Source organism: Bidens hawaiensis, unplaced genomic scaffold, assembly GCF_021521415.1.
Source record: "Bidens hawaiensis isolate Kalapana, Puna unplaced genomic scaffold, B.hawaiensis_p1.1 tig00029139_1, whole genome shotgun sequence".
Classification (NCBI taxonomy): Eukaryota; Viridiplantae; Streptophyta; class Magnoliopsida; order Asterales; family Asteraceae; genus Bidens; species Bidens hawaiensis.
In genome coordinates this window covers 103071-247249 of record NW_027494807.1, presented here as the reverse complement: position 1 = coordinate 247249, position 144179 = coordinate 103071, and the positions used below count along the sequence as shown (strand labels likewise).

The window sequence follows — 144179 nt, the reverse complement described above, 5'->3', positions numbered from 1 at the left end:
CTGGGATGCTAGGTAGCATCGATTGTACGCATGTTGGATGGGCTATGTGTCCAACGGCCTGGCGAGGTCAGTTCCACCGTGGTGATCATGAAGGGCCGACCCTCATACTTGAGGCGGCGGTGTCACAGGATCTTTGGTTTTGGCATGCTTTTTTTGGTGTTGCTGGGTCAAATAACGACCTTAATGTTATCGATCAGTCACATTTGATCAACGACCTTATCGACGGGGTTGAACCACCTCAATCTTTTGTTGCAAATGAAGAACTCTTCAAGTACGGGTACTATCTGGTCGATGGTATTTACAACGAATGGGCTGTGTTAGTTCAAGCTTTTACAGAGCCAGTCGCCGACAAACGGAAGTATTTTACGAAGAAGCAAGAGTCTGCTAGAAAAGATATTGAAAGAGCTTTTGGAGCTATAAAAAAACAATATTATGTTCTGGCGAACCCGATACGTTATTGGACTCGGGAGAGGATAATGGACGTCGTCTACACGTGTCTTATCCTACACAACATGACGTTAGAAGACGAGGGCAAAGCTATATGCCAAAACTACCAAGGTGACATTCCGCCACAACCGTCCACAATCAGTGATCAACAAAAACTTCATAACATAGCAAATATCAAGAGCCGTGAGATACACGGGGATCTTCGACATAAGTTGGTTGAACATTTGTGGGCGAGACGACCAGAGGATCTTGTATTAGATTAGTTTTATTATTAAATATTATTGATTGTTTAATTTTTAGTATGTTTTTTTTATTATATGAATTTTCAAAAAAATGTGTGTTTTTTAAAATAATTTTTGCGTTTTTTTAATAATACGTTTTTTTACTACATTTAAAAAATAATAAAAAAAAAAACCGCTCGCGCCCCCTCTCGCGCCCCTCCACACCATGTCCCGGGGCGCGAACACCACTACCAACACCCATCTTATCAACTTTCTCTCTCTGCCACACGTCACAATATTATTGGCTGGCGCCCCCACTCGCGCCCCCTCTCGCGCCCCCCACACCCCTCAGCCTAATTTGTTGTTGTAGAAGTAAAGTTTGATTGGTGAAGTTTGTTTATGCAAACTTGCAACAAACAAGGGGTGGTGGGTCCATTTTTGCACCCTCTCACATGGACATATACATATATATTATATATATGGTTTTAATAAGATTTGTAAATGTTTGTTGTTATGGCAAAAAGTTAGGGTTTTTATAAAAAATTTAGAATATGATGTTTCAGTTTGTAAAGGTTTGTTGAAGTGGATGCTCTAACTTTAGCCCAATCCATATTGTCCTCTTAAGTCCAAAACAGCTGCCTAGCTAGTACACTTCTTGTAACACTGTGCCACGTACATGACACGTGGTGAAACCTATGCAACCTCACACTTTTTTATATATGACACCTTTTTGATAGTTTGTTGATCAATAATAATAATAATAATAATAATATTCATATTCTAGAGAAACATTAGAAATTTCTTGATATAGATAAGAATGGACAGCCAAGAGCCTAAGAAAGAAGATCAGAAATTAGAAGGTTTGCCGGTGAAAACCAGTCCCTATACACAATACAAAGATTTGGAGGACTACAAAGAGCAAGGATACGGCACACACGGCCACCAAAAGCCCGAGCCGGGCCGTGGAGCCGCAGCCTCAACTGACGCCCCTACTTCTACCGGTAACAAGCCTAGTGATCCCGCTACCGCAACCGCCACGGATACCGTCAACAAATACGGCGTATCTTAAAACTATTTTGGGTTATCCGATCATATTATCGTGTTGGTTTGCTAGTAGTAATTAATAAAGAGCTTTTGAGGTTTTTGTTGATGGTTTAGTTAGTACTAGTAGATATAAGTGGTTAAGGTGTGATTTTTATAATTAGATACCAAGTTATGTGAATATATATATTAATATTTTGTTGGTTTGGTTATTGTCAAGTGAGAAAGCGAGCACGGTTCATTAATGTGTGAAAACAAGGATGAGATGACTTGAATAATTTTTAGATTCATTTTGGTAATATCACAACTTATATTTTTGGCTTTTATTTAATCTTTTCAGTTGTTATAGCGTAGCATGTACCATACCGGTATCAAAACGAACCGAGTCAAAATCGTCCACGTTCCCACCACAACACGTGGGTTTCATGCCATGTTGTTATGACAATCATGAACTATGAATGATCTATTAGTCGAGATGTTACATATTAACCATTTTGCACATCTTTCAACCGTCTAACGTCCATCACCATTGGGAGCCGGTTAGCGCCACACCGCTCACACCCGTGTTTGCGGAATGCGGTTGTAGTGTTTGCGAGTTAGGTGGCAACAGGAAAGGGCTTGCACCCATGTTCACCCCCTTTATAACGTGGAGTCTTAACACTTGATTGATCATCATTAAGTCATAATTAAACAAGCAAATCACTTAATCAAGCTAGATACTAAAAATCAAAGATGAAAAAATTAACAAGTCAAAATTTATAAAGTGTTACATGAAGATTTCTACATCAATATGAAGATGAAGAAATCACAAAACTAATCATTTGAATATTGATTAACAACAAGCACACTAATAATCAACTTTATGACCCCAGAAAAGTTGACTTAACATCATGGCAAATCTGGTTAGCGTTAGGGAAGAAGCCGGCGAAGCCAACGATCGCTACCTTCCTCACGAGGAGGAATACAATAGTTTAAGCAGCCGGAAATATGTAGTAGAACGTCGTACATGAAAACATAATACACAAATTCTAGTGAAGAACTAAGCTTTGTGATTAAAGATTTAATAAACATGTTTGGGAAAAAGAGAGGGAGAGGGGTTACTTTTGTTTTATTTTTAACCCTATTAAACTTGTAAACAAAGGTAAACTAGTCACTAAAAAAATTATTTTATTTCTAACTCTTTTAAATTTGTAAACAAAGGTTAATTAATTTTGTGAATAAAACCGAAATATTTAACCCTGGTTAGTGAAAAGAAAGAAAACATGTGAAAGTATATGAACATTATGGCCGTTTTTAGTACTTAATGAAGTTCAAGGATACGATATGTAAGTAACACCAAACATATAGGGGGAAGAGTGTAATTTACCCATTTATAAATAGGTTATATCGGTTGATCATTATCTTAACTTAACATGCGAATGCAACACGTGTTTCTAACGTGATGCTTTCCTTAACTACTACTTATTATACTAGTGATCTTCGACCTCCTCTTTCTATATATTGTTCATCATCTCTCTCTCCTACATCGTAATGGTACAAAAAAACCCCTTGGTTCTAGTGCTTATCGTTGTTATTGTCACTGTTGCTGAAGGTAATCCTCAAGCTAGTTCTCCGATGAAAGCTCCATTGCCGTCTCCCACGGCTCCTGTAGCTTCACCTACGCCAAAAGCTTATGATATTGTATCTCATATAATAGTTGTGTTGATATTCTTTTCTTTAGATGCTCTGATTAAACGGTATTGAATTGTAATTATATAAATATAATCATTTTTAGTTATATACATATTTGTCGGTTGCTATGTTCATATCGTGAGTAATCTATCCATCTATATAAATGCCTACCGAAAATCATATGTGTCGGTTGCTCCCACCCCCTCTCAAGTCACCAGCTTACTTGATTTGTAATTTATTGTAAGATTTATTTATTGTAAATAAATATACAATAGGATTATAGGAAGGTAGACGTGTTAACTCTTTTAGCAATCTGGTAGTTTGGTCTTCGTGGTGATTCACTAGTGTTTAGATTCACCAAACAGCTCGATTAGTGTTACAAATTGAGCGTTTGAACTTCAAATTAACAAAAAATAATTTGTTTGAAATATCGTTTCAATCTAAGTTTACATCAATTGATTCGTATCCTCGTTTCAATTAAAAACCCCCAAAAATCAAAATTTGGAAAAAACTTAACGCCGCTAGTCTTTTTTAACGGGGATAACCGGGGGACCATTGAGAGGCAATTTTTTAAAATTTGGGATCACTAGTGAGAATAAACTAAATTGAGATTATTATCAGCCAATAATAAATAGTTGAGACTATTAAAAATCCAATTTGCCATTAATTATTATCACTACTATTGTTTCTTATAAGATTCCGACGAGATATAGGTATGCATTTTTCACGTAACCGTCCACGTAAAAAGCCATGTCATCAAAACTAACGGGTTAGTGTTTGGTTAGTTTGGGGAAAATAAGTTGAAAGTTGAGATTGACATAAATTATATTTGAAGTTGAGCCTAGCACCGGTGAAGTTGAGATTATTAAAATCTAATAAACCTTATTATTATTAGTTTGATGACAACACAATACATCACTTGGTCCCACCATTGCGTTCAAAGAGGTGCACTTTACCAGTCAACCCCCTCAGCTAATGTTAACACTGCCCACCTCCTTATACCTTTAATGATTTCTATAAACCACCCCTAATGGTCCACCATTTTTAATACAAGCATGAAACATGAATCAAGTAATCAACATTAATTTAACTTTAACTTAACTATTTGCTTCTGTAAGTGTCATCAGCTAGCAACCTTCACTCTGAGTGTTAAATGTTGGCAAGAAAACAAATTGAACGTTAAATAAAATTATATAAATATAACAATTAGCTCACTTGTTAAAGAATACAATATCAAAATCATATTTAGGGCCGTTCAACTAGATAGATGTATACAATATACCCATTTTAGTGTGTTCAGATAGATCATGTTCACAACTTTCTTGTCGAATCATATAAATTTAAAATCTTGAATTTTTAACTCGAGTTTGCTCTCTTGTATAAAATTCAGAGCCGAGGTCAGGCCAATTTGGCTTGTAGATTGATTGGTTTGAGTAAATCCATTGTTAACTATAGTATATCATAGCTTAGTTCATATTATATCTTTAGTTTACTGTTATATTATTTGAGGCTTCCTTAATCTGAATATCGTTATTAAGTTGTCACGGGAACTTACATAAAACACAATATTAAGAAAATAAGGCAACTTATTAAGTTACAAATTGAAGGTGAGCTAAATAGTAGCTCAACTTTTAGATAGATTAAACATATCAAGTCTAGTCGGCAAATCTCAAATTATTATTTTTTCTACTCGAAGCTAATTTTGTGTCAACTCAAACTCGAGTCATGAATAACACCGCTCCCATGGCTTGTGAGTTACGCTCGTGTTAGATTGATGAGAGTGGTTATAACTATAAGATTTATAAAGTTCAGGATTAGATACTCAAAAAACATAAACCTTAAGGTTTTAAAAGACACATTTCTGTCGGTTGTTTCGTCACCTTAACATGCAATAACATGCACATTAAACACTTGTTCCTTAAATGACGTTTGCCTTAACAAATAACAACCACTTTGAGTTTGACCACCTCTTTCTATATCTTCATTCTTCTTATCCTCACTCACTTTCTACAATCTAAACCATCATGGATCAGAAAAACGCCATAGTTCTACTACTTATCACCGTCATCACCGCCGCCATCGGAGCCCAATCACCTGCTAATTCTCCAATGAAACCACCAATGCCGACTACCACCGCTCCTGCTACTTCACCTACTAGTACCACCGCACCGAATATGCCAGTATCAACTCCATCTAGTCCTCCCACGGCTGCGGTTCCTGCACCTACGTTATCGGTCCCAGCTCCACCGCCTACCAAAAAGAAGACAAAACGAAAGAAGCACACTGCACATGCACGTACAAATGCACATGCACCTGTACCAGTACCTGCACCAGTGACAACGATATCAACTGCTCCTAGCAAAACTCCTTCAACGATTATTGCTTCTCCCTCTCCTGGTCCGTCAGCTGACGCCGCAGACCAGGTAATTTTGTAACAAACCCGTAACAAAATGGATGTTTATTACGGGTTTGTTACGTATTTAATATATTATTTGTAATAAATACTATTTTTGGTTCACTATTAATTGCTTTAAACCGTGAATTGTGTAGAATGGAGTTGAGAAATTGAAGAGTGTGGAGATGATGGTCGTAAGCTTGGCATTAGGATTGGGTGTCTTTTATTTGTTTCTTCCGTAATATATTGTGTAGAATTCGTTGTTTATTTTCATTTTAAATATAGGGTTATGCTTATATGGATGTATAAGATCAAATGGGATGATCTCTTATCTATGTTTTAGTATTACTTTGGTTAATAAACTAAATAAATAATGCATAATAGTTATTTGAATTGGCATTAATTTGTAGCTTTTTTATAATTAAACACCTCCTAGCTTTCAACTTTTTAAATCTTTTTTTGAAAAGTATGTTTTGATATGTTTTGTTTAATTTTCTTAACAGGATTATACTAAAAGTAAAAAAGTATTTCATCTACCTAAAATAATAGTTAAAATTCTGAAATGCTTAGTTTTTCTTTTAATTAAACAACAATAGTTATTTATGTATAGTTTTTCTTTTAAACAACAAAAATAAAACTCTGTATTCCTTTGGATTAATAAGGTAGCGAATTGTTCAATACTTCAATCCGAATAAGACCTGTATTATTACTTATGTTAGAAATATCAACCCTAAACCAGCACACGTACAGTTAAAATCGTGTAATCAAACATGATCCGTTCAATTCATTTATTTAAATGTATTAAACAGGCTGACATATATTAATTAAGTTGCAAAAACATGTTAATCGAGTTGACGGATTATTAAAAAGGGTTAAACGAGCTAACTAATCAAATCGAGAAATTCCAAGTATTTAGAAACTAAATAACCATGAAGTTACGGGACTATTTTTCCGAGTTCCTTAGAGTGAGTTGTCTCGCACTCCTAGACGCTATTTACCTACCCACTTATGTCCGTTTCGGATAAACTTTTAAAAGAAACCTCATTAAATTCCTCAAAATTCTAAATGATATAGATCTTTCTTTGCATTTAAACTTTTAAATTTAAATAAGGTAACTTTTTTCACCAAAATAGACGTAGTAATACTAGTAAATAAAGTTTTAATTGAGAGAGATTTAAATTTATGGAATTCTAGGTTGTAAAAAAAGTAAAAACTTACCTCAAAGGCTAAAACCAATCAATATCATGGGTTAACTTGTTAAGCAGTACGATTGGGCTGGATATGAAATGTTTAGGCCACTAGTTTGGGGCCTAGTGTGCGGACAGCCCAACAGTAATCAACTGGACAACAGCAACAACCCGTCCTTCTAGGCCCAAGATCGCATTAATACGACCCACCAAAAGCGTACTCACAACTCACATGTGTACTTGTGACGAGCTTAATTTTGTTCACAATGTGACTACTCTTGCGATGCTTTTGACTCACTTTCGTAAATAGATTACAATGGTCATGTTGGGAAACAAATTTTACGTGTGTCTAGATTAATCTTAGTATCTATAATACGAAAAAACATATGAAATTATGAATCGTGCTCACTTACCGATATGATTGACACCCTAGTGCAAGCCCCGTGTTGAAGCAAATATCCACCACACTAGTCTTCAAAATGGATGATTAGTATATGTTTGGCTACATGGCCTTTGTTGTGCTAACCTGGACCCGTGTACGGCAATTTAAATAGCTTGTTGCTTAAACTACTCAAAATAGGCTTAGTTTGTTAGCGAGCCGAGCCATGCTGGGACATTGATTAATCTGTCGGTGAATGTAGGCAAAAGGAAAGGGACTTTGAAGAGTCTTAAACCTAAAACTTGTGTAATATAAAATGTACTTCAAACTCAAATAATCATACGTGTTTGGTTAGAATAAAGGGGATCCTGTCATATAAACCGAAACCCAAGTTCAAATTGAATCTCATGCCTTCTTTCTCTAAGATTAGTTAAAGATTTCTTTCTCCAAATGTATATTACTAAAAAGGGGTTTGATTTAAGTTCGTTCATGGTAACCAAACAACATAAAACACGATTTTAGTTAAGCATTTCATTCTCAAGTATCCATCACTAAAAATAGTGTTTGATTTGAATTCTCATTCCAACCAAACTATAAATCACAATTGGAATGAAAAAATCTAAACGATCTATTGACAGTCACATAGATTTTTAGTCAAGAGATTTTTTAACACACATTTGTTATGTAGTTCTACATATTTATAGAAATTAAAAAATCACGTCTACTGAATTCAGTTTGAAAGCACCTGTCACGTTTAAAACCCCAAAGGAACCTTTTTTCTTTGCCGTCATTTCATACTCTTCAAGAGTCTCAATACATAACCATTTCTTTTTCCGAGAATATTTATAGGCATATATTTATATAACTAATTTTCATTTTTAACGACAAACAAATCCTTTAAAAAGATTAAAGGCTAAATTCACCATTTCTTGCGTAAAAACTGACACGACAGTCCGATAAGATAAACTCGTAAATAATCCAACCTATGAAAACTTATTGCTCGTTTATTCTCTCATCACCACCTAAGGACATGAATCGAAACCTCGACCTTAGACCATTTTGATATAACTAATTAACATAGAAATATATAAAAAGATTTTTTTCCCTTTTTTCTTTGACCTCCTCCGATCATCATCACCATAATCTACAAATAATAATAAATCTATGTTTAATTTAATCGAATTTACTAATCCCGATCCTCTTCACAACTGCTGAATTCCTAAAATCATCACCACCACCACTCGCCGCCTGTTTCACACACATTCCACCACCATCAACCACTCGCTGCTGCTGGCTTTGCTGTTCAACTCCACTCATATAACTCCTCACCTCCTTCCGTATCATCTCTTGCATCACCGACAAAAACTCCGCACTGAACGGCGTAAACGCCTTCTCCGTCTCCTCCACCGGCATCGGATCTCGCGTCACCTTCAACTGATTCATCGCCGTCGATATCGCCATCGGAATCGCCGTCATCACGTCAGCGTTAATGTTACTGTTTATGTTTAGCTTTTGGCTTTGGTTTTGACGGTTTTCGACCGGAATCTGACGTAACGGCATCGCGTGAATCGGTACCGTCGGAGGTAACGGACTAGCTACCGGAACTGCCACCGGCACCGGCAACGGCGGAATTAGCTGCATCGGCGTCGTGCTAGTGGTAACGGTAGCAGTAACCGTTTTATTATTATTATTATTATTATTATTATTATTATTATTATTATTATTATTATTATTATTATTATTATTATTATTATTATTATTATTATTATTATCAACTCCTGGAAGCGAGAGTCAACGACGTAACGGGATCTTTGACCAACGGTTTAGGAGATGACGTGGCAACCGCAGGAGGTATAGCAATCGGCCGGTAAACATAGGTACCGGAATCACTGACGTCAGATCCAGACGGACTAACCGCACCAGCACTAACGGACCGTTTCAAACACGGCTGTTGAACCGCAAACTCATTAAACTCTTCGTTCGTCATCGACGAACACTTCCACTTCAAAGTCGAGTTCCAGTGGTTCTTAATCGCGTTATCCGTCCGTCCATTCAACAGCCTCGCAATCGTGGCCCACTTGTTACCAAACCTAGCATGAGCTCGTAATATCGTCTCATCATCATCCGGTGTAAACGCACGATGCTCCACCTGTGGTGACAGCTGCTTACACCACCGTTACCTGCACGACTTGCCGGATCTACCGGGTATCGCTTTTCCGATCAACGACCAGTTTCTCGCCCCGTGCTTTTCAACCAGCTGTTGTAGCATCTCGTCCTCTTCAGGACTCCATGGACCTTTAATCCGATCCATATTATTATTAGTAGCCATATATATAATAATAATAATAAAGAAGATAATTTTATTTATATGAAGGTGATGATAAACGTGAAGGAAAGATGAATGAATGATGGTTTGGTTATATATGAGAGAGAATGAAGGGATGACCGGTTAAGCCGGTGAAGGTGGTGTGGTGGGGTACCGGCTAAGCGGTTGTATTCGGTAGAATTTGGGATACAGCTGGCTAACGGACTCGCGTCACATCACACACCAGCACTGATTTACACACATATATATATATATTAGTCTTCCTTTGTAACCTCTACTTCTACCTGTTTTCCCTTCACTTTCGCTACTAGCGTGTGAGCTTTACTCCTTTGTCGTTTCTTATCAAGTAAACATGAAAATATCTACCTCTTTCTTAAATCTATATATATATTTTTTTTTTGGAAAATCCTCAAAATTACCCATTTATATTTTTTTTTTTTTTTTTTTTTTTGAAAATTGACTTTCATTAAAAACAGACACAACCAACGACTATCACCAAGACGGAGAAAGACGCTGAAAACCAAAAACCAAAACCAACGATCACGTTACATCAAATAAACACCAACTTTTCCAATCCACTACCCCTATCTTAGATCTATTTTTGTACCAAAGAAAACCCAAAGATTTTATGTCCGCAACCATTTCTGCCACCTTAGTGTTCTTGCCCGAAAAAATCTTTTCATTCCTAGCCCGCCAAATCCTCCAACAAGTAATGATGACAATTCCATGAATAATCAATCTTTTATTCCCCGTCGCACCACAAACCTTATGCACTTCCACCAAATCATTGACATGAAAAACAAAAGATCTAGGGATGTTGCACCATGAACCAATCGCATTCCAAACGACCATAGAAATGAAACACCCGGTTAACAAGTGCTCGAGCGATTCCTCATTACTTTCACATAAAGCGCAACTATGATCATCACAATACAAATGACGTCTAGCTAAAGCCTGCTTGGTTGGAAGGCTATCCAGAACGGCCCTCCACATAAAAATATTACATTTTTTCGGGACCCAATTGCTCCATTGGAAACTGGAACTCCCAGCATCCTCAACGGACCGCACCATCCATCTTTTAATCGCCGAAACCTCGAACTCTTTGCAGCTACCAACCGCCCAAGACCATGAATCTTCACGGTCAACCATCACCACCTCTTGAAGGAGATCTTCCAACTCCTGCTTCTCGAACACCTCCTGTTGGGAGCAAGGAGCTCTAAGCCAATCCCACACAATGCGACTAGAAGATCCAGTGACCACCAACCGATCAGCTAACAAGACATTTTTATGTTTTTCTACCGCATATAAGGACGGATACTTGTCCATAACCGGCGCCGAACCCAACCACAAATCCGTCCAAAACCGAACTTGGCGACCATTCCCAACTGTGGCCCGGATCACTCTATTAAAACCCACACCATCAACCTTAAATTTGTTCCAGAACATAACACAATTCTTCCAAACCCCGGGAACTCCATTATTAACCGGAGCAAGCCCCCAACAGCGCGAGGACCCGTGAATAGACAACACTACTCTTCTCCACATCGCGTGCTGATCATTTAGAAATCTCCCAAGCCATTTAGTAATCAGCGCTTGATTATTAACCTCTAAACGAGCGATACCTAAACCCCCTTCTTTTATAGGTTTGGTGACTACCTCCCAAGCCACCCATGACATCTTCCTCACTTCATCCGAACCACCCCATAAGAACCTTCTCATCAAAGCTTCTAAATCATTGGTAACCTTCTTGGGTGCCTTAAAAAGCGAAAAATAATAAGTGGGAAGACTATCCAGCACCGATTTAATAAGGATTAACCGACCAGCCATAGATAACGAATTAACTTTCCATTTAGATAGCCTCTTCTTGAACTTGGACACAACCGGTTCCCAATTAACCACCCTATTCATGTTAGCGCCAACCATAATCCCTAGATAAGAAAACGGGATTCTACCCGGCTTACAACCCATGAAACCGGCTTGGATATCGATCTCACCATCTTCTACACCTACTCCAAATAACACTGATTTATGGAGATTAATCTTTAGCCCCGAACACAAGTAAAATATGCGAAGAATACGTTTCAAGTTATCAAAATTAAAAGAAGACCACTCTCCCATAATCATAGCATCATCCGCATAAAAAAGATGGGATAAAGTAGGACCTTCATTAGGAAGAGTAATACCATGAAACGCACCTATATCACAGGCTTGTTTCAACATACCTGAAAAAGCCTCCATCAGAATAATAAAAAGAAAAGGCGATAGCGGGTCACCTTGACGAATGCCTTTATGACATCCAAATTCGAATGTAGGAGACCCATTAACAAGAACAGACGATCTGCTCGCCAACAAGATACCACTAATCCAATCGCACCAAACCGAAGGAAAACCCATCTGAGAAAGAACCGACAACAAGAACTCCCAATTCACATTATCAAAGGCTTTATCGAAGTCAATCTTGAACATAAAAATTCTTCTTTCCCTCTTCTTAGCCCAAGCAATAACCTCATTAGCCACCAAAGGGCCATCAAGAATATATCTCCCGGATAAGAAAGCCGACTGATGTTCTGAGACAATCATATTCATAACCGTTTTGAGTCGATTCACTAACACCTTCGACACAGTCTTTAAAATACAACCAATGAGACTTATCGGTCTAAAATCCCCCAAAGAAGACGGATTGTTTACCTTAGGAATTAAGGTGATAAAAGACGAACCAACCCCCGAGCAAAAACTTTTAACCTTATGAAAATGATCAAGAATATCCACAAAATCCTTCTCGAACAACTCCCAATAAAACCGAATGAACCTAAAATTAAAACCATCCGGCCCAGGAGCTTTGTCACCACCGCAATCAAAAACCGCCTTCTTGATCTCATGCACGGAAAAATCACTGATCAAAAAATCCGCCTCCACCGAAGACAAGACCGAAAACCCATATCCAATCAACCGAGGCCGATGTGTAATAGATTCTTTAAACTTACCAGCAAAGAATCGCAAAACTTCCTTTTTAATGAGAACCGGGTTTGTTTCCCACGCCCCATTCACTTCCAAACCCGGAAAATAATTTGAAGCTTTACGTTTATTAATAAAACCGTGAAAAAATCGAGAATTTTCGTCTCCATGAATCGCCCAATTACACCGAGCCTTTTGCTTCAAATCCCGGTAATAATGATTATCCAACTCGCCTAGCCGTCTTTTAATTTCGCTTAAAGACCATGTCTCTTCTTCCAACAAATCCCGGACCTCCAAGGTTTGGTCCAAGTCACGCAACTCTTGCTCCAATAAAACCCTTTCCTCCTTTTCTTTGGCTTTACAATCGATCGCCCATCTAGTGATAGCAGCACGCAAAGCTTTAAATTTATACAGCAATCTCGCGTCCGGAGAACCATGAAACGAGCCATCAACAAGCGTCTTCTTAACCAACGTCCCAAAATCCTCTCTACCAAGCCATGAATTGAAAAACCTAAACGGTTTGGGACCATAGTTCTTGGAAGAACCAATTTTCAAAACCAACGGACTATGATCCGGCTTATTCCTTTCGAGAGCAATATACTCCGCACACGGCCATTCCATAAAGAAATCCCAATTAACGAAGATTCTGTCAATACGGCTTAATTTATTTCCTGCGACAAAAGTAAAACGCCTCCCTTTCAAGGAGTACTCGTGAAGATTCGAATCATCAATGAAGTCGTTAAACTCATTGGCCTCACCCACATTAAACAAAGAATTCCGCCTATCCTCAGCACACCGAACCGAGTTAAAATCTCCTGCCACAATCCACCTCCCATTACCCTCCTCGATCAAATCACGAATTTCCCCCCAAAGAGCTCGTTTAGTAACTAGATTTTGAGAAGAATAAACATTGAGAATATGATACGAGCTCCTCTTTCCTTTCACAGTGCCCGAAACTAGAAGCCAATTATTATTCTTGACCACCCTTTCCATACGAAAGACTTGAGAATCCCAGATCGATAATAACCCACCCGACCTTCCAGATGAAGGAACCCAATCAAAAGAATACTCACCATAACCCCAAAACCGTCCCACATCCACAGAATCCAAGGAAACAAATTGCGACTCTTGTAAGACAATAAAACTAACCTCGTGATGGACTCGAAGACCTCGAATCCAATCGGCTTTGCTAGAACTCCCTAACCCACGAATGTTCAGAGAAAAAACATTCATTGAACACCTTCTTGATAGCCTTCGGAAACAAGAACCTCTTTAACATTAGAAACAAAATCTTGCAAATTCTCAACGCCTAACGCCTTACTCAGCTCAATGGTCTTCTCCAACTCCACCTCAATCGGACCTTGGTGTTGCACCGGATCTATACCTCTACCATTCATCGAGGCCTCCGCAGTCTCTCCCTCGATGTCTCGAACCACCTCCGTATTAGTAGACATCCCTTTGTTAAGATCCGGTGTTAAGAACACTCCTTCAACACCTGTCTCGTTACCCCTAGTAACATCCGAAGGCACGTGCATAATACCGATAAACCTATCAAGATCAAACATATCTTTATCCTCCCTTGGTCTCTTCTTAGGACGCTCCCTAGAACCACTACCCCCACTCCGATTAGAAAATAAAGATTTCCGTCTGAACTTCTTATGTCCCTTGCCTTTCAACACAGAAACATTAGTACTATCAACGTTACCATTCTCAACCGCCTCCTCATTAGAAAGATCATAAGAGTTCGAAAATTCACCGACCATCACGTTAGAATTATCGTTCACACAACCATCCAACCCATTAACAGCATGTTCCCTGACAGAAAACTCATTAGCTTGAGAACATTCGCCCTCTTCACGATGCACATTATGGGACTCATCCTGCACGATATTATCATCACACTTATCCTCCTCCGGTAAAACGGAACCATCATCCTCTTCATACTCTACTATACATTCCGGTATCCATTCCCCTACATCTTCATCCACCCACACTTTAAAAATTTTTCCCCTCCAATTAATGTCCACCCGATCCACAATCCGTTTGCACTCTTTACTCAACACACCAATGAGAGTATACGATAAGTTGTTTTCATCACCTGATAAGGAAGCCGATTGAACCACCTTGCCAAATCTGCTTCCAATCAAATCGAATACCTCGTCTAACACCAACTGAGCCGGAACCCCATGAACTTGGAGCCAGGCTATCCGACCCTCCTCCACTCCATTTCTATCAGACCAAGGTTCTAAAAACTCAAACCAGTCTGACCATTTGTCTTTGTTATTCAGGAAGGCATCCCTATCCCCACTAACGTAGAATACCAACACCACTGAAAGCCCTCCCAGATACTTAATCTCTAATGATCTCCAACCATGCTTCCGAACCAACTTTTTCAGAGACGTTAACGTGTGAAGATTCACCACCCTCCCCGTAAGAGCACATCCCTTCCAATGAGAAAACCGTTCCACCGAATCATCCACCTTAATCTCATCTACTTTGTTCCGATTTAACAAGGAATCAACAAAGGAACGCCCATTACCAACTGATGCATAGGGAACCCCATTCCTATCGGATCCTTCGGAACTAGGTTTTGTTTGACCACTAGGTTTTGCATGACTATAAACAGGAACCGAAGCCGTCTTCCTCCTATTACCAGAATCGGGTCTATGTAGATTCCCACCATCCACAAACCGAGCAATCGCAATAAACAACTTATACGAACCGATCCATACGTCTGATAACTCATCTCCCAACCGATTGACATCTTTCACCTCGGAAAACGATACAAAAGCAAACCTCTTGCCCCATTTATCCAGCTTCCTAGCTATATAGGAACCTTCGTAACGACCAAAAACTACCCATAACATCTTTTAAGTCTTGCGAAGAACACTTTGGGGGAAGATTTGAGACAAAAAACTTCGATAAAACCTTGTTATTACCTTGAGCCTGATGACCATTCCGTTTCCCTTTCCGATTACGTGGATGTTCCCATTCTTCTGAATCCATGCCGCCGAGGATCGTGGTCAAAGCAGCAGGGTTGGAGGCTGGGCGGTTTTCCCGGTGAGATGTGGTGGTGGCTGAGGTGAGGCGGAGAGCCGGTTTTCCGGCTGGGTCGGGACGGCGACTGTGGAGGGTGGTGGCTGACTGTGGAGGGTGGTGGCTGAGTGGCTGGGTCGGGGCGGCAACTGTGGAGGGAGGTGGCTGAGGTGGGAGTTCCCGGAGAGATGTGGTGGTGGCTGAGTGGCGGAGAGCCGGTTTTCCGGCTGGGACGGTGGCGGCGACTGTAATCGGTGAGAGAAGAGGGTTTTCCGGTGAGTTGTGGTGGCTGAAGGAAGAGTGGCGGCGGTGTGGTGGAAGAGGGTTTTCCGGTGTGTTGGCAGAGGTGTGGTGCCATTTATATAATTTGGTTTCAAGTTTACCCTCTTAAATTTAAGTTTTTAAATTTGTCTCTTTGGTATCTCGTCGTCGGCGACATGTTAGCGGACACCGACGATGTGTTAACATAACATAGGGCTGACGATGCGTTATGTTACTAACATATGGTAGCAGCGATGCGTTAATGTTTAAAGCAGGGGTTCCACGATGCGTTATTTGATAAAGCATCGCTGCTACCCTATGTTAGCAACATAAACGCATCGTCAACCCTATGTTATGTCAACAAGTCGCCAACGATGCGTTTATGTTGCTAACATAGGGTAGCAGCGATGCTTTATCAACTAACGCATCGTGAAACCCCTGCTTTAAACGTTAACGCATCGCTGCTACCCTATGTTAGCAACATAACGCATTGTCAACCCTATGTTATGTTAACACATCGTCGGTGTTCGCTAACATGTCGTCGACGACGAGATACCAAAGGAACAAAGTTGGAAACTTGAATTTGATGTGACAAACTTAGAACCACATTCTATAAATGAGCTATTTTGGGAATTTCCCCTTTTTTTATATCTACCCGATATTAAGTTAGTCTAGTGGTAAGAGACTTATACTTCGTAAAAAAGGTGACATAATTTTGATTTTTATTCGAGTTAGTTTGAAGAACGTCTGTATGTACGGACAAATCGTGGCTTTAATCATGGTAGTCAAGGAAACGGCCTTGGACATAACCTTGAAATGGTATGTTTACACGTGATATTATCTGTTGTTCTATAATAATAATAATAATAATAAAATAATAATAGTAATCTATATACAAGTGTTTTATTAATAATATTGAAAGAATTTAGGAGTAGTTAAGTTTAACGTCTAAAAGTAATATTATTTGATTAGTTGTTATAAACTTAATTATGACAAGTTTTTTTTAATTAGGAGGTTAATTAAATTTGTCGTATTCATGGATTGACAGATTATACATGTCACGATTCACGAATCCAAACACGACACGAGTTTTTACGTGTTAGACATCAAAATGCTATGTTACTACAAAGTTACAAGTATATGTTTATGTGATAATTAAGTTTATGCTATAATTAACTTTGATGCACGCTTCTTCCTTAGTTTCTGAATTTTATTAACGTTTTTAAAACGTGAAAAGTTTTTAAACTCGTCAGGTTGAGTATAACACGATGGGTTAACTAAATATATTTGCCAAGTCAATCCAAAGTAGATGAACATGTTTACGCTTAAACACAAATTTACATGAATATTATATTAGGTTTGTGTGTTATTTTAGTATTATTTTGGATATTAACTATCGTTGAAACAAAAAGGTTGACTTATACATATGCATAAATGTTTCTTAAGATTATTAATTATATAAGTATTTAATCGAGCAGAGAGTTGATAAAAAACAAGATGTACGTACACATAGAGCCCATAAGCTTTGACCAAGGATGGAAAGATGGCAATTTGCCAGCCTGCCAACGAGTTTGTGACATTAATTTATCATTTCTACAAGGCTATGGCACGCGAGCTTGAGTCAATTATGGTTTAATGATATATAATAAATAGATGAATAGATATATAGTAGTTTACGTTATATGAAACATCCTTTTATAAATATATAAACACATGTGTGTGTGAATTAGGAGGAAAATATAAATGTTTACTAAATAACCAGCATGAAACCGAATTCTGGTAATTAATTAACATAGACTATTTAATCAATAATAAAATATATCTATGATACACTGTTAAAACAAAACAGCCATTGATAAAAATGAAAACATAGAAGAGATAACAATTTTATAATAATGTTTTGATTGATGACATTAGCGTTCTTGATTGAATAGAGACATTTTATAAACAACTGATGTTGCAGTTTGTCGAATTGGAAAATGGTGATATCACTATTGTTTTCCTTTATTATTATATAGCTAGAGACATTAGTTATTTACACTTAACAAAAACTAAATTAACATTTTAGGAAAAAAGAATGAAGGGAAATATGGTTTTAAAATACGAAATTGTGATAAAAATAATTAAATGTAATATCTTAATAAAATAATAACAAAAGAATAGGTAACCCTGAGAAGTTACTGGTAAGATATATCTCTAGTTACCATTACACATTTAAACTACATAAAAATAGTAAAATATTTCTCCACTAGTTCGTGGATATAACTTGGTGACATTAAATAAGTGTACCACATACATTTTTTTTCCCAAACAGCAAGTGTAGCACATAGATACATGTGCTCTTTATTTCCTGGCACGTTTTATTTATGGATTGTCTAGTTCGTTGGTCACTTGGGTGTCTATATGAATGTTAACTCCTTGACATAATTCAACGAGAATAATAAAAAGTTCTTGGTAGGTCATCTTCATGCAAGTTCTCTTCTTGACAGTGGCGGATCCAGGATTTTTTTTCAGTGGGTTCACTGTTCAGGCTGGTTTGACAGTTCAGGTCAGCTAGACGGTTCGGGCCATTTCAACGGTTCCGGCTGGTTAAGGTCTCTCACATAATAAAAATACGATACAATAACAAAAAAACAAACGTTATCATTATAAATTAAAAACCACATAATATCTCTTAATATATCATAACTAGTTGGATTTGTCGTGCGTTGCGCGAGTACTTTTACCGGTTAAAAATTAGAATGTTCATTTTTGTTATTAAGGTGGTACCGATTGTGTATTAAAAAAATGGAAAGGGTCATGATTTACTTTAGCAGATCAGATACTGTCTATCAGTCTATGGATATACCCTTTATGTGAAGTACACTAAACATGATTCTAAAAATATATATTGACTTCGACTACATGTTTCTACTACTAATAATCTCATCAAATGTATATGATCATGGACATTGGACACATGAATGTAAACTTAAAACTATATTTTTAATGTGATCAAACACTTTGTCTGGTAATGACTTTTCAAAGTGATGTGCAGTAAATTTCCAAATTGCATACGTTAAATGTTTTACTTTAGAAATTAAGAATACTATATTTATAACCAAATTACCAATACCAAAATTTCAAAGAATATTACATACTATAGATGTTTTACTTTAGTATAGGTTGTTAATCTATTGCTTCTAACTGTTGCAAGCATAAGATCTTAACTATCTTGTTAACATCATATTAACTTATAAATTGATGTTTAATACTTATCATTTTATCATTTGAAGCTTTAGCTAGAAACAAAATTCTTCGAGGCTGAATATAAAGGTCTAGATCTAATTAACTAACCAGTTAAAAAAAAAAAGAACAAAAAAAAAACATAACCTGCTGAGGGAGAGTATTGAACCAGGGTTCTCATAACAAAAAACAAGGTCTTTACCACCACACCATTGTCTCATTTTGTTTATGGGTTCACTCACAAATTATATATGGGTTCACTCTCATATATTATATAGGTGTTTTATTTAAAATCCGAAACTCAGTGGGTTCTCGTGAACCCACACATGTATGTGTAAATCCGCCCCTGGTTCTTGATAAGTTATCTATATGTTTTAGATAATAAAAAATAAAAGACAATGTGACATTGGTAGAATGGTAGCATACAATGCGATTTGAATATATTGCATGTTCTACATAAAGAAAACGAGGTGCCACATGAGGGATACCTAAAGTTAGCACTTTTCCTATGCATTTGACCAAACCTGTCTCGACAAAGTATGCACTCTTGCTAAAGTATATTTCTCACTTTACCCGTAAACATGTATCATTATGGGCTATCAACATTCCATTATATTGTTAATTAATATCTTCCGCTAAATTATTTAGATGATAACTTTTAAATACTCTCAACCAAATAAAGGAGAACGTGTGTCTGTTAGTAACTTATTCAACATACAGAAAATATTTCGAAGGGTGTGATGGTTGGATTGTATCGTTGTTGTCAAGTTATTTTTAAAAATAAAAATTTGTTTTCATGTTGAAAACAAAAACAAAATGATTTTATTTTTATTTTACGTAAATTTCTAGACCTTACTGTTTTGGTGGGGTGGTAAGGTTTTATAACTTAAGAAAATAAATATAATAAAATATAGATTAGGTTAAGTTAGAAAGCAAGGATAGGAAGGATGGGGGCATAGGGATTGAAGTGAGCTGGATATCGGTCGCCTAAAACTAAAATACATATACACACAGGGAATCATTCATTCATTGTGTTAATGAATCCAGCCTGTATCTTCACATATTTCAACCTTCCACCTATTTACCAACCAATCAAATTTATAACGTTCAATATATACTTGGGATATGTATATCAATATTATTATTATGATATATAATTATATAGTACGTTGGTGTGTTGGATAATAAGTTTCTTCAACCACAGAAATATAAAGGGGGACACGAAATTTTTAAATGACAAAAACTAACATAAAGTTTGCCAGTTTGGGTTCACTCTAAACGGGTTGAGTCAGCTTTGGGTCATACCATAAGCATGTTTAGCCAAGGGGTTGTTTTTGTGTTAACTCAACGGGTATATGAGTTGACCTATTTATTTATCATTTAATTATAAAATGTGGGTGTGCAATAGCTTGAACTATTTGAGTAATTTTTGTACCAAGTATAACATTTAGCGATGAGCAAATAGTGAAATAACACGAAATCATACAAAATTAGGGAATCAATCGATCAAATATTGAACTATTGTGGTTTATCTCATAGATTTGTATACGGAATTGCACACAATAACAATCAACCCAAACGAATTGCACACAAAAACATTAAAAAAAAAAAGAACACAATAATATAGCATGGTTTGGATTCAATATGAATCCTGTATCTATTGCTGCAACTAGATTTTTCTTATAAGCCCAGACAATACTATAATTATAGTACGTGTTGACATAAATATGTGAAATTGTGACAACTAACTTAGTGACCAAGAAACAACAAAAGAGCCCTAAATTAAATAATTAAATTGGCCCTCCTCTTGCTTCTCAGTATGCCACCCAGGCCCGATCAGTGAACCCGACCCTAAGCCATTCATCAATTCGAGCCTAACAAAACAATTTAAGCTTTTGCTTTAACTATGGTACACAAGTCGGTTACGATTATCTACGTTATATCTAGCAAACAGTATACTAAATTAGTACTTAGTAATTACACTGCATTGTTCTTAGAGTTCTTTCTTTAAAATTGAATTGACTATTTATGAAACACAATTTACATACCAGCAAGTAACATTAAGTTAAAGATTATACAAAAGAAAATCATGAATATTTATTTTACGCGTTACCTTATATATAAAACAATCTTTTGGTATAGAACTTTACATATTTTGTTACATTTATAACTGTAGAAATAACGGTAGTATATATTAATTATCAAAATGAAAAGCGTGCATGTACTTTCGTTGCACCTTCCGTCTACGTTATTTATTCCTTTTAAAAGTTATTAATTCAATAACAATAATGGTATATAATAACAATTTAAAGATAAAATTTAAAAATTTAAGTATATAATATGCAGAATTGCGGAAAGCAACGTGACCTACACAAGGTGGTCGGAGAATAATATCTTTTGGGAACCCGAACTTGCTTTGTTTTCTATCTCATTTTAGTTGGCTAGTTTTTAATTATTTTAACTTTATTTAACTTAATCAAGTTTAAATTACGAACATATTATTTTATGAATGTTCATATCTTTCAATGTTAGAAGAATTTCACACATTCAATCACGTGACACTTGAAACTATGCTATTATCCAATTTGTCATGCGAAATTTGAAGGAAAGACTGTTCGTATAATAATAGAGAGTGTATGTTCGGTGTAAAAATTCTGATATAAAAGGGTTAATAGTGATTAAAATAATATAAAAATTACATTTTCGAAATAGCGTTAACGATTATAAGATCGTTACCCAATATTCATGTTCTTCACAAATCACAATTCCAATGGTTCTCAGCGGCCGATATAACCAAAGTAACCAAATTTCCACGGAGGAGACGCTCCAAACCCTCATATGTTATTTTCTCTTACATAACGTTAGACCATCTTTAATGAAACTTTAAGACATAATGTAATACGGTTTGGTTTGTAGACAAATATGACCAAATGTAACATTACTCATACAATATTTGCAGCTACAGGGATAAAAAAAATATAGTAATATGAGGTTTAGATTTGGTTAAGATTGTGACTTGTGATGAGCAATATTCCCTAAAAGCCTATTTCACGTTTCTCTCAGAGTACATGTGTGTCTCCCACTATACAACATTTTGTGGCAACAGGTGTACTATGGGAGATAAACTCTCAAGTCCGAGATAGCTCAGGGTTTTATGGATCCACTCATTTGCAGAGAGGAAAAATAATTTTATTTTTTTTTTTCATTGGAAAGAAAAATAATTTAAAAAATGTGTTTACACCGGGACAATTACAGACTAACGGCAGATAGACGGGCAACAAGCTACGCAGCTACCCCCTTCTGAATAGCAAACCCTACCCTACTAAACACAACGTTCCCTTTAGCATGGGCGGAGTTACTGCTGACCACCTGCTGAACCCGCTTAAGGAACTGAACCGCGTCAGGGCCAAGAGCGCCAAAGGTGTCAAAAGCAAACGGTATGAACACGTGCTGATTCTCAAGGCAAGCTTTCTCGTGCTTAGCTACTTTACCCGCCTCTGCCTTGTTTATCGCATGACCCACCACAAACCCATGGTCCCGTAGCCCAACGAGGGGGACACACCTGTCAAATCAACACACGCTTGCTTCCCTTTTTCCCATCCAAAAACAAGAATATCAGCGGGTCGTAGGGTTGATCTCCCATCTAAAGGGTCGGTTAAGAAGTTCACCGGGGCTTCCTTTTTTGCCGAGATCCCGGCCCGCTTAAGGACGTCGTAAAGCACATCTCGAACTAGATCATGTCGATATTTAAAGCCTGGTAATTCTTTGCAATGGACTGCATGCTCCCCAAAAGAATCCAAACAAGCCTTTCGGCATACGAGACACGGGTCATCCACCGGGAAAAGGGGTACCATCAACCGGTATTTGAGGATGGCCCGATATTCCACTGGCGACATACATTGCCCTAAACCTTCAATGGGAACAACTGACAGGAAATCCTGAGCGTTAGGGGCACGTAAACACTCAAACACGACTCGCTGTCGCGGGGACAAAGCGAACTTCTCTTCAACTGTCTTGACGATTTCACCATATAAGGCATTCGCCAAAATTTTCTGGGCTTTAGGAGGGGCGGTGTCTTTAAAGTCGAAACCGCCAAGATCAAGATCAGGAAGAGAATTATGCAGGGTATCCAACGCACCCCTATAATCAGAGTCAAACAACCCACCCCACACTCCCGTAGGATGTGGTCTTGAAGAACCCAAGATTGGGCCCTTGAAGCCACAAAAGCGTAGGAAGAGGCATCCTCGGCCGAGCAAATCCCAAGACCCCCAAAACGGGTTGGGAGGGAAGCTAACCTCCATTGGAGGTCCCCAAAAAAGGCACCACCACAAACAACAATGTCCTCGATCGCTTTCCGAAGACCCGTGTCAAAAACAGAGACGGCTCCTCCGACATAGGAAAGCTGACACGTCCTAAGCCCAAACAGTAGTTTAGCGACCCCCATACACGAACGAAGCAAGAGGAGTTCACTTTGAGGGTCACGAAGGCTTTTGAGGCATTCCATCAGCTCAACCGCACGTTTTGCTCTTTTGAGGGCCAAGCCACTAATAAACTCCTCGTTTCTACTGACAACACCACCCAAAAAGTTTCACACCATGCACCGGCCTACCAAACTCCCGCGAAAATAAACCCTCTTGAGTCTTCGCCCCATCACATGTAGGCCAAAAAACTTCAGTTTTTTTTATGTTGAGAAGGAGGCCCAAAGAGGGGCCCTCCACTCTGATGATGTCTAAAGCCTTGGCAACCTGAGTAGCGTCTCCAATAAGGGTCCCATCATCCAGGTACCAGGCGTGAAAAAGAAGCTTACAGCGATCTCTGATCCGGTGGACAAGGGGGTGTAAAACAAGGGCAAACAGGATAGGCCCTAAGGGATCCCCTTGCTGAACCCCTGTGGAAGACCAAATATTATCATTTCCCACATAAAGCCTAGCTGGTTGCCCGTATAAAAAATCAACCCAAGCAGAGATGGATGGACACATTTTCTTTACCTCATTTAAAAGAGCAGTTCTATCCACAAGGTTAAAGGCATTCGAAAAATCAACGGTAAGCATAGCCAACGACCCGTCTCGGTGGTGCGCATTTACAAACCTATTCGCACTATGAGGAACTGCCTCAGCCCCGTTTGGAACCCCGACCCCAAACTGAAAGTCGCCAAGGTATTTGGCCATATCCTTCCCCACCCCCTTCATAGCCACCTTGGAGACTACTCTCCTCCAGATTGAACCAACTGCAATAGGTCTAATACCATTATCGGGCTTGAGAAGAGGAGTAAGGGGAGCAGATGCAACGAACCCCGCTAAACTCCTAGGGCACCCGCCCCTCAAACATAAGTTAACCATAGCTGCAGTCGACCTAAGCAGACTAGCCGCAATCACGGACCCTTCCCCACAAAGGGCGTCCAAAAGGTGTTGAGCCCTCAAACCATCTCTCCCACACGACGTCCCTTTAGGGAAGGATTTGATGCACACCAGTACACTGTCAGTCTCTGCTACAAGGGGAGGCTCTGCTGGTAAGAAAGCAGGCATGGTAGGGGGAGGCATACACGGGTGTTTATCCTCGAGAGCCTTCAAAGTTTTCTTATTAAGTGGTGCGACCCCAGAAGAACATAGAACCTTAACTGCAACGGTAAAATGACCATCGGCAACCTTACGTAAACATTGCTTGACGTTAGAATCCCTATCCTCGCTTTTTTTATCATACCCTTTTTTAAAACCGTTTGGGCTCTCCATCGCAGGTTGAACAAACAAAGACTAAATGAGAGTGCCAAACCCCTCACGATCACCCCATTGGGCTAGCGCCCGCTGTATACTGAGGCATTGACCGGTTTTCCTGTTGCCCGACCTCTTATCCTGGCGGCTGACTGGCGTAAACACACGCAGCGTACACCGAGGTAAAAGTAGCAGACGAATCCACGCATCAACCGAATCAGGCATAGCCACCACGTTGTCCAAAGCTGTGGTCAAGGCTTGGGCAAACGCCATGCGACAACTAAAAGGGATGCTCTTAACAGTTTTAATAGGAAGAGAAAAAACTCGGTCAAGGAGAGCTACATCCACACATGCCTCTCCAGACGAGGAAGCCCCCGTTGTGACACACGGTCTAGGGACTCCTACAATAAAACCCTCCTCATCCCCTTCCCTTGGCATAAACCGAATAACCCGATCTTCATGGTGACACGCCTAACGGAAGGAACGAAGACGCATGCACTCCCAACACAACCATTGTTCAGACAACCTAAGGGCTTCGCAAACAGAGGTAAAAAGATAAGGGTCTTCAGCAATAGCACGCCTCAAAGTATCTTTTCTATCATCCGAACCGAAAAATAATGGATCGGTGTTAAATCGTAAATGGGAAATCAAATGCAAGTGGTTAATGAACGATGTTGGCTAGTGAAACCTATGATAAGCTTATGAAATTGGAACTCTAACAATGTAAGTTCAAATTGTCAGCTAAATAGTGTGGGTAAACAAGACTTCACTAGTTATAGCTATCACAAGAGTTTTGGTCCGACATTCATCAATCTACAAGTCGTCGAAAAGCACAATATTAGAGTTTACAAGTCATTTTAACCAAATTTTACACGTATTTGCACATGCTTCGTGGTGAAAGTAGCACAAAAGTAAATATTTTACAGAATGTGATTTATAAACTCATTTAACATTTCTTTACTCAAACACATAGGCGTCTATATCATATAGACGTGAACACATTTTATCCCTTTAAATAAATTTTATGACGATTGATGAATATTATAAATTATGTATTTTATGTATTAAAATAACAACATTTATGAAAATTAAGAATTAAGCTCGTACAGGAAAATCTTTATAAAGTTTAAACAAATATGTGTTTAGCAAGATTATATTAGTGTCCTTTGGAATCGAGTACAAATGGTTGTAGTTTAAACTGTTTAATAATATAAAACGTGCTAAATAACTAAATAATTGAGCACCAAAAGAAGCCGAATGACCGGCGCATATTAAATTAAATTTAAATTTAAATAAAAAATAAATGAAAAAGACAGGGGAAATACGAAGGCACGAGGAAGCAACAACATAATAATATCGCGTCGTAGAGTAGCCACGTGGACAACAACATAGAGTTTCCCGAATTTTAGCGCCATGTAGGCAGTTAGTTGAAATTAAGGTCATGCAAATTTGTCGTTTACCTGGATGACTTACGTGGCAGCAGATAATGGCCCTCCTACTCCCACCCTCCGTTGTTATATTTTGTAGTTATCCTTAAATCTGTTGGTGTCTGCTTTCAAACCATCATTTAGACTGACACGTCACCATCCATGTGGTCCCCACAGCCAGCTATAGCGCATTTAACCTTTTGTCCGCTTTATATATTTTATTACTATTATTATTATGCTACTACAAATAATAATATGATAATATCGTTGTTATTGTTATGATGCTTGCTCTGATGGATATGGATGGATAGACTAAGCAAGTCCAAACTCAAAACTATATATATATATATATTTCCTTTTTAATAATTCAAATTAAGATTGGTAAATATACATACTCACACGTTGCACCGAAGTTTCAAATCGATCAAGAATCATAAAAACAAGTGTCGTTGGGTTCCGATAGTACCAACATCAATTCAATGCCTATGTTCTAAACAATGTCATTAAAGGAGCAAATGGATCTTACTCTATCGAAATCGGGTCTAATCGGTATAGGTCTCGAGGGTCTTATGGATCTCGCGTGCCTTAGTCGATTTATGTCCACCCTTATCAAAAACCATATAAACGAATACCAATATCGTCCCGATAATACCGACACTTATACCTATGTTGCTCGTTCGACATCAGATAGACTCGTCATAGACAAGTGCGTTAACGACACTTGGTATAGTTTACGACTTTAAGATACCAAAAAATGTTTATTACAAATACAATTTCTTTTTACTAGTGAATTTTGTATGAGAATGTTGAAAATAAACCAATCACCACCACGTATTTAATTTTTTTTTTTAAGTAAAGGTGCAATACGTATAACAAAAAAGAGTACGCTTTAAAATGTAAGTCAACCTAAAGTTGAGGGATCATAAATATTGAAGTGCCAATTATCAAAGTTTAAAAGTTCATGCTTAAGAAATGTGTATACACTAGTGAGCTTTAACTCAATTGACATTTAAGAAGAAGTAAAATATTTGTCCCGAAGACCGTAGGATCTCAAATTCAAATCCGATCACAACGATGTTTTACTGCAGTGGGTCTTAGAACGACATGTTTTTCTTAAGACATAAGATGATTGACTTATGCTACCCAACGTTACTTATGATATTTATGATCACATGCGTATAAGATCTCCTTTTCCTGTTGTTTAACCATGTGTTGTTGGGTTTTTCCTTTGTATTTGATTCAATAATGGATTAGTTAACAAATTTCTTTTTTAATTATTTTTTTTCTAATGAATTTGGACAATGCTCTTTTCATACTAAAAGATCCAAAATAATGAGTCACTAGTTTGATAGCAACTTGAAAAGGTAGGAAAATGTGGTTTCAGGATGGAGCTCGTGAAACACTGTTACCTGATTCAATCATAGATGGGCTTTTGTTCAATGGCATCAGGTGATGGTTTAAGATTTGAGAATTTTAAGGTAAGTTTAAAACCTGATTTAAGAAGGTTTTCTCACAATGATGAATTTTCTCATTATATATGTTCTTGAGTTACTCATGTCTAAAACATAAAACTAGTATGAACGACTAACATCACGTCTCCAATTAATAGATGTGTAAAATAATCAATGTGATTGTAACACCATCAAGAGCATCCTAGTCTAAGATTTTAGTTTAAATTAATAGCATTTGGGTAGGTTTATTTAATTCAAATATGACACACACTATAACTAAAAATGAGCATCATTTTTCAGTTAATCGATTATTACTTAACGGAACCATATATTAATCATGCGATTTTGTTAAGTCAGTTAATTCGGTTGTTGCTTGACCAAACCATATGTTAATCATGTGATTCAATTAAGTCAGTAAATTTATTTATTTGCTTACGCCTGCATGATACATTTACTTTAGCGTGAGTGGTGTTTCCATTCGTTTAATTAACAACCTCTAGGCAACTAAAACATGTAGATTAAATCAGGGTCGTCCTTGAGAGTTCAAGTGCGCTACTAAAAGGACCATTATATATAGGATTGTTCAAGAGCTAAACCGGTGGCTTGCTCGTTATTGGCTAGTTTACAAGCCGAACGGATCATTCACAGCCGAACCAAAATTGAACGAGCGTTTTCTGATCATTGTTCGATCAACCATCGTGCATATTTTCAGTCATTACTTATATTTTTATTTTTTTACTTTAAAAGTTTCTTTAAGGAACAAGATTTAAATTGGATGTAATGTAATACGTACCATTTCGATCATTGTAATCTAATAAACTTTGTCTGATTCCAATCATTATTGCTGATTGCTCTCCAGATGAACTAATATGTACACATGTGAATTGCTTGTAAGATCTTTCTTCTATTTCTAGAGATATTACCATATTTGAAAATTTTAACATGATATTGGGTTGATTGAATAGTAGTTGGTTATGTAGGTTAAGAGGTCAACATCAAGTAAAGAGTTACTTGTTAGGCAAGTAAGCAGGAGACCTATGTCCATAAGCACTTCCAAAGTTTTTTTTTTAATATATAAAGGGGTTCAATAGTTTGCTTGTTAAGACTAAGGGGTGTGGAGGCTTCAGTGGGGGCTCCAGCAGAGCCAAGAACCAATAATATTATGACGTGTGGTAGAGAGAGAAACTGGATAAGGGGGGTGTTGGTAGCGCCCCTCTAGCGCCTGGCCCCTGGTGTGGGTAGCGCCCCTCTAGCGCCCCGCTAGCGCCCCACATCAGCTCTCTCTTCTCCCGCTACCATGCTCGCGGGTGTGTTGGAGCCCCCTCTAGCTTCCCCTTGGTGTGGTACTAGCGCCTGGGGGCGCGAGCGGAGGGGCTCTAGCGCCCCCTTTGAAGCCCCCACACCCCTCAGTCTAATCATTTCAAATTACAAACTAATACTATTTATTTTAATAATTTTACATTTACATAAAACTATTAGATTTTTAAATGTTTTATGTTCTATTTTAAAACATTCACCAGGCACAAATTGTATAATTTTACGGAAACCTTCTTGGGTTCTGATTTGTTTTCGGCAAGTGTATGCAACTAATAGGAGAGAAAACTATTGTTCTAGAATTTGAACTCGAGTAAAGTGGGCTTGTACGTGAGTGATAAGCTTTTTGAAATTTCTAGACAACTAGTTGAACTAAAGTTGTTCGTAAAAAAGCCGACTCTTTTCACATGATGTGCAAAGTGAAACCATATTCCTCTAGCCTGGATCTGTGTGAAAGTGATATGGAAATGAGATGGTATCTACGTGATAGTTTCCACACTCGTGTTTACTCCATCTATCTACACACCCTATGTTCTTAAATTTTGGATTCAAATGTTTCCTTGGAGATGTATTTATTGGTTTCTTTATTTATGTATTTAAAACAAATAATTTAAATACCCAAACCCGAGTTAAGTAGTCATTTATCTTCACAAAGAAAATCAAAAGAGACTCTTGATTTGTCATATCTAAATCTTCATTAAATATATTATAGGTGTTAATACAGCTGTTCAACATTAATCAACTTTAATTATTGTTATTATTAGTTTATCTAATCCCACATAAACCGTTATTCAAGTGTTATCCATGCCCTATATTGGACTGGGGCCACATGACACTTACTCGGTGGCCATAATATCTATAGGAAACTAAAGTCATTTGGTTTTGAATTATAAAACTATCAACTATGTACATTATTATAAAAAGAAACATGAGATTAAGATTATAAATTTCGTATGTAGTAAAGCAAATGTCATCATTTGATGGAATCTAACAAACAATAGATACATGGCATATATGAACATATGATTATGATCGTAAGTTGCAAGTTTAGTACAGAATTTGTAATTAGTTTTCTAATAAGTTAATAACACTTGATTATGTTTTGTGAGTGTAAAATGTTGTGAGGGTCCATCCCTTGTATAACGAAGGTTTTTGATACGTTTTTAATTTTTTAAAATACATTATGCATATTACTTCTTGCTTTCTATGTTAAGTATATGATTGAGCATTCGAGAGTATTATCAAAATAGTTTATTTTATAAGTATCTAACACAAATTAATAAGTTATCCATGCCCTACAAGTTTTCAAACCTACATTCCATCGCTACTTTCGAACACATCATAAATACACTAAATCTCATGATTCTCTTGAGCTATGTCTTCATTTTGTTTTCTAAAACAATTAAACTTCTCGAATGCGAAGCCGCTCTCAAGTTGGTTAAATGCTAATTTACATACCAAGATTATATTTTTTAGCTCAAATTTAATTGTGTGTGCTTATCAAATCTTATTTTCTTTTTTCAAGATGATTAAACGTTCATATGTGCACCAAAAAATTAATTTCACCTCAAATTTTATAGAACTTTTATACGTGCTCACCGACTATTATTGAACATCGAATCTCTATAGTGAGATTTAACATATGTTGGCATTAATGTTGTATTATGTGTTATAATTTCATTTGATCATATATGGTAGGGTTTCATAGTTTCTCTGTGATGACCTTTGTTTTTATTTATCGATCGTGAAATATACATTACTAATGGATTTTGGTGACCCGACTTTGAAAGAATTGTTTGGACATTTGATCACTAAAACGTGATGAGACGATAGAAAGATCGTGAACCGTCATTGTTCGGTGTTTGTGTGCAAATCCTAGGGTTTTTGTTATGTCCTTTGAAAACATGATGAGACCTTGATGCGCGACAATCAAATGGAATTCGTAAATCCTCACTCCTTATCGGGTTTGAAAATGAGATTAAAGCCATGATTCGCCCCTTCACCGGATATCATTCAAACCGGTTCAAATAGAAATCGAATATACGTCTTCACTTAGAAGACAAGCCTCTAGAACAAATTCCCAGTTACCTGCTATTAAATTGAATGATTGATTTAAGTGAAATAATAATTGTAAGAAAATGAAAGGAAGAAAAGTCAAAAACCCCGGTCCACGGCTAAGGAGCTATGTAGGGAGGTTTGTCAAAAGTGGTGGAGCCCTTTTCATAACTCACCCTTCCTTTCTGGTCTTTGGTTAGGTTTTGTGTCATCATCTTCTGTGCTACACCCAAGATATTCTAATTCTACATTATATAATATTAAATAATACGAGTAACATTAATTATTATTCATTTCAAGTGTATTGTCTTAAATCGACTTTCATTTCATTCCCAATATTAAAACTATAGAATATGATATGAAGTGTGTTTTATCAACCAAAAGTTTATTTAATACATTAGCTTAAAGAGAGGGATCGAATAATGTGGATGATAAGGGGAAAGACTATTGGTTTTGAAATTGCACCGGTGATGTTGCACATCTACACAAGTCGTCTTCTATGATGAAACCGCCTTCATTTTCTAATTATGTGATTTTCATCGTCGAGACAATTTTCATATTCATAAACCACGAAGTCTGGTATACGCACTATGACCATCAAGTCTACTCACCCCGCAAGATTGCATAGATGGGGTAACCATCGACTCCTGAGCTAATTACCTTTCGAAAATTAATGAGATATACGTTATAAACACATTATGTATTATTTATTCCAATATTATGGACATTGTATTTAATTAATTTGATGTATTTATAAAGTTAATATGTATTTTTTGATTCCTAATTTGTAAACCTATTTGAATTTAGTAGTATATTAAGAGAACTAAAAAATAAAGAAGTTAAATATACAAACAGGGATAATTTGTAAATATAGTTGAATTAAGAATTATAAAGGGAAAGACAAAAGTAATTATAATTTTTATTTTTATAAGCATAAAATCTCACGTGTAAACCTACTCTTTCGGGCTATGTCCAAGGTTAACTTCTCAACCGCCGTTAGATCGTACTCCCTGATACTTAGGAACCAGATAAAATCCGTAAACCCACGCTCCCTGACAGGTTTGAACCTTAAAGTCATGGCTCATCCCTTAACCTAGATATCATTTGAACCGATTCAAATAGAAATTAAACCTGCAATTCCATATTAAAAGAGTAGGTCTTTTAAGAACAACTTCTCATGATAACAAAAGTAATTATACATAATGTTACCACACATGCTTAGAACAATAATAACAAAAATAAAAAATAAAAGGAGTCGTTCTAGTGCAAGCCAACAAGAACAAGGGTAGGTTTGGGTAGAAGTGGGCCTCCACCTATAGCCGTCCTATGGACCCATTTGTTTTTAATGATGGGCTTTCTGTTTTTATGGACGGTTGTCTAACTGTGGTCGAACTCAAACTGCGGGTGTTGAAAAAGTAGTTGTAATTGGCTCAATAACTTGAAATCCAGTCGGATTTGTGGACGAAATCCTGTCGGATCTTTTTCCTATACGTCGACCCCATCCAAATTCCTATTATATTTCTGGAATTTTCAAATTTTTTGGTCCACTTTGATTTTCTCACTCTTGTTTTGGTCCATTTGAGGAATTTTCCCGAAAAAAAACTAAACAATTTTAAAGTGATTAAAACTATCAAACTGTCAAAATTAGCCAATTCAACGGGTCAAGCTATTTGGTTAGTCGTTTCTCAAAATCATAGCTAGCGGATTGGCCATACAGTTTTGATAAAAGCTATTCAACAAACCGCAAACACTCTAGTAACTGGTATTAGATCTAACACAAATAATTTAAAAAAGAATATTATTAGATATATACTTTTAAAGTCACTTTTGATGAAACTTACTTACTTTCTAATCATTATTCTTGAAGATTTCTTTACCTCTCCACTTTTAATCTATTAAATCAATATTTATTAATATGTTTTTTAAACAAGTGTAAAAAAACTGAAAAATCTTATGATGGAAAACAGAAGTTGGCTAGCGAAAATATAGAAAATGTAACACTTATTAATCTGTTTATAATATTTGGAAACTTGCTTCTTTTTATGACGGGAAAAACTTTATGTTATGTAACAAAAAAACAATCTTCAATTTGATCCAACGTTTTACCTTTATTTAAAGTCTCATGTTAAATCTATGACTCTTCTCCGAATACATGATAACTTTCAATTAAAAATTTATCTAAAAGAAAAAAATTGAGATGATATGATGTGAATATCGTTATGGAAATTCCAAGTTAAATCCTATTAGTTTCCTCCGAGTACACGATAACTATTATTTAAAAATTTATCTAAAAGAAAAATATCTAGATGATATGATTTGAATATCATAATGGTCATCCTTTACGTTCAATTTTTGTTTATAAAAATAGGTTTCGTATGATGAAACTCAAGAAAATTTTATCGACTATAAAATGTTTAAAATATTATATAATAATGTAAATTTAGAAAGAAAAAAAACATGGATAATAGTACCATATAAATAAAGCAACACGTCGATGGAAATAAGTGACTATAAGTCAAAACAAGATTTATATTAATGGAAAATGTACCTATCGTGAATTAACTTGTGTTATTAAGGAAAGTTTGAAAATGTTCTATATGCGAACATCTGGTCCAATATAGATCCAATGTTTTTACGTAATCATATTATTTACGTAGCTCATTTTAGTTGGGCCCAACTCATATACGAAAATTGTAAATTGTTGATGTCTTCACTGTAATTAATATTGTTTAATATAATTGATTTATTTAATATGAACTAAAATTGTAATAAACTATGATGGAAGTTTGGAAATGTAACACACACACAATTCAATATAAGGTTTTAAGGGACAAAACCCTTAAGACCATGGGGAGTTCGAAGGAGGACCGAGGACCGCCTTCGATGGGTAAAAGGCGGGTAAACGGCTATCAAAGTATCAATGGTTGCAATGCTTGATCAGCAGCAAATTGAGTATCAATGGTGACTTGAGTGTGGCAGGCAACTAATGTATCAGTAGTATCTAAATTTCCATTGCTAGAATTTATGCCAAGTACTTTCCACTAATATAAGTATCTAAGTATTCAAAGTTATAAAATGCTAGCCATCAACTGAATCGTTATGATGATTTACCTTTTATATAATTATAATCTTTTTATCTGTTTAAAAGACAAAAAATTAGAGCTTTGTTTATCGGAAAACACATTCTCGTTCTTTGTTGAACTCTTGTTAATTATAGGTGCACAAAAAGGGTTTTTCTAACACTCGGTTCTAGGTATGGAACCAGGTTTGGGTATATGCATGCATTGGCAATATTCGGGTCGGGTTTGGGTCCTGATATTGTTTCTAAACCATACCATATGCACTGGTTTCGGTTCAGGTCTTGAACCAGGTGTTCGAAAACCGGGTATTTGAATATCCTATTTTCGGGTATTGAATTGCAGGTTTCTTCGGGGTATTTTTCAGGCGTAGATTGGATTTTTAAGAAATTGCCCTTTTTGGTATTTTTCGGGTAATTTCAGGTATTTCAAAAACCTGTTCCAGTTCCGGGTATTACCGGATATAAATCAGGTCTGTTTCCAAGTATAGGTTTTGGTACTGACATGCATATCATAGCTGTACCCTATTGATGAGTTCTAATAGTAAAAACCCGAGATTATAAAGAAACCATGTTCCTGGATATTTGAATAAAATATTTGGGCTGATCAGAGTACAAATAACTAAATGCCCATATTGCAAACTATTTATTTTGGATCATATGCAGGGCCCAAACAAATAACGGGTTTATTGACTCCCTCAACACCGACACGTGTCTTATCCACACCCACTGCACTCCAATGTTGTTAAACTCACCGTTTCTCATACCTTCCAGATTCACCACTGTTAAAGCTTCAATGGAGGTTACACCGCCTAATAAACGAGTACTCGTCTGCGGCGGCGGCGTCATCGGCGTATGCACGGCTTACTTCCTATCCAAAAAAGGCGCCGCCGTAACATTAATCGAGCAATCATCAATCGCCTGCGCCGCATCAGGCAAAGCCGGCGGCTTCTTAGCTTTAGACTGGTGCGATGGTGGGCCCGTGTCTTCACTCGCACGTGCCAGTTTTAATCTTCACCGTACACTCGCTGAAGAATTAAACGGTAAAGAATCGTATGGTTACCGTCCGGTTAATACCCTTAGCCTTTCAGTCACTGAGTCAGAAAGTCAACGCAGAGGGAAAGAGTCAACGCTTCCGGATTGGATTGACGGCCCGGTTAAAAGCCCAAAAACTATTGGTACTGAGTCTAGGGGTGTGCGTGAGTTGATTTGGGGTGGTTTTGGTTAATCGGTTTTGAAAGTTATGACGTGACTGTTACTAAAAAAATGTAGTTGAGCTTAAAAGTTTGTACCATATAAAATAAAAAAAAACGACATGACATAATCCAACAAAAATATATAATTCATGATATTAATATACCTTTGACTGTTCACGAGTTGATCCGGGGTGGTTTTGAGCTTGAGCGGCTCAACTAGGATTGAGCTCGATTTTGAAGGTAAACAAGCGTAAGATCGAGCCATAACCAGAGCCGAGCTTGGGTTGATTTTCGCTCGGTTACAAAAGTGAGCCAACTCAGCTCATTGTTTAAAATCATGTTTTTTAGCAAGTTTTATTCGGGATTTTATCGAGTGAGCCACAAGCCGTGAGCTTTTTGAACAACCTTGATTATTTAATACCAAACATTAAAAAACAACATTATATAATTTAACAATGAAATTCAAGTTAATTCGATAACAAACGTTGAACCGAAAACATCTTAATGGTATTATCCGACAATATGTTTGGTGAAAGTTAATCCCAAACATATTGTTGGTTAAATAAATGGGTCGGTTCGGGTATGGCGGGTTTGAAATTATCTTTAATGAAAACTGACCCGCATTTGCCGGTTTCCAAAAATTCATTCAAACCGATCCACTGGTTATGTCGGTTATTGGTTAAATCAGTTCGATTATGCCGGTTATGGTTTGATTAATGGTTATGACGGTTAAGTTGCTCTCCCTTAGGTACGACAAACACTACGGCCCAAGTTCACCCACAATTGTTTACTCGGAGGTTGTTGGAGAAGGCGGTGGCAGAGTATGGCGTAAAGGTGCTTCCTGGTAAAGTTAAGACGGTGGAGACGGGTGGAGGGAAGGTAACGGTGGTGGTGGATGACGGTGTGATTGAGGGTGATGCGGTCGTGTTGGCTCTTGGGCCGTGGACTAGTAAGTTTAAGTTGTTGTCATCTTTGGTTCGTGTTCACGGACTTAAAGCCCATAGTGTAGTTTTGGAACCAAAGGATGCGGATGCGATATCGGCTGATGCTTTGTTTCTTAGTTATTACCCGGCCCATGGTGGACAGCCCATGGACCCTGAAATTTATCCTCGGCCCACTGGTAAGTGTTTGTTACAATAACCAATTTTATATTTTTGTTTTAAAAGTTTTAGGCAAAAAGGCTCAGCTTGAAATTGGAACGGTCTCGTGTTAATTTTGGGCGTTTGCTTATTTGAACGGGCTCCTGTTAATTTGGGCTTTTGTGTAGTTTGAATGGGCTCGGGTTAGTTTGGGCGTTTGTGTAGTTTGAACGGGCTCGGGTTAGTTTTTGGCTATAGTGTAGTTTAAACGAGCTTTGGGTTAAATTTGGTCTGTAGTGTAGTTTAAACAGGCTCGGGCTAATTTTAGGCTTTTGTGCAGTTTGAATGGGCTCGGGTTAATTTTGGGCTTTTGTTTAGTTTAAACGATCTCGTATTAATGTTGGGCTTTTGTGTAGTTTAAACGGGTTCGGGCTAATTTTGTGCTTTTGTGTATTTTGAACGGGCTCGGGTTAAATTTGGGCTTTTGAGGAGTTTAAATGGGCTCATGTCAGTTTTGCATTAACTCGTACACATTAAGTTTAAACGAGCTCATGGGCCATGTTCGTGTCGAGCTTGAAAGTTTTGCTGGATGACCTGTTTAACATCAAATTATTAAAGTTTTAACTATAAATGTTTATAAAATGATGTAAATTTGTAATTTGAAACAAATATGCAAAAAAATTTGAAGAATAAATATTTGTTTTTTATGTATCAGCAAGGGAGTAAAATTGTTGGGTTTTACAGGAGAAGTGTACATATGTGGAATGTCTTCCCAAGAAGAGGTTCCCGATAACCCGGAGGAGATCGAACCGAACCCTGACTCGATCAGGGTATTAAAACGGGTAGCTTCGACGGTGTCAAGCTATTTAGGGGAAGAAAGTGAGGTGAAAGCAGAACAAGCGTGTTTCCTACCTTGTACTGATGACAGTGTTCCTGTGATCGGTGAGCTTCCGGGCATGAAAGGGTGTTATGTGGCGACAGGACACAGTTGTTGGGGGATACTAAACGGGCCTGCCACGGGGGCTGCCATGGCCGAGCTTGTCATGGATGGTTGCTCCACCATTGTGGATCTTACTCGGTTTAGTCCGGCTCGCTTTGTTGGGAAATAAGTTGATATTGATGGTGAATTGTGTTGCAGTTATTTTATTTTGGTGTATTTTTATATTTTTACTTGTGTGACGTAAGTGTATTTTATTATATAATTTTTACACATATTATATTATATAATTACATTGAGAAATACAATGTGTTAACCTTGTGATTGGTTTAGGGGAGTTATGTTGTCACAAAATTTAACTTGTTTGTCAAGCTGACCATATGTATGTCATTCATGAGCTCAATTTAACTTGGTTTAGGGTCTTATTTACCTTGTAATTGTTTTAGCGCGCAATATCCATTGCATGATCATGTCAATCATTAGTCTCGCCATAGGCGGATCTATGGGTGTTTTGACCAGCATTCGACGTGAGAATATGTACTTTAGTAGACGGAGTATATGAACTTCTTGTCTTATTGGATCATTGTTGAGAATTGAGCTCACTATTAGCCCATTAGAATGATTCTGCTTAAGGAGAAGCCCATGGTCATGAGTATGAGCCCATTAGAATGAGGCATTAAATCATTAAAACTACTAATTCATAACCCAGCCTCAAAAATCATAAGATTCATTCCATAACCTATAATAAAATGCTAAAGACTTGTTTAAAACAAAATGGTGTTTGGAGGTGCAGTTTCACAATAAGGATTCCCCATTCGAAAATATCAAATAAACATATCGACTTATAGCGCGCATCAGGAAACAAAAAGTATGTAATCACATTTATAGATGAATCATCTAGGTTTCGCTATATAGATATTGTTTGCATATTATAGATGAAGCTTTATGGTAGTGGATGGTTGATGTGATGCCGTGTTATGGTAGGGGGATGGGTGACGTGATGTTGTGGTAACTAGTAAGATCGGGAGCACCACCCAACCCACTCCGTAGTCCACACCATCCAACATGACCCTGATTAGATGTGTATGGGCCGAAAGGGATGGCGAGCAACGTACCATATATGTTTATTTCTATGTATAATCAATTTTACACTGGAAAAATCAATTACGAAGAAAAACTTGTAAAATGAGATTGATGTGAAAGATAGACATTCTTTGCATAGTTGAAATATGAAAGATGGTTAATAGAATAAATGGGAAGATATAATTTTTGTTATTTGACGTTGTTATAGAAGAGAGATATCAAAGATAGTTGTCTGGTGAAATACAACAGCTCTTTCTCTGTTTTTTTAACTAAATGAGTGTAATCGGTTGTCGGGTGACTTTAAAAGATTTAGCATATGTATACAACCAATCTAATCCGAGTTTGAATTATAGAACAGTTGTGTTCTCTCTATTAGTGGCATACACTCGTTCCTATATCAGTGGTTGAATATATGTATTTAAGTCAAAGTCTTATTATTACTATTACTATTATTATTATTTAATAATAATTATTATTATTTATGTAGCAAAATAGGAATATAGAGTTAAAAAAGTTCAAAGAAACACTCTATATAATTTTGTATTTATGTTAAAAAAGAAAGGAAAATATTATACGTAATCACGTGGTGTTACAGCTGGGATATAGCTTTTCTTTTTGACTAATTTAAGATTTTGGAATGTAATCATTTACATAAGTCTTTTGAAAAGGTGACTTTTTACTTTTTAGTTAGTGGGAGTGAGTGAAAGCTTCCACTATGCCCTACACGTACAACCGTTTCTGCACAACGTACAACTATTCTTCCTGCTTCTTTTAATCCTCTGGCAAAGGGTATATTTTTGGGAATTACTGGCCTTCCCGAGCATCAAACACATGGTTAACGACAACCATATTCTTGTATACAAAATATAAAACAAACCACGCCCTGTTTGCGGTGCGCACATATAATGTATATATGTGTGAACCCTTGGGTGGGCAAAAGTAAAATTGCACTAATTTTGACGTTATTTTACTAATCACGTGAAAATAACGTTAAAAGTGGAGGAAGGTTAATCAGCCATCATGTGGTGGCGTTGATAGCCGAAAGACAAGGGCACATGCACCAATCAGCCGGTGTCCCGATGATTGAGTGTTATGTGTCTTATGTCCAAGGCTTGATTCAAAACTACTATCGAGCCGGGGTCTCACCGGAAGCAGCCTCTCTATCCCTATGGGATATAGGTAAGGCTGTCTACATCTTACCCTCCTCAGACCCTACCATAGCATTGTTATTGGTGGGATATACTGAGTACGATGATGATGATGATGAAAATATAAAACAAACCATGTTCAAATTAAATATAAGTTTATAATTTGATAAGTTATAGACATAGCTTTATAGGCCACTAATATGAAAGGAAAACTTAACCGGATTATTCCCCCACTATAAAAATATTAGATTCTTATTAGTTTTCAGTCATAACATCTTAAAAGTTATGTATACAATGTAAGTTTCGGTTTATTTGGTCTAGTTTATTACTAAGACTGTGTAGTGGAGGGGCTATAAAATGGGGCGTTTTGCGTAATGTGACGTCCAGTCAGCAAATGATGTGTTTTTGTTTTTTGGGTGTAATGATGTTGTAGCCCACCCACAATTCGCCCCATTTGTAGCCTGGGGGAGGCGGTGTTCGCGCCCCATTTCGCCCCTATTTCTCGCCCACTACACATGGCCTAAGGCACTGGTGTGTGTGTTTCTGATTATATAACTAGCTCGTATGGTTACTAAACACTTAATTTCAAAAGAATAAAGAATCAGCTAGCAAACTTTTTGTTTAGAACATTTATATAAACATTTTTAAAGAATATCTAAGATGTTTATTTACTTTTCATCTCATTAGATAAACAGCTTCTAATACATAGAACTAAAAGAATAACTTCAAATTAGTTTTTAAGGCTCGAAACTAAAGTTAAGTTGGCTAGGAAATAGATTTAAGACAGAAGACTCATGGTCGAACACTAGATCCATCATGTTCTTCTAGAATATTTTCTAACATAGTTAATGCTTCTTATTTTAAGAGTGATTAATGGTACATAATTGACTTTATACGTTATATTATTGTATTATAAGCTTTGAATGAAACAAAGAAAAGGTTTTAAAGGCTATAAACGTATTTTTTTGTGATGAATTCAACAAATTTGGTTATTTTCTTATCATTTTTTAATGTAATTAATTTCTTGTCTAGTTCACATCCACTTCAATTACTTGAGAACTATATAAGTCAGTAACGTATAAAAAGATTTAAATTATTTTAATGGGTGATTGGTATAATAATTACTATGATATACGAGACCGGGTCAAATGAGGATTCATAGATCAAGGTTTGACTTTACCACAACAGCCTTGCCTAACTTTCTATTGGCTTGGGTTTGGGAGTGGATAGGTGGCACATGAGTGATGAGTGTGTGAAAAGTTTATTCATTATTTATTGGTTTAAAGTAATTTTTATCTAGAACAGGTAACAAAAAACAAGAATTGCTAATATGTTTGGACAACTTTAAGTGTTAGTTAGGGTGTTTGGGTTAGTGCATTTTAAATAAAAAGCCTATGGTTCTTTTCTATTATTACTCCTTCCGTCCCATTATAAGTGTTCTAGTTTGATTTTTCAAGTCTTTTTTGTTTAATTTTGACCGACAATATTTTTGTTTGTGTTATATAATACTTGATGTAAAATATATGAATGGATTGGTTTAAATGTATTTTACATTAATATAATTTTAATCAAGTATTATATGACACGAACAAAAATATTTAAGGTCAAGGTTGCAAAAGAAAAACTTGAAAAGTCAAACTAGGACACTTATAATGGGACGGAGGGAGTATTATTTAGGAAAAACTTATTAGCTTAATTAATAATTAGCATTCATTGAAGAAACACCCCTGATCCAAAGCTTCAAAATTAATATGTTTAGACAACTTGAAGAGTACTTAGGGTGTTTGGGTTAGTACATTTTAAATAAAGCCTATGGTTCTTTTTTTTTTTATTTTAGGAAAAGCTTATTAGCTTAATTAACATTCTTTAAAGAAACACCCATGATCCAAAGCTTTAAAAATATGTTGTTAGGTGTAATAAGTTGATAATGACGTAGAGTTTTTGGCCTTATGATTAGAGAAATAAGTTAACAATATGGATGTTTGCTTTTTTTGCTCCCTAGTTTTGAATCGTTGCTTGTGTCTTAATTTCATGTCGCTTTGCGATTGAAGTTTAGAGTGAGATATCTCAGTGGAGTGGATGAGGCTCATCTAGAGTCTCGACTATTCAATATGTTGTGAGCTATTTTGCAGTATATGCATCTTTAAAGAAAGTAAAACATTCATGCATAATATCTTTTTTATATTTATGAAAAGCTTGAAACGTGTTGGTTTTAACAAAGCAAGGCATTGAAGTCACGCTAGTTTTGTTTAAGGGTGTTGGTTGGTGGCCTAGTGGTAGAGACAAAAATTTTTAAACACCCGAAGGTCCTTAGTTCGAGTTGTGAGAAGTAAAATAAATTTGACTTTGAAACAAACTTAGTCTTTGATCAGTTATGGTTATGTAGAGAACAAACATAACATTGTATATGTTTTTTTTCATATTTGAACGATTTGTTTTCTTGTTGAAAACTTATTTGCATGCTTTTATGTATTTCAACCGTCTATCTTAGTTTTTAAACATTTAAAACGTAAACACAAGTACTATAGTGCACAGGGTTGTTTCCATCGATTCCACTAAAAGTCATGAATTCTCTAAAGCTTGTTTAGTTTTTTTCACATTGTGAAGATAACGTTTCACATAAAAAAGAAAAACACTACTTTTATGTTTATGTTGGTAGCGATACTTCAATATTAGAAAGTACAAACATATATATATATATATATATATATATGATATAAAAGTCAATCGTATGATTATGAGGTTTTGCAACTGTCCCATTCTACATGTGGATGCTGTCACCTACCAAATATGCTATTCGTACGTTTAACATAAACATGAAATCTCAAAAACAGAATTTGTTAAAAAATAACCAAATACTATAGTTAATCCGTTTAAGTAATAGTAACCAAACTTATATTTGTTTACTAGTTTGAGGCCCGTGTGTTATACGGGTAATTGTTGAAAATTTTAAACTTTGACCATTAAATGAAATATAGTAAATAAATTGATCATATATTGTTAATACAATTACAATTAAATTAAAATTATAGAAATTACATAACTAAGATTATACAAATATGTTAAAAATAGGTAAAAACTTCCTTTTACACTACATTTGTGATTGTATTAGCATGTATACATTGTTTATCAAAAATCAAAATTTTTAGTCCTTGTCTGCTTATAACTTTTAATAAAGTAACAGTTTATTTGCTTAACTTAATTTTAAAACTTAACATCTATAAAATTTTATCAAAAAATGTTTTTAGAGATGAATAAAAAGTTAAAAACCTTTAAATAACTATTGAAAGACACTTAAGAAACTCTATTATTAAAGTACAAAATCTTTTTATCCTAAGTACTTGAAAGTTGTTCCAACTCGCATCTCATTCCCTGTAATTTAGAGAAATTTTTTATTTTATATGATACCTTATCTCATTCTCTATTATATTCTCTATTATTATAGACATTATTATAGATATTAAATTAAAGACTTGTCATTCTTTAAATTTAGAGGTTTATTATGTAATCTCTATCTATTTTTTCTTTATATTTTGTAAGTGAGAAAGAAAATAGCAAATTTATTAATTAATAAATATTGATAGAAACATAAAATGAGACGTAAGAGACAGCTATTTAAAAATTAAACCAGTTTTATAAATAAAGGACTTTTAGCTAGATAAAATATATAGATAATAACCATGGTTGTAAAAATTATGTCCCAATTAATCGTTAATCAATACCTCATCTCCTAGTCATAAATTAATTGCTATTTGGTCAAAATCAGTAAAATTAGAAAGTTAATATATAAAACTTGATATACATGTCTCTATTTAAAAATTTACATATAAATTCAATCTTAATCGTCCACACCCTACCGTCCGACTAGCGCTCAACGATTTCTATAACATATTAATAACAGAGAATGTATTACGAATGCTCTTACCCGGTATATTCAAAGACCAAAATAATTTTAATTTTTTTTAAACGACTATGTATAATAAACAAGATATAAACGTACGACCCAAAAAAAACTTGACACGAACCCAATATAACAAAAAGAAAAAAGACAAAATAATTATTTTACTTTTACTTGTTGCGAGAAATAAAAAAATTCATAGAGCATTAAATATTTTAGCATTATCTCGATAAAACTTTAATAAAAACAAATTACTACGTAAATTAAGTATAATTAACTAAAGTTTGATAAAGTCAAATTCATATAATTTCCAGCATTTAACATCTATGTACCAACTTCTATATTTATTCTCTCTCTCTCACACACATAAATGCCATTCTGATTTTATTAACTCATAAATCTCACATTCTTTCAACAAGACATGTATGATTCCTCTTCACAAACACCATGATAACCATTAGCAACTTAATCCTTCTACTCATAATAATAACAACCCATCCAACCTTCAGTCTCACAACCGACGGCATCCTCTTACTCTCATTCAAATACTCCGTCTTATCCGACCCGACAAACGCATTATCCACGTCCGACGACACTCCATGCTCATGGAACGGCGTCGTTTGCACCGATACACGTGTCACCGGAATCTCACTTCCTAATTCCGGACTCATCGCATCCATTCCCGCCAATTTGGGTTTAATCGAACACCTTCAAGAAGTCAACTTTTCCAACAATTCGGTCAACGGGTCAATACCCTTATCGTTATACACCGCACCGGAGCTTCAGGTGCTCGATTTATCGAATAATTTAATCTCCGGCGAGGTTATTGAACTTGACGGAGGTTGGAATAGTCTCCGGTCACTTAATTTTTCCGGTAACTTATTAACCGGAAAGCTGCCGGAAAGCCTTGCGATGTTACCCAACTTGACGGTGGTTTTATTAAACGATAATTATATCTCCGGCGGGTTTGATTTTATTAAAGTTTTGGATTTATCAAGCAATTTTATTAACGGGACGTTACCGGATAATTTTGGCGGCGGTGGTGGTATTGAATACTTTAATGTTTCACATAATAATATTTCCGGCGGGATTTGCGAACAAGATTCCGGCAAATGCGAGGATTGATTTATCGTATAATAATCTCACCGGAGCTATTCCGGAATCCGGCGTGTTGTTTAACCAAAATGCGAGTTCGTTCGCTGGAAACCGAGGGCTTTGTGGGAAGCCGTTCAAGGAATTATGTGTTATTCCTTCAACGGCTTCCACGTACCCGCCAGCAATCGCGGGTTTCCCCGAAACGATCCCGTCGTCTCATTCGAATAATTCTTCGAATAATACATCCGGTTCAACATCGAAAAAAAAAGGGTTTAAAACGAGTACGATAGTGGGAATTGTAGTAGGAGATGTTGCGGTGGTGGCGATTTTAGTGTTTATTTTTATTTATATATTGAAAAGACGTCAGCTTGTTCACCAGCCGTTAATGAAAAAGGTGCGAATAATCAAGATAATGAGTGGGAGGCGTCATCGGACGGTGACGAGCGTAAAACGTTGCGGTCGTGGGGGTGTATTATTAAGCGAAAAAGTGTCGAAGGCGAAGAGTTAAGTGAAATGTCTGGCTCGGATACCGAAAGGGTAGAATCTGAAAATAATAATAATAGTAGTAATAATAATAACAATAAAACTGATGATTTAACAACGGGTTGGTGACGGTTGACGGGGGAGGAAAAGGGCTCGAGCTCGAGACGTTGTTGAAAGCGTCTGCGTATGTACTTGGGACGTCAGGGTCAAGTATTATTTACAAGGCGGTGTTGGAGGATGGGACCGCGTTGGCGGTCAGACGAATTGGGAAAATGGGTTGGAAAGGTTTAAGGACTTTGAGAACCAGGTTCGGCTGATTGCCAGACTGGTTCACCCGAACCTGGTTCGGGTCCGTGGATTTTATTGGGGTGCGGAAGAGAAGCTTGTTATTTACGACTACATTCCCTATGGTAACTTAGCCAATGCACGTTATAGTAAGTCATCTTTTACTCTATTTATCTTTCGGTGCAATATAGCATATCATGTGTGCACATTAGAAAAAAAAGTTTATTTTAGTAGTAAAACACAAAATAATTTGGTAACAATTAGATTGGGTATGATTGCATGAAGTGACTTCCATGATTTTTTTAATACTTATTTTTATTTGCAATTCACAAAAAAAAAATTAATTTTAAATTTTGTTAAATCATTATAATAAAATGATCCAATTAAATAGAAGACAGGCATGCGGGCAACAAGTTACGCCGTCACCTCCTCCTTTTGAATGGCAAAACATATCATACTAAAAAAAATTATCGTTCTAATTTGTTACAACTTACACGTCCTCGGTAAAAAAATAAAAATTGGATCCACTACACAGGTTAGAGTAATAAGTTAAAAACTTTTTTGGGATAGTTTTTTATTGTTATAAACTTAGAATAATTAATAATTGTACATAATTATAATGTTATTGTTATAATAATGACTTTATTTAACAATATATCAAGTTGCATTACTTTTCAAGTTTGGAATTTTCTCAATAATTATTTTATGAAGGCTAAGATTTAAAGAATATAAAACACTAAATATTGTAATAATGTATGGAATAATAAATATAATTTTATATTTTCACAAAATTCCTCAGCATGCACATGCGCAATCTAGCTTTCCAACTTTACTAATGCTAAAATGAGCTGTTGACGGTGACCGAGGTGGAGTAGTTGTAACTGAATCCTTTGTTTTATTAATACACTGACCCATGGGCCATGGCGTATAATAGCAATAAAGGTCCTTGACTACTTGTATCCACGAGGTTTATAAAATATAACCTTAACCAAATAATTCCTTACAAAACAAACTAGATAATATATTTTTCTCCGAAAGTATACAAATTATTTACTGTTGTGTCCCAAATCATTAACACGCTTTGTTGACTTGTACCTTTTGTAGGAAAAGTTGGATCATGTGTAGGAAAAGTTGGATCATCGCCTTGTCCGCTACAGTGGGAAGTTCGGCTTACGATAGCAATAGGCACGGCCCGTGGGCTATTGTACATCCATGACAAGAAGCAAGTGCATGGGAATCTCAAACCGAGTAATATTTTGTTAGGGTCCGATATGGAGCCCAAGATAGGAGATTTTGGGCTTGAAAGATTGCTGGCTGGCGATCAGAGTTGCAAAGTAGGTGGATCGACCCGAACCTTTGGTAGCAAGAGGTCAAATACTTCGCGAGATGGTTTCACAGATATGGTCATTGGGCCAAAGTTGAGCCCAAGCCCAAGTTCTATGGGCTGCATTTCACCATATTATGCACCCGAGTCGCTTAGGAACCTAAAGCCCAGCCCAAAGTGGGACGTATACTCGTATGGTGTTATATTGCTTGAACTTCTAACTGGAAAGGTTTTTGTGTCGGACGAGTTTGGGCCCGCTAGCATGACGTGGAGCGCCACGTTGACGGTTGAAGAAAAGAAAAGGGTGTTGCGAATGGTTGACGTGGCGATACGTGCTGACTTGGAGGGCAAAGAGGCGGCTTTGTTGGCGTTGTTGAGAGTTGCTTACAGTTGTATATCACCGGTCCCACAAAAGAGACCACATATGAAAGAGGTGCTACATGCTCTTGAAAAATTTCCATTTGGAGAGATGTGTTATTTATGATTAATTTAAACTAATAATTGGTTAGTTTTATTGTCTTGTTTATAACTGATTTTAAAACAAGTAGAGCTGATGTAGAATGGCGAATTTAAACATTTTTGTATATGATAACTTTTAATAATGGTTGTATACTATTACCAATCTAATACAAGGAGCTTGGCCTTGCTTATGAACTACATAATGTTTTCACCAAGTCTTTGTGAAGCTTTTGTGTAATGTTTTTTTTTTCACATAGCCATTTCTTATTATTTTTTATACATTTAAGTATTTTATCATTTATAACGTTTAACTATATTATTTTTAAATTTTTGAGTAACGGCACATTGAGTCCGTCGCGGTACTGCACGTTTAATTTTATCCACACCACGTCGGTAAAACGATATTTGTATCCGCAATAAAGTATATAGGTTTCGTTGAGTGTCTGTATGGTACCAATGCCCAAATTGTTTATTTGTCGTGTCGAAAGGATAAATTGTTACGATGTGTTTATTTATATATCTGCGTTTTGATATTTGGGTCTAGGGCTGTAAATGAACCGAACGTCCGTCTGACGTACAGACGTCTGTTTGGCGAGAAATTCGTTCGTTTAATAAATGAACCGGACATGAACAAAAAATTTTGTTCTGTAAGCTTAACGGACGAACATTCGGGATTTATCGACAAGAATCCTATTTACAATATATGAGGAAATGAATATAAATTCATAACGAACCTAAAACTATACAGAGAATCGGGAATTCGGTGATGATCGGGTGAACTCTTAAAAGGCTATTTATCTCATTAATATAAATTTTATTATCAAAGTTTTAACATAAAAAGTATGATTTAATTATATAATTTACATAAAAATACTTAAGTAAATGTTTATAAAGATTTTTATATATTATGTAAAGAGTTTTTATTTTAGATGTTCATTTTAAACTAGAAATATGTTTAATGTATTTATATATATGTTTTCATTATTTAATAAACTAGAAATATGGTGATGGTGATGGTGATGGTGGTGGAGATGGTGGTGGTGGTGATGATGATGATGGTGATGGTGATAATGATAATTATGATGATGATGTTGATGGTGATGATGATGGTGATGTTGATGTTGATGGTGATGATGATGATAAAGATGATGATGGTGATGATGGTGATGGTTATGGTGATGATGATGATGATGGTGGTGATGATGATGATGATGGTGGTGATGATGAAGATGATGATGGTGATGGTGGTGGTGGTGATAGTGATAGTGATGTTGATGATGATGGTGATGGTGATGGTGAGGATGATGATGGTGATGATGATGATGATGTTGATGCTGATGCTGATGCTGATGCTAATGATGATGATGGTGATGGTGATGGTGATGGTAATGGTGGTGATGATGATGGTGACGGTGATGGTGATGGTGGTGGTGGTGATGATGATGATGGTGATGGTGATGGTGGTGATGGTGATGGTGATGATAATGGTGATGATGATGGTGATGCTGCTGCTGCTGCTGGTGGTGGTGGTGATGATGATGATGATGATGATGATGATGATAATGATGATGATGGTGGTGTTGGTGTTGGTGTTGGTGTTGGTGATAGTGATGATGATGGTGATGTTGATGATGGTGATGGTGAGGATGATGATGGTGGTGGTGATGATGATGAGAGTGATGGTGATGATGATGGTGAAGATGGTGGTGGTGGTGGTGATGGTGACGGTGATGGTGATGGTGATGCTGATGATGGTGATGGTGATGGTGATGTTGATGGTGATGATGATGCCGATGGTGATGTTAATGATGATGATGGTGATGGTGGTGGTGGTGATGATGATGGTGATGGTGACGGTGATGATGATGATGATGATGATGATGATGATGGTGATGGTAATGGTGGTGATGATGATGATGATGGTGGTGGTGATGGTGGTGATGACGATGATGATGGTGATGGTGATGGTGATGGTGATGGTGGTGGTGGTGGTGGTGGTGATGATGATGATGATGGTGATGGTGTTGATGATGGTGGTGGTGGTGGTGGTGATGACGGTGATGATGATGATGACGATGATGGTAATGATGGTGATGGTGATGATGGTGATGGTGATGATGATGGTGGTGGTGGTTATGATGGTGATGATGGTGACGGTGATAATGATGATGATTATGATGCTAATGATGATGATGATGATGGTGATGATGGTGGTGGTGATGATGATGATGATGCTGATGGTGAAGATGATGGTGATGATGTTGATGATGGTGATGTTGATGATGATGATAGTGATGATGATGATGATGCTAATTCATGATGATGTTGATGATGATGATAGTGATGATGATGATGCTAATTCATGATGATGGTGGCGATGGTGATGGTGAAGATGGTGATGGTGATGATGGTGATGATGATGGCGGTGTTACATAATCGATTATGTTATATTTTCGATTATGTTACGTAATCGATTATTTTACATTTTGATTATGTTATATTTTCGATTATGTTACATTTTCGATTATGTTACATAATCGATTATGTTACATAATCGTTTATGTTACATAATCGAAAATGTAACATAATCGATTATGCAACATAATCGATTATGCAACATAATCGATTATGTTCCATTTTCGATTATGTTAAATAATTGATTATGTAACATAATCGATTATGTTACATTTTCGATTATGTTACATAATCGATTATGTTACATTTTCGATTATGTAACATAATCGATTATGTTACATTTTCGATTATGTAACATAATCGATTACGTTTAGTGATTTTTAGGATCGGTATTTTCGGTATCGGTACAGTACCGTGCTCATCCTTAGTCAAGGCAAGGATCAAGGCACATAATCCTCATCTATTAATTTAGTCAATATTGTTTTATTGTAATTTCCTTGATTTATGTTGTTGCTTGTGTAACTCTTGTATTATCAATTACTTGTAACTTCAATGATAATTAATGTGGTGAAATTATCTAGTTATACTACAATCAGTTCCTTATTATACGGACACGGGTATGAGTTCTCGTTCTTTAAGGTATTCGCAAGATGTCCGTTTACCAGCCAAAAGTTGAATGGACAAACATATACAATATCTCATCCGGTCCGCTTACAGCCTATCGTCGCGTAACGCCCTTGGAGAACATTCTAGTTATACATTTACACCAATAGATATTTCAATTTAGGGAAAGAATTGAAGAAAAATAAAAAACCAGAGCGCCTAATTTTGAATAATAATATTTTAATAATTCGGCTACAAAAGCCCGCTTCTGTCTTTCATTTGAAAATACTTTCTTTCTTTCTCTCTCTACCGCAGTTTCACTTTCTCTCTCTAGAAATGGCAACGAATATCGGCATGATGGATGCGGCTTACTTCGTCGGCCGGTCTGAGATATTAGCGTGGATCAAACACATGCTTCATCTCAATCTCAACAAAGTCGAAGAGGTACCGTTACGTTAACGTTTTCTTCACTTGCTATTGAATAATCGTGATTATATGGCCTGATTGTGTTAATAGCATTTAGTTTATGTATATAATTCAATAACGTTATTATTTGTATGACCTAATAATGTTGATAGTGTTGCATGTGTGCATATAATTCGAATTAAGTGTGCGGTTTCACTGGATTGATTCGATGTAGGCGTTTACCGGTGTTGTTTAATAATCGTTATTATATGACCTAATAATGTTGATAGCGTTGAGTGTAATTATATAATTCGAAATAACTGTACAATTTCAATGGATTGATTGGATGCAGGCGTGTACCGGTGCTGTTCACTGTCAATTGATGGATGCTGCTCATCCTGGAATGGTGCCGATTTCGACGCCAAGACGGAGTATGATATGATTCAGAATTACAAGATTCTTCAGGATGTATTCAACAAACTCAACATCACTAAGGTATTATTATTATTATTTACAATACTTTGTGATCAAATTAAGTTTGTTAATGCTTGACATTGTGATTCGTTTCTGTTATATCATACGTGATTGTTATCTGAAATGAGTGAATTAGTTTCTATAGGGTAGTATGAGTAATTCATTGCGTATTAACCATCATACTTGCTAAAATTCAAATGAAGAACTTAATAGATGGAAGATTTATGTTGTGACTATTTATGATATCATACACACATGTAATATTTCGTATGTGCGAATTAGTTTCTCAATTCTCATGTGTCAGTCATTGCATATATACTAATCTTCATACTTGCTAAAATTCAAATGACCAACATAATAGATGGAAGGTTGACATTTTGTGGTGTGTCTCTATTATACAATGCACAAATGTAATGTTTCAAATGAGGGATTAGTTTCTTAGATGCAGATCATGCAATTCATTGTGTACTAACCTTCATACTTGCTAAAATTTGAATGAGCAACATAATAGATGGAGGATTTACATTGTGATATGTTTCTGTTATACCATACACAATTTTTGTAATTCCAAATGGGTGAATTAGTTTCTTAGCAGCAAGTCATTGTATACTAACCATTATTTGTGCCTAAATTCAAATGAACAACATGATAGATGGAAGATTGACAATGTGATCAGTTTCTGTTATTCCATACACAAATGTAGTATTCCAAATGACTGAGTTAGTTTCTTAGATGCAATTCATGTATAATACACTAACTATTATCTGTGCCGAAATTTAAATAAACAACATAATAAATGGAAGATTTACACTGTGACTGTTTATGATATCATACACTATGTATTCCAAATGAGTGAATTAGTTTCATAGATGCAACTCATTGTATACATACTATTATTCTTGCTAAAATTCAAATGCACACTCGTTTATTATGCTAGACTGAGCAATCTTAAGCAGTCTGCAATAGTTGGTTTGCCAGATAAACTATGCATGATGCTGAGATTCACTTGCTAATTGCTGTTGCATACTTAATCACCTTTTATACACTTCAGCAACAAGTATGATGTCTATAAAGTATAAACACATTGCTCATATAGTAATTAAACAATAAGCTATCTTTGATGACAGCACATTGAGGTGAGCAGGCTGGTGAAAGGAAGACCTCTTGATAATCTTGAATTCATGCAATGGATGAAGCGATACTGCGATTCTGTTAGCGGCGATCATCAAAAGTAACTTTTTAATCCGTTGCATAATGCCTTAAGTTTAAGTTTACACAATCCATTGAAAATTAACTTTTTAAACTTTACATTTTCAGTTACAGTCCTGAGGAGCGTAGAGAAGCTAGCAAAGGTGGAAAAGACATAACAAGGAAATCTGCTCAATCGCAACCGACTCGTGGCACCACAGCTGCACTCAAAACCCACAATACTAGAAAAGCAGATGCACCCTCGGTCAAGAACACTAAACCATCTTCAACTGCTGGCACATCTGCATATGATCAACAGGTATTAGTATATTACAAGTACCACAGTTTCAAACTTTGATCTTATGTCATATAAACATAAATGGTAAATTTTATTTTGTTGCATACAGGTTGCTGACCTGAAATCAGCATCGGAGAGTCTTGAAAAAGAGAGAGATTTCTACTTTACAAAGTTGAGAGATGTTGAAGTGATATGCCAACTTCCCACCGTCTCAAATTTGCTTGTAATTGTTCTACAACTCATGTTTCGTTTACACGTTTTGGGAAAAAAAAGTTGAAAATGTTTGAACAAATATGTACTTTTTTTTATAGGTTGTTGAAGTTATTAAGAAGATACTGTATGCTGCTGAAAGCCCTGCTTGCGGTGCGCACATATGATGTATATATGTGTGAACCCTCGGGTGGGCAAAAGTGAAATTGCACTAATTTTGACGTTATTTTACTAATCTCGTGAAAATAACGTTAAAAGTGACGGACGGTTAATCAGGCATCATGTAGTGGCGTTGATAGCCGAAAGACAAGGGTACATGCACCGATCAGCCGGTGTCCCGATGATTGAGTGCTATGTGCCTTATGTCCAAGGCTTGATGCAAAACTACTATCGAGCCGGGGGTCTCACCGGAAGCAGCCTCTCTATCCTTATGGGGTAGAGGTAAGGCTGTCTACATCTTACCCTCCTCAGACCCTACCATAGCTTTGCTATTGGTGGGATATACTGAGTACGATGATGATGATGATGATGTATGCTGCTGAAGAGGATACATCCGTTATGGAAGAAGCTAAAGCTACGCTTCTTAAGAGTGAAACTGATGTGGGTGTGGGTCAAACTGTGGAAGTTGACCTGTCAAATCCCGATTCGCAGAAGAGGAAAACGGTTGTTGATGCGGAAGTTGATGAAGCTGCTAACACAAGGTTGAGGGTTTCAGATGCTTCTGATGTGCATTCAAAGGGGTCACCTCTTATGACCTAGTGATCTTTAATCGTCTAGATTTAAGTTCATATTTCTAATCCGACAACGTAAAGAATTGGTATTTCAAACTTTAATCTTTGCATATTATGTTTACCGTGACATCCAACCTGTTGACTTTGCCTACTATAAGAATGCATTGGTATTTCATAAGTATTTTTTGGCATATTATGCCATTGTGTTTATTGTAACATCCGATCTTTTATGCCAACCAATATCGTTGACTTTGCCTATCAGTAGTTCACGGGTTTATATTTGTTTACCTAAGTGAAAACATTAAACATCTTAGTAGGCCATCGTCATGGATTAGGCCTGTAAACGAACTGATCCAGATGACCCGCCTGATTTGACTCAAGAAACCGAAGTTTAATACCGTGTAGCTATTGGTGTTCAAACATAGAGAATTTAACATAAGATTAATACCATGGAATTGGAATCTCCTTTTCCTTTGAAAAACAACACTCAAAAGTCTATAAATTAAAGTGATACCATTCTCTTTTGATAACTCTTTAATGACATCTGATTCCAATTGGAATCAAGTTCCTAACTCCTTTATTGGCTACTAAAACACCCTTTACTTCAATAACATCCTCATTTTAAACACTTGATTCGACCAAACCAATTTTCGTATCCAGAGAAAATGGGCATGGCAATATCGCGGTTGGTAAAAATGTTGTTCGCGAAGAAGGAAATGAGGATTCTAATGGTAGGACTCGACGCTGCAGGCAAAACCACAATTCTGTACAAGCTTAAATTAGGAGAAATCGTCACTACCATTCCAACAATCGGTACCTCAATCCTTGTTCATATTTATACCCCTTTAGCTCGTTTAGTTTTGTCGTTTAAAGTTTTAAACTAAATTTTATGACCTGAAACAAGGTTTTAATGTTGAGACTGTGGAGTACAAGGATGTAAGCTTCACTGTGTGGGATGTTGGAGGACAAGACAAGGTACACTAAACCTTAGTTCACTAACTAACTAACTCATCACTTATAACTACTTTCGATCTATGATCATGTTTTAATTGTTTTCATATTTTGTGAAGATCCGACCTTTGTGGAGACACTACTTTCAAAACACGCAAGGGCTTATATTCGTGATCGATAGCAACGATCGAGACAGGATTACCGAAGCTAGAGATGAACTTCACCGCATACTTAATGAGGTAATTATTTCATAAGACTCAACTTATTTACCGACCTTAGACGAGATTTTTTTTAGCGTCTTTTTCATAGAAATACTGCTACCAGAGAAAAAGTTATGTTAAGAAAAATGTATTTTAAAAGGTATCCCGACCCAAATTTTACAACCAACTTTATTAAAGGCATGACCTTCCAATTTCAAACATATACAAATTACCATATAAAATCCTTGATTTTCCCATAAACTATAGTAATGCTTTTAACATCACGAATCGAGGTCAAGAATCTAATAGCGAACGCCGTCTTTTTATAGGATGCACTTCGTGAGGCCACGGTACTCGTGTTTGCAAATAAACAAGATCTTCCAAATTCAATGAAGGCTGCTGAAATCACTGATAAACTTGGACTTCATTCCTTACGAAATCGTCGTTGGTAATCTATTTCCTCCTGTTCTAAATGAAAAAATGAATTTGTGACAATAAGCCAATTTTATTGTATAGAGTTTGAAGTTATGTAAATAAAAATGATAACAGGTATATACAGAGTACATGTGCAACATCTGGTGAAGGGCTATATGAAGGTCTTGATTGGTTGTCAAACAATATATCTGCTAAGGTAAGTTATATAAGTTTAAGCTACAACATAAGATTAATAAATATCTTTTTGGTTGAAATATGTGCAAATAATGAAGTGAATACTTAATCAATATTTTGATTTTAGAGTTAGATTTAACCAGAAAATCATGAGAAAGAAACAATTGTTTTTTCAGTGTATTTATATGATAATATCATACAAGTTTTTACCTCTATAGTTACGAGATGCGTGAAAAAGAGGTAAACAATGGGTCGGATATACGTGAAATAGTTTTACGTGTATTATAAACACTAAAGGATCATTTAATACATAACCAATTTTAAGTAGACAGTCATGATGAACATTTATATTTACGGTTTAAATTATCATCCATGAGACGCATTATGTAATTCTGTAAATGTATAACCATCCTTTTCTCTTTCATATTATATTTGTTGAGCATTAAGTACGAAAGTTCGTGTGAACTTTACAATTATGTGTTGTGTTGAATGTACACAGTAACACTAACCTATACCATAAACAAGTCAATTCTAGTAATTTTCTTTTGATTTAACTATACATGAAATGATAAATGGGAAATTTTACCAAACTGATAAATGTGAATTTGCTTGCAGCGATGAGAGTACTCGGTCATCACTATAATGCAAAGGGCCGAAGACAGTTCCTCTGCGAACTTCCATAATCATGTTTACCTACTCGTTTACTTTAACAATGTTATTATATGTGTTCGTGCATAGACACATTATGGTTGTATGCTACACATCAAAACTGTACTTTATACCACAAAGATACACGGATGACGCTAGATTCCTAAATTATGTCTTCAAACAAAAAACGCGATGCACTTTAAAACCAAAAGCTCCCGTATCCCTTAAAAACAGTGTCATTCCACACGATATGAGTAACATTGATGAAGTTAAACACACATGTGCACACACACACGACTGTGTATATAAGCAAGTTATACTTGTATTCTACGCATCAAAACACAACAATCAAAGTAAAATCTAGCAAAAATAAAGTCAACAAAGCAAGAATCAAGATCCTATCATTATAGCCCGAACATAATTATTGATTAGTGATGTAATTGCACCTAAACATCATACTTTTGGAAAATAAATAACCAATTACCAAACCTAACAACCGTTGCTGACTGGCACGCGAGTCGGTGGGACCAGTTTCATCACCTGTTCTTGAGCCCGGAGCCTCTTCAACACCGGTAGTTCGGGTGAAGATGAAACCGAAACAGATGATGATGCAACTGCCCACGAATCATTAGAGTTGTCGCTGCTGAAATATGAATCAATAACACCATTTGGACTCCCAGGGGTGAAATGGTACTTTCTCTTCTGACTTAATGAGTAGCTGTTAATGTGATTATCGGATACGTCCAGGATGAATTTAGAGCACTCGTTTACTTTCTCCTGTAATAATTTATACAAATTTTAGATTTTGATATTTTGAAAGTTGAACAAATATCCTTGAGCCGATTGGGCCCAATAGTGTGTACAATTCTTGGAAGCTTAGCTAAATAGGTCCCAAATCACTTGGAACCTTTTTACGACTATATTAAAATACTTTGAAAGGTTATCGGGCCAATGAGCCCAATAGTGTGTATGGTTCTTGAAAACTTAGCTAACGGTCCCAAGTCACTTGGAACATTTTTAGGACTTTATCAAAATACTGTACTTCGAAAGGTTATTGGGCCAAAAGTTTCAGTACAAAATCCTTTGTGGGTTCCCGGGATCTTATTGGGCCGGTTTGAGCCCAATAAGACATATAATAGCTTAATTAATTATTTACTAGGTTTTTGACCCAACCAACTTTTGTAGGACAAAATTAATTAATTATTTAACAAAATTTCAAGTCTGAGAATTTATGAAAACTATAAATGTATTTTTAAATAAACTTTATCCAGCTAAATGTTATTCAATCATTAGAATTTAAAACCGTGGCCAAAAAGAACTAACCTCGCTGATTTCAAGAAAATCCTTAAGTTGGTTAAGATAATCGAACGCGTTATCGGGATCAATCTCTTTAATCACGAGGGACATTGTAGCAGCAGCAATTACAGATGGAGGGTAAAGTAGAGACCGTGAATCTGCATTCAATTTACAGATATCAGCTAATTGAATTAAAAATTGTTCTTGAAATAATTGTACTTTTATAATGAATTGTTTTGAGTAATTTGATTGTACTATCATAACTGAATATTTTGGGTAGTATTGATGAGTGCAATGCCTGACATGTCTGAATGGTTTTTATAATAGTTTTCAAATGTTGGATGTTTCAAAAATGAATGATTTTTATAAAAGATTTCACACTTGGTTTTCTTTACAGCTTCCAAAGTTCAAAGATTTGATTTTTATAAATATTTTTTGAAAGTTTGATGGTTCAATGAACTCTAATACACTGTTAACCATTAGGATTTGTCTTTTTTGATCTTAGGGGATGTTTGGCATTGCATTATTAAAGCGACTGTTATGATAATTATCTATTACAAGAGCATTTAGGAACGCTTATTGGCTTATTGCTTATTGAAATAAGTCGGATAAGCTATCACAATTCCCAAACACTCTTAAAGTTTATTATATAATTTTCTTGATTTCAAACATTAAAGGCACATCAAAACACCATTTTTGCAGGCTTGCAGCCTTAAACTGCTTTGTTAAAGCTAATTATCTTATTATGATTAATTCATTATTCACATCACATAAACAATTTCAAAACATTATGCTGACAAATAATAATGTACATTCAAAACAATCAATTCATGACAAAATGGAAGCATAAACAAAACTTACCATTAATGACAGCAAGAACAGTTCTTTCAGACCTCCTTACAATCTCAGACCGTTGACAATGCGCGACTAACCCAAGCCTGCGCATAACGTAATCCGCAAACAAAAGCGGTGTCACCGAATTCATCTTCCACTGAAGCGAACCAAGCACCAACAGCTCCATTTTCATTATCGTCTTCGACTCAAACACAAACTTCGCCCCTTCCACCTAAACCACAAAACACAAACATCAACATTTTCACAAACACTTTCGATACACTCGGTACATTCATTTAGGCATTTTCACAAACACCTGGTGTGCATACCTGCAAGTCCATAAGCAAAGGGGTTTGAATCTCTTCAACTTTAGAAGCTAAAGACAAGCAAGCAACAGCAGTAAGCTGATTCATCCATGGCTTATTATTATTACCATTACCCATCTGAAAATGGGAACTCGAAACGAACCGATCGAAGTAATTAACAGCTAAGACAGTGGTTAATGCCACAAACCCATAATAATTACTAACCCTAATCATCCAATCAACAGACTCCTGTCTTAACCCCATTAAACCCACATCAGTAACCGAACTAAACCCATTATTGTTCTGTCTTAACATGAGTGATTGAAGCTCGTGTTCATCCCATAACATGTCTTGTTCAAAATGGGTCAAAAGATGGTCTTTTTGGTGGTCAAAATTGAAATCTGCATCTTGTTCGTTGCAGAACAGAGCATCATCGAGATTGAAATTAGGGTTTTGAGGGTTCATTGTTGTTTTAGATGAGGTTTTGTGACATGTTTCTCTCTCTAGAAGTGTAGTGAGAGAAAATGGCGGAAATGAAAGAAGGAAAGAAAGAGGATTTTATTTGTGAGTGAAGAAAGGCTTTCACGCCTGCGTCTCTTCCTGCTTTTGCTTGCTTGATTATTATTATTATTATTAAGTCGTTTTAACCGAACTTACGTTGGTTTTAGAATTTAGCTTGGGCGTTAGAGGTGCATAAATCGGTTACAAATCTTAAAACGGTTGCAGGTTGAAACCGGTTTGGTTTAGTAAAAAAAAAAATCAAAATCGGTTTATGACTGGTTTCAGTTCGGGGTGACCGGTTTCTTAACTTGTTTACGACCGATTTCGGTTCGGGCTTCGATCGGTTTTGGCCGGTTTAGGTTCGGTTAACCAGGTTGAAATCCGGTTTGGTAGAGAAAATTACAGACCAGTTCCGAACCTTTCTACATAATCGGTTTCAAACCTGTTCAATTTCGGTTTGATTTTCAGGCCTGTTCGATTAACCGGTGTGTTTCCCCATTTCTAGTAGGTGTTCCTTCAGAAAACCATACCGCCAGCTGCCACTTGACAGTCGTTCTAACGTAATACCGGGTGGGTTTGGGATTCGAATTAACAATCTCGCAACGTATAACTCAAACCTTTCATTGTCATAATCTACAGTGAGGATCAAACTTTAGTCTCCAGTCCACTTAGTAACTGTCACTCTGCCTCAAAGTGGTGAAATTTTCGATTATTATGATATATATTAATTTTCGTTATTATGAATTAACAATCTCGCAAGATGTAACTCAAATATTTTATTGTCATAATCTACGATGATAATCAAACTTTGATATCCATTACACTAAAAAAACTCAAAACTTCTTATCACTATGCCTCATAAAACTTTGATATCCATCACACTAAAAAAACCCAAAACTTCTTATCACTATCCCTCATCGCGGTGAATTTTTCGATTATTATATATATTAATTATTATTATTATTATTAATTGTTTAATGTTTGGTATTTTTGAGAAAGTGGAATGTAACGGCAACATTCGTTGGGAAGATGAATGAGTGCAGCTTTTACTTCATTTATGTCCTTATGCTTTTTGCCATTTTGATCTATCAACTTTTAATCTCTTACAAAATGGTCCCTTCAATGTACAATCACTCTGCTAATGTTCTGCATTTATAAGTTGACTTTACCACAAAATGGTCTCTTACAAAATGGTCTCTTACAAAATGGTCCCTTCAATACTAGAGTTTAATGTATAACTAAGATTACCCAACTTTCAAAATTGTTTTGGTAAGCAAGTTATTGAAATGATAGTACACACTTCATGAAAGTTTTAAATTTAAGTCATGCTATGATAGATTCTATATACCTTTAATATATAATGAATTATCGTGTGAATGTTAAAATTTCATGTTTAACGATACAACAAATAAACAATTACTCATGTGATCTCTATAATTTTTAATCAATAGTAATTACTATACTTTAAATATAACTTTAAATATCATTGTGATTGTAGGAAGTGGAGCAAAAATATGTGAAGTATACTCTTCTTTAGTATTTTTGTAAGATAAAACGTAAATTGATTTTTAATAATTCAAAATAAGACCTATCTTTCGACAATAATTCAAACTGTTAGTATAACTAATTAATCAGAGTCTTAAAATTTCACTTTTGTTGACACATGCATTCAAAATTTAACATATTAGTAATTTTGTCTTTTCTTAGTGAACAACTAATTGATTTTTATTCCAATAATGTGAATTGTTAAAAATATGTAATAGTAGTTATGTGTGGACATAGTTATTTCTTTTCTATAGTGTGATTGTCGTTTGCAACGAATGACACTTGTAACTATTGTTAGATAAATTTTTAGAGTAGATTACATCAAATAATGGGTCACACTTAGAATAACCACATTTCAATTTTTCCAAACAAAATAAAAACGGAAAAGAAGTTGGGTGAGCAACAAATGAAACGTTAATCGAAACCAAACTTGAAAATTAGTGATCAGTTTTCCTTGTACCCTTGGTTAACTAGAACCGATCTATTCGTATTTTCATAAATTTTTAGCCTTGATACCTCTATTTCATGCATACCTCCACTTCATGTATTATATTTCCATTTCATGTATTTCTTACCAAAAAATTTAGCCTGGATTTGTTTTTGGTTATTAACTGAACATAACCATAAACGACAAAACGGACTACTTAATAAATAGATTAATTAATGACTTTGGTTCGGTTTAGGCTAATAACCGAACCAAGCCTAATAATGTGCACCTTAGTTAGGAGAAATACTAAAAGAGTGACTACTTTAAAGTACATGGACTATATACAAACATTGAGTTATGATCTATGCTACTTCTGACATTGGCTTGATGCACAGTAAGTGGTGTACACGCGCAGTGAACGAAGTGACTTGTTTAGTTGTGGAAGTAGTAGGTGCTTTAAAGACATTTGACTGTTTTTGTCGTCAACCAGGACCACCAAGGACCATCCGGGTACAAGTATACTTTGTTTTGTTTTTTTTTTCTTTTAATAATACTATAGTATACAACTGGTTAACCTTTTAATATCAAGTATATTTGTAGTAAAATACTTTGATACAATGGTTGAAAACATGTTTTTTTTCTTCTAAACTTTGTTACCACATTAGTAACTAAAATAGGTGTCACGTGTATACGACATCTTTGAGCTTGAAGATGATTATGTTCGTCACTCATGTAAACTCAAAATTTAAAGTGCTATTTCAGTTTTGTTTTTACGGCACTATAATACATATTACACGTCCATTTTGACTGAGAAATTAGATGTAATAAATGTAATTATACAATATATGAAGTTATTTTGTAAGTTACTCATACGTGTAATAAGATTAAAATTTTATTCACAAAGTATATTTGTTTTTTAATCGGTTTTAGTACTTTTCCTGCTTAATGTCTTTTTTTAAACAACTAATTTGGAACGTTGACGGGCTACTGTCTCACCTGCTCATCTTCATTTTTCAGTTACTAGAGACCATTTTCAAGAGGAAAGAAACCATTGCTTGTAATGTATATTAAAACAACTAAACGGGTGTCCGCGCGATGCAACGGGTGTTTGAACACAGACACTGTCAATCACGTAACAATAATGAGTGCTTATGCTTCGGTTAAAACCTTGAAATCGTTTAAACCGGTAATTGGTTTGGCTTCTTTTTTCTATTTCTTTTTTTTACTTTCGGTTAGTTGGTCGGTTTCAAAATTTTCAAAACGTAGTGAACGATTGGTTCGCGGTTTATACTGAAAACCGGCCATATGAAACCAGACCAGACTATAAATGTTATGCATTTTAATGTTTTTTATTATTAATTATTAGACATGTTTTATTATATATATTAGATATAAATGTAATTGAACATAATCTTTTTAATACACATAACTTGGCTATTACAACTTTAAATTAACCTAATTGCAGTATAACTCTTTTTGTAATTTTTGTTATTATTTCCCGTCGTAGGTCTTCCATTGATGTTTACCGTTTATGTAGCTAAAACTATAATTATTTATAACGATCCTATCAAATATCATATTTTGTTGGTGTTTAGTTAAAATTGATGTTACAATTAAATTAATAATTATTTTAAATTAAACTAAATTTATTATTAAAGTTTAATATGTGAAACCAAACTGGAATCAGGCCGTTGGTAACGATTCGGTTTTAACTTTCAATGGTTCATTTTGGTTTTGGACAACAAAAAATCGGTATTAACGGTTGGTCTCACAGACTTAACTTAAAAACCATCAAAATCGACACTGAACAACCTTACCTGACATATTAATTTATTTAAATTGAAAAAAATTATAACAATATCATATTCAAATTAAAGAGAATAAAATGTCCGTTTTTATGGTATAATTTTTTTATAAAAATATTAACGTATGGAAATGTTATAGTCGTTTAAAAATCATGGATGGGAAGTTAGTTACTTAGTTTAAAAGTTAAATTAAAAATCTAAAATGGTTAAAAATAAGGGACCAAACTTTGGAAGTTGATGAATTGTGTTTAAAAGACAAGTTTACCCCTACTTAAAGATGTACATCATGTATTGAATGTTGTAAATTACTTAAAATCAAGTGTCTTAATTTGCTCTTATTTGATGTATTATATATAGTATAGATATAGATATTTATACTACTAAATTTTTATGATTCAATATCTTAAAATAAGCACATTCTAAAACTAGCTAAAGAACACTTTGATATAAATTTTCAAATCACTTTAGTTGTCATCAAAATATTAACTAAATATATTTATAAATTGCTTAAATATTAAAATAAAAGGCATAACAGGTAGAGTGAACTTACAAAAAAATAAAACAAAAAACGTAAATGCTAAAAAAACAAAACACAATTATTAGTTTTTTTTTACGTGACTAAAATTTGTTTCATCTATAAATTGAAGACTTTTGGGTTCAGACGGTCTTGTTTGTGACAACTCATTTGCTAACGAGCTCGTAGGGTGGAAAGGGTAAACCACATGCTAGTGAATACCGAGTCTTGGACCATGGTCGTTACTCGTTTTAGTTCATGACTATCTCTTGAACGTTAAATGACTCAAGCTCGAGCTTATGAAGAAATCGGTGTAAATCACACAAGTCTTTCAATAGATATTCATAATCAAGTGTCAAGATTATCTAGTCAAATACAGTTGTCATAATAATTTCATCTACATCTACATCTACATCTACATCTAGAGGTGCACAAAAAACCCGAACTTGGATCCGGACTCGAAAAAAAACCCAGACCCGGATTTTTATACCTGTACCTGATCCTACCCGTAGAGTACGAATAGGGTATGCATTTTAGTACCAAAACCCATACCCAAACCGGACCCGATTTGCACCCGGTAATACCTGAAAACCCGAATCGGTTCCATACCCGGAACCGGATTTTTCCAATACCCGATAAATACCCCTAAAAAGTGAAACCCCAAAACAATTTCAATCTATACCCGGAAAAAACCCCGAAAAAACCCGAAAATATGGTTTTTTTCATTACCCGGAAATAGAGTATTCAAATACCTGGTTTTAGAATACCTGGTTACATACTCGATCCGAACCCGATACATATGATATGGTTTTTAGAGGCAATACGCGGACCCGAACCCGACCTGGGTATAGCTAATACCCGATTTTCCGCTACCCAATCATACCCGACCCCTGTTCAATACCCGAATCCTGGTTTTTCTAATACCCGATTTGTGCACCTCTATACATCTACTTAAAACAATAAAATAAACAAGTTAGATATATTTGAATTAAGACAAACAAAAGCATGGTTGTAACTTGTAACATAACAAAATAATTAGAAGAAAGCCCATCGATTAGTAGCCCAATAAGAAAAGAAAGCCCGTGTTGTGAGCAAATAAACAACCGGTCCAAGTATAAACCCTAACCTCGTTCGTTCGTTCATTCATTCATTCATTCATTCATTAATCTCTAAACCTAAACCCCTCATCACCAGCAGCAATAGCAATGGAGAAGATTGAAACCGCCCCTAAAGAGGTCAGTTTACTCATGCTTCCGAATTGATTTAAAGTCATTCAAAATTAAATCTTTTTTATTTATGAACATGTTTAGGTTCTTGTTGACATCGTGAAGATGTCACAAAAGCGTGGGATGACTGGAAGTAACGGCGACTGGAAGGAGTTTTTGAACGCTTACGATAAGAAATTGGGTAAGAGTTTGAGCGACCCAGCAAAGCGGTCACCCAATGATTTGATTGCTTTCTTGAAAACATTTACTAATGATGCTGATTTGAAGGTAAGATTTTGAATGAATTTGTTTTGTATATTTAATATGTTTGAATTGTAATTCAGATGATGATGAAAATGTTTTGTTTTAGTTTTTTGCTAAGATGGTTGAAATGCGTGATTCTGCTGAGGTTATCGACAATAAAATATCCCCTGAACAGGTTTGTTTTTATCTATAACTGCCGTTTTTTGATTAACTTATCATTAAATGTTGCTTGAGCTTTACCTTGGTCAGAGTTTGAGCTCCGCTCGTGAGTAGTTTTTTCAAGCTCGTTTACAATTTATTTATTAGTTTGTATAAATATTTTTCATTGGTAAATAACTAAATATATAACATAATAGTTATTATTTAGTCATTTTTAGTAACACTATATATGTTAGTCAGAAGTTATTATATATATATATGTTACAAAATTTATCTTTTTTTAAATAAAAGAAAGGCTAGTTTAGGCTCGTGAGCTGGTCCGAGCTCGATAAGTGAACTTAGGCTCAGGATTGTTTCTTAAACAAGCTTACTTTTAGTCTCGAGCTTGGGATCAGGCTTGTTTAAGCCCGGCTCGATCGATCTTTTTTTAGTCGATCACGGGTAGCTTTGCTAGTTTGCTTCTCTAGTTTTTTTGAAAGTTAATGTTGATAGCTATATGCAATTAGCACGTTGATTAATGTGATGTGATAAGTTTTTATTGTTAGTATGCTTTTTGCTTTTTGATATTTAATAATTTTAGTTGCAGTCTTTTTTTTTTTGTTTATTTTTTAGACTTCAATTTTGATTTTTGATTATATTTGAAGAATAATATTAAATCTGCGTCGTTTCATGTGTCAAATGCAGGAGCTGGTTCACAAGACAGTTTCTCATCCATACTATGCGTTAGATTACCTATTACCATCACATGAAGAGGTATATATATATACATATCTATTTAACCATATATATAATCTGAACTTTGTGATTCTTTTTTGTTAATTATTATAATGAAAGAAAATAAATATAAGTTTGAACTGTTGTAGGGTTGGGTGGTTATAAAGAATAAAAAAAGTTGAAAGAAGCTAGATGTAACACAATACTTGCGGTTGATTGTGAGATGGTACTTTGTGATGATGGCACAGATGCATTGGTTAGGGTTTGTGTTGTCGACCGTGATGAAAAGGTATTTCCACGCGTCATGAGTTTTTAAAGTTTTAGAAGTATCATTTAAATCCTTTTATAAGTTATTTTGTTTGACTTTTTGCAGGTCGTACTTGATGAACTTGTTAAACCTGATAAAGAGGTGGTTGATTATAGATCCCACATAACCGGAATTTGTGCTGAAGACTTGGAAAATGTTACTACTACGTTACAAGACGTACAGGAAATAATGAAGAAATTGCTATCGAAAGGGACCATATTGGCCGGTCACAGTTTGAATAGTGATTTGAAAGGTAACTAGGTTTCGTTTTTTGAAAATCAATTAGTTAATTATTATTTGTAGAAAATTATAAATTATATGACAAACGTTGTTTAAAATTAACATTTTGTCCGTTGTTGCAGCACTCAAGATAGATCACTCAAGAGTAATTGACACATCTCTTATTTTCAAGTATTGGAGCGGTTCCAATTTCAGGAGAATATCTTTAAATAATTTGTGCAAGGTAAGTTTCATATCTTTAAACTTGCAAATTGTAAGTCTTGTTAATTTACTATTTCTCATTTCAACTGTTAACATTATTATTATTTGGCAGATGGTGTTAGGACAAGAAGTTCGGGTTGAAGGTGATACACATGATTGTTTGGACGATGCTCGTTTTGCAATGAAACTTGTCGTTGCTAAATTAAACGGAGTAGCTGATAACATTAGCAACTCTATACTCTCTCATCAAAATGAGGTGATAATTTTAATTTATTTTGCGATGGTCAAATTTCTATTCCATTCTGTTGAACAAAATTTGGAATTGTTATCTTAGGTGCATGAAGCCAATTCAATGAAGTTACTTTGTCATCGCATTCCAATAGACATCTCTAAAGAGAAGTTAGTTGAAATCATTCCCGGTGAATACACCATCGAATTAAAGGTTAGTTGATTGATTAATTTGATTCTTGTGATTATCGATGACGTGGACAACTTGCTTGCAGCCAAAAAGGAAAGGTGGAGACAAGTATTCAGCTTTCCTAGTTTTTGAGAGTAAACAAGATGCCGATAAAGCTTTTGAGGGGCTTGCTGGTGACCAAGTTAAAGTAAGCATATGTTAAACCTGTTTTGACTTTAGACAAAGTCATATAATATTTGTTTTTAACGTTTAGCTCGCTTTTGTAAACAGGATTCATCAGGGCGTTCACAGAAGTTAGTTTCGTTCAAATTGCGTTCAGGTGCATCTGGTAGTTTGTATGTTCGGAAGATGGCTTTGGATGGTGAAGATAATAATGTCCAGGTGGCATCAATAAAGAGGTCGGCTGAAGACGAGACTCCAACTCAAGTCAAAAAGTTAAAGACGGACAAGACACTGGAACCAGAAGAGACGGGTGAGTGTAACATGTGTGACCATTATTTGAATGAGATTGAAACCTTGAAGAAGCAGCTGCATGAACGTGATCAAGAAATAACAATGTTAAACAAGATCATTGTTGCTCAAGCAAGGAAACAGTCTGGCGTTTGAAGACTTTTCGGTTTTTTATCGTAGTTTTCTTGTTTTAGATTTTTATATTCTCCTAGTGAGTGTGTAACATTTGTCAGACATTTGCCAAACTATTTATTTTAATATCTTCAATTTTGAAACAAAGTTTAAAGTCCACAAAAAAGTAACAAACAATAGGTAAGTAAAAGTCAAGTCATTCACTTTCATAATCTTCATCATCTCCGAAGGAGAAAACAGAAGCATCAGCAGCAATAGCCTTAATATCACCAGAGTCCAAGTTAGGCAAATTTGGTGTTGTTTTTTCGACGTGTTTGCTATCTGATGTCTGCTGTGTGCTTTGTTGGTTATCTGATGTCTGCTGCGTGCTGTGTAAGAAAAGTTGTTGGGTGTTTTTCCTTAAGGTTGTTACATCCGATTGTTGTGGTGTTGGTGGTGTGGTGACTGCCTGTTCCTTGATCGCTTTACTCGCTTTACTTGAGCTTGGTTTTGCAGAGACGGGTTTGTCTTCGTCGTCACTGTCAGAAAACACATTGTCAGTTTCTTGGCTGTTCGAATCTTTCTTTCGTCTTGAATCTTTGTTTGATGGCGAACAATCATTGGAGCTTAAAGTAGGTTTTTCGTTTGCTTTGTACTTGTCGGGAGTCGTGCCGTCATAATCGATCATCACTATTTCAACTTTGAATCCAGGAACGGGTAGTTTTCTCTGAAATAACAGTGATGTTTGTTAATAACCTTGTAATATCTTCATTTGGTCATGAGTTTGAACCATGTGTTACATATTACCTTGTCAAAATCATCAAAATCAGAACCATTTAAAATTACTCTGTTTTCCATCATTGTTGTGTTTAGCCAACTGAAGACAAATAATATTAACCATTTAGAAAATAAATTAATCGAGTCAACAAGATACTTGCAAGTTATTTACTGACCAGTAAAAATCCCCTTGGCGATCATGAAATTGGATTTTGAAGTCGCCCGTTAATTCGGTCAGACCACGCTCCCCGGGTAGAGCGAAAACCACGATCCCTTTTGTCGGTGCGCGAATCCAAAAATCTTCGGGCTGCAAAATTGGTTGCATTTTTTAGTGGGCTCAAAAAAGCAGTTAACATGCATAAATAATTACCATCAAATTCTTCGTTTTTGGATGCCTTTTTGTTGTAAATAGAATCCCGTTATGATCAGATATGGTAATTGCTGGTCTAACCCAATAAGGGCACTCATGAAACCGGAATCCCCTCAGCATGCACCTGAATTATTAACTTTAGTGCCTATTGAATCAAGGTGATAAACCCGTTTACTTTTGAATGGTTCAACTTGAATTATAGCTAAAAAGTAATAGGTCAAACAAGTTGAAAGTTAATGCATACCACCTTTGAAATGGCTTTATTGATATATTCAGATTGTTATTGTAATATAGTTATGGCGATTCTAGTTAGCAAATTGACTATTTACAGCCTTTTCAAAGTGGACAATAATATATAACCGAAGTGAACCGTTCAGCAGGAAGTTCGATTATTAAATAAACGAACAAGCATAAACATATTTCAACATACATGAAGTCATGAACACATGTCTCGTTCATTCATTTATGTTTGTTTCAATTTTTTTTGTTTATGTTGATCAGTTTACCTTTGTTTCAACTTTTTTGTTTATGTTGTCGTTCGCTAATAGCCTAATATACTCGTTAAATTCATTAGGCTAATTACAATTTAGTCTACTTTTACTTAATTTTTAGGCCCGATACATTGCTGTCTACTTTACTTTTAATTGGTTTTAACTCATTATGTCCGTTCATCTATGTTCAATTATATTTGTTTGTTTATACTAGTAACAAACGAACACAAACACATTCATTTTCTTAACGAACGAACATGAACAAGAAAACCCTCTTCGTGTTTGTTCACAGGCCTACACAAAAGTCAGCAATTTACCTCCGACCAGGTGGACTTTCACCATTGAAATCTGCCAAGACGCGCTCAAAGTATTTCACATACCTCTAGAAATTGAAATACCACTAATTAGTTAAACATCTTGTAAAATTAAACGTTTACGCAAGATAAGAGTTCGGTTAAAGTAGATAACCCACAATTTGGCTTGGAAGTATTAATCCCTTCCCATCTACACATCTTCTCTGGTTATAATACTCAATACACTCATTCGCCGTCGGGAAAAACTGCAAAATATTATTATAAAAGCATCACAAACGACAATCACATCTATTAAAGTCATTAAACATATATGATGGTAGTAAAAACATACTTTTAAAAACAAAAGAAGGCTACAAATCATCAAACCATTCCTTGCTTTACCAGCTTTACAGTGAACTACCACCACATTAAGAATATCATCCTTTAACCATGAATATGCACTTTGACAGAATGATGGTATTAGGTTAATCGGTGGACAATTATGATCGTTAAATGGGAAACACGCAACCTGCAGTCAAACTTATGATTTTTTCAATAATATTTTGAATAAATGATTATTTTTGGTTATTGTGACAATCATTTGTTAGAAGTTGTATACCTTTCCTGCAAAGAGTGAAGCATCATACAGTCTTTCTGAACAAAGATTATACACTTTGTATCTATCCTGCAGAGAGAAATTAGATATGAATGACAGTTGGTTAAATAAATGGTCCCTGTGGTTGGGCAAAATAACAGGTTTGCGGTCTGACTTTTAGAAGTAACACGTTTGGTATCTGTGTATTTTCAATTTGTAACATGTTGGAGCTTTTAAGTTAGATCCTAAACTTATTATTTTTGTTATAAAATAAAAACCACAGATACCAAACCTGTTGCTTTTCAAAGTTAGACCTTAAACTTATTATTTTTGTCAAATCACCGGATCTTTTATGTAATTAACTCTATGAATAATTATTAATTAATGAAACTATTCATGATATTAATACTCGAATGAAAAGATTACCTTATGATGAGTTTCAAGAAACTTGATCACTTCTTCCATATGATTTCTATAGAATCCCTGCATTTTAAGACATCATGAGAAAGACAAGATGGAAACTAAACTTAATCGTTTAAATTTGTAGATGAGCTTAACGATTGCTTACCTCAAAATATCCAAAAAGGCCGGAACTCAGATCACCAACAGGAAATCCCATAGCAATAATATTATCATTGATATAAGTCAAATCCAAGTCAAACCCTCCTTCCTGCAGTCAGAAATAACATCATAATGTTCTACATTTAACTTGACCAATAACATCTTGATAAAGAAAAAGAAAACTATGGGACTAATATTTAGTAGCATAATATCTGCAATATATTTCAGTGCGCCTGTAAACTAACTGAACGTTCAGTGACGCGTTCGAAACCGTTTGACGGGAAGTTCGTTTATGCTCTTTATTTAATAAATGAACGAACATGAACATATGTCTGATTGTTCATTATGTTCGTGAATGATTTTTTAATTTATGATCATTTATCTTTTCTCACTTATGTACATCTATGTTCATTAGTTTATGTATGTTAAAGTTCATTTATCTACATAGTCATCTAAATCTCTTAGGTCCATTAGTTTTAACAAATCTTTAGTCCCAACATATTTATATTCATGTTTACTTCTTATTGGTGTTCGCTTAGTTATGTTTGTTCATCTATATTCGGTTATGTATGTTTGTTAACGTTCTTGAACGTTTGCTTATACTATTAACGAACGGACATAAACAAACATGAACAAGAAAACCCGGTTCGCTCAATAGTTCGTCTTCGATCGTTTGTTCAGTTAAAGTTAAATGAAAGAACACGAACATAGCATGGTTAACTTAAAGCAACCTGATATCTTCGTTTATTTTGGGAGACCATGTGGCGAGCCCTAACTTGCACGGCTTTCACTGCACCTAAAGACGTGTCAACTAAACCTTTTCCAACCGACTGAAGAACAGCTGATGGAGAATTAGGAGTCACACGACCCGCATTTTCATTTGATCCAGAGGTTTTTTGAGCCAACTGCAAACCGAATCCACTGGCAATTCTTGCAATGGCCCACTTTCCAGTGTTCCCAGACTGCAAATTATTCTGTTCTGGCATTGCAGGTTTGGGGAAATTTGGTACTTCATCTGAAGATGATACAATTGGTGTAGATTCCACAGAAGTGGTATTAATGGCAGGACGGTTAGTTTGGTCAGAGACCGTGGATGCAGAAGCTTTAACATCACTAACTTCAGTTGGAGGTTGAGACGATGAATTAGATTCTGAAGCCATTCTGTACATGATAAAAGTCCACAAATAATATGAATTACTCAGAAAGTAAAACAGTTGATGCATGAAAATTGTAATCTGAAAGAAAAACAACAGTAAATACTAAGTAGCAGGCGCTATACCTCATTCAAGGTCTTAACATATCTATGTACATTAATATCAATTATTATTACTGTTATCCACTACATTATTACCTGGAAACACAATTAGAATTATTAGGTTATAGAATTAGATATGACAAATAAATTGATACAGCAGCAGCATTCAACTGGCCAGAATTAGGCATTTTCAAACTTAATCCTAAGATAATTTCAACTCCGGTAACAAAAACTAAGGCACAAAGCACTCCGTTCACCGTTTACGATGAGTGAATCCACTAAAATAAGCATATTATTCATGAACTAGAACAGCTTATGCATAACAACAGTAAATAGAAGACGCATTATTACCTCGTCTAAGCTCTTAACAAATCTAATATCCATTATTATCAATTATCATTACTGTTATAACACTAACATTATTTAGGCTTTTGAAAAAATTGATACAGCAGCAGCATTAGCATTCAACTGGTGCATTTTCAAGATTCAAGCTAAAATCAGCAACTAAAACGTATGGCTCAAGATAATTTCAACTCCGGTAACAAAATTTCACACTTAAAGCACTCTGTTCACCGGTAATGATGAGCGTATCCACTAAAATGAGCATATATTCATGAACTAAAACAGTTTATGCATAACAACAGTATATAGCAGATGCATTAACTCATTAAGCTCTTAGATATCTAATATTATTATTATTATTATCAATTATCATTACTGTTATAACACTAACATTATTTAGGTTTTCGAAGAATCTAATACAGCAGCAGCAGAAGCAGCATTCAACTGGTCAGATTAAGGCATTTTCAGAATTAAAACTAAAATCAGCAGCAACTAAAATAATTTACGAACTAGCAACAGTAATGTTATAATATAGTGCATTTGATTTATGTTTTATGTTAGTTAGCATAATAAACTCATAATCAGCAAAATCACGCAACGGAAACGATATATCTATCTGACGGATCTGTACGGAAACGCGAATATTACGAATGAATGTGGTGGATTTGATCACTCACATAGATCGTCGGTAGGAGTTGTGATCCTGTTTATTTGATTCGTAGATCCAATTGGAAGCTGCGGCCAATGGTGGTGGTGGTGGTGGTTTGTGGCAATGAAAGCGGTTATGGATCACGGAAAACGGTTTTCGGATATCAGTTTCCGCTTTTACAGGTCAACCTGTAAGGTCAAATTTATTAACTAATGAGATAAATATTATTTCTCACAAAAGATAAAAACGGGTAAGATTGTAAATATATGTGATGTGGGGCTTCGTTGACTCTGAATTTATCTTCTAATATTATGTCAATCGTGCTGACTGGACGCTAATTAGGCTCCGGATAAAGCCTTGCTCGCTCAATTGATCATGTTGTGGATAAAGCTCATGCTCGCGAGCCATCACACCACTGCTCGTTCTGTAGGGGTGTGGTGTTCGCAACTGATTTGGCCGTGTCACCGTTGCTTGCACCCTCACTCGCCTACCACAAGAGGTAGTCTAACAAAGAACCCAATCAGATCAATATCGGTTAAAATTTAAGAAAATAACCAAATTAGTATTATTTTTCTAAGGCGATGAGTTATGTTCTATAAATGTTTAGTTAAGCGTCACATATACAAGAATCCATTAACTAATCAAGCCTTTAACTATATGGTGTGGGGTAACTAGAGGGTCAATACAAAGAAAGGAAAAAAAGGGGAAAAAATTGATTAGTATATGGTATAAACATTATACTTTAATCAAACTTTTAGTATTATTGTCTTGTTTAAGACATCCACAATTTAATAAGTTTACAAACCTAATTATTCTTCTTTTGTTCATGAAACTTTCGGGTTACTCCGTACATACATTACTCTAAGTCATTATCCAAGAATCTGTTGGTTATTTTAGTGTTATTGGATTAACTTGTCGATCAAGGAAATAACGTTAGAGATTAAACGAGTTAGGTGACGCGGGAGTGCGGACTCGATTTTATCCTAAAGGTTATTTGGGCTTTACTATAACAATGGGTTTGTTATTTATTTACTTGGGCTTAAGTGGTATGTGAAGTGGGCTTAATTAATATTTGGGCTCATGTGATAATTGATCAAATAAATTGATCGATATTTTCTTGATGGGAAAATTCTCAATCGAATATTAAAAGAACAGAGAAGACGATTACTTCTTCTCTGGTTCTTCATCACATTAACAAAATCATCAAAATCCAATTCCAACTACAGAAAATCTCTGTTTTATCCGATAAATCATTGCGTGTAACCCGCAAATAGGTTTATCTGAAAGTGATTCATGATTCAGAGATTAATCCAGGCAATTGTTCAAGAAAGTAATATTGAAATCATGATTACAGGTTTGCATCATTAATCGAATTCATTCCCTAGGTACGCAATTATACAAAAAAGATAAACCTAAAGGGTTAATTTGGTTATTGATTTCAATTTTTGGTAACCTTTATTCGCAATATTGGTTGGTAGTTTCGATTTCAACTTGCGATTTTGTTTTCTGGTTCTTGACATAGTCTTATACGGAAGTTCTGTTATGATTGAATTGATAATATGGTTCTGGAAATGGATTTGCAATCAAGAAACTAATAAATAATTCTAGTTTTAATTCAAACATTTAAATATTAAATGTTGAATAAGATTTTGTGAATTTTAGACTATATCGAATATTGTGTGGTTTAGTCTTACCCACAAATCATATGGAATGACCAATGGAATTTTGAAATTCAATTACTTTTAAAGATCTTAGAATCTGGTCTTTCTCTCTAAGAAACAAAGCATAAACAAATTAATTCACATTAAGTATTTAACTATACATTGTATTCATGTGAATTTGTGTTTCTTGCATGTTGATTTATATATCCATGGGTTTAATTTGCATACGGTTCTATTGGCCTAAATGTTGATATTTTGAATATCATATACAAATGGATAAGGATAGTTTATATAACCCAGTTTGATTTTTTATGAAAAATTTAGTAATAATAATAATAATAATAAAGGAGAAGAAACTGGTGTGCATGATGGTTTGGTTTAGTGATTCTCTAGGACATAAACACAAATACAAGAACTATATGGTACCCTTAAGAAACTGAAGTTCTTGAATGGTGCCATACGGTACATCATCAATATAATTAAATATATATGCAGTCACTGTCTATTTCGGTAACACTAGTTATCAATGAATTAGTGGTTTGAATAATATTTACACATGATTGTACCGATGCCAACATGCTACATATATTTATTTTACTGTTATAAGAATAACCTTTTAAATTGAACGTGGATCTTACATTTGTTGTCGGTAGAGAAAAACAATTGGTTCTATTTTGCCTTGAAAACCAATATAATATTCTCAGTACTTAGCAGTTGGTTTTGATTCGAATTCTTGTGTTTACTCAATCGAAATTAATGGCGATTAGAGAATCGCTTCATGATTTGTCTAGCTGATTATTTAACTTGGCGAATCCAAGTGGGTCAAAAGGACTCGTATGCGCCAAGAGGTACGCTTACCAATTCTACTTTAATTTTGACAAAACCATGAGTTTTGTAGTTGATTTAATGAGTCATTCGAGACATGTTAATTATTTTTCAAAAACACAAAACTGGATTTGATTCAAAGAAACATGTGACATTCGTCAAATTTGAGTCTCGTTCTATATTCATTTTTTTGTAATCATTTTGTAACATGCCGATTTCTTTCGCGTTTATTTTAAATAAGTTATACTTCGAAATTGTGGTTAAACTTGTAAATTCGAATCGGAATTCATCAACTCATTTGATAATATAACTATAGCGTGTGCGAGGTTTGTCAAAATAAAGTATTTATAGTTTGTAAGCTCGGTTAAATAAACTCTAGGGGTTAAAGGGGATTTTCCTTAAACCTATTCAAGATTTAAACCATTTATAACTAAATACCAAACTTGAGGGGCCAAAAATGTAACATTTATAACCTACCTATAAAAGAAACAAACCATAATCCTAATATTATTAACACTAGCCGCCACACCCCTTCCTCTCTCGCAATAGATCCGGCGACCGGAATAGATCCGGCGAGCTCCGACGACGTCCGACACCACCCTCTCCTCCCCCCTGTACCTCCGACGCACCACCCCTTTTCCCTTTGCGCACTCCCGGCAGCCCCTTTCACCTCTGTCACGTTTTTCCGGCGACCTTCGGCCGCTGTGACCTCACCGGAAAACCGGCCCTCGTCGCAGCTCTCTCTCTCCCTCTATATTCTCTATCTCTCTCTGTCTATCTCTCTCTCGCCGTCCCTCTCTCTCTACGGGTCTCTCTCTCTCTTTCTATGCTCTCTCTCCCCGGCAGTCTCGGCTCGGGTATTTTCCCGGCTCATAAACATCTAAAAGGTAAATTATAATTTAGTTTTTAGTGTTATTAGTTTTTATATATCGGTTATTAGATTTAAATTGTCAATAGTCGGTTCAGATGGGTATTTGGTTGTTTTGAATTTGGGGAAAAATGGTTTTGTCGGCAAACTTAAACAAATCGGGTTTGGTTAGTTAAGACGGGATACACCCGGGTTACTAACCACTTAAAAGCGGTCTTGGATTTATATATAAAAATAAATATATATAAATGTTATATTATTATTTTAGATTTAATTCATATTATTACTATTATGTATTACTATTCACTATTATTATTATTATCATTAGATATATATATACAATATAAAAGACTTATTTTAAAGTTATTATTATTATTATTATTATTATTATTATTATCATTACTATTATTATTATTACTAGTATTAGTATTATTGCTAATGTTATTGTTATTATCATTATTATTATAAATATTAAAGTTGTTAATAATATTATTAAATGTCATATTATTATTACTTATTAACATCATATTTTATCATTAATTACTAACAATAATATTAATATAGTTATTTTGTGAACTCATTTAGAAATCAAACCGACATCGAGTATAGCATCATTGTTTATAATCAATATTATTTATTATTATTATTTTTATCAATGACATTTTAATTAATACTAAGATCTTTATTCTTTAACTATTATTATTAGTATTATCAATAATAATTGCGGCTATTATTTTTACCGTCATTATCTTATATATATATATATATATGAAACATTTCCTTTCAAAATTATCATTATCATTATTATCATCATCATAAATAATATTATTATAAGCTTAATTATAAATTCTTTTTCATAGAACCGAACTCTTAAATTAAGCTCGTCTTGTTTCTAGTTTGATATTGGTTTAGTTATTTAAAAGTCCAATAATATAATAATATTTTATTTTAAATTATCAATTAAGTACGAGCCCTTAATCATTAACAAATTAACCGGTAATCCGATTTATAACCGAACCTCATCGTTCATTGTTTCCAATATAGTTTCTTCATGGTTACAAGTTCATTAATATATTACATTATTTATTTTTAGCTAAGGTGTTTATCGTTTCAAGTCGGTTTCGTTCGTTTTGTTCACAAGCTTTCTATATGTCCATCATTATTTAGTTCTCAATTCATCAATCGAGGTGAGTACTTTCATGCCCCTTTTTCCATCTTTCGTTTTGGGGTGACATTTCATACCTATCAAACTAAATGCTTTATTTACTTGAATCTTAAACCCACAAACGTGATTGTATACTTTACCTAAATAATTGCTTGATTTGGTGTTCTATGCTTACATGCTTATTTGCCTATGTGTTTATCGCTTTTGGATTGTGGAACTATAAATCCTAAACCATTTGGCAACCCCTCATGGCAAGGTGTCGTTAACGTAATGCAATTAACGATAACTATTAAATCCTAGACTACTTGGCAACCCCTTGTAGCTAGGTGGTGCTAATGTGTTTAGCAATTGTCTATAAAATCCTAAACTATTTGGCAACCCCTTATAGTTGGGTGTCGCTAACTTGTTAGCGATAACTATTTTATCCAAATTTATAGCTTTCATTTATTGTTTTGTATACAAGTTTTGTGGCTCTTTATTACTATATACTTATATGCTCAAACTTATGAATTGCTCACCAACCTTTGTGTTGACAAACTTTATTTTATGAAATGTTACAGGTTTGACTTTTGTTGACTCGAGAACTTGATAAAAACGTTACCAAGACTATTAGGGCATTAGTAAAACGAATAATATAATTGTTACTTGTATTCAGTTTGTTCGTGTGAACGAGATGTGTTGATTACTGATTTGTTGAAATAAAATGAGTTGAATAAATATTGTCACTTTAAATAGTGTCTTGTGTATTTGTCCAATCACGTTGCACCCCGGCATGTTCCGCCTTTGGTCGGGGTGTGACAAAACAAAAGTTATTTCATAGTTTGAATGAAATAAAAATATTATTATAATATTTATCCGGTGGTACACATATAGAGTTAATGGGCCACGACCCGGGTAATAATTAACTCATTAGAAGTATACAAGTTTGGAAAACCCTTTGGGGTGTGAATTAAATGAAACTCGATATTCGGGTTTGTTATTGGACTCGAAAAGTCTAATGGTTTTAAAATAATTCGGTGAAGAATTATTTGTGGTTTATTTCTTATTCCTAATATGTACAGGATGACATGCTTGCATGGTGGGTAGACTCAGGTGACACGAGTCATATATGCAAGGATTTGAAATGGTTTGAAGAAATTGAACTGGTTGAAGACTTGTATTTTTACTTGTGGAAAACATATGTTTTGGATTATGTGTTGTATATTCTAAGGATTAGAAAGAATCTTTTGTCTGGGATGTTTTAAATCATTTCTGGTTTGAAACAGGTTATTGAGTCATAAGTTTATCTTATCGCGGCATGAAATCTTTTGGATTCGGATATTTGTGTAATGGAGTATTTAAACTAAATATTAATGTTCTATTTCTTATTGAATCTGTTTATATGTCATAATCATTTCAAAGCAGGGTAGACTATATGTATATATTGTGACATGCCAGGTAAGGTCACATGAATTATTTTGGAGTGAAAAAGAAAAATAGAATCCTGAAGGAAATGATTGATTCCTTCTTATCTTACTCGGGTTTGAGTGATTGATTAGACAAAGAAATTTTTATATTCTAGTATTGATATAAAGGATCTGGGGGAGGTTAATGTTATCCTAGGTAAAATAATTAAAGGGAGTAATTATGGTATAAATGATTCGATTTAATTATTGAGAAAGTTTTGAAGAAATTCAATCAATTTGATTGTTCTTCGGTTAGCACTCCTATATATAGATCCTAATATCAAGTTTATGTCCAATCAAGGTGATTCTATTTTAAAATTAGAGTATTCAAAGTTAATTAAGATGTATGCTATGATTAGCACAAATCGTTACATAATTTATGTTGTGGGTAATTTGAGCAGATAAACTAGTTATCATAGTGCTCAACATTCGCAAGTAGTAAATAAACTACTTAACTATGGATGTGTATTCTCTTTTGGAGAATGTTTTATTTCTTAAGTAATTAAGGAATGAATTTGCATCATTTAACAATGGAATTCGAGTTAATAGCATTTGCAACAATTGATAAAAGTGGTTGAATGGCTAAGAAACCGTGATTACAAAATTCCATTATGGTCGAACCGATATCACCAAAATCCATCAGGTGAGATAGTGATGACTATGTCAAAAGTATAATGGAAAGTCTAGACGGTTATATATACAATACAGTGTGTGATATCAGTTGGTTTGTTATATATGAGTATAATTTGGCTAATGATCAAAGTAAAAGGTTAGGAAGAGATCTCGTGAACATATCAGTCATGGGGATGGGTTTAAAGTCCATACATTAATATCGTATGTCAAGACACCCAATTCCCATCTAATACAACGTTAGATGCTGAATTCAATGTGGAAAGCTTGTCATATAGATATTGGAACACAATATCATAAACATCCTAAGATTTGTGTTCGGACCTCGAGATAAAGTAGGTTGAAGTATAGCTTCTTAATAGTTTATTGATAAATTGCAGTGCGGGTGCGAGAATAATGAACTACCTATAAGAATATGAAGTTTAGCCGCTTCAAGAAGCTTTGGACTTGAGCTTTGATATATTCTTTGAAGGATTAGGACACAGGCTAGTAAAATATAGTGTCGAGTGGAATTTGGATTTATAAGTGTATATGTATTTTACCTTCAAGTATTCAAATGAATAGCAAGGGTTCAATCCGTAGGACACCCCGATATTCGAATATTTGGATCGTGTAATTTACTTAGATGAAAATTCAATCCGTATGACATTTTCATTTATGCATACGTTTGCATTTCTGTGACGATGGTTAATTTAATCATGGATATCACTAAAATAGGGGAGGATTGTTGGTTATTTTAGTGTTATTGGATTAACTTGTCGATCGAGGAAATAACGTTAGAGATTAAACGAGTTAGGTGACGCGGGAGTACGGACTCGATTTTATCCTAAAGGTTATTTGGGCTTTACTATAACAATGGGTTTGTTATTTATTTACTTGGGCTTAAGTGGTATGTGAAGTGGGCTTAATTAATATTTGGGCTCATGTGATAATTGATCAAATAAATTGATCGATATTTTCCTGATGGGAAAATTCTCAATCGAATATTAAAAGAACAGAGAAGACGGTTACTTCTTCTCTGGTTCTTCATCACATTCACAAAATCATCAAAATCCAATTCCAACAACAGAAAATCTTTGTCTTATCCGATAAATCATTGCGTGTAACCCGCAAATAGGTTTATCTGAAAGTGATTCACGATTCAAAGATTAATCCAGGCAATTGTTCAAGAAAGTAATATTGAAATCATGATTACAGGTTTGCATCATTGATCGAATTCATTCCCCATGTACGCAATTATACAACAGAATCTTGTCGTAGACATTAATTTGGTAAATCACTAGTTTATGACTGGAGGTGAAGGAAATCAAGATTCTAATGGTCGCGGTTCATGAAATAGGAGTGTGTGTCAAAACATTTTACTACTAAGACTACTAATGGAGCTTTAACATTTACAAACGTGTCACCAATTCTTGTTTTATATTTTAAAAACCATTTACTTCTTATGGCTTCCATACCAAGTGGTGATCAAAGTATTGTTTTCTTAGTTGGAGTCTATATAGTAGTTTATTAGCTTCCTTCAAAAAAAGAAGTGCCATGAGACCTCATTATTTTTGTATGTTTGGGGATCTTCATCTAAATTATAAACATAAAAATGAGATATTCTCGCATCAACCCACGCCAATCGCCTTCAACTTGGTACATTTCGAAACCATGTTCAAAAGATTGACATGTACATTTCATACGTCTTAGGAATAGTTTTGAACATATGTTCATCAAAGCATGAGTATTATATATTCATAATGCTTAGGTACAACACTAGCCGATGCCTCGCTAGATTCATCCATCTATACAACATTCATACTGTTATTTAGAAATCGTTCACATTTAACTTAAACATTCCACTAAACGCTAACCGAGATTAATAAGCTTTCCACCTTTAGAGAGAATGAGTTTATAAACTTCAAAGGCAAGTTTAAACCTATCCTAGATTTCTTTTTAAAACCTTGGGAACATGTAAACCAACAATTAGTGTTGAGGTATATCTAGAAGTGAACATCAAAACAATTTTCTATTTTCCTTTTACTTGTGCAATTACTTATTCCCATGTGGATAGTTAGGTTTGTTTGCTCAGAACTCATGAGTCATGACACATGAAATTGTTGTGTCACAAGAGTTAGGTGGGCACCAAAATTCACCCACCATGATTTGCCTTATTCGAGAGATTAGGCATTGGCATCATATCAACGAAGTAGGTACCCTTTTCGTTTTCTTTAGCTTTCTCATAATTTTTTTTTCTTTTTTAATAAGCGACAGTCTGGTTTATCTTGACATGTTACAACTGTTACAAACACATCTTTCTTGTTTCTTTATTTTCAAAGCGTTTCCCATGGATCAATTTGGTTGAATACTTGAATCTTAGTCGCACCTAAATGGCTAAATCAGTTGACTTGTTTTGGTTTAAAAAGTTTCGAACATTTTATAAACACAGATAACTCCCAATGTGGTGCTAAGATTATTAATATCACTTGCATTAGTTAACTTTAATATTGAATTAAACCATCCAACGTATTTTATGTCATGTAATTCAAATTTGTTACCAATCATGATATGTGAACAATAAACCATTTCTAGAATGATATATATAATTTCGTGAAAGGCATAGTACATTCAACTAAAAGATATGAGAAAAGCCATCACAATACATCAAAGGGTAAATATCAAAGAACACAAATATGATTACACTTTAAGATAATAATAATAATAATAATAATAATAATAATAATAATAATAACTATAATTAGATACTGCTTATCTGGTGACTAATAACGTTGTTTGAGATACTTGGGTTCTTGTTTCCATACTTGACTGGGTAAGAAGCCATCATCGCTATCCCGCACTTGCCCTCACGTGTATCGACCACATTACGCTCCATTCTAATATAACCGCCTTCACCCCAATTTGGCCCCCACGAGTTCCTTACAATCCAATAGTCTCTTCCCTTTTCTGAACCGTATCCCACCACAACTACACCATGGTCTAGTTCGGTCCCACATGAACCAGTGAACACGCCCTGAAATTTACATATATAAAAATAATTATAGATTACATATGTTTCGATTATGGGTGTAAATTGTGTCAGGTTAATAGATTAAATATTTGAAAACACCGACTTATTGTTTATTTGTCAAATAAGCCTCACACATACACACTTCAAATCGTGTAACTCGAATACAACCTCCTTAGCGCATTTATTTAAACGAGTGGTGTAAAGTCTTAAAACAAATTAGGGACTTGCAATAAATGAGTTGAAACAAATGTCTAATGTGTTGTTCATACTTTATATTTTGGGTGGGGTGTAAATGAGCCCAGCCAAGCCCAACCTTAAACCATACTCGTTAAAGTAATGAGGATTTAAAATCGAGCTCGGTTCATTTTAAACTCTATTTTAAATCCTAATCCCAGCTCAAGAGCTCGTTCTATCGCGGCTCATTCTTATGTATTAAATATATATACATTAACATTTATTTTTATATGTATGTTTTAGTTATCATTTTTATATTTAACATAAAATATATCATTTATCGTAGGTATATTATTATATTAATATATATTAAATGAAAATTATATATTATTAATAGGACCGGTTATTCTTACGAGCCGACTCATTTATAATTTATTTTAAGCTTTAGATGGAGCTCCTTTAAGCCCGACTTAATTCAAGTTTTTAGCACGCCAACTTCAAGTTTATATTTAAAAAATTGATTACACAAGAATCTGTTTAAGGTGTGAAATAGATATAGGAGGACATGGGTTCAAATCCCGTTAAGAAAAATTTTAAAACTTACAGAAGAATATAACTGAAAATCTCTTCCAGAAGCTTCTATTCCGACGCTAACCGGCTGGTGAGCCACCGCCTTCGTCAACGCTTTCTCTTTCGTTGGCGGCACATCTTCATAACCATCTATGCTAACAATCTTACCTTTATTCTGCAAAATCAAGTTCACTATCAATTCAAATTGCCATATAATAATCAAAAGTAATAAAATAACACAATACACAATACTTACCTTAATCGGATCACAAACGTCCCCAACGCCCTTGTAAGGATAATCAGATTCCGAGTCAATCCCGCCATTGGAGACAATAAACTGAAAAGCGAAATCCATCGTTCCACCATCACAACCGGAGTTGTTTACGTTGTCACAATCGACAAGCTCCTGCTCAGATAAACTGATCAATTCGCCAGTGACAATTTTATTAATTCCTTCAACAGCTGCCACTGTCGAAAACGCCCAACAACTTCCTGCAAACGTTTCAGTTAATTAAGTACACGATAAAATCATTAATTAAAGTAAACTTTTTTAACATCAAATGTTACTCTTATTTTACTTTACACCAATACCCAACAACTTACTGAAAACGTTTCAATTAATTTAATTAAATAAATGATAAAATTATTAGTCAGAGTAAATATTTTTTTTAAAGTCAAATATCACCCTTATTTTACTTTACACCAATATCCAACAACATCCTACAAACGTTTCAGTTAATTAAGTAAACGATAATATCATTAACTGGATTAAATATTTCATTTTAACGTTAAATGTTACTCTCATCTTACTTTACACCAATACCCAAAACTTCCTTCAAACGTTTCAATTAATTAAGTAAACGATAAAATCATTATTTAAAATATTTAAAGTAAATATTATTTTAATGTTAAATATTACTTTGTCAAATATTACTTTTATAGTCCTATGTTACTTTACAGTTACACCAATAATTCTAAAAACGTTTCAATTAATTAAATAAATGATAAAATCATTATTTAAAATATTTAAAGTAAATATTATTTTAACGTCAAACATTACTTTTATAGTTCTATGTTACTTTACACCAATAATTCTAAAAACGTACCGCAACCTTCTTGATTTTTGACAGGAGTAACGGCGCCTCTTTCTCTCCAATCAACTTTCTCAGGGAACATCTCTTTACCATTAACAGCGTACCGTCGGTTAATCTCACCTCTCTGTAGGCTAGAGATCCTACGGTTAGGATCCGCCTTTGTGCCCAAATACATCGAACGATACTCCTCGTTAGTGAGATCAGCAAACTGGTTCAACCCGAGTTTGCAAGTCCGGTTTCCGGACAAATTATGGTCGTCGATTGAAGAAGCGTGTATCGACTTACTTGTTACGATCAACGTTCCTCGGGTACGAGTGTGCTATATCACCGATGGTTTTCCGAGATACGAGTTCTTCCACCTACAAAACGAACAGCACCGTGAGCTTACCCCACAGAAAGGGACAGAGGGGTCCTCTTTGGGGTGTAACCCTCCGGTGTGAGAATCAGGTATTGTAGGAGAAGATAATCAGGATGTAAAAATGAGTAAAGGACTTAGAATATATTTTCTTGCCTGCCTTTGCACTGTTGAGGTGGTGTGGTATTTATAGTATTAGGGTTTCCAATGATTGGGCTCAGACCCAATTAGGGCCTTTTTGGCCTCCTCCTATTGCTTCGCGCCACGTGTACTTAGGACACCTGGTGCTTTTTCATTGATTATTCTCTGACCAAGGTATTTCACCTGACCCATGTGCCATCACGTGGTGGCACATGGGCTTTGCTGAGTTGTCCACCCTTCATTGGCAGCTGCCAACATCAGCACATTCTTTATTCCTTAAAAGATACCTTCTGGAAGGTTGCCTGATGAGTACAATCGTGGTTGTCCTTATCCTGATTTGGATTAGACTATTGTCTCATTTGTTGTGTGTCGCTTACGCGCGGCCTTTATGCGCCTATCCCGGGGATGCGCAAGGTCTTCTCTTTATTCTCACAGATGTTTCATGCGCTTGCGCGTATGTGATATGCGCCACGCGCAGATGTTTCATGCGCTTGCGGATAGGTTTTGGCTTTGTGTCTCCATGACATCCTGATTTCAAGCCTCTTGTCTATATCTTGTGGGTTGACCCGCCCCGCTCGATGTTAAGGCGGGTGCATACCCCTTCAAGCCCCCCCAGTCTAATGTGTGTCTTGTCTCGCGCGAGCGAGGTAAGATAGATATTAGACTTAATAGTTTGCTTTTTCAATAGGGCTTGTTTTTTCTTTTTCTTTTCTTGTATGCAAGTTGCGCGAAATTCCATCCCTTTGGTTTAAAACGAATCGTCAATGCACGTGGTTGGTTGGTGTTGACATGCATCAGAGATAGAGACGTTATGTGTCAGACCTTTCGTGTGCTCGAGGTGCTACAGTGGCCTTTCACGTCTCCTCATGCAGTGTCAGGAACACGTGTCGCGCTTATGTTGGCCTACGCATGCGAGTGGGGGCGCGTGAGCGTAGATCTGATTATTACCTGTTTCTCTTTCTCTCCCCTGGGCCTATAAAACCAAACCTTTTGAACGGTTTTTTCTTCATCTCCACTGTCATTTTCAGAGCTTTTGCCTATCATTTACATTCCGATTAAGAGCTTTCGTCTTCGTCCCTGAATTCCGTGCTTAAAGTAACCATATTGTTCGATTCGCAATTGTATGTATGATAACCCAGACACCACAATTTCCCCTAGTAAAGGCCGTGTAAAATCAGCGGTTATGTCTACTTTGAAGAAAACCGGCAAGGGTATTCGGGTTGCCGAGACTTCGTCGGAGGGGGGGGGGGGGAGAATAAAACGGCGAAAAAATGGGACGAGATCCCCTGCAAGTTGAAACAGCCTGAGCTTGATAGTCTCATTGCTTCTCAGGGTTTTCTCCCTGAGTATGGTTGTCTGCTCCCCGCAGCCGGGCAGACGGCGGCGGATCCTCCCGCCGGCTATATCTCTTTATATTCTCATTTTTTCACCCGCTGTAATCTTCTTCTTCCGATGACGAGGTTTATAGGTGCGCTCCTCCAATTTTACGGGATTCATATATTGAGGTTTATAGTCCATCCCTGTGGATTAGTGCGCATGACTCATTTTGAGTTCATGTGCAAAGCTCAGCGCGAGGAGCCCACCCCTCGGCGCTTTCAATTTTTTTATAAGCCGAAAATCCAAGATTCTTGGTTCTCATTCACACCGCGCAGTCAGAAGGTTAAGTGCTGCACTGTTACCTTCAAAAGCCTTCATGACTGGGCTGAAAAATTCTTTTATATCAAGGCTGGTGTTATTCCCATTCGTATGACCATGCGCGCGATTACTTCCGCGCCCGCGGATGATGACGTTCTTAAGAATCCATCTGGCGCGTGGGTTAAAAAATTAACTGCTGAACCATCCCCCGCCAAGAATATTTGCGAGGAAGCGTTGGTGGGGGTTGGTATGAGCAAGAGGTGGACTGACAGCGAGACTGAGCCTGTCATCCATGTTGATGGCTCAGGTGGGTTGTTTGTTCATTGCATTAATTTTGTGCGAGTATAATTCGTTTTGCTGATATCACTTGTCTTGTTTTATGCAGAAAGCAAGGAATACATCCACGCCGCCTATGACGAGCATACAGAAGGTGGCTCTGTCGCCCTGAACGCTGGGGAAGTTGCTTTCCCTGATGGCTTCGATGATATGTTCATCCCTGTCTACTTAGAATTTTGCTTTGACAGCGATGCGCCTGGTAAGCCCTTGTATTTGTGTTTAGGCCCTTAGAATACCAAATTTGGTTTTAACATTTCTGTTGCGCGTATTGTAGATGCGCTCGCTAATTATGGGTTGGAGCCTGTGGAAGAGGAAGGGGAGGAGGAAGAAGCTGAAGCGCAAAAACTCAAGCGCAAGGCTAAAGGCAAAACTGGCGCAGGGGCCAGTAAAAAACAGAAAAAAGATGATGCCTCTGTTGCCCAGAATCTTCCTCCTACTCAAGTGAAGGGACTTGAGAAAACCAAGGGTTTTACTTCCAAGTTTTCCTCGTCTTCTTTGCCTCAAGGTGTGGGCAATCCTCCAGTCCACACGAGGTATGGTGCTGCCACCTCATCTCTGCGCGCGGCAGACAAGGGAAGCGGTGCTGCGCCTGCTGTTTCATCTTCTCCAACAGGTATACTTTGTTTATATTTTGTGGTTTTATGAGCGTGATTCCAATAGAGTTATTAATGAAGCTTTGTTCACTCAAATGTTTGTAGAGCCGGCAACGTTGGTGGCTCAACCTCAGGCGCAGCAAGGTGCCAAGGCTATGCCGAAAATTGTTTTGAAGTCCTCTGTTTTGGCCTCAAAAAGGGGGAAAATGGACTTCATGGCGATGCTTAATTCGCGGACTGCGGTGCGCCAAGGTATTTATTGCACTTTGATTGTCTGATTTTTTCCTTTAGTTCAAGTCATGAATCATTTCTCCTTGTTGGTTTTTTCATAGGAATTATAGATGGCACACAAGCTGCTGGTGGCACTGCTAGCGCTGGCGCCGTTAGTTCTGCTCCTGCTCCAACAAGTACTGAATCTCCCCTCATTGGGATCACTAAGGAGCATGAGACTATTTTTCGCGCTGCTATAACAGCGTCAAGACCTCCCTCACCTCCTCCTGCGCGCAGCCCTCCTCACGAGACTATTTTTGATTCTTCCAAGTCGCAGGAGAAGAGACCTGTTATAGAGGATGACGAGGAGGTTAATTTTGAAAATTCTGATGGTGGCTGCGTAAGCCCTATAGCGCCACGAGATTTCGTGGCGCAGCCTTTTTCTCATGGGGCAGGCAGGAGCTCATCAGCTGGCGCTAATCTTTCTGCCGGTTCTCCTCAGGTATAAGTTTATTTTTCTCCGCTGTGCAGACTTCCAAATTAGTGTTTAGATAACTAAAACGTTTCTTTGCGTTGCTTTGTGTTTGTAGGGAGCCGATCACATATATCGCCCGAGCTGGAGTATCACTGAAGAGAGCTCATTCCAATCCTTGGGCGTATGTGAAGACTTTTGGGCTCACTCTGTTCCTCCAGCTGAAAGGAGGTTTCAAGAGGACCGCGCTCGCGTGGATTTGCTTAATGACCACCTTTTTGCTGGGTCTGCGTTTTTTGCTGCCTCCCAAGAGCTTCACAATGATTATATAAAGGTACGTGATGCCCTTGTGGAGGCCAAGCAAGAGGCTAAGATTTCTGCTTGGAATCTTTCTGATGCCCGAGAGAAAGCTGAGAAACTCCAAGCAGAACTTAGCGAGAACCGGGCAAGTTCCAATGCTGCTTTTGTGAAGCGCGGGCTTGAGCTGCAAGCTGCGCGGGAGAAACTGCAAGTGGCAGAGGCAGATGCGGCCAAGTACGCGCGTCAAGCGCGTGACCTGGAGTTGGCAGTGGAGGCGCGTGACCAAACTATTGCGCGGGTTAATACTGAAAAATCTTTATTGGAGACTGAGGTTGCGCGCCTGAAGAAAGAGCTCGATGCTGCGCGAGCGGAAAAGAACGAAGCCTTGGCGGCAGCAGCGTCTGACAAAGAAGAGCTAGAACAAGTCAAGGAAACTGTTAAGTTATTAAACTCTCAAATCCCTGCTCTTGAGACGTCTGTTTCTTCCCTCGCGCAGGACCGTCAATGGCTGATTTCACAGGATGTGACTCGTTGCGCTTATGCCATGAAATACTCAGACGAGTTTCAGACCCTTGTGATGGACTGTAATGCGGCGTCGCGCTTGGTGGGTCGGGCTGAGGGGTTTAAGGATGGTTATGAATATGGCATGCTAAAGAAGAATCCATCCGACTACCCTTATCAGCTCGACACTGTCTGCGCTGACATGGCTGAGGTGGGGGAGAAGTACTTGAATACTCCAATTCCCATCCTTGAGCAGGTATTTTAACCTTAATGAGTTTACTTGACTTATTTTCATAATCTTTGGTACTCATACTGTTCCTTGTGACTTGCAGATAGCCGCGCTTGTTGACCAGCCCGATCTTGGCGCTTTAAAGAAATTACTTGATGAATGTGAAGGGACTGGTGGCAATGATGATGGCGCGGGCAACGCTACCTCTGCCAGCGGCTCCGGCGTGGCCAAAGGACCTACTCCTGACGCTATCATGACAGAAGACGACTATATTCAAAACGAACAGCTTGATTATGGTAAGTTTGGAGATGACGAGGAGCGGGCTGCGCCAGATGCTGAGGGAGGAAATAATGATGAGGAGGATGAAGAGGCTGATATTAACATAGAGACTTGAAAAGCCCTTCTTGTTTTTTTTTTGTTTTTTTTTTTGTGTTTGTAGTTTTTACCTCATCATTTGTAAATTTGTAAACTTCTATGTTTCAGAATGAAATTTTGTTTTTCCCTTATTCGCATCTTGCGCATTCCCAATTCATCTCTTTATATTGCATGTGTGTGCTTGTTGAATATAAGGTATGCTTACACATTGAAACTTGAACAAGGTTGTAAGGAAATTATTTTTGCTTAATCCTTAACAGTTGTCATATTTCAAGTTTTTTTTTTTGCGATATTCTGAATATGCTGACACGTGCCTTGGCATTTCATTATTCCTCCTTTGCGCGACGTTATCGTGCATTTATTATAGGGAATTATGAATGAGTTTTTTAGCCTTTACGTGTCAGTATGTGTTACTCTGCTTATATCCATTATAATCCCATGCGCGGCCCCGACCTGAGACCTTAACAACTATGCTTTGGCATGTGCTTTGCCTTAGTTGTGCTTAGGTATTTTTATGGTCCAGCTGCGCAATACGTAGGATGGATGCTATGAGTAATTTGAGCTAAGGCTCATATTATTGGGCTAAGGCCCTGACGTTTTAGAGTTAAAACTCGTTAACGCGTCTGAGCTTGAAGCTCGCGCATGTATGTTTTACTTCGTTTTATTTTTAGTTTGATGTCAATACAATGTTGTCATATTGCTCAAAATTAATAAAGGGAAGTGTGAAACATGTATGCAAAAGGTAATAGAACGCATATAGAGCGTATCATTGTTCATAATGGCTTAAAAAACCTTGATTACAAACTTGACAACTTTTACATGAAACATTTTCTAAGTTGTGCTGCGTTCCATGTGCGCGGGATCTTCTTTCCATTTAAATCTTTTAAAGCGTATGCGCCTTTTCCCAATTCTTCCGAGACTTGATAAGGTCCCTCCCAGTTGGGAGACATCTTTCCCGGGGGTATTGCGCGACTAGCTTCATTGTTCCGAAGGACAAAATCATTCTTCTTGAAGTGGCATTCTTTCACGCGCTGATTGTAGTATTTTTCTAGCTTTTTCTTGTATTTGGCTTCACTGATGATAGCCGCCTCTCTGCGTCCCTCAAGCAAATTGAGATCCAACCTCCTTTCTTGCTCGTTATCCGTCTTACTCATCATGAGCACTCTATAGGATGGGCATCCAATCTCTGCTGGAATCATAGCCTCCGTTCCATAGGTTAGGCTGAACGGGGACTCGCCATTGCTGGTTTTGCTTAATGTCCTGTGCGCCCACAGGACATTAGGTAACTCCTCGACCCATGCATGAGACTCTCCCTCCAACCTTTTCTTCAGCCCATTCAGCAAGCTTTGGTTCGCGCGTTCCACTTGACCATTCCCTTGAGGGTGGTATACTGAAGTGAAGACTTGATTGATGTGCAATTCCTTGAACCAACTGGATATCTTCCTGTCAGTGAATTGTTTGCCATTGTCGCTCACGATTTCCATGGGCAGGCCAAAACGGCATACGATGTGGCTCCAAATAAATTGCTTCATTGCCTCGGCGGTAATTTTTGCCAGTGGCTTGGATTCAACCCATTTTGTGAAATAGTCTACTGCCACTACCAAAAACTTTACTCGCCCTGGCGCTTGTGGTAAGGGACCCACAATATCGATTGCCCACTTGTGGAAAGGCCATGCAGAGGTCACCGGAATCAAGTTGTTCTTTGGCCGCATGGTATTTGGCGCATAGCTCTGACACGCTTTGCATTTTTGGATCTCTTTTAACGCGTCCAAGTACATGCCTGGCCAATAGTAACCTGCGTTCATTGCCTTGGCGACCACCATGCGCGGGCCAGCATGTATTCCACAGATTCCTTCGTGTATCTCTCTGATCACATAGCTTGCTTCCTCAGCGTCTAGGCATTTCATGAGTGGTCCAAGATAAGAGCGTCGATATAACGTACCATCGAGCATTTCGTAGTTCTGCGACTTGTGTCTTATCTTCCTCGCCTGTGCGCGATCGTCTGGTACCTTTCCCTCATTCAAGAATTCCATTATTGGAGTTATCCATGATGAAGGTGTTGTATGAATTACAAGAACAGACTTCGCTCCCACTAACGGGTTGCTCATTACTTCCACCCTGACATCTTTGCCAAAATGATCGAAGCTGGTTGATGCCATCTTGCTTAGCGCGTCGGTAGACTTATTTTCACTGCGCGGAATGTGTATGATTCTGAAAAAGTCAAATTGTTCGGTGAGTTTCTTCGCCTGCTCTAGATACAGAGGCATGGTGTTCTCCTTGGCATCATAAAGGCCATTGACTTGTGCTGCTACCAGGTATGAATCTACATGAGCTTCTAGCTTTTTAACTCCGAACTTGTGCGCGATGCGCAAACCAGCCAGCAGGGCTTCATACTCAGCTTCATTGTTGGTGCTCTTGAAATCCAACCTGATTGCATAAGTATACTCATGATTTTCTGGATCCACCAGTTTGAGGCCTGCGCCGGACCCTTCGTTGTTTGAAGCTCCATCAGTGAATAATCTCCAAACGTTTTCTTCATTATTGGCTTGCGGAGGGTCTACTTCGCGCTGAGCCTCTTCGACTTTTCCTTCAGGGTCTGCGATGAAATCAGCTAAGACTTGTCCCTTGATTGCTGGACGAGGCTTATAGGTGATCGTGTGCTCCCCTAATTCCAGCGCCCATTTTGTCAGCCTTCCTGAGAGTGCGGGACGTCGCAAGACTTGCTGGATGTTGTAATCAGTCAGGACTTCAATAGGATGACCATTGAAATATCTGTGAAGCTTGCGCGACGCATGCGTTAGTGATAAAACTAACTTTTCTATGATGGTGTAGCGCGTCTCAGGATCTGTCAGCACCCGACTTACATAATAAATTGGTGTTTGGATTCCCTTGCGATCCACCAATAATACTGCGCCAATGGCGCGCTCTTCTGCTGACAGGTACAACGTTAAAGTTTCACCAGGTAGTGAAGCTGTGAGCGCAGGCAGATTTATCAGGCATTATTTTATCTCACTGAAAGCTTGCTCGGCCTCAGGCGTCCACTTGAATTGGCTTTTCTTTAAGCAATTTCTCAGTGTGTTAATGAATGGGGTAGATTTGCTTGCATGGTTTGCTAGGAACCTGTTAATTGATACCAATCTACCATTCAACTTTTGAACTTCCTTCATGGTGGATGGTGAGGGCATGCCGAGGATAGCCTCCACCTTCTCTGGGTTCACTTTGAAACCATCCTTGGTGACCATTACGCCGAGAAATTTCCCTTCTTCAACACCGAATGTGCATTTGCTCGGGTTGAGCTTCATGTTTACTTCCTTTAGGCGCCGAAGGGTTTCTTCGATGTCTTTGAGCATTTGTTTTTCCTCCCTGCTTTTAATCACCAAATCATCCACGTAGACTTCTAAGTTTTTTCCAATCTGCTCGTTGAAAATTGCATCCATGAGTCTTTGGTAAGTGGCTCCTGCATTCTTCAAACCAAAGGGCATTTTTGTGTAACAGAAAACACCCTTGTCAGTTCTGAAAGCAGTCTTGTCTTCATCCTGTGGTGCCATTTGAATTTGGTGATAGCCCTTATAGGCATCCAGGAAACATTTGAGCTTAAATGGCACCACAGAGTCCACCTTCATGTCAATGTTTGGGAGGGGGGTAACAATCTTTTGGACACGCCTTGTTGAGGTCCTTGAAATCAATGCACATTCTCCATGACCCATTGCTCTTCTTTACCATCACAGGATTGGCTACCCATGTTTGATATCGTATTGGGCGAATGATATTCGCGCGCAGTAGATCTTCTACTTGCTTATTCATGGCCTTTGTCTTCTCGTCTCCCATGACTCTTTTCTTTTGAGCAATTGGCTCCACGGACTTGAATGTGTTGAGAGAGTGCTGCGCCAGGTCTCGCGGAACCCCAGTCATATCAGAATGTTTCCACGCGAAGACTGACGTATACGTTGTGAGCAATCTTTTCATTCTCACTCTTGTGTCATCTGATATCGTAGCTCCGATTGTGATTGTTTGTTCTGGGAATTTTGGGTTGAGAATCCATTCCTCTGGCGCGTTGTTTGCCACTGGAAGCTTCATTCTCCCCTCTCGAGGTATACTTATTACTGCGCATAAGTGATCTCGGTACACAAATGTTACTCCTGTTGGTGTTGGGAACCCCAACGCGCCATGCGCTGGTGATGGTATGGCGTTGAATTGGGCAATCGTTCCTCTGCCCAAGATCATACTATGGCATGAAGTAGTGGGAAAGACCAGGAAGTTGACAATTTCAGCTCGCTTGTGCTTCTCATCCCCCATAGTTAGTTCGAATTGTATCTGACCTAGGGGGTGAATAATTTCGTTTGAGACACCCGAGATTGGTGCACTCACAACTTCAAGCCTTGCTTGGTCTGCTGGATCCAACTTCCTGAAACATTGCTCATACATGATGTCTGACTCACTACCGGTGTCCACCAGGACTCTTGACACCTCATAATGAGCGATGTGTGCAGTGATGACTAGAGGGCTGCTGATAGACGGGCCTCCTCTGATTCTTGGAAAGATTACTTGTTGCTCGCGCCAATCCCCTTGGATTTGCGCGCTTCTCTTCCTCGATCTTTGCCCTTGCCTTCTTCCTTCAGCTACACAGATTCTTTTGAATTTTTTACTGGCTAAGGCTCCGTCTGGTTGTTCGTTCTCTGGTCTTGGATTTTTTACCAGGTGAGCCAACTTGCCTGATTTCACATCTTTTTCGATCGCATCCTTCAAATGATGGCATGCATCAGTGTTGTGCCCTGTGGATTTGTGAAACTCACAATATTTTCCACTGCTCGGTGGTCCCTTATGGAGTAATGGCCTGGGGTTTTTAAACTGGACATTCTCTGTGCTTAACACTTGCGAAGGCGTTTTGGTGATGGGAGTCCATATTCTTGGTAGAGGTCTGTTAGGCTCTCTGCCGCCTTCCTTCTTGTCACCTTCTCCGCGATTAAGAATGTCTTTTGGGGTTGGGGTGAACTTTGTTGCGCTTGCTTTTCTGTAGGAGAATAATTGGTTAGTTGCAACCTGGACCATACGGAGTTTTGTTTGCGCCTCTTTTCATTGTTGCGTGGTGCTTCTGTTTGATGCCCTTTATCTCTTGCTCTGTTTTGGGCAATTTGTTTTTCATTTCGCGCGAAGACTCGCGATGCTACCATAAGCTTAGCCCAAGTGGTTGGCATGCCTTCTCTGCTCACAAGAGCTCTGCGGAGTTGATCACTGCGCACACCTTGTATATAGGCCACGCGCAAGAGTTGTTCAATGATACCTCCAATTGCAAGAGATTCCTGATTGAAACGAGTTATGTAGTCTTCAATGGTTTCATCATTTCTGCGTACGCAGTGCATGATGTCATCGGGGTCGCACGTGTGTCTGCGCTGCTGTACAAAGTGAGCCTGGAACTTTTCCAATAGCTCTTCGAACCCATCGATTTGTCCTGTCGGCAAGCTTTCAAACCAGACACGCGCTGCGCCCGTGAGGCAGCGAGCAAACATGTGACACCATGTTGGCATCGTCCAGCTTTCTAAGTTTCCAGTGTTATAAAAACCTTGTAAGAAATCATCTGGATCTGTTGTACCATCGTACTTGCCTAAACCACTTGGCATCTTGGTTTTGTGTTGAATGGGAGCCTTCGCAATGCGCTCAGCGAATTTTGAATGTTTTACCAAGATGGCTGGCCTATATGGTGTGGTTACGTCCACTTGCTCTTTCGCTTGTGGGTTGTATGGTGTGTATAAATCCATATCAGCTTTGGCTCCAGGTGCTATGTGCATGTGTGCGCGAAGCTGTGAACCTCCTGCATGAGTATCTCGCGTCTTCTTCATGCTGTGCACCTCTTCCTCATCACTAATATCAGCTTGTTCGGTGTGAACAGAATGACCGTCTTCCAGCGCGCGCGTCTTTTTTGTTGTTCCCTGAATGGTTTGTTTATCAAATGCGAGCCTTTGTGTTAAATCGGCTAACTTTTTTGTGTTTTACCAACTCATTGTATTTGTCCATTAAATGCCGTTGTTCGTTTATGAGCCATTCTTTAGGGTCATTGGTTTCAACTCCCGGGCCCATTGGTCCTTTTTGTTTTGCACCATTCAGATTTTGGAACGTGAGATCGTCTGGGGGAGTTTCAGTTTGACTATGAGGTGTTGTGTTGAAGGGATGGTTACTGGTGGTGCGCGCAGTGTCACGCGGCGCCCTCAGAACCTGATGTCCCTCATTAACATCCTCAAGCTCATTATCCTCCAGAACTTGATCATTGTTTCGAACACCGGAAACCATGGTGAAGAGAAAATTGATGAAATAGTAGTTTTGTTGCCGTTGTAACAGGTGATGGCGCCAATGAAAAAGCGTGTATCGACTTACTTGTATACGATCAACATTCCTCGGGTACAAGTGTGCTATATCACCGATGGTTTTCTGAGATACGAGTTCTTCCACCTACAAAACGAACAGCACCGTGAGCTTACCCCTTAGAAAGGGACAGAGGGGTCCTCTTTGGGGTAACCCTCCGGTGTGAGAATCAGGTATTGTAGGAGAAGATAATCAGGATGTAAAAATGAGTAAAGAACTTAGAATATATTTTCTTGCCTGCCTTTGTACTGTTGAGGTGGTGTGGTATTTATAGTATTAGGGTTTCCAATTATTGGGCTCAGACCCAATTAGGGCATTTTTGGCCTCCTCCTATTGCTTCGCGCCACGTGTACTTAGGACACCTGGTGCTTTTTCATTGATTATTCTCTGACCAAGGTATTTCACCTGACCCATGTGCCATCACGTGGTGGCACATGGGCTTTGCTGAGTTGTCCACCCTTCATTGGCAGCTGTCAACATCAGCACATTCTTTATTCCTTAAAATATACCTTCTGGAAGGTTGCCTGATGAGTACAATCGTGGTTGTCCTTATCCTGATTTGGATTAGACTATTGTCTCATTTGTTGTGTGTCGCTTACGCGCGGCCTTTATGCGCCTATCCCGGGGATGCGCAATGTCTTCTCTTTATTCTCACAGATGTTTCATGCGCTTGCGCGTATGTGATATGCGCCATGCGCATATGTTTCATGCGCTTGCGCATAGGTTTTGGCTTTGTGTCTTCATGACATCCTGATTTCAAGCCTCTTGTCTATATCTTGTGGGTTGACCCGCCCCGCTCGATGTTAAGGCGGGTGCATACCCCTTCATCGATGAACCTCAAATTATCAGCGAATATTTGAAACCGAGTTTCCTTCTCTCCCAAGGCATTGTATGTTTTTCCGTGACGAGCAAGCCACAACTCATACGTGGTTCTTACCTCCTCATTTGTCCGCCCAGCCTAGCTGACGTGTTAAACACGTCAGTGAGAAAATGAGACAAAAGAGTAGGGTGTATGTAGTTGCAGCCGTCGTCATTGTTGTGTTTGAAATGAGAAGAGGCTGTGGTTTTGTGACAAGACTACATTGGGTTTATATAGACTACTGCATGGTAACTTTTGTTTTACCACGGTAGATCTTTTGGTTATTTATTTACTGCTAAATTATGTATTATACTTGTGGGTATTAAATATTACTAAAATTATATCATTGATTTACTTCAAATAGTAAAGTAGTATGTTGTGAATGGTTAGTAAAGAAGGAACAATACATATATTATGTCACTTATCTATAAGTTACTTCAAAGTTAAGTTCTATACGTTTGAAGCAATTATAAAGTTTCTAAAATAGTTATCTTATAAACCTGTTAATGATTTTGAGCATGTTTGGGATTGAGTTTGAAAAATGCTTATTGGCTTTTTCAAAAAGTTATTTTGAAAAGTCAGGATTTTTTTAACCCTATTAAGAAGCTACACTAAGAAATAAACTTTGATAGACAAACACATTTTAACTTATTTGTTTTTTGAAAACACTAATAAGCCAATAAGCATTTTTCAAACTAAATCTCAAACATGCTTGTTAGGAATAAAACTTAGTAAGACTAGAACTAGGACGACGAGAGTCGTTTATAATGTGTTTAGTTAATCATGGACTTTAATTTATATACGGTTTTTTTTTAACTGGAATGCTTGTAAATTGATAATGATTTTGTTATGAATATAGAACCAACTGTGAGACTAGAACTAGGATGACGAGAGTCATTTATAATGCGTTTAATCAGTCACAAACTTTAATTTGTATGTTAATTGAAATCCTTGTGTTGATTCGTTCACATCTTAAGGTAGACAAATAATACGATTGTTTTAGAAGACTAAAATTAATTTATACAATTTTTTCTAATGAGTTTCTTAATGGAAATGTGTTGGATATGTTAAACTAAATCCAACCTACTTATAAAACACATTATCCGTGTAAACTTATTTACAACCATAACTAACATGTTTAACTCCAAACTGTTAACTTATGAAAATATATTATTGTATATAACGGTTTTATTGTTCGAAAAGATAGAAAGTTGAATAGATTTCGTCACCTTTTGTATCTATTTGACTAATATCTGTTGTTAAAGAAGATTGACTAACATTTCTATTTAAGAAAAAGACATAAGAAATATTTGTATTTTCAATAAATATAATTTCTTGTAAATATGATAATGAACCTGGCTATGGTTACGGTTCAGGGGTAAGATTTCGGTTTCTTACGTTACAATTTTTAGTTAAATTTTTATTGAAGTAAGTTTCATGACAGGGTCCTGTTACGGAGGAGCAGAAGGTCGATGATTCATGGAAATAAAAAAAGTAAAATAATTTAAATATAATAAAAATAAAAAATAAAAAAAATAGAAAGATTCATTTGATTTCCGAGATACCTCGTAAACAGCGCCTTATCTTCAAGGGTAAGTTGAAGATCTTGCCGTCATGTTTATCCAATAGGATTCATTCAATATGGAGTCACGAGAGCCTGCTGCCAAACACATTAATTGAGCTTACTTTTTATGACTTTCACACATCTGTAAATATATAATTTATTATCTTTAACCGCTATAAGATTTTATTAAAATAAGGCTATTCTCTATGGTGGGCCTTCGAAGCCCCTCCACCGTGTGACGTCAGCGTCACGTAAGCACCAAGGGCATCGAATCCTCATCCGAAAGATGCCGCGCTATGGTTTAATGCCCCAATAACGCCCATTATATATGTATGTGTGTGTGGGAGATAGAGAGAGAGGGCCAACATGATTTTCCCCATCCGCGTCGGCCAACACAACAATTGGATTGTTTTTTTTTTTTTTTTTTTTTTTTTGAATGTTCAAGCTTTTCTCCTACTATTTACATTATACCGCCAATGCCAGGAATCGAACCCTGGACCTCTCACCCAAAGGCCAAAGCCTTTACCATCCCACCAAAGTGGTGATGGCAACAATTGGATTGTTGGCGCCCACCTTCCAACCGTGCCCCACTGCGGTGTTTGCCGCCCTCGGCGCCCAAAAAACCGCCTCCACCAAGCCCCATAGCGTATGGCCTAATGAGGTTTCTCAGGGATTGTGATAATCGTTTGTTGAAGACCGGAAAGAAATAAGAAGGTGGTCAAAAGTAAACAGGTTAAGATCAAAGAGGTTACAACTTACAGGAGAAATTAAGTCGTTTGGTTTTTTATGGCAAATATAAGTTGAAACTTAAAACCTTAAATTAGACAAGTTGGTGTAATTTTGAGCTAATGTAGCTTTTCTTTGGGTGTTGTTCACTTGTTTGGTCTTTGCCCGAGTTGTAAAGGTGGCCTGTTTGTTGGTTGGGGTTTGTTAATAATATACATGGTTTGAAAAACAAGTCCTCTGGCGACCCTGGCAACTCTTTATAGTAATGATTAGTGGTTTAAGTCTTGTTTATAACAAAATGTTGTGCGCAATCTAAGGGTTTTAGTTTTACCATAGCAGGTCTTCGGACAATAGATTTCTTTATTGATGATGGGTATGTGGGTGGCATTTTGCCAATGGTGTCTCAGATAGCCAAACTTTGTTAATCCCTATTAAAAAAGAAACTAAAATAAAAGGATTTTATTAGCAACTAGATAAATATGGCAATCAAGAAAGAAACTAAAAAAATTAGTAACGACTAAGGAGTTATATTATACTTTCGCTCTATTTTTGACCCAACATGGTTGAAATTAAAGATCTTGTTATTTTGCACTTTTAATATACACCATATCTTAAAAGAAGGACATGCTGTATTATCATTTTGTTTTGAGTTCAAGTTGGTAGGGTTAATTGGAATCTTCATTATTACTTCAAGTGTGCAACATGACAATGAGCCTATATGTTAATGGGCAAAAGACCAACAAGTGTGTGGATGTTTTGGACAGGTCATCATTAAATACATTACACACCCATACGACTACTATACGAGTCGATAGTCTATGTTCGTTCTTGTCCTTGATAATGCATCTCTTGTATAAAGCCGCTCTCGCCAGCCAAAAAAATTTACTTTAACGGGACTTGCTTATCATCATTGACCATTGAGTTTATTGAGTTCTCCAATAGTGAGCAACATCTAATTAGTAATAGATCCTATGTTCCTCCATGTTCGGTTCGGATATGATAGAACCATGTATAATTCAACTTGATTAGCTACACTAATAAGCTATATATGCATATATAGTCTTGTTTAACACACTTGAATGATGGATATCTAATGGATGCTAATCAACAACTGATCCATTAACAGCTCTATGCCGAATAATTCACCTTGTATGATGGGGTACATATTGGTTATCAACCTACTATCTGATCACAACATATTGTTTTCTAACGATGAAACAAATACTAGATTTGATCTTATGCAATGTTTAAAATTATAGTAAATCGTTCAACACAGTTATATAGTAAATCTACCAAAGTTACAAATTATTAAAAATTAAATAAAATAATAATATAATAAATTAAACCCCACACCCAAATATGAAAAGAAAAAAAAATATGTAAAATTAAATAACTAATATTGTCACTATGTAATTCTTCAAAACGAAGTAAATCAGTTAAACTCCACTGCTGTTAGTTAGATCTTGAATTCTATGTAACAAACAAACATGTCTGGATCTACATGCACAGCATGGCAGCCTGCAGGTCTTTTGCTTCCTTCACAAGTCACAAGTCAAGAAGGCTGTTCCCCTTGTAAAGCGTGCCTCTCCAAACAACATATATGATTATGACTTATGACTTATAAGCTTATCTTTTTTTACTTTCCAGAAGGTTTTCAAGGCCTGTTACTTGTAGGCCTAGCCCAGTTTAATAATTTGTTGAGTGACCATCTATTAGTTTAGCCCAAAAATTGTGTGTATATATTTACAGCCCAAACAAATTTCAACATGTGCTCAAGCATTTTGGAGATTTCATCAAGTGTTATCATTTCCATAGCATTTGTTCTTCTTTAACCTTGAATACTTCCATTTAAACCTACAAAACATTATATAATAATATAAACGCATTTCTTAAATGTTTAAATAAACCGATCAACATCACATACCTTCACTCTTACACTAGTGTGTTTTCTCCTCAAACATAAAGTTATTCCAAGTCAGAATGCGGCCAACGAATAAACCTTTTCCCCGTAGTGAGACTAACAGTGCTTTTGATGTGTAGGTCAATATCAGTATCATTATTGTCTAATGTCCTTTCGCCTTTATAGAAATAGACACAAATCTAGTTTTAGATTCTTAGAAGCAACAAATGGTGTTCAAAGATGTTTAACAACTACAAGTAGAGGTTCCAATATGGCTATTTCCGAGATTTTAGATGCCCAAAACGAGTATTAAAAGGTATGACCTCTTTTTACTCTTTAATCATTTAACCAAACTCCAAAGGGTTATCTCTTACTAGACCAAATTTGTATACTTAAATGATTAATATGCCACTGAAATCCACAACACCTATTTTTCGGGTCTAATCACGAAATGATTGGACTAGGTAACGAGATATTCCTTGTTTGGGTAAAGATATGTGTTTGTTTCCCCTATATTTCTACGAGAAAACAAACTAAATTTTCAAATTTATTTCTAACTATTCATTCTCAATATTATATATATATATATTAAAAACCAAACGTTACTTATCTCACAATAAACACTATTTATAAAATAAATCACTTAGTTTTTCACACATGCAAACATTATTTTTCATAATTAATTTTATTTATTTTCAAGTTTGATTTAATATCCTTTTTATTTTTATAATTAAACATTAGCAAATATTATTTTCTCTTACAAATTTTAAAATACTATATTTTTTAAATTCCAAATATACATTATAGTACACGCTTATTTTAATTTACGTTTCAGTATGATCATTTATCGTAATCGAATTCCACCTGGTGGCGTTGAAGTCGCAGTGATTTTACCAGCTGTCGTCTATTGTTGACTATTTAAATTGACCGTCCTGGCACCGATACCATATACTTCATCAATTACATACCTAACGGACCCTAACGGTTTCTTTAAACCCTCTTTTTGCCTCCAAAACTTGTTTCCGGCGGCGATGGGCGGAGCGCCACCTCCCGCCGCCACCTCTCCGTCATCATGAGATTCAAATCCTCCGTCATCAGTTTCCACATCATCACCAAACACAAACACATGGACTTATCTACACTCGCTCAAACCCTAACTTCACGCGCCACTGTAACTGACTCCGACGACCGCCTCTGCTCCGATTCAATAGTATCCTCTCCTCCGGCACCGGATGTGAGCTCAGAATCTTCATTTTTCGGTACTCCGGATGGTTATTTGAACCGAGAGGCTCAGATCGAAAAAGCTTTGATATATTGGAGAAATCTCGGTGAGCCGAAGCTGATTGTCGCTCCAATGGTGGATAATTCGGAGCTTCCGTTTCGAATGCTGTGTCGAAAGCACGGAGCGCAAGCTGCGTATACTCCGATGCTTCATTCTCGTATATTCTCCGAGAACGCAAAGCATCGGTCGCAGGAATTCACTACCTGCAAGGTACATTGATGTTATGAGTTATTATAGAATTTAGAAAATGTTTAATTACTTTCGTTGTGTGTTTAATTCGCAGGAGGATCGGCCGTTGTTTGTTGAGTTTTGTGCTAACGATCCGGAGATGTTGCTAGAAGCAGCACGCAGAGTCGAAGCTTATTGCGATTACATTGATATTAATTTGGGAACTTATAATTAAAGCATGATATTTAGAAAGTTTATGTTGATAAGTTAGAATATAGTTATCCTAATGTTAGAATATAGTCATTAAATTTCAAAACATATAGAATCTGCTCTTAAACTTGTACTAATGACCTGCAAATTATCTCCGGCGTACAGTTGATACAGGTTCATGATAATATACTTGAACTAGTGTTATAACATGATCATTGAGCAAGTTACCTCTAGTGATGACCTGCAAATTCTATTCAATCTGTAGGTGTCCTCAACGTATAGCCCGAAGGGGAAACTATGGAGCGTTTCTAATGGATAACCTTCCTCTAATCAAATCATTAGTTGAAAAGCTAGCTTACAACCTGCACGTTCCCGTTTCTTGCAAATTTAGAATATTTCCTGACCTAGAGGACACTTTAAACTATGCAAAAATGCTAGAAGACGCAGGCTGTTCTCTTCTTGCAGTTCACGGGCGCACTAGAGACGAAAAAGACGGGAAAAAGATACGAGCAAATTGGGATGCGATACGTGCGGTTAAAAATGTTCTTAAAATCCCGGTTCTTGCAAACGGAAATATTCGTCACATGGATGATGTGAAGAACTGTTTGGAGCAAACGGGTGCAGATGGTGTGCTTTCAGCTGAATCTCTTCTTGAAAACCCGGGGTTATTTGATGGAATCAGGACTGTTGATAAGGGTGATTTGGTGGTTGAGTATTTGAAGTTATGTGAGAAGTATCCTGTGCCATGGAGGATGATTAGGTCTCATGTTCATAAGATGTTGGGAGAATGGTTTAGGGTTCATCCACATGTTAGGGAAGATCTTAATAAGCAGTCTAAATTGAGCTTTGAGTTTTTGTATGATTTGGTTGATCGGCTTCGAGTTCTTGGTGTCTCAAGGCCAGTTTGTGAAGGAACTGTTTTGGAAACTGAGGATAAAGATGGAGTGGTGTGCAAGGGTTCATTGTGCAGATAGCTAGTGATTGGATTTGAAAAGGTAAACATTTTTCTATTTATTCACATGAATTTATTGGTTTATCAGATCTTCAAGTTGAAGAAAAATGAGGGTCTAAACCATAGATGATAACCGAGTATTTATCTTCATTTTTTGTAGTTGATACTTGATAGTGATGATATGATGAAAAAACATAGTTGATTTGTGCCTGATAAGATCTTGACTCGTTTTTAGCTCTAATTGGATGTTTTAGCATTTATATATAACATACATTTTGATTAAAGTCTTTACAAACTTGATCTTCACCTTTGTAAGTTTTGAGTACATTTGATACTCATTACCTACATCTCAATAAATGAGTTGATTCGGGTGAAAAAAAAGGTTGCTTATCGGTTTGTTTGAGTTCACTTAAATATATAACTGGTCAATTTGAGTTTATACCCAAATTTAAGGATGACTATGAGTTGGGTATATGGTAATCCCGGTCTTATACTAGATCATATAACTGTATTCCATACCAGGTCCTATACCTGCCGGTTACCCGTTACTCGGTACCCATAAGGTATGCTGGTATTAGGTATACCTGTTTATAATCTTGTGTGGCTAAAATCTACCCGTTTGAATGCCCATTAAGTGAACCTCAGTATTAAGTTCACCTCAACAACTGACTTGACACGAAATACTCAATTACACTTTTAACATTGCTATTATTGTAATAATTTCAAAATTTTGACAATTTGTATGTACTATTTATTATGCATTTTTTAAATTATATATTATATTAGTATATTCAGGTAAACGGGTTTGGGTAATTGGGCGGGTTTCACCTAATTCCAAACCCGATTGCATACCTGACGTCCCAAATATTTTGGGTTATCCTGAGTTCGGTTTTGGCATCATTATCATATTATGTTATGGGTAAAACGGTCCACGAACGAGTGCACGACAAGAATGGAGTTAGTTCTAACAAATCATGAAATGGATCATACTTTCACAAATTCTTTTTATCTATTCTTGGAACCGGACATGGATACAAAAGATTTTTTACATAAAGAAGTTACATTTACACAAATCCTTCAAGAATGTTTATTCAAATCTGAACCCAAAATTTCAAATCTTAATCATAAATAATCAAGTTTTACAGCAGCTATCATAAAACACACACCATGCAGCAGTAAGCCAGAGACCCAACACCGCCAGCTAGGCTGCCTTCGCCTTAGTCGACACCGAGTGGTTCCGGCAGAACTGGTGGCTGTTACCCTCCTCCACCACTCTTTCCACATATAATGAGCCAACAAATCCTTCGACGACTTAACCAGATTCTCCTTACACAAAAACTCGTCACTCGACACCCTCTCAACCTGACAACCTCCCTCTTATAATCATGAACAAAAACATGTGTTTTCCGGTTGCCACCCTTTTTACTCCTGGCCAGGACGCCGGCAGTAAAGATCGCTGACATCCTACCGGGCCCCTCCGGCCAGTACCCGCGGGGCCCATCCACCAGAATAATGTCCCAATCCAACTCATACAACTGATTAGGCAAATCATTCAACCCGATTTTACACTCGGAGAATAACAAATTTTGCACCGGCCGACACTCGTTACGCGCTTGTTCCCTAACCGAATTCACCAGCTCATGAAGCTCACTGATCTTTGTCGTGTACTGCACATCATACGCTTCAATCTCGGGATGCTTTTCTTCAATATAAGCTGCATAATAACGATTTTCGTCTATAAAAACCGTCCGTCCTCTATGGTTCAACGCGGTCCACAAAAGTGTCTCGGGCGTGAGCCCGAACACAAGAAACTTACACGGCGATGGACATTGCCGTAGGACGTCAGAGATTTGTTTAATATCGGTTTGTGACATGTGTTCGGAGGAGTTCGTGTTGGCAGCATAGTGGATTAAGGCTTTAGCAACTGACTTAGGGAGCGTTTGGTGGTCGAGGGTAGCGGCTGCAGTGGTAGTGGCAGAGGCAGTGACTGTGGTGGTGGTGATGAAGGATTCGCAGGTGTAAATAAAAGTGAGGAGGGATGCTATGGTAAATATTGTGACGGTGGCGATGAGGCAGTAGAGGCGGTTGGACGGGCCTTGTTTTTGGATGTAGGGGTGGAGGAGGATGAGTTTAGTACTGCCATTGTTAATGGTGTTCTTCATGTTTGTTTATTATGTGTTTTGGTGTTGTGAGATTGAAGATGAGAGTTTGAGTTATTATAAAGAAGAGAGTTGGATTGAGGAGCAAATAAGGGTTGAAGCAAAAGGGATTGATGGGTACGTAAAAAGAGCTAAGCCACTGAAGAGGTAGGTCCCAGCAGAGCCCAGTTGGACCCACAGACTCACCTTGAAAAGGGACGTCTGCGCAGTTCAACCCGCAAGACTCCTTAACGGACGTCTGCGCGGTTGAACCCGCAAGACTAAACTAAAGGAACGTCTGCGCAGAAACCAACTGGATCAGCAGGACCCACCACGCTCAAAGACGTGACGTCCTCACGTGCGGTACGCAAGCTGTCCCCGCAGGAAACGCCTACCAATGGTTTTCAGGTACTCCGCCTGTTCCCGCAGTTACGGATACCGGCCATCAGGGAAGGCCACCCGCGCAGCATGGCTACACGCACAAGGCTTAACTCTCATAATAATTCAGAAGTCACCTGAAGAAGGAATGAGCAAGCCGGGAACATTCCCGCACAAAGGCGGGAGGGGGAATACTCCCGCCCAAATGAGCCAGTCCGTACGATATTGAGGATCTTTTACTGTACCTGACGAGGTATGGGCAAAAGATCTGTCCAAAGATACGACAGCTCATTGACAACAGTATGGCGAGCAGCATGCTCTTGTACTGTATATCACTATTAGCCGCTACCTACTCACCAACTCCTGACATACCACGTGCCTAGCCTGTAGTTGGTGAAAAAGGAATAGTACACAGCAGGCCTGGTCACTATCAGCCGCTGCCTACCCACCAACTACCAGCAGGGCACGTGCGTAGGCCACTGTTGGTGGAACAGGAATACTGTTGCAGCCGGCCACACCTCCTTGGAAACCTACCTTCGGCTATAAATACCACAAATGGTATGATCATCTTATCTTAACAGATTACCATCATATCTTATCATATTATACCTGATATCTGCTCTAGCAATCTCTTAATATACATTTATATTTAAAGAGCAATCTAATCTGATTCTCACGCCGGAGGGTGGTCACAAGGAGGAACCCCCCCCCCCCCCTTCTCAGTGACAAGCTCACGGTGTCTGTTTTGCAGGTTATCAGAAGAACCATCTTTACCGGGTCTAACCCCTCGTGGGAAACATCTATCTAACCGCCAGGTTACCCATAATCTGCCCGGGGTCCGGTTAGTGTTTCTTCATTGGCGCCATCCGTGCATAAAAGCTAGAACTTCATTTTTCTCCAGTTTTTTCAAACTTCTGGAAAGATGGTTAACGTTACTCCGGTCCTAAGGCCAACGAGTTACCAGGAAGCCCCGGTAACCACAACCCCAGCTACTGGGGGGAACACCGGCGAGCACACAAATTTTACGAACACTACCCCAGTTACCCAAGCTGGGGCAAGTGCAGTAAACAACCATCCCCTGGGATTCAATAATACCCAGGTGGAAAGACAGCAGACGAGACTCCCCCGCCAAACACTTGAACAAGTTAAAGCGTGGGGGGAGGCACGTCAGAAGGAATTCCAAGCTGAGTTGGACGAACGCTTACGTTCCGTCCAACAGGCTGACGAATTTGGAAGCACTCGCCAACAGCTCAACATGAGCAGTGAGTGCGAGTCCTCGGACGATGATCAGGAGGAATCCGACACCGACGCAAACCCTCGCCTTAGGGCGAAAGGGAAGCGTAAGGAAACGGACTTCCAAACGAGAAGGAATTTCGGAGAAACCTTCAAACAAAGAAACGCGGGGGGAAACCCACGCGACTTCTCCAAAACCTTCAGACCAACTGCTGCAAACGCGGGAACATCCAAGTTTGCAAGGGACATTGCGGAAGCAATCGCCCCAAAAAGTGCCAAGCAGATGCCCAACATCGGCACCTATGATGGTATATCCGACCCAGATGATCACCTGAACAGATTCATAGCGGGGCAACCGTCAGCAGCTGGACGGAACCCACGTGGTGTTATATGTTCCAGATGACACTGGTTGGAGCGGCTAGAGTGTGGTTTGACCGTTTACCGGTCCACCACATTTATGATTGGGCGGACTTCCAACACAAGTTCAGCCAACACTTCAGTCAACAGAGGAAGTATATTGAAGAACAGTGGACGATCCTCAACTGCGTTAGAGATAAGGATGAACCTTTACTAGACTTCATCACTCGCTTTAACTCGAAAAAGCTGAGTCTGGGCGTTATAAGCGAAGACCTTGTTCGCGCCGCTTTCATCCAGGGCGCCGAATACCCAGAACTTATCCGCACGTTGACGGGAAAAGATGGCATGCTACCCACATGGGATGCCATCATGACGGCAGCCAAGCGCTTTGCCGAAACGGAGAAGCAACTGGGTGGGAATCTGCCCCAGACTACAAACTTCTACACGCAGGGGATTAGAGAAAACAGCGTCCAGTCCGCCTGGCAAAACAAAAGGAGGAAGCCAAGCATATGACAGTCAAGGGTAAACTTCGACACCTCATCCAGCTCTCGCTCCCTATTAGGCGGAAGGGATAATACACACCCATCAGGCCAACACACCAGGTGGACGCCCCTCACCAAAAGCGTCACGGAGATATTTGCCACTGAGAAACTCCCATGGCCAAAAGCTCCAACGGTCCGACAACGACCTGACGCGGACCAGAGCAAATACTGTGACTTCCACGGCACAAAGGGTCACACCACTGAGAAGTGTTTATCTCTGAGGAATATTATCGAAACATTCGTCAAGGAAGGCAAACTTACACACCTGGTGGCATCAATCAGGAATAGAGGGCAGAATGACAACCGATACAAAAGCAACGGACGAAAGCCCGTTGACATCAGCATTCACATGGTTCGTGGTAACATCAGAGGAAGAAAAAGACATACGACAGAACCATGCGCATGGAAAGAAGCTGAGGTGCGCTTCCCGCGAGTGCCAGGAGGACCCAGCAAAGAAGGCCCTATCGTCATCAAAAGCCAGCTGGGACACTACATCACTTCCCGCACTCTTGTTGACAACGGTGCCTCGTCAACAGTTATGTACAGGCAGTTCTTCGACAAGTTAGATGATGAAGACAAGGAACGCTTGGAAACGGTCTACGCCTCGATGGAAGGGTTCGACGGCAGCACAAACACCCCTCTGGGCATCCTATCTTTCCCCGTCACTCTCACAGACGGAAAACTCTCCCGCACAGAGGATGTAGACTTTGTCGTAATGAGGAAGCCACACCACACGTACGACATTCTCTTCGGGAGAGACGGGATGGCAAGATTCAACGCCATAGTATCTTCAGTCCACGGCATGATGGGATGGCCAACAGCTGAGGGCGTGGCGATGGTCACCGGTATTCCCCAGGTATGCATCGCATCTGTCTCATCAACACCCAAACCAAAGATGGCTAAACCCACCATCACCGAACCAGAAGAATGGGCTTTTAATGGAAAATACCCCGACCAGGCGGTTACCATTGGCCCAACAATAACTGATCCTACGCGCACATTACTCAAACGCTTACTACAAAAAAACGCTGACATCTTCGCATGGAAACCAGCAGACATGACAGGTGTACCTCGAAGTAAAGCAGAGCATAAGCTCAAGTGTGACCAGGCTTTTACGCCGGTCATACAAAAGCGTAGAGTAATGGGGGCGGAACAAGCTAACGCGTGTAGAACCCAAGTCAAGGAACTCCTTGACGCGGGCATCGTACGCGTTAGCAGATATCAAACCTGGGTTGCAAATCCCGTTATGGTACCAAAGTCTAACAAGCAATGGCGCATGTGCATAGATTTCAAAGACTTGAACAAAGCATGCCCCAAAGATTGTTACCCGTTACCCGAAATTGATCTTAAGGTAGATTCGTTATCACCGTTTCGCCTTAAATGCTTCCTTGATGCGTATAAAGGATACCATCAAATCCACATGGCCGTTGACGATCAGGACAAAACCGCATTTCGGACGCCCGATGGCACATTCTGTTATCAAATGATGCCATTCGGACTTAAGAATGCCGGGTCCACATACCAGCGCCTGATGGACAAAGAGTTTCATGCCCAAATTGGGAGAAACTTGGAAGTATACATGGATGACCTGGTCATTAAAAGCCTTAACCCAGAAGCGATGTTGAAAGACATCGAAGAAACATTCAACACACTCAGAAGGATAAACATGAAGCTCAACCCGAGCAAGTGTTCCTTTGGGATGGAAGAAGGGAAGTTCTTAGGAGTCATCGTTACAAAAGATGGCTTCAGAGCGAACCCTGAAAAGGTCGAAGCCATTATTAAAATGGAATCACCTACCACCATCAAACAAGCTCAGACACTGAACGGACGCCTAGTTGCACTTAACCGCTTCTTGGCAAATCATGCGGATAGGTCGTTCCCATTCGTGTCGACGCTGAGAAACTGTCTAAAGAAAACGCACTTCCGCTGGACACCAGAAGCGGAAACAGCTTTTCAGGAAATTCGGTCACGTTTGATCGAACTCCCAACGCTCACAGCACCAGAGGCGGGAGAGGAATTAATCATATACCTCTCCGCCACAGATAGAGCGACCGGGGCCGTCCTGTTAGTCGAGCGAAAAGGCATCCAGATGCCAATCTACTATGTTAGCCGTATCCTAACAGACGTCGAAACTCGGTACTCTACCCTGGAAAAATTAGTCTTAGCACTTGTACAGGCTTCACGTAGGCTAAGACGATATTTCCAAGGTCACCCAATTACTATTCTCACCAACTTCAAACTCGCAAACGTTTTAGGCAAACCCGAACTTTCGGGACGCCTAGCCAAATGGGCAATAGAATTGGGAGAATACGCGATAAAATACAAGCCAAGGCCAGCTATAAAAGGCCAGGTCTTGGCCGACTTTATTGCCGAAGTCCCCGCATCGCGGGAGAAAGAGTGCCAGGACGAGGCTCAGCCCTCTCCAGCACTAGACATCGATGAAGTCTGGCGACTTTACACCGATGGAGCGGCCAGCAGCGAGGGCTCAGGCGCAGGGTTAAAACTTACCAACCCAACAGGCCAAGAATACACTTACGCTATTCGACTGGACTTTCCAAGTACGAATAACGAAGCTGAGTATGAATCATTCTTGGCCGGGTTAAGGATTGCGCGTAAAATGGGAGTAAAGAACTTGGAAGCCCTTGTGGATTCCATGTTAGTTGCCAATCAGATAAACGGGACGTACACGGCCGTGAACGACACAATGGCCCTGTACCTCGCTCAAGCAAAAACCCTCATGCGCGATTTTAATGATTGTAAAGTCATACACGTCAAGCGTAGCGAAAACAAATCTGCGGATGCGTTAAGCAAGCTTGCGTCATTAGCTTTCACTCACTTGGGAAAGGACATCCGCATCGAACTCCTGGGAGCACCATCAGTCCCACACAAGGAAATCTGTGTCATCCAAACCGGCACAGAAACGTGGATGACACCAATAATAAATTACCTTGCGGCGGGCATACTACCAGAGTCAAAAACACAGGCAAGAAAACTACGCTGTAAAGCACTGAACTATCAACTCATTGATGACGTCCTTTACAGATGTAACTTTCTTGGCCCCCTCCTCAGATGCGTTAACGACCAAGATGCCAACTACCTCATAAGGGAAGTACACGAAGGCATCTGTGGGATACATGCAGGTCCAATCGCAGTTGTAGCTAAGCTAAACAACGCGGGATACTTTTGGCCGGGGATGCATACGGATGCGCTGGCGTACATCAGAAAATGCAGGTCTTGTCAGCTCTACGCACCCAACACGCATCGCCCGAAGAATGAACTTGTTCCAGTCACCTCTACATGGCCATTTCAGAAGTGGGCCATCGACGTGACTGGCCCATTTCCCACAGCAGCAGGGAACGTCCAGTTTCTAGTGGTCGCCATCGACTACTTCACCAAGTGGATAGAAGCAAAACCCTTAGCCCAAACGACCGCAAAACATATCAAGAAATTCATTTGGGAATTTATCATTTGTCGTTTCGGGCTCCCACAGAATTTGGTGAGCGATAACGGCACCAACTTTGCTGACAAGAAGCTACAACAGTGGCTTAAAGAACTTCAAATCACCCACACCTTTACCTCGGTGGCGCACCCGCAGGGTAATGGTGAGGTAGAAAGAGCAAATAGGAGCATCGTCGACGGCATAAAGAGACGACTATTGAAACACAGATCCGGCTGGGTGGACGAAGTTCCACACGTACTTTGGGCACACAGAACGATGAAAAAGGCAAGTACGGGAGAAACCCCGTTCAGCCTCACTTATGGCATTGAAGCCATGGTCCCGGTCGAAATTGGTTTACCCTCACCAAGGGTCATGATTCAACCAGAGGACAATAATGCGGAAAGACGGTTAGACCTCATGCTAACCGAGGAACGCAGAGACTTAGCCGCAATGCGTGAAGAGAACTACAAACGACAAATGCAAAAGTACTACAACACGCGGGTAAAACTCTGCAACTTCAATGAAGGAGACTACATATTGCGTAACAACGAGGCTTCGAACCAAGATCGCCCAGGAAAGCTGACTCCTGTCTGGGAAGGTCCGTACGTTATCAAACAAGTGCTGGGAAAGGGCGCATACCGGCTCGAAAGGCTCGATGACACTCCCGTCCCAAGAACATGGAACGGAGCTCAATTACGCAAGTGTTACATGTAGATCAATTCCAAATTTGTAAAAGGCCCAGAGCCACTTTTAATGGAAATGATTCTCTTTAGAACATTGACGCTGATGATTTTATACTTGTAAGCTTTCCACACGGATATGCCGGTCTTCACCGCATAATTACGAGGAAAGTCGTTGCGTGGGGAAGGCGGCAAAACCCGCATAAACCCAAAAAACGGCAAACCTTCACGCAGGTCAGTTGAAGGGGAAAAGTTCAGTCATCCCACTAAATGAAAGTGCCGGTCTATCCGCATGAATCATGATAAAGGAAACTGAACACTAACCTATTGACAACCGCGCGTCGAACGGTTAAATTATTCAAAACAGAGAATCTCAACAAAAGGATGAGGAAAACCTACACGCAGGTCAGGTATAGGTAAGTTTAGCCATCCTACTAAGTTCAAGTGACGGTCCTACCCGCACAATCACGAAAGGAAGCAAAACTTCACACCTATTCTGTCACGTTCAAAGGTTAACTTATCCAAAACACTGGGAAAATTGCTAAAATAAACTAAAATATGCATGCGCAATTCATATAACGTTTATAACGCAAGTCTCAAAGATTCAAAAGTAAGCGGGAATATTGTGACATCTGCCCCGATCCGACCCGACCCAGGTACCCGTTTCCCTTATCCGATCTCTTTCTTTTATGATTTAATATCTATTTATACTTATATTTTACTTTTAATAATAATATATACTTTTCCTTCCCGCCTCTTTCTCTCTCTTTCTTTCCGCCGTCCCGTCCCTCTCCTTCTCTCTTTCCGCCTTCTTTTCCCTCTTGTCGCCGTCCCGCCCTTACGCCTTGTTTCCCTCTTTTTTCTTCTAACTCGTTGCTTGTCCTTTGTTCCTTTCCGCCTAAGGTTGTCTGCGCAGCTCCACGCGCTAGACCCCTTACAAGGAATCCTGCGTGAAGACCACCTGTTTCAGCGATACGCGAGACGAACTCTTCTCGCAGCGCGCTAAGAATTGTAATTCTTCTCGCAGCGCGCTAAGAACGGTAGTTCTTCCCGCGACGCGCTAAGGGTTTGTAGTTCTTCTCGCAGCGCGCTAAGAATCGTAGTTCATCCCTCGACGCGCGAAGAATTATAGTTCTTCCCGCGGCGCGCTAGGAATTTTAGTTCCTCCCGCGGCGCGCTAAGGAATGTGATTCTTCCCGCGGCGCGCTAAGGAATGTAGTTCTTTCCGCGACGCGTTAAGGTTAGTTCTGTCTGCCTTCGCGCTCGCGCTCTCTTGACCTTCTGTGTCTGCCTTCGCGCCTTAGCCTTCTCGCGCTCAACCCTTTGAGTTTTCTTCTGTTTAATCTAGCCTTTTGCTTTTGTGTTGTCTTATCTTTTGAGCTGTTGACCTAATCTGCTTTATGTCTGAAAAGTTACTTTCGGCGCAGCATGCGCACCAACCCCATTGGTTGACAGATAAAGTGACTGACATAATCTTTTGAGAATCTGCTTTTGCCATGCTTGACCAGTACCTTTTTCTGAACCGCCCATGCCTTTTTACTGTTCCCTGACAGCTTTATCTTGCCTCTGCAGCTGCCATATCTTTCCATATCTTTTGCTTTTGGAATCTTTTACTTTTTGAGATCTTTTCCCCTTTTTCTGGATTTATGTCTCCTAGGGTTTTCCTATAAATAATAATAATATTTTCATAACACATCACACACAAACACTTAATCTCTCCTGTCCTCCTCCTTGCTCTCTCTGCCGCCTCCCTCTCTGCCTCCGTCTTCCTCCCTGTTCTGCCCTGCTTTTCCGGTAATATATATTATATATAATAATTTACTTATTAATTATGCTAACTTATATTCAAGACTTAAAACCAATCGTTAAAACAATAATCTTATTTATAGGTTAACTTGTGCTTGTTTAAAGTTGGTTCTTGCTTTATCTTACACCGCATCGTTTATCAAGTGAGTAATCTCGTACCTAATCCCTTTTTGCTTTTAATGTTTTGGGATGTTCATGTGTTCATACAAACTTAGAGTCTTAAACTTGTTTATGCACTTTAGTCGCGCAGTATCCCATGTGTTGAGGACGTAGACTTGGCTGTTTATTTGTATGTGTGGATCATTAACCGTCTTGTCGGTCTATTCCGCAGTTTTCATGGTACCATTAGATGAACACGGGAGAACTATCGTTTATGATTTTCTCTTTTGTTTACACATGCACAGTTTGTTTTGTTTGTGAGCTCAATTGTGAGCACTGGCAGTCTTATGAATCTTAGAGTTGGTCCCGATCAGATTACACCCTTGTTGAAAACCAGACATACGCATGTTGCGCGCAGATTTATTGTTATCTATGTATTGTATTAAACTTGATTTCTCACCAACACGCAAGTGTTTGACGTTTTATTTTAACACATGTTCAGGTTTGCAGTAGCTGTTTTGGAGCTTGTGGACACGTAGGAAGTTTTCTTTATTTTTGACCTAGATTAAAATGTATCAAGACAAGTTATTGCTGTTCGAATATTATGATTTATAATATATTGATTTATGATGATTTATGTTATCTTATGTTTACTTTGCGCACGCGCGAATGAATGTATTTATTAAATATTGACACCCAATAGTGTCACGAGTAATGAAACAATATGTGGCGCCCCGATGTATAATCCGCCTTTGGTCGGGGTGTTACAGATTGGTATCAGAGCTCGTTGACTTTAGGATAGGTGGTTAGACGTAACGGCCTAGAATACCTAAGAGTCCCCTCTCGCGCATGAGAGAAATCTCATGTTTGCGCGCTTATTGTTAATTACTCGTTATTTATGAATATGCTCGCGCTTGCGCAGTATATGATTTTATGTTTTATTTCGCGATATTTCGATTTTTTTTTGTGAGTTTCGATTTTTATTGATTTTACTTACATATTCGTTTGTTGGATTTGAAAATCTGAAAAGTCATGGTGATACATGAATAGTTGATTTTCAATTTCCATTTACGATTATGTTCTGAGGTTGGAGACTTGAAAGGTCATGGTGATACATGAATTGTCAACCTCCAATACTCATTTTCTTGTATGTTTTATATTGAAGATTGAAAAGTCATGGTGATACATGAATCGTCAATCTCCAATACTCGTTTGCTCGTATATTTTAAATTGGGAATTCGGAAAGTCATGGTGATACATGAATTGTCGATTCTTGATTCGAATTTGTTACCTTTATTAAGTCTGCATTTAGGGTCATTTAATCTACTTTAACTTTTGATAGTATCTAACTCTGCGAAACCAAGCTTTTCGAGGTTATACTTTGTGCTAAAACCAAGATATTAACTAAAATTAAAACTTTTATAGAATGCCTCCGCTATCTCGCCGATTTCAGAGAAGAGAAGCCTCGCGCATGCGTAGACAGCAACGTTCCCAGGAAATGGCCGCCGCAATAGCCCAAGCTTTGAGCCAAAACAATACCAACACCTCTGGTTACAACATTAAGTCCTTTAACGCGGGTAACCCTCCAAAGTTCACAGGTCTTGAAGGAGCCACCGTGATGCTCCAGTGGCTTGAGAAAATAGAAAACACTTTCCTCCATACCCAATGCCCCTCAGACAGACGAACCCTGTATGCTTCCAGTGTCCTGGAATCTAGAGCGCTTACATGGTGGAATGGAGTAGCTCATGCGCGTGGCGCAGAGGCTGCTTCTAGCATTACATGGGAGGAATTCAAGGAAATTCTGACGCGAGAATTCTGCCCTCCCAACGAAATTAAGCGCCTAGAGGAGGAATTTTGGAATCTTAAGCAATACAGCGGTGAAGCGCGCGAGTACGCGACGCGCTTCCATGAACTAAGCCTGCTTGTCCCTCACCTTGTTACCCCTTCCCGCCGAGCCATAGAGAAATTCCTTGGGGGTCTCCCCATGGAAATTCAAGATTCTGTATGGGCCAGAAACCCAGTAACCCTCTCTGACGCCATCGAGTTGGCCGCTGTGCTCAGCGACAACCATGTCAGAGCAGGAACCCTGTTCCTGCGGGGAACAGAAAAGACCAAACCCACCAAGACTGCCCCTGAACCAACAGAAACCAAACCCGAACCCTCAAACCGTAACAACCTCAAGCGCAGGCGCAAGGCCTATGCGCTTACCAACCCGCCCATTGTCCAGCAACCCATCTACCAACCTCCAGTTTATGCGCCTAACCCTCTGTCAACCTACCCAACACCTCCTGTAGTCCACAACTATGCCTTAACCAATCCAGCACTCCCTGCCCCGCCAACTAAGAAACCTTACACAGGAAACCACCCCTTTTGCCCAACCTGTAGATTTCACCACCCAACCCAAACCCCGTGTCGACTTTGTACCCGATGTGGCCGTACTGGTCACCTTGCAGAAAACTGTAGAGTCCTTCTCGCCAACCCAATTGCGCCAACACCACCAGTCTACCCGCAGAACCCACAACCAACCTACCAAAACCCACGACCCAGATCGTGCTTTAACTGCGGTGATCCCAGTCATTTCCGGAACGCGTGCCCGAGACTACAAGTGCAAATCACACAGGCGAATCCGGTGAACCAGATTTCGAACCAAGTGACGCGTGGACGAGCTTTTAACATAACCGCGCACCAAGCGCAAGCGAATAATGACGTAGTTAATGGTACATTTTTGCTTAACGGATTTCATGCTTCTGTACTTTTTGATACTGGCGCCGATCGAAGTTTTATCTCTCGCGCCTTCGAGCAGAAGCTTGCGCGACCGCGCAGCGATTTAAAAGAAAATTTTTCAGTTGAATTGGCTAATGGTGAAACTGTTTTAATTAACTCGGTGATTAAAGATTGTACGCTTAATCTTAACGAAAACGATTTTCTAATTGACCTCATCCCTATGCCTCTTGGAAGCTTTGATGTTATCATTGGTATGGACTGGCTTACGCATAATCGCGCCGAAGTTATTTGCGCCAAGAAGATGATTCGCATACCTCGAGAAAATGGTGATCTTCGCATCTACGGCGAAAAACCCCCCCGCGGTCTTAAACTTATGTCTTGCGCCGAAGCCCGAAGGCTCATGCGGAAGAAGTGTATTGCATTTCTAGCCCATGTGGTTAAACCTGCTGAAGAGAAGAAGCTTCGCGATATCCCTGTTGTGCGTGATTTCCCTGAAGTTTTTCCTGATGATCTTCCTGGTATCCCTCCCGCTCGTGAAGTCGAGTTCCGTATTGATCTTGTCCCTGGTGCTTCCCCCGTGGCTAAATCTCCTTATCGTCTTGCACCCGCTGAGATGCAAGAATTGGCCAGCCAACTTCAAGAGTTGACTGCTAAAGGATTCATTCGCCCTAGCTCTTCGCCCTGGGGTGCTCCGGTGTTGTTCGTTAAAAAGAAAGATGGATCGTTTCGCATGTGTATTGATTACCGCGAGTTGAACAAACTCACCATTAAGAACCGGTATCCCTTACCGCGTATTGACGACCTCTTTGATCAACTCCAAGGTGCCTCTTGTTTCTCGAAAATTGATCTCCGCTCTGGCTATCACCAGTTGCGCATCCGCGATGAAGATGTTCCGAAGACTGCTTTTCGAACTCGTTATGGCCATTTTGAATTCTTGGTCATGTCCTTCGGTTTAACCAACGCACCCGCCGTTTTCATGGATCTAATGAATCGGGTGTGTAGGCCTTTCTTGGATAAATTCGTGATTGTGTTTATCGATGATGTTCTGGTGTATTCTAAGACCAAGGCCGAGCACGAGCAACATCTTCGGTTGGTGTTGCAAAAGCTTAGAGTTGAGCAACTCTATGCTAAGCTTTCCAAGTGTGAATTCTGGTCTGATGAAGTACAGTTTCTTGGTCATGTTGTAAACAAGATGGGTATTCATGTCGACCCATCCAAGATTGAAGCAATCAAGAACTGGATCACGCCATCCTCTCCTTCCGAGATCCGTTCCTTTCTGGGCTTAGCTGGTTACTACCGGCGATTTATTTCGAACTTCTCAAAGATCGCTTTGCCTTTAACAGCTCTAACGCACAAAGGTAAACCGTATATTTGGGGCTCGAAGCAAGAAGAAGCCTTTCTGACGCTCAAGCGTTTGTTGTGTGAAGCTCATGTTCTTGCGCTACCTGAGGGTAATGATGATTTTGTCGTGTATTGCGATGCATCCAACCAAGGTCTCGGTTGTGTTCTTATGCAACGAGGCAAGGTTATCGCTTACGCATCAAGGCAACTCAAGGTTCATGAAAAGAATTATACAACTCACGATCTCGAACTTGGTGCAGTTGTTTTTGCCTTGAAGATCTGGAGACACTACCTTTATGGTACTAAGTGTATCCTTTACACCGACCATAAAAGCCTTCAGCATATCTTTGATCAAAAGGAACTTAACATGAGGCAACGCCGATGGAACGAACTCATCAGCGATTACGATTGTGAGATCCGGTATCATCCTGGTAAGGCTAATGTGGTAGCCGACGCGCTCAGCCGAAAACCCTGCCAGCTTAACTGTATCTTGCCGCGCACCCAGCTTCACTTCGCGCCGATTCAAAGCAACCTTGAATCGCGTATTCGTGACGCGCAGCGCGCATCCATCAGTAATGGTAACCTTCGCGCCGAGTTAGCGTGTGGCGCGGAAGCACTCTTTGTCCCTAATCTGAGTGGAATTCTCTGCTATCTCAATCGCATCTGGATTCCCTTTGATGAGAATCTTCGCGCTGATATCCTGAGTGAAGCGCATAAATCTCGGTATTCTATTCATCCCGGCGCTGATAAGATGTACAAGGATTTGCGCATTACTTATTGGTGGCCCGGTATGAAAAAGGATATTGCTGTGTTCGTAGCTAAATGTCTGACTTGTTCTAAAGTGAAAGCTGAACACCAACGCCCATCTGGTTTGCTCGAACAACCAGAAATTCCTACGTGGAAATGGGAATGTGTAGCAATGGACTTTATTACCAAGTTACCTTTGACAGCAAGTAAACATGATAGCATTTGGGTAATAGTGGATCGTTTGACTAAGTCTGCTCACTTCCTGCCCATTCGTGAAAACTACCGTGTTGAGCAACTCGCGCAGCTTTATGTCAAGGAAATTGTCTGCCGCCATGGTACTCCTTTGAGCATCATATCCGATCGCGATGGCCGTTTTATATCTCGCTTTTGGAAATCTCTCCAATCTGCACTAGGAACTCGCTTGGACATGAGTACGGCATATCATCCTCAGACCGACGGACAGTCTGAGCGAACTATTCAAACTCTTGAGGATATGCTCCGATCTTGTGTTCTTGATTTTGGAGGTAATTGGGATTCACACCTGCCTTTGATTGAGTTCTCTTATAATAACAGCTATCATTCCAGTATCGGTACGGCCCCATTTGAAGCACTTTACGGTCGTAAGTGCCGCTCCCCGATTTGTTGGAGCGAAGTGGGTGAAGCTCAAATCACAGGACCCGAACTTGTTCAAGAGACAACCGATAAAATCGCCAAGATCCGTGATCATCTGCTGACTGCCAGAAGCCGACAGAAGAGTTACGCAGATCGTAGACGAAAGCCTCTCGAATTTCAAGTTGGTGATCTTGTTCTCCTCAAAGTGTCGCCTTGGAAGGGTGTTGTCCGCTTTGGGAAGAAAGGTAAGCTTGCTCCTCGTTATGTTGGTCCATTCAAGATTCTCGCGCGTGTGGGAAAAGTAGCCTACAGACTTGACCTGCCGCCCGCGCTCAGTAATGTGCATCCAACGTTCCATGTATCCAATCTCAAGAAGTGTTTAGCTGACGAGAACCTTCACATTCCACTTGATGAAGTTCAAGTTGATGAAACTATGCGTTTCGTTGAGAAGCCTGTTGAGATTATGGATCGCGAGGTTAAGCAAACCAAGCGCAGTCGTATCCCTATCGTGAAAGTTCGTTGGGAGTCCAAGCGCGGAGCCGAGTTTACATGGGAAAGGGAAGATCAAATGAAGATCAAGTACCCGCACCTGTTCTCTGCGCAACCTACTTCGAGATAAATTTCGGGACGAAATTTCTTAAAGTAGGGGAGACTGTGACATCTGCCCCGATCCGACCCGACCCAGGTACCCGTTTCCCTTATCCGATCTCTTTCTTTTATGATTTAATATCTATTTATACTTATATTTTACTTTTAATAATAATATATACTTTTCCTTCCCGCCTCTTTCTCTCTCTTTCTTTCCGCCGTCCCGTCCCTCTCCTTCTCTCTTTCCGCCTTCTTTTCCCTCTTGTCGCCGTCCCGCCCTTACGCCTTGTTTCCCTCTTTTTTCTTCTAACTCGTTGCTTGTCCTTTGTTCCTTTCCGCCTAAGGTTGTCTGCGCAGCTCCACGCGCTAGACCCCTTACAAGGAATCCTGCGTGAAGACCACCTGTTTCAGCGATACGCGAGACGAACTCTTCTCGCAGCGCGCTAAGAATTGTAATTCTTCTCGCAGCGCGCTAAGAACGGTAGTTCTTCCCGCGACGCGCTAAGGGTTTGTAGTTCTTCTCGCAGCGCGCTAAGAATCGTAGTTCATCCCTCGACGCGCGAAGAATTATAGTTCTTCCCGCGGCGCGCTAGGAATTTTAGTTCCTCCCGCGGCGCGCTAAGGAATGTGATTCTTCCCGCGGCGCGCTTAGAAATGTAGTTCTTTCCGCGACGCGTTAAGGTTAGTTCTGTCTGCCTTCGCGCTCGCGCTCTCTTGACCTTCTGTGTCTGCCTTCGCGCCTTAGCCTTCTCGCGCTCAACCCTTTGAGTTTTCTTCTGTTTAATCTAGCCTTTTGCTTTTGTGTTGTCTTATCTTTTGAGCTGTTGACCTAATCTGCTTTATGTCTGAAAAGTTACTTTCGGCGCAGCATGCGCACCAACCCCATTGGTTGACAGATAAAGTGACTGACATAATCTTTTGAGAATCTGCTTTTGCCATGCTTGACCAGTACCTTTTTCTGAACCGCCCATGCCTTTTTACTGTTCCCTGACAGCTTTATCTTGCCTCTGCAGCTGCCATATCTTTCCATATCTTTTGCTTTTGGAATCTTTTACTTTTTGAGATCTTTTCCCCTTTTTCTGGATTTATGTCTCCTAGGGTTTTCCTATAAATAATAATAATATTTTCATAACACATCACACACAAACACTTAATCTCTCCTGTCCTCCTCCTTGCTCTCTCTGCCGCCTCCCTCTCTGCCTCCGTCTTCCTCCCTGTTCTGCCCTGCTTTTCCGGTAATATATATTATATATAATAATTTACTTATTAATTATGCTAACTTATATTCAAGACTTAAAACCAATCGTTAAAACAATAATCTTATTTATAGGTTAACTTGTGCTTGTTTAAAGTTGGTTCTTGCTTTATCTTACACCGCATCGTTTATCAAGTGAGTAATCTCGTACCTAATCCCTTTTTGCTTTTAATGTTTTGGGATGTTCATGTGTTCATACAAACTTAGAGTCTTAAACTTGTTTATGCACTTTAGTCGCGCAGTATCCCATGTGTTGAGGACGTAGACTTGGCTGTTTATTTGTATGTGTGGATCATTAACCGTCTTGTCGGTCTATTCCGCAGTTTTCATGGTACCATTAGATGAACACGGGAGAACTATCGTTTATGATTTTCTCTTTTGTTTACACATGCACAGTTTGTTTTGTTTGTGAGCTCAATTGTGAGCACTGGCAGTCTTATGAATCTTAGAGTTGGTCCCGATCAGATTACACCCTTGTTGAAAACCAGACATACGCATGTTGCGCGCAGATTTATTGTTATCTATGTATTGTATTAAACTTGATTTCTCACCAACACGCAAGTGTTTGACGTTTTATTTTAACACATGTTCAGGTTTGCAGTAGCTGTTTTGGAGCTTGTGGACACGTAGGAAGTTTTCTTTATTTTTGACCTAGATTAAAATGTATCAAGACAAGTTATTGCTGTTCGAATATTATGATTTATAATATATTGATTTATGATGATTTATGTTATCTTATGTTTACTTTGCGCACGCGCGAATGAATGTATTTATTAAATATTGACACCCAATAGTGTCACGAGTAATGAAACAATATGTGGCGCCCCGATGTATAATCCGCCTTTGGTCGGGGTGTTACAGATTGGTATCAGAGCTCGTTGACTTTAGGATAGGTGGTTAGACGTAACGGCCTAGAATACCTAAGAGTCCCCTCTCGCGCATGAGAGAAATCTCATGTTTGCGCGCTTATTGTTAATTACTCGTTATTTATGAATATGCTCGCGCTTGCGCAGTATATGATTTTATGTTTTATTTCGCGATATTTCGATTTTTTTTTGTGAGTTTCGATTTTTATTGATTTTACTTACATATTCGTTTGTTGGATTTGAAAATCTGAAAAGTCATGGTGATACATGAATAGTTGATTTTCAATTTCCATTTACGATTATGTTCTGAGGTTGGAGACTTGAAAGGTCATGGTGATACATGAATTGTCAACCTCCAATACTCATTTTCTTGTATGTTTTATATTGAAGATTGAAAAGTCATGGTGATACATGAATCGTCAATCTCCAATACTCGTTTGCTCGTATATTTTAAATTGGGAATTCGGAAAGTCATGGTGATACATGAATTGTCGATTCTTGATTCGAATTTGTTACCTTTATTAAGTCTGCATTTAGGGTCATTTAATCTACTTTAACTTTTGATAGTATCTAACTCTGCGAAACCAAGCTTTTCGAGGTTATACTTTGTGCTAAAACCAAGATATTAACTAAAATTAAAACTTTTATAGAATGCCTCCGCTATCTCGCCGATTTCAGAGAAGAGAAGCCTCGCGCATGCGTAGACAGCAACGTTCCCAGGAAATGGCCGCCGCAATAGCCCAAGCTTTGAGCCAAAACAATACCAACACCTCTGGTTACAACATTAAGTCCTTTAACGCGGGTAACCCTCCAAAGTTCACAGGTCTTGAAGGAGCCACCGTGATGCTCCAGTGGCTTGAGAAAATAGAAAACACTTTCCTCCATACCCAATGCCCCTCAGACAGACGAACCCTGTATGCTTCCAGTGTCCTGGAATCTAGAGCGCTTACATGGTGGAATGGAGTAGCTCATGCGCGTGGCGCAGAGGCTGCTTCTAGCATTACATGGGAGGAATTCAAGGAAATTCTGACGCGAGAATTCTGCCCTCCCAACGAAATTAAGCGCCTAGAGGAGGAATTTTGGAATCTTAAGCAATACAGCGGTGAAGCGCGCGAGTACGCGACGCGCTTCCATGAACTAAGCCTGCTTGTCCCTCACCTTGTTACCCCTTCCCGCCGAGCCATAGAGAAATTCCTTGGGGGTCTCCCCATGGAAATTCAAGATTCTGTATGGGCCAGAAACCCAGTAACCCTCTCTGACGCCATCGAGTTGGCCGCTGTGCTCAGCGACAACCATGTCAGAGCAGGAACCCTGTTCCTGCGGGGAACAGAAAAGACCAAACCCACCAAGACTGCCCCTGAACCAACAGAAACCAAACCCGAACCCTCAAACCGTAACAACCTCAAGCGCAGGCGCAAGGCCTATGCGCTTACCAACCCGCCCATTGTCCAGCAACCCATCTACCAACCTCCAGTTTATGCGCCTAACCCTCTGTCAACCTACCCAACACCTCCTGTAGTCCACAACTATGCCTTAACCAATCCAGCACTCCCTGCCCCGCCAACTAAGAAACCTTACACAGGAAACCACCCCTTTTGCCCAACCTGTAGATTTCACCACCCAACCCAAACCCCGTGTCGACTTTGTACCCGATGTGGCCGTACTGGTCACCTTGCAGAAAACTGTAGAGTCCTTCTCGCCAACCCAATTGCGCCAACACCACCAGTCTACCCGCAGAACCCACAACCAACCTACCAAAACCCACGACCCAGATCGTGCTTTAACTGCGGTGATCCCAGTCATTTCCGGAACGCGTGCCCGAGACTACAAGTGCAAATCACACAGGCGAATCCGGTGAACCAGATTTCGAACCAAGTGACGCGTGGACGAGCTTTTAACATAACCGCGCACCAAGCGCAAGCGAATAATGACGTAGTTAATGGTACATTTTTGCTTAACGGATTTCATGCTTCTGTACTTTTTGATACTGGCGCCGATCGAAGTTTTATCTCTCGCGCCTTCGAGCAGAAGCTTGCGCGACCGCGCAGCGATTTAAAAGAAAATTTTTCAGTTGAATTGGCTAATGGTGAAACTGTTTTAATTAACTCGGTGATTAAAGATTGTACGCTTAATCTTAACGAAAACGATTTTCTAATTGACCTCATCCCTATGCCTCTTGGAAGCTTTGATGTTATCATTGGTATGGACTGGCTTACGCATAATCGCGCCGAAGTTATTTGCGCCAAGAAGATGATTCGCATACCTCGAGAAAATGGTGATCTTCGCATCTACGGCGAAAAACCCCCCCGCGGTCTTAAACTTATGTCTTGCGCCGAAGCCCGAAGGCTCATGCGGAAGAAGTGTATTGCATTTCTAGCCCATGTGGTTAAACCTGCTGAAGAGAAGAAGCTTCGCGATATCCCTGTTGTGCGTGATTTCCCTGAAGTTTTTCCTGATGATCTTCCTGGTATCCCTCCCGCTCGTGAAGTCGAGTTCCGTATTGATCTTGTCCCTGGTGCTTCCCCCGTGGCTAAATCTCCTTATCGTCTTGCACCCGCTGAGATGCAAGAATTGGCCAGCCAACTTCAAGAGTTGACTGCTAAAGGATTCATTCGCCCTAGCTCTTCGCCCTGGGGTGCTCCGGTGTTGTTCGTTAAAAAGAAAGATGGATCGTTTCGCATGTGTATTGATTACCGCGAGTTGAACAAACTCACCATTAAGAACCGGTATCCCTTACCGCGTATTGACGACCTCTTTGATCAACTCCAAGGTGCCTCTTGTTTCTCGAAAATTGATCTCCGCTCTGGCTATCACCAGTTGCGCATCCGCGATGAAGATGTTCCGAAGACTGCTTTTCGAACTCGTTATGGCCATTTTGAATTCTTGGTCATGTCCTTCGGTTTAACCAACGCACCCGCCGTTTTCATGGATCTAATGAATCGGGTGTGTAGGCCTTTCTTGGATAAATTCGTGATTGTGTTTATCGATGATGTTCTGGTGTATTCTAAGACCAAGGCCGAGCACGAGCAACATCTTCGGTTGGTGTTGCAAAAGCTTAGAGTTGAGCAACTCTATGCTAAGCTTTCCAAGTGTGAATTCTGGTCTGATGAAGTACAGTTTCTTGGTCATGTTGTAAACAAGATGGGTATTCATGTCGACCCATCCAAGATTGAAGCAATCAAGAACTGGATCACGCCATCCTCTCCTTCCGAGATCCGTTCCTTTCTGGGCTTAGCTGGTTACTACCGGCGATTTATTTCGAACTTCTCAAAGATCGCTTTGCCTTTAACAGCTCTAACGCACAAAGGTAAACCGTATATTTGGGGCTCGAAGCAAGAAGAAGCCTTTCTGACGCTCAAGCGTTTGTTGTGTGAAGCTCATGTTCTTGCGCTACCTGAGGGTAATGATGATTTTGTCGTGTATTGCGATGCATCCAACCAAGGTCTCGGTTGTGTTCTTATGCAACGAGGCAAGGTTATCGCTTACGCATCAAGGCAACTCAAGGTTCATGAAAAGAATTATACAACTCACGATCTCGAACTTGGTGCAGTTGTTTTTGCCTTGAAGATCTGGAGACACTACCTTTATGGTACTAAGTGTATCCTTTACACCGACCATAAAAGCCTTCAGCATATCTTTGATCAAAAGGAACTTAACATGAGGCAACGCCGATGGAACGAACTCATCAGCGATTACGATTGTGAGATCCGGTATCATCCTGGTAAGGCTAATGTGGTAGCCGACGCGCTCAGCCGAAAACCCTGCCAGCTTAACTGTATCTTGCCGCGCACCCAGCTTCACTTCGCGCCGATTCAAAGCAACCTTGAATCGCGTATTCGTGACGCGCAGCGCGCATCCATCAGTAATGGTAACCTTCGCGCCGAGTTAGCGTGTGGCGCGGAAGCACTCTTTGTCCCTAATCTGAGTGGAATTCTCTGCTATCTCAATCGCATCTGGATTCCCTTTGATGAGAATCTTCGCGCTGATATCCTGAGTGAAGCGCATAAATCTCGGTATTCTATTCATCCCGGCGCTGATAAGATGTACAAGGATTTGCGCATTACTTATTGGTGGCCCGGTATGAAAAAGGATATTGCTGTGTTCGTAGCTAAATGTCTGACTTGTTCTAAAGTGAAAGCTGAACACCAACGCCCATCTGGTTTGCTCGAACAACCAGAAATTCCTACGTGGAAATGGGAATGTGTAGCAATGGACTTTATTACCAAGTTACCTTTGACAGCAAGTAAACATGATAGCATTTGGGTAATAGTGGATCGTTTGACTAAGTCTGCTCACTTCCTGCCCATTCGTGAAAACTACCGTGTTGAGCAACTCGCGCAGCTTTATGTCAAGGAAATTGTCTGCCGCCATGGTACTCCTTTGAGCATCATATCCGATCGCGATGGCCGTTTTATATCTCGCTTTTGGAAATCTCTCCAATCTGCACTAGGAACTCGCTTGGACATGAGTACGGCATATCATCCTCAGACCGACGGACAGTCTGAGCGAACTATTCAAACTCTTGAGGATATGCTCCGATCTTGTGTTCTTGATTTTGGAGGTAATTGGGATTCACACCTGCCTTTGATTGAGTTCTCTTATAATAACAGCTATCATTCCAGTATCGGTACGGCCCCATTTGAAGCACTTTACGGTCGTAAGTGCCGCTCCCCGATTTGTTGGAGCGAAGTGGGTGAAGCTCAAATCACAGGACCCGAACTTGTTCAAGAGACAACCGATAAAATCGCCAAGATCCGTGATCATCTGCTGACTGCCAGAAGCCGACAGAAGAGTTACGCAGATCGTAGACGAAAGCCTCTCGAATTTCAAGTTGGTGATCTTGTTCTCCTCAAAGTGTCGCCTTGGAAGGGTGTTGTCCGCTTTGGGAAGAAAGGTAAGCTTGCTCCTCGTTATGTTGGTCCATTCAAGATTCTCGCGCGTGTGGGAAAAGTAGCCTACAGACTTGACCTGCCGCCCGCGCTCAGTAATGTGCATCCAACGTTCCATGTATCCAATCTCAAGAAGTGTTTAGCTGACGAGAACCTTCACATTCCACTTGATGAAGTTCAAGTTGATGAAACTATGCGTTTCGTTGAGAAGCCTGTTGAGATTATGGATCGCGAGGTTAAGCAAACCAAGCGCAGTCGTATCCCTATCGTGAAAGTTCGTTGGGAGTCCAAGCGCGGAGCCGAGTTTACATGGGAAAGGGAAGATCAGATGAAGATCAAGTACCCGCACCTGTTCTCTGCGCAACCTACTTCGAGATAAATTTCGGGACGAAATTTCTTAAAGTAGGGGAGACTGTGACATCTGCCCCGATCCGACCCGACCCAGGTACCCGTTTCCCTTATCCGATCTCTTTCTTTTATGATTTAATATCTATTTATACTTATATTTTACTTTTAATAATAATATATACTTTTCCTTCCCGCCTCTTTCTCTCTCTTTCTTTCCGCCGTCCCGTCCCTCTCCTTCTCTCTTTCCGCCTTCTTTTCCCTCTTGTCGCCGTCCCGCCCTTACGCCTTGTTTCCCTCTTTTTTCTTCTAACTCGTTGCTTGTCCTTTGTTCCTTTCCGCCTAAGGTTGTCTGCGCAGCTCCACGCGCTAGACCCCTTACAAGGAATCCTGCGTGAAGACCACCTGTTTCAGCGATACGCGAGACGAACTCTTCTCGCAGCGCGCTAAGAATTGTAATTCTTCTCGCAGCGCGCTAAGAACGGTAGTTCTTCCCGCGACGCGCTAAGGGTTTGTAGTTCTTCTCGCAGCGCGCTAAGAATCGTAGTTCATCCCTCGACGCGCGAAGAATTATAGGTCTTCCCGCGGCGCGCTAGGAATTTTAGTTCCTCCCGCGGCGCGCTAAGGAATGTGATTCTTCCCGCGGCGCGCTTAGAAATGTAGTTCTTTCCGCGACGCGTTAAGGTTAGTTCTGTCTGCCTTCGCGCTCGCGCTCTCTTGACCTTCTGTGTCTGCCTTCGCGCCTTAGCCTTCTCGCGCTCAACCCTTTGAGTTTTCTTCTGTTTAATCTAGCCTTTTGCTTTTGTGTTGTCTTATCTTTTGAGCTGTTGACCTAATCTGCTTTATGTCTGAAAAGTTACTTTCGGCGCAGCATGCGCACCAACCCCATTGGTTGACAGATAAAGTGACTGACATAATCTTTTGAGAATCTGCTTTTGCCATGCTTGACCAGTACCTTTTTCTGAACCGCCCATGCCTTTTTACTGTTCCCTGACAGCTTTATCTTGCCTCTGCAGCTGCCATATCTTTCCATATCTTTTGCTTTTGGAATCTTTTACTTTTTGAGATCTTTTCCCCTTTTTCTGGATTTATGTCTCCTAGGGTTTTCCTATAAATAATAATAATATTTTCATAACACATCACACACAAACACTTAATCTCTCCTGTCCTCCTCCTTGCTCTCTCTGCCGCCTCCCTCTCTGCCTCCGTCTTCCTCCCTGTTCTGCCCTGCTTTTCCGGTAATATATATTATATATAATAATTTACTTATTAATTATGCTAACTTATATTCAAGACTTAAAACCAATCGTTTAAAACAATAATCTTATTTATAGGTTAACTTGTGCTTGTTTAAAGTTGGTTCTTGCTTTATCTTACACCGCATCGTTTATCAAGTGAGTAATCTCGTACCTAATCCCTTTTTGCTTTTAATGTTTTGGGATGTTCATGTGTTCATACAAACTTAGAGTCTTAAACTTGTTTATGCACTTTAGTCGCGCAGTATCCCATGTGTTGAGGACGTAGACTTGGCTGTTTATTTGTATGTGTGGATCATTAACCGTCTTGTCGGTCTATTCCGCAGTTTTCATGGTACCATTAGATGAACACGGGAGAACTATCGTTTATGATTTTCTCTTTTGTTTACACATGCACAGTTTGTTTTGTTTGTGAGCTCAATTGTGAGCACTGGCAGTCTTATGAATCTTAGAGTTGGTCCCGATCAGATTACACCCTTGTTGAAAACCAGACATACGCATGTTGCGCGCAGATTTATTGTTATCTATGTATTGTATTAAACTTGATTTCTCACCAACACGCAAGTGTTTGACGTTTTATTTTAACACATGTTCAGGTTTGCAGTAGCTGTTTTGGAGCTTGTGGACACGTAGGAAGTTTTCTTTATTTTTGACCTAGATTAAAATGTATCAAGACAAGTTATTGCTGTTCGAATATTATGATTTATAATATATTGATTTATGATGATTTATGTTATCTTATGTTTACTTTGCGCACGCGCGAATGAATGTATTTATTAAATATTGACACCCAATAGTGTCACGAGTAATGAAACAATATGTGGCGCCCCGATGTATAATCCGCCTTTGGTCGGGGTGTTACAAATATACCCCTTACCTTGGCAACCAAGTAACTATAAGACGGGTGCGGGTACAGTGTCAAGGCAAAACCCTTCACATACTTAGCACCCGCAGGGAATTGAAGCCAAAAATACCTCGGCAACCAAGTAACTATAAGACGGGTGCGGGTACAGTGTCAAGGCAAAACCCTTCACATACTTAGCACCCGCAGGGAATTGAAGCCAGGAATACCTCGGCAACCAAGTAACTATAAGACGGGTGCGGGTACAGTGTTAAGGCAAAACCCTTCACATACCTAGCACCTGCAGGGAATTGACGCCAGGAATACCTTGGGAGTAAAGTAACTATAAGACGGGTGCGGGTACAGTGTCAAGGCGAAACCCTTCACATACCTAGCACTCCGCAGGGAAATGAAACCAAGAAGGATCTTCTGGGCCATGCTTGCGCAAACGGGAATAACATCCCCGCATAGCGGGAACGTCGAGAACTAGATTGTTTGAAACTTCAAGATGGAATTGGTGGTTTTAACATAATTGATCACTATGTTCAAAACTACCAAAACCTCATGGAGAATCTACACAAGAGGTACTCAACGCTCCTGACTTGCGAGGAGGTTACAGACCTACTCGCATCATACCCAAAGATCAAGCAGAACAGTGGGAAATTCTGCGTGACATTAGGACTTCCGTGGGAAGAATCCCCATGGAAAACCTTAAAACAACCCTTTTCAAAAACCCTTTGCTTAAGTCCAAAAGTTCACCTCACTTTATTAAACATTCATGAGAAGAACATTGGACTGGGGGGACTTGAAGAGGTAGGTCACAGCAGAGCCCAGTTGGACCCACAGACTCACCTTGAAATGGACGTCTGCGCAGTTCAACCCGCAAGACTCCTTAACGGACGTCTGCGCGGTTGAACCCGCAAGACTAAACTAAAGGAACGTCTGCGCAGAAACCAACTGGATCAGCAGGACCCACCACGCTCAGAGACGTGACGTCCTCACGTGCGGTACGCAAGCTGTCCCCGCAGGAAACGCCTACCAATGGTTTTCAGGTACTCCGCCTGTTCCCGCAGTTACGTATACCGGCCATCAGGGAAGGCCACCCGCGCAGCATGGCTACACGCACAAGGCTTAACTCTCATAATAATTCAGCAGTCACCTGAAGAAGGAATGAGCAAGCCGGGAACATTCCCGCACAAAGGCGGGAGGGGGAATACTCCCGCCCAAATGAGCCAGTCCGTACGATACTGAGGATCTTTTACTGTACCTGACGAGGTATGGGCAAAAGATCTGTCCAAAGATACGACAGCTCATTGACAACAGTATGGCGAGCAGCATGCTCTTGTACTGTATGTCACTATTAGCCGCTACCTACTCACCAACTCCTGACATACCACGTGCCTAGCCTGTAGTTGGTGAAAAAGGAATAGTACACAGCAGGCCTGGTCACTATCAGCCGCTGCCTACCCACCAACTACCAGCAGGGCACGTGCGTAGGCCACTGTTGGTGGAACAGGAATACTGTTGCAGCCGGCCACACCTCCTTGGAAACCTACCTTCGGCTATAAATACCACAAATGGTATGATCATCTTATCTTAACAGATTACCATCATATCTTATCATATTATACCTGATATCTGCTCTAGCAATCTCTTAATATACATTTATATTTAAAGAGCAATCTAGTCTGATTCTCACGCCGGAGGGTGGTCACAAGGAGGAACCCCCCCCCCTTCTCAGTGACAAGCTCACGGTGTCTGTTTTGCAGGTTATCAGAAGAACCATCTTTACCGGGTCTAACCCCTCGTGGGAAACATCTATCTAACCCCCAGGTTACCCATAATCTGCCCGGGGTCCGGTTAGTGTTTCTTCATTCCACCATATTGGATGGTGAGATTTCATCTGTGATTTGTCTTCTGCACCTAATTAGTATATGTATATGTTTTTTTCATATTTGAATTGTTTATGGTTATAATATTATCGTATGTAATAATGTAAGTATAGTATATGATTGTTTGATCCTACAAGAATTCATATTTTTAAAATATGAAGTAAAGTGCCATTTTGTCCTTGTGATTTGAAATATAATTAATAATGCGAATTTAGTCTAAAAAGTTTATTTTTTGTGTATGGACCCTCCACGTTTTCCAATTCTTGTCAATTACATTCAAATCACTAACTCTGTTAAATTTAATCGTTAAGTCAGGGGTAGACATGTGTTTTCACTCTTTCTTTATTATAATACTTATTTCAGTGAACGGCGGTTTTCGTCCCTGTGGTTTACCCAAACCTGCATTTTAGTCTAATAGCTTCAAGTTTACAATATTCGTCCCTATCAAATTTGCGATTTTCGTCCTTGCAGTTTCATATCACTTGCAATTAAAGTCGAATTTATTAACCCCGTTAAGTCTGGTAGTTAACCCATCTGCGTATCCTTCACGTGATGACCAATTTTGTTGTTTTTTATCAAAAATAAACCTCAGTCATAATTCGCAAACCCCCTCACGTGACAGGCTGGGGTGTATTTGGGAAAAAAGAAAAAAAAAGGACAAAACGTCACTCACGTGAAGGGCATACTGATGGGTTTAACAACCAGACTGAATGAGATTAGCGAATTCGGGTTTAATTGCAAGTGAAATGGAACCATAGAGACGGAAAATGCAAATTTGAAACTACTGGACTAAAACCGCATATTTGGACAAAGCACATGGACGAAAACCACAGTTAACTGAAATAAGTATTATAATAAAGAAAGCGTGAAAGACATGTCTACCCCTGACTTAACGATTAAACTTAATTGATTTAGTGATTTGGATGTAATTGGCAAGAATTGGAACACGTGGAGGGTACGTATGCAAAAAAAAAAAAAAACCACGTTTTGGACCATATTCGCATAATTTGCCAAACCACAAGAAAAGAAATAGTACTTTACTCTAAAATATGCTTGGATAGTACTATAGCAGAGGTGAAAGTATACCTTTTATTGGTTAGTGTAGGTAGCATTCCCGAAACTCAGGTGATCCAGTCAATGCTAGTAACTAACGAAATCAGGTAAATCACGTGTGATTTTTAAAGTTATGGTAGAAAAAAAGTGGAAATAATATTTTAACATTAGACTATTTTCTTAAGAAAGTTATCTTACACTATACAGAAATACATTTAGATTATTTATAGATATCTAAAACTTGATATATCAAATTCTTAACATAAATAGAAACCAACAAGAATACAGGATAAAGAAACTACTACTGCCCCATTTATGGGAACTAAAAAGAAACAACACTACAATTAAAGGTGTTTCATAATTCAACCCAACCCAACCCAACCCAACCCAACCCAACGAATTTTAATTTTAGTTATCTTTAGGTTTTGGTGCATTCATTTAGCATTGGAGATGGGTGGTTTGGTATGTGTTCTAACAAGTTACAAGATTAATGCTTAATAAAAAAAATAAAACAAACAGATGTATTCTTTTTATTTTAATGTTAATAAATAGCTAAGGGTTTTAAGAATTTTAATATATTTGTTGGTTAATAAATATGTTACAAAACAACTATATCTGTTATATTAGTTTTAAATATATTTATAAGCCAACTCTAAGATTATAAAACATTAACCAACTTAGATATTATAAAATAGTTATTAGTTTCAAGTATGTTGGAGGAATCTTTTATTACAAACAATCCTTACCTAAAAAAAACAAATACCAACATATTTGATAGCACAATTGAAAGTTTAGAAGATAGAAGTTTATCCTATCCATACCACTTCTTTTCAATATTCAAAGAGTGGTCAAGACTCAAGAGAGCAAGATTCAAGATTAAGCAAGTTATATACTTGTACTTTTTTCAAACATTCCAATCTTTCATCTTTCATTATTAAGTGTTAGCTTAGTGTTCAAATTTTATTCATCAAGAAGTGTTTGTGTTCCATAGTAATGGTATATAGTATTCTACAACTAAATGAAGATTTCATATATCATGAGAACTTGTAGGCCTAAATATGTCATTGTAAATTTGATAAACAACTTGTAGATGATGTGGTGGAGTAGCTAATCATCTGTTGTGAGAATGATATCATCCACATGCAACATTAAATAAGCAATCTTAGTCCTTTGCTGAAAAATATGTATCACGTAGGCTATTCTAAAAACCTTGAGAAACAATAAAAGCATAGAATTGGTTGTACAAAGCCCACCGTTTTAACAAGGTTTAGGTTCACTGATCAACAAAACTAGATGGCTGACACATATAGATCATTCGCTGCAAATTGTCATGTAAGAAGGTGTTTTGCACATCCGGTTTATGAATAGACCACGATTTGGAGACCACAAGAATGGTACGTGCAGTGACCGGTTTGAAATTTATCTTGTTTATCATTATAATTGTGTTGTTTGCTTATAGTTATGTTGTTTTACCCTTACAAGCGTGGTGTTACACTATTATAACACACAATTACAAATGGTAAACCAACATAATCATATCTTAAATGTGTTGTATTTTACATGCATAAATAAACGTAAATACCACCCGTCGCAAACCCCACCGTATAGGTGAACTTAAAACTTAAAACTCATTAAAAATAAATGAATAATTGACACCTCCATTTACCAACTCCAGGACAAGATGCCTTTTCCTTGGCAATTAAGCATTTGACTTGCATAAAACCTTATTATGAAAGAGAGGTCCCAAGTTGTCTAACTATAACAAAGATTCACACGTGCAGATTTGGAACATAGTATCCGACCCGACATCAATCACACGTATGCAACTAGTAGCTTGGTTTTCACGCTTGAATTAAATATTTCCACATTGACGTATCTAACGTGTAGACTCTGATTGGTAATTTTAAAGGTTTTTGGTTATTCATACACCATTTGATCTATTCACACACCCATTGACTAAGTGTACAATCCGGGACTACATTGAGCACTAAAAGTAAGCATGTAGGTATCTCTAGGCGTCAAACATCCAAAGATGAAAACCTACCGGAAAATAAGCCACGATCAAACTTCCTCTAAAGATTAAAAAACCAACGTTGGACTACGTCCAAAGATCTTAGCCTGCCAACTTAATTGTCTATGTAGCTCAACTTGCCGCATATGATGCATTGATGCCCATTCATGTAATATGTCAATGGTTTATCCGGTTAAGATTTACGAATAAAAACCAATATCAATGTTTAACTAATTTAATGCACTTTTTTCAAAAACTTTTTAAGTAGTTTCAGTTTATATATTCCTTTTTTATATTTAAACTTGATTTCATATTTTACACGTCCCGGTATCGGGTACCTCATTCTGACCAATATTTTTATTTTAAAAAAAAAGACCAACGAATCCTCCATATGGGCTACCAGCTAAATTCACCACATTGGGAAGTGTCTTTCAATCCGAGAAAACCCTCACATAAGGCCAACACCCGTGAACACTAGCCCAAATACATGAGAGTAGAGGCGGCCAAATAAACCGGTTAATCGATCCGACCTGAAAATCGAACTGGAACCGAACCGGTTTGAAATCGATTATGTGGAACCCGGTTTGGAATCGATTGAACCCATAGATTCAGAACAAGTTTGTAATTTTCTCCACCAAAACTCGTTCCAGACTAGTTAACCGAACCGAAACCAGCCAAAACCAGGGAAAAACCAGGCAAAAACCAGTTAAACTCCGAACCGAAACGGATCAAAGCCTGAACCGAAACCGATCGTAACCTAGTCAAAAGACCAGTTTCAAACCTAAACCGATACCAATCATAAACCGTTTTTAACTTCTGTTAACTAAACCGAATATTTTTCAAACCCAAACCGGTTTTTAAGTTTTGAACCAATTTATGCACCTATATATATGACATACGTAAAGATATTCGAGCTTATCTTTTATACTACTACCACTGTTACTGAATATTATTATTATTATTACTATTTACCAACTACTATTACTTGTTGAGTGAGTCCAAGCAAGCATAAATAACAGCAACACAAACACACACACACTCATTCAATTCATCTTCTTCTCCCATAATAATAATATTAAACCCTAAACCATGTCCGGCGGTATAGCTCGCGGCCGTCTCACCGAGGAACGTAAATCATGGCGGAAGAATCATCCTCATGTTAGTTCGTCATATTCTAAACACTTAATAATTGCTTATTATTATTAATAATTGTTAATTATATATTTATATATATATGTATCAATTATCATGAATTTTATATAATTGTTCTGTAACTAGGTCTAATTGGTGTTCTGTTTGGGAATTATGGTTTGATTTTGAGTTTTGTTAACCTAGGGTTTTGTAGCCAAGCCTGAAACTCTACCTGATGGTACTGTCAATTTGATGATCTGGCAGTGTATCATACCTGGTAAAGCTGGTGTAAGTTCTCTAAACATCTCATTATTATGTTATTCTGTATGCTGGTAGGTATGTAATTGCAATTGATTTTACAAATATTTTAGTTTAATTAAGTTTTGATTGTTTAAAATGAGCCTAATATGCTAAGATTAATAATTGTGGCCTATGTGTTTAGACTTTAGACAATAATCATATACTGATTTGGCATGTAATCTTGTATGCCGTTGAATCAGGCTCAATAATCGAACACGAAAAACACAATTTTGGACAGATTCTTTTATTAGAATAAAACCGATAACGGAAACCATAACATTAAGCTCCTATTTGAAGGAATAATAATATTTTTAAAGTACTAAAAATAGTGCCAAACTGCTAATGCTATTGGTTTATTTAAGTTTGTGTTACTAAGAATTATGTACAGTATTGGCACTAGATGTTAAGTTGCAGCTGAATCTTCAATATTTTAGTGGCACGTAAACTTTTTACATTTAAAAACATGGTCCACTAAATGACATTTTTTTGTGTGACCGCAAGATTAACGCGCTTTAAGCCATAAATCCTGCTGTGTTATTACTTCCACTTTGTATGAATATTGGTACTTCTTTTAATGAAAGGTAATATTACCTTGATAGCTTTTAGTTTACAAGAAACTTTGCTGTTATTTGTATTCTCTAATTGTGATCTTATGCCATTGAATCAGGCCCAATAATTGAACACGAAAAACACAGTATTGAAAAAACGATGTTCGATTCTTATATTATGGTAAAACCAAGAACGGAAAGTACCACAATTTGTGCTTAATATTACTGGTTTGTTTAAGTTTGTGCCACTAAGAAGTATGTATAGTATTGGCACTAGATGTTAAGTTGCAACTGAATCTTCAATATTTTAGTGGCACGTAAACTTTTTACATTTAAAAACATGGTCCACTAAATGGCATTTTTTTGTAGTGACTGCGAGATTAACGCACTTTAAGCCCTAAATCTTGCTGTGTTTTACTTCCACTTTGTGTGAATATTAATAATTTTTTTAATTAAAGGTAATATTACCTTGATAGCTTTTAGTTCAAGTGAAGAAACTTTGCAGTTGCCTATATTCCCTATTTGTGATTTTATAGTCTTCCAATTTTTAGTTTTGTTGTGTAATTTCTTTTTATGCAAACAATTGAAATGAAATGATGGTTTGCTGGGCTTTGAATTTATGATTTTTTGGGCCTTTATTGTAATGTATATAATTTGTGATTGCAGACTGACTGGGAGGGTGGTTATTATCCACTCGCCCTTCATTTCACTGAGGATTATCCAAGCAAACCACCAAAGTGTAAATTCCCTCAGGGCTTCTTTCATCCCAATGTTTACCCTTCTGGAACTGTTTGTTTGTCCATTCTTAATGAAGATAGTGTAAGACTTTCCATCTATTCTGTAAAAAAAGAAAATTATATGTTTTGTGTGTGTGTGTGTGTGTGTAAACTAGGGGTGTCACTTGTGTCTGGTTGGCGTGTTGAATTGGGAATCCGAACATGGCCCGTATTTTAATTTGTGTCAAAGATTCCAGCCCTAACCTGGACATACATAAATTCCGGTCTAACTCAAAGACGACCCATATTTTTATTCGTGTCAAAGATTCCAACCCTTATCCAGAAACACATAAAATACGAATTTATATATAAAAAGATACATTTTAGTTATAAAATCTTACGTCATTTTTCTTTTTGGTTTTAAATTTTCGCCTAAGAGATCCTATCAATTTAATTTTATTACATAAAACTTATTTCCAAATAATAAAATAAAAGCTACCCGTGAACCCACTGGGTTGACACGGACATGACCTGTTTAGCTGAACTTGTTCGACCCAAAACTGGCCCGAACCTGTTTATACCAGACCCGAAACGTGTTAGCTTCGTTTCATGTCTGGAACTCACACCAAGCAGGTTAACGGGTCAACCCGAACATGGCTCACTTATCAAACAAGTCATACAGCATTACAGCTAACCCAAAATCTGATTCTTCTCGGGTTGTATATGAGAAATTGGCTATATTTGTGATTTGTATATGTGTTTGTAGGGTTGGAGGCCAGCAATAACAGTTAAACAGATTCTTGTTGGAATCCAGGATCTGTTGGATTCTCCCAATCCTGCTGATCCTGCACAGCCTGATGGATATCATCTCTTTATCCAGGTATCTTTGTAACTTAGAAAGGTGTTAAATTTTAATTTACAAATTGTAAAAACGGTGATAGTATTAGAGTTCTGATTGGTGCTAAAATGAGTGCAGGACACGGTGGAGTACAAAAGACGGGTCCGTCAGCAAGCAAAGCAGTACCCGCCACTCGTGTAATCAACGGTTTGAAGTATTTTTATGTAGACTATGTCGATGAATGTTTGATGTGGATTTGACTTCTTATTTTGATTTTCGATTAATCAGCTGATGGAAGAAGATGTTAGTTGATGATAAAGGCCAAACCTTTGCTTTGTTTTGCTTGTGGTGTGGTTGGTTGGTTTATATGATGATACTGCTTCAACGAGTTTTCAGTTTCTATGGTACTCTTAATGCAACTGCAATTTGTCAATGGCTTCAAATCTGCTTATTGTGGATTGGTGATTGCTGAATTTAAATAGTTGATGTTTTCATTACCGGACTGGTCATGCATACTTTTCGTCTAAAGTTAAGTACTGTTTGCGTCCCTGTGCTAAATGGGCGGAAACAACTGACAGATGGGCATTTACTACCTTATCAAAACTCGAAATGACTTAACTAATAACACAATTATTATTTAATGTTTTTTAATAAAATTATTAATGAGTGAATGTGACTGGTTGAAAAAACATGTAGCCCCACCTCCCGTTGCCTTCATGCCCGCCATTGCGCGGGTGCCAATACCCTTGGTGCCCGCCTTGTTGAGGAGTGTAATGGTGATTGGCGCCATTCTGCACATGGTCTAAAAGGTTTAAACTTTAAAGGCGTGGTTCGTTAAGTTTTAAAATAAAATGTAGTCGGGCATTAGTTAATAATTATAGTGAAGCAATATGCCATTTGATTACCATTGAATAAAAAAATATCTATTATAGTTCTGGGTTTGAGAGGGGGGGGGGGGAGCTGACTACCCCGGTAAATCTAAAGTTTTTGAAGGTAAATCTAAAGTTTTTGAAAAAAAAAAGAAATATGTGTTTTTAACATTAAAACTCAATTACTCAATTCAATTAAGACCACTTTTATAAAAATAAAAATTGCGCAACTCAAACCATAATGCAATAAACCCGTTAAAAAATTTAATTGTTTAAACCCAATAACAAAACCGTTTTACTTAAGGCATAATTTTTACTCGCATTCGACCCAAAATATTTTAACGATTCTAGATGACGACTGTGTTCCATTCTTGAGTTCGCATAGAATCACCTTTGAACACTTTTTTTGCTCATTCTACTATGGGGCTTGTACAGAATAAGAGCAAGGTTTAGGATTGTATTTTTTTTTAAATTGTTGGTTTTTAGCTTTTAAATCTAAAGAATGGAACATGGAACAAATTTCCCATTTGTCGTACTATCAGTTTTAAATTGATAGAAGCTGTGGATTTATGAAATTAAAAATTCACGAGTACACACTGAACACCGGTAGCATTTGTTGACTTTGTGGTATGTTGCTTTTGTACATATGATTCATTAATTCATTTATTTTGTACTTTGGCATGCCTAACCTTTATAATATTATTAGAAAAAAAATTCTAAATTAATCCCATATTTCAAACTGTAGACGTGCCAATAAGTCGATAATACATATGGTGTTACCGGGTGAAGAGGTCCCAGCAGAGCCCAGTTGGACCCGCAAGACTCACCTTAAACAGGGACGTCTGCGCAGAGACCAACTGGATCCGCATGACCAACCATGCTCAGAGACGTGACGTCCTTACGCGCAGTACGCAAGCTGGTCCCGCAGGAAATGCCTCCCAATGGTGAAGGACTCCGCCTGTCCCCGCAGCCTCGGATACAAGCCATTAGGGAAGGCCACCCGCGCAGCATGGCTACACGCACAAGGCACTTAGCTCTCGATCATTCAGTGTCACCTGAAGAAATGAGCCAAGTCGGGAGCAATCCCGCACAGAGGCGGGAGGGGGAATACTCCCGCCCAAATAAGCCAGTCCGTATACTGAAGGATCTTTTACTGTACCTGACGAGGTATGGGCGAAAGATCTGATCAGAGATACGACAGCTCACTGATACAGTATGGCGAGCAGCATGCTCCTGTACTGTATCACTATTAGCCGCTGCCTACTCACCAACTACTGCCATACCACGTGCGTAGCCGTCAGTTGGTGGAACAGGAATAGTATACAGCAGGCCTGGTCACTATCAGCCGCTACCTACCCACCAACTACCAGCAGGGCACGTGCGTAGGCTACTGTTGGTGGAACAAGAATACTGTTGCAGCCGGCCATACCTCTTTGGAAACCTACCTTCGGCTATAAATACCACAAATGGTATGACCATCTCATCTTATCATATCTTATTACATTATCATATTATCATCATAATATACCTGATATCTGCTCTAGCAATCTCTTAATATACTTTTATATTTAAAGAGCAATCTAGTCTGATTCTCACGCCGGAGGGTGGTCACAAGGAGGAACCCCCCCTTCTCAGTGACGAGCTCACGGTGTCTGTTTTGCAGGTTATCAGAAGAACCATCTTCCAAGGGTCTAACCCCTCGTGGGAAACATCTCTCCAACCCCCAGGTTACCAGTAATCTGTCCGGGGTCCGGTTAGTGTTTCTTCACCGGGCAAGATGCGAGAGCTATACGTACGCAAAGTGTTACTCTATGTGCATGAAGTGACTCCTCAGAGGCCCTAAGGCATTTACTTATCATGTTTACTTTCATTCAGTTTTGTGAATATGCTATAACTGAACATCACCTTTTAATGTACATTTATACAGTTCAGAATTATGAAACATGTCACCTCAAAACTAAACAACCCACTGGAGTTGCTTTTACGACCAACGAATAGTTTGCTTTAATCTCATTGGTGTTACCACGTATTATTTTCTGTTATTATTATTTTTTTTGTTTGAAGATGGGAATGTGAAGTAAGACTTGCAGGTAAATATGGAGCTCTACAACATGCTATTAAAGGTAATGTCCCCTTTTAATATCTCTTTATGTTCCATTTTCATATTAAGAGTGAATGTAGTGTACTATCTTGTGTTGTTATTTTTTTTATTCATTTTTAAAATGTTGCATGCTCAACAACTACTAGGTTTCTTGGGGTTGTTTCTTGGGGTTGTTTGATTGGCAACAAGGTAGATATAAGTTAGTTACCGGTTTTCGGATTTTGTATGCGTTGAATAGCTTTCTGAATTGTATATGAACTAAACGTTCAGATTAAAGTATTTTATAATACTCGAAGTGTGAAATTCGATGTTTTAAAATAAGACTAAATGATTAATATATGTAGGGGCCAAACCATTACAATGATTAGGGTGTTATATCGCAGCATTTCATAAAAAAGGTATGACTGCTGGGATGTAATCGTTGTCGTTATATCAGTAGGAAAATATCATCAAGAACTACTTTGTGCCTTTTGGTTACCTTTGTGCATTTTAAGCTCTATTTGTGCATTTTGGGCTCTACTTATGCCTTTTTGGGCATCATTTATGTATTTTAAGCTTCATTTATTCATTTTGGGCTTCATTTATGCATTTTAGCTCTATTTATGTTTTTTCATCCATGTATGCTTTTTAACTCTCATTTATGCCTTTTTGGTCACCATTTATGTCTTTTCGGGGCTTCATTTATGTTTTTTAGTTCATTTATGCATTTTAGCTCTATTTATACCTTTTTTATCTATTTATGCTTTTTAACTTTCATTTATACCTTTTGGCTTCCGTTTATATCTTTTGAGCACTCCACATGTTGTATTTACACTCTACCAAAGTTCTTAGTTTCTACAAAATAAATGGTCACTAACAATCTTTAGTTTATCATCAAAGATCAATAATATAGTTGCTATTCATATTAGCTAACTCAGTTGCTACTAAACTTCAGTAACTCGATTACTATCGATAAGCAACATCTTTCTATAACATATATTTCCATGTCTAGTCTACACAATTTCTTTGTTTTCAAGCATTCTATACCACACTCTTACCATCACCCAAACACTACAACTAAATATGATAACATTATCCATACGATAACCTCTTCATGTATTCCAAAATAATTGTATCCACATATTTGTAATGTTAGATATGTATATGTGTATATACACATCTCAAGTCATACACCATAAATCATTCACATCATGCTTTAAAATATGCTTTCCTAAATATATAGAAAAAAACAATTTTAATAAATGTGGATAAAACGTAATGAATGATGACGACTTTTCTTTATAAAAAAATGACGTGACTTTACAATATAAGGCTGAGGGGTGGGGGGGGGGGGGCTTTAATGAGTGCTCCAACCAATAATATTATGACGTGTGGCAGAAAGAGAAACTGGATAAGGGAGGTGTTGGAGCCCTCGTTGGAGCCCCTGGCCCTGGTGTGGAGGGGCTCCAGCGAATTTATTTTTTATTTTTTTATAAATATATTCAAACAACGTATTATTAAAAAAACTCATAAATTATTAAAAAAAAACACACATTAATAAAAAAACACATTAATATATAAAAATAAAATAAAAATTAAAGTACTAAAAAAACATTCTTCTTATTCTTCGGCTTGGTCTTATTCGATCAACCTCTTTCGGATATGTTCCTTTTGCTTTTCCATTAGCATTTGATCGACCGGATTTAGGTTACTGAAGTCTCTAGGAGACGGTTGTGTGTTGGATGGTTGAAAGCCGGATGATTCTTGCGGCTCCGAATAAAACATCGGTTGGTGCGGTGACGACCATAAATCATCGTCAAGATAATCTGAATCAAGGTTTGGGAACCAATTTCCAGCCATTTTTTTTTAAAAAAAGTTGAGAAGATGAATTGATTTTGGGTGAAGGTTTGAAGTTTTGGTATAAAAATGGGTGAAATGGGGTATAACTATATAGGAAAAATATTTTTTTTTTGGTTTGTTCGGCTCCCAACGGTCAAAAAACCATCAAAAGTTGTGCAGCCCTCTCTCTTCTCCCGCTAACCGGCTCACGCCTGCATTGTTTTTCGCGTTAGCGCCCCGTTAACGCCCCCGCTAGCGCCCTGGTGGTGTGGTATCAGCGCCTGGGGGCGAGAGCGAAGGGTCTCTAGCGCCCCCGTTGAAGCCCCCCACCGCTCAGCCTAACAAAACTTTGGTATAACATTAAAATTATTAGTGTGGTGGGTATTCATTTTGGCCCCACTCTCCACATACAATACTTAATGACAATGACTTTGGTGATATTATAAGAAATCAAATGACCATAATACCCACAAGCAAAGCAGAAAAATAGACTGAATGAAAAATAGACTGAATTAGAAATCTATAAGGGGCAAATCGGTCATAATTTATTTTTTTATTTAAGTTTATGTTGAGTCATGTTCTCTATAAATCGGTATCTTTCACCGACCACCGACCTTCGTAGTCCCTACCACCACCCGCTAACGGGACCTCCAAATATATAACTGAATTAATAGTGTAATTAGTATAATATTTGATTGTGTTTAATTTAGAAATCTTGAGAAAATATGCGATACAATATTTGCTTAACGTACAAGAATACAAGAATACTTATATTTCATGAAATCGATCTATAAAATCACATCACAACTTCACAAGACCTAGAAATCGTCAATATATATCCAATTAATCATTGGTTCACCGAAATAAACAGTTTTTGATCGTTAATCGATCAATTTATTTACTTTTATTCACGAAAACCGTTTTTGAGCGTTTTTAGTTTTTGACTGAGCGTTTTATGTTTTCGACTGAGCGTTTTAGTACTTTTGCCTTTGGTTTTTGCAATTGTTCGTCCCGCGTACCTATCATACGTTAAGACATTATTGTATAGTATCTCAACCCTAGAAATCTTACTATGAAAAGCACTTATAAGTTGAGGAAAATATTACATGCATAAGTTATATTTAATTACTAATACAAATTTATGTATTGGGTGGTTTTTTCTATACAATTTTCCAACATTGATGGTATTTTTGTATATGGCGTAGAATGTTGAAAACAATAAGGAGCAATTTGGAGGCATAAAACACCCACGTATAAGACTATGAACATGTTTACAAGTGGAGCTAGTCGAAAGTTTCAATGGTTAAGGAATGTAATATGCACACTCGTGGATCTTGTCGACTACAGAATCTTAACCAGTTACCATACACTTTGTACAATAGATTGTTTCTCATGGTTTAAACCTTAAAGTCACAAAACAACAACCATACCAGTTTTTCCAATGCCCGCCTAAAAGGTAATGATTTTGTCATATCAAGTTAACAACCTTCCTTAACAATTCTCTAACAATCCAAAATCACCGAACAACACATAAGATTCGGTTTCATTATCCTCACCCTAGGGTCATGCTATATGAACACGATATCCTCTTTATATACACAAGTGTCTAGCCATCACATCAATTCATCAATCATAC

The 144179-nt window shown here is 38.1% G+C and overlaps 7 protein-coding genes and 6 pseudogenes across 11 annotated transcripts; 8 read left to right on the top strand and 5 right to left on the bottom strand.

Moving 5' to 3' along the window:
- Positions 1-1485: 1485 nt before the first annotated feature.
- LOC143578319 (uncharacterized) lies at positions 1486-1737 on the top strand. The gene has a single exon (XM_077061934.1). The coding sequence runs from the start codon at positions 1486-1488 to the stop codon at positions 1735-1737; it is 252 nt and encodes an 83-aa protein (XP_076918049.1).
- A 6737-nt stretch (positions 1738-8474) lies between these two features.
- LOC143578318 (transcription factor MYB44 pseudogene) lies at positions 8475-9670 on the bottom strand (annotated as a pseudogene).
- Positions 9671-34902: 25232 nt separating this feature from the next.
- LOC143578326 (D-amino-acid oxidase-like) lies at positions 34903-37681 on the top strand. Its single transcript, XM_077061939.1, has 3 exons — positions 34903-35353; positions 36120-36491; positions 37195-37681. The coding sequence occupies exons 1-3, from the start codon at positions 34915-34917 to the stop codon at positions 37557-37559; spliced, it is 1176 nt and encodes a 391-aa protein (XP_076918054.1). The 5' UTR covers positions 34903-34914; the 3' UTR covers positions 37560-37681.
- A 6282-nt stretch (positions 37682-43963) lies between these two features.
- LOC143578325 (putative LRR receptor-like serine/threonine-protein kinase At4g37250) lies at positions 43964-47209 on the top strand (annotated as a pseudogene). The gene is made up of 2 exons (XR_013143241.1): positions 43964-45528; positions 46505-47209. The product of XR_013143241.1 is annotated as a putative LRR receptor-like serine/threonine-protein kinase At4g37250 (transcript).
- Positions 47210-50516: 3307 nt separating this feature from the next.
- On the top strand, positions 50517-53839 carry LOC143578314 (microtubule-associated protein RP/EB family member 1C-like; annotated as a pseudogene). The gene is made up of 7 exons (XR_013143239.1): positions 50517-50624; positions 50938-51080; positions 52187-52290; positions 52377-52566; positions 52655-52768; positions 52857-52896; positions 53300-53839. The product of XR_013143239.1 is annotated as a microtubule-associated protein RP/EB family member 1C-like (transcript).
- Positions 53840-53973: 134 nt separating this feature from the next.
- On the top strand, positions 53974-56028 carry LOC143578313 (ADP-ribosylation factor 2-B-like). Its single transcript, XM_077061933.1, has 6 exons — positions 53974-54299; positions 54391-54461; positions 54557-54676; positions 54967-55085; positions 55187-55268; positions 55862-56028. Exons 1-6 carry the CDS (start codon positions 54152-54154, stop codon positions 55865-55867), a joined length of 546 nt encoding a protein of 181 aa, XP_076918048.1. The 5' UTR covers positions 53974-54151; the 3' UTR covers positions 55868-56028.
- Positions 56029-56293: 265 nt separating this feature from the next.
- LOC143578312 (cyclin-D3-3-like) lies at positions 56294-58897 on the bottom strand. Its single transcript, XM_077061931.1, has 4 exons — positions 58354-58897; positions 58052-58256; positions 57218-57348; positions 56294-56671 (listed from the first exon to the last, which is right to left on the bottom strand). The coding sequence occupies exons 1-4, from the start codon at positions 58792-58794 to the stop codon at positions 56384-56386; spliced, it is 1065 nt and encodes a 354-aa protein (XP_076918046.1). The 5' UTR covers positions 58795-58897; the 3' UTR covers positions 56294-56383.
- A 5393-nt stretch (positions 58898-64290) lies between these two features.
- Positions 64291-67365, top strand: LOC143578311 (small RNA degrading nuclease 1-like; annotated as a pseudogene). The gene is made up of 11 exons (XR_013143238.1): positions 64291-64356; positions 64432-64614; positions 64697-64765; positions 65434-65502; positions 65613-65752; positions 65837-66023; positions 66133-66233; positions 66324-66467; positions 66546-66653; positions 66715-66816; positions 66900-67365. The product of XR_013143238.1 is annotated as a small RNA degrading nuclease 1-like (transcript).
- On the bottom strand, positions 67305-71737 carry LOC143578310 (phosphatidylinositol 3,4,5-trisphosphate 3-phosphatase and protein-tyrosine-phosphatase PTEN2A-like). Its single transcript, XM_077061930.1, has 11 exons — positions 71009-71737; positions 70285-70386; positions 70143-70199; positions 69741-69806; positions 69474-69650; positions 69301-69387; positions 69146-69210; positions 68338-68461; positions 68144-68274; positions 67998-68067; positions 67305-67917 (listed from the first exon to the last, which is right to left on the bottom strand). The coding sequence occupies exons 1-11, from the start codon at positions 71498-71500 to the stop codon at positions 67408-67410; spliced, it is 1881 nt and encodes a 626-aa protein (XP_076918045.1). The 5' UTR covers positions 71501-71737; the 3' UTR covers positions 67305-67407.
- A 10095-nt stretch (positions 71738-81832) lies between these two features.
- Positions 81833-84215, bottom strand: LOC143578308 (zingipain-2-like). Its single transcript, XM_077061929.1, has 4 exons — positions 83978-84215; positions 83128-83363; positions 82906-83046; positions 81833-82130 (listed from the first exon to the last, which is right to left on the bottom strand). Exons 1-4 carry the CDS (start codon positions 84138-84140, stop codon positions 81858-81860), a joined length of 813 nt encoding a protein of 270 aa, XP_076918044.1. The 5' UTR covers positions 84141-84215; the 3' UTR covers positions 81833-81857.
- Positions 84216-101512: 17297 nt separating this feature from the next.
- Positions 101513-103156, top strand: LOC143578317 (uncharacterized; annotated as a pseudogene). Its single transcript, XR_013143240.1, has 3 exons — positions 101513-102010; positions 102084-102189; positions 102443-103156. The product of XR_013143240.1 is annotated as an uncharacterized LOC143578317 (transcript).
- Positions 103157-104102: 946 nt separating this feature from the next.
- Positions 104103-105386, bottom strand: LOC143578324 (protein IRX15-LIKE pseudogene; annotated as a pseudogene).
- Positions 105387-135172: 29786 nt separating this feature from the next.
- Positions 135173-138161, top strand: LOC143578323 (SUMO-conjugating enzyme SCE1-like). The gene is made up of 5 exons (XM_077061937.1): positions 135173-135380; positions 135558-135641; positions 136868-137020; positions 137684-137797; positions 137894-138161. The coding sequence occupies exons 1-5, from the start codon at positions 135312-135314 to the stop codon at positions 137954-137956; spliced, it is 483 nt and encodes a 160-aa protein (XP_076918052.1). The 5' UTR covers positions 135173-135311; the 3' UTR covers positions 137957-138161.
- The last annotated feature ends 6018 nt before the right edge of the window (positions 138162-144179 follow it).

What these genes read in the sequence shown, in the direction of transcription:
- LOC143578319 (XM_077061934.1), top strand. Translation starts at nt 1,486, where the DNA reads ATGGACAGCCAAGAGCCTAAGAAAGAAGATCAGAAATTAGAAGGTTTG.
- LOC143578326 (XM_077061939.1), top strand. Translation starts at nt 34,915, where the DNA reads ATGTTGTTAAACTCACCGTTTCTCATACCTTCCAGATTCACCACTGTT. An exon ending in TAAAAGCCCAAAAACTATTG is followed by an intron (nt 35,354 to 36,119) that starts GTACTGAGTCTA and finishes GCTCTCCCTTAG; the next exon opens with GTACGACAAACACTACGGCC. An exon ending in AATTTATCCTCGGCCCACTG is followed by an intron (nt 36,492 to 37,194) that starts GTAAGTGTTTGT and finishes TGGGTTTTACAG; the next exon opens with GAGAAGTGTACATATGTGGA.
- LOC143578313 (XM_077061933.1), top strand. Translation starts at nt 54,152, where the DNA reads ATGGGCATGGCAATATCGCGGTTGGTAAAAATGTTGTTCGCGAAGAAG. An exon ending in ATGTTGGAGGACAAGACAAG is followed by an intron (nt 54,462 to 54,556) that starts GTACACTAAACC and finishes TATTTTGTGAAG; the next exon opens with ATCCGACCTTTGTGGAGACA. An exon ending in TCCTTACGAAATCGTCGTTG is followed by an intron (nt 55,086 to 55,186) that starts GTAATCTATTTC and finishes AAATGATAACAG; the next exon opens with GTATATACAGAGTACATGTG.
- LOC143578312 (XM_077061931.1), bottom strand. Translation starts at nt 58,794, where the DNA reads ATGAACCCTCAAAACCCTAATTTCAATCTCGATGATGCTCTGTTCTGC. An exon ending in CTTTGCTTATGGACTTGCAG is followed by an intron (nt 58,257 to 58,353) that starts GTATGCACACCA and finishes TTTGTGGTTTAG; the next exon opens with GTGGAAGGGGCGAAGTTTGT. An exon ending in ATTTTCTTGAAATCAGCGAG is followed by an intron (nt 56,672 to 57,217) that starts GTTAGTTCTTTT and finishes AAATTATTACAG; the next exon opens with GAGAAAGTAAACGAGTGCTC.
- LOC143578310 (XM_077061930.1), bottom strand. Translation starts at nt 71,500, where the DNA reads ATGCATCAACTGTTTTACTTTCTGAGTAATTCATATTATTTGTGGACT. An exon ending in TTCTTGAAACTCATCATAAG is followed by an intron (nt 69,807 to 70,142) that starts GTAATCTTTTCA and finishes TTCTCTCTGCAG; the next exon opens with GATAGATACAAAGTGTATAA. An exon ending in CTTCACTCTTTGCAGGAAAG is followed by an intron (nt 69,651 to 69,740) that starts GTATACAACTTC and finishes GTTTGACTGCAG; the next exon opens with GTTGCGTGTTTCCCATTTAA.
- LOC143578308 (XM_077061929.1), bottom strand. Translation starts at nt 84,140, where the DNA reads ATGTATTTGGGCACAAAGGCGGATCCTAACCGTAGGATCTCTAGCCTA. An exon ending in CAAAAATCAAGAAGGTTGCG is followed by an intron (nt 83,364 to 83,977) that starts GTACGTTTTTAG and finishes AAACGTTTGCAG; the next exon opens with GAAGTTGTTGGGCGTTTTCG. An exon ending in ACGTTTGTGATCCGATTAAG is followed by an intron (nt 83,047 to 83,127) that starts GTAAGTATTGTG and finishes TTGATTTTGCAG; the next exon opens with AATAAAGGTAAGATTGTTAG.
- LOC143578323 (XM_077061937.1), top strand. Translation starts at nt 135,312, where the DNA reads ATGTCCGGCGGTATAGCTCGCGGCCGTCTCACCGAGGAACGTAAATCA. An exon ending in TCATACCTGGTAAAGCTGGT is followed by an intron (nt 135,642 to 136,867) that starts GTAAGTTCTCTA and finishes TTGTGATTGCAG; the next exon opens with ACTGACTGGGAGGGTGGTTA. An exon ending in GATATCATCTCTTTATCCAG is followed by an intron (nt 137,798 to 137,893) that starts GTATCTTTGTAA and finishes AAATGAGTGCAG; the next exon opens with GACACGGTGGAGTACAAAAG.